Raw genomic sequence first — 124,705 nt, forward strand, 5'->3', positions numbered from 1 at the left:
TAAGATATCCAAGAAGACTATGAAGTCAAGTTAGTACTGGAATCAGCCATACTGACAACAAGTGCAAAGGCAAAATGGAGTGAATGACTGTCAGGAATTGTGCTAGTGTAGCAGATCTGAAGTAGTGTCACCCTTAGCCAACCAAGACCATGGTTTTGGCAAGGTATTTGCCAGCACTCTAGCTTCGGGAGAACAAAGTGTTGTTGCCGAGGGTTTGCGTACCAGTTTGACAAGTACAGGACTGGAACTCAAACATTACAGTTGGATCAACTCACAAGTGTAGGACACCATGTGTTCCAGAGATCCTGGTATGGATCTAAATCAGACAGAGGGGAAACAATAGAACAATGAGGAAGTAACAGAAGGTCTGGGGTCCGAGTTTAATTAGCAAGCTCTTAGACCCTGGACTGATTACCTCCTGTATCCCTCCACGCCTCTTCCTCCTCAGGCAGACAACAACACCATAGAAATATAAGGACTATCCACACTAGCATACCACAGAATAAAGAAATGTTTGCACATTGGAAGGTAGCCTTTTTTTAAAGTAAATGTTCTGTGATGTGTGGGCCGGTTTTCATATTGAGTGTACATATGCCAGGGGTAAAAAGCGGGACATCCTAGTAATGTTCCCCCATTCTAGTCATTGCATTTATATGGACAATAATATGGACCATCCAGATCAAGAAGCCCATTCACCTGGATAAATGAAGGAGGTTAATCAGTTCACAGCACTCTGTCACACCTGATACATAATTTGATTACTGCATGGATCTGGGCATTCTATGGATGAGAGAGGTTACCTCAGTCCAAGGATTCCAATGGATCCAATGGATCATCCACCAAAACCAATTGCAGCCTCTTAAATGGCAACCTAGGCCCTGTATAGAACATTCTGAGCAGGGTCCATGGGGTACTTTTGAGCAGGGTCCATGGGGTACTTTTTGATCAGGGTCTATGGGGTACTTCTGATCAGTGTCTATGGGGTACTTTTGATCTGGGTCTATGGGATACTTTTGACCAGGGTCTATGGGGTACTTTTGACCAGGGTCTATGGGGTACTTTTAACCAGGGCCTATGGGGTACTTTTGACCAGGGCCAATACAGTACAGGAGTTGGATCCCCTGTCACCATTCCAAGATTATTCACAAATGTTTTCAGTTCAAAATATCAAAAAGTGGGAAACGTAGACCTCTCTACCACTCTGACTTGGTTACAAAAAAATATGAGATGGAACACACTTCATTAAAAAAAATGTGGTAAGCCATTTAGAGACATACTGTATAAAGACATTATTAACCGATTCCATGACACATGGTTAATGAACTGATAAATAAAACAACGCAGGAGCTAACTCTACAGATAGCACTGCTGGTTGATTTGAAAAGTCTTATTCAATCGGTCAATAATATAATAATACTCTTAGCAAAAATGTTTATCTGAAATGTACAATCTATAGAAACTGTGATAATTGAAAGGTTCAGAACTTTTGTGAAACATCACAGCACAGTTGAAACACAAATGTCAAATACAAATCAAAACTGGATGGTGTTCAGCAGTAGATGGGAGGGGTTGAGTGGAGCTGAAGGGTGAGACTGAAAACAAACAAAAGATAACTATTGTAAAATAATATGTGTCTGTAAAATGTATATAGTATGTATAAGCTAGAAGTAGAAGCATAAGTGTTGTTGTCCATTAGTTTACTCCAATTAGAGGAGGGTTAGGGGAAAATAATAAAGGAAAATATATATACATTTTACATAATTACACAAAAAATATATATATGGGGATTGGAAATGATGCAGACCATTACATGATGCAAGCCACAATCTATCTGCAATATTATAGCTGATCTACCCCCTAAAAAAATACACTATTAATCTACTAAATCTACTACTAAACTGACTGCAGTATCCAACTTGAGACAGACAGACTGACTGGCTGGCTGGCTGGCTGGCTGACTGACTGACTGGCTGACTGGCTTTTTTCTCTGTGCGGATGTGAGAGGTTATGTGGTTTGGGTGCTTTGTGGTTTTATAGCCTGCTGCTCTCTCCCTGGTCCCTCCTCTGGCCTGATCCTCCCTCTCTCTCTCTGCTGCTGTATCCTCCCACTTGTTTATGTCTCAGACCTGGGTTCAACTACTATTTTAAATAATTGTAAATACTTTAGCTCGGCTTGATTGAGCTTGCCTGGCGCAACGGAACCAATAGAAACATTTCAAATGTACAAATCTCACTAATCTGACACTAAAATTATGCAGTCATTGCAGTGTAAATATTATTACACATTTATGTGTGAATTTTAACTCTGAAAATGTGACACTACCTGTAGAGTAACTTTAACACTATGTAGACTGGGACCAAATGTTATCTGAAACAGTGTTGAATTCAACTCTATAGGAGTTAAATTAACACTTTTATTTTTACTATGTAGTTACAGTCTTGTCCCATCGCTGCAACTCCCGTACGGACTCCGAAGAGGCGAAGGTCGAGAGCCATGCGTGCTCCGAAACCCGACCACGCCAAGCAGAACTGCCCGCTTAAACTGGAAGCCAGCTGCACCAACATGTAGGAGGAAACACCGTACAGCTGGCGACCGAAGTCAGCATGCATGCGCCCGGCCACCACAAGGAGTTGTTAGAGTATGAAAGGACAAGGACAACCCAGCAGGCCACACCTTCCCCTAACTTGGACAAAGCTGGGCCAATTGTGCGCCGCCTCATGGGTCTCCTGGTCGCGGCTGGCTGCGACACAGCCCAGGATTGAACTCGGATCTGTAGTGACGCTTCTAGCACTGTGATGCAGTGCCTTACACCGCTGCGCCACTCGGGACGCCCCCCTCCATCTCTCTGTTGAAGTTACTGAAAGTTATCGAAAGGAGTGGTATAGGAAGTTCATTCATTTCAGGCACATTAACGTTCAACCCATACAGAACTGTAGATGCTGTTCAAGGACATGAATCTTTGATGCTCTAAGTCACTGATGCATAACACAGCAGATAATGATAGAGAGAGAGCAGACTACTCTATTCCCTAGTGCTTGGCTTAGGTCCTACACAGCAAGGAGAGAGCTGCATGCTTAGAGAAGGTACTAACCGGGGTAGCTGTACAGTAGGCTTTTTATAAGTGATTTAGTGAGTGAGTAAATGGTAGCACTTTACATAACAGCATGGAATAAAGTAGTATATACAGTAAGCAATTCAAAACATATACGCCACTGAGAGCAGCAAGATTGATGGACAAATGCTAAGCAGGGTCAATGTCATTTGCTACTCTTTGAGTGATGGTTTCATATTTTACTGCAGTGGGCTAAATCAGGGTCACACAGGGTGATTCTTGGTAGTCTTAAACAAATCTACTTTGAAACAAACGTATACACCTGTCACGATCGTGTGGAGGAGAGACGGACCAAGGCGCAGCGCGTGAAAAGAACATCTTCTTTTATTAGAAGAGGAAAAACACGAAAACGAACACTACACAAAACAAAACAACAAACGACCGTGAAGCTATAAACGTTAGTGCACACAAAAAGCAACAAACGTTCAACATAGACAATTACCCACAAACACCTAAAGCCTATGGCTACCTTAAATATGGCTCCCAATCAGAGACAACAATAACCAGCTGTCTCTGATTGAGAACCAAATCAGGCAACCATAGACTTTCCTAAACACCTACACTCAACCATAGACATACCTAGACACATACACTCAACACAAACCCATACACTACAACCAACACCCCCTATACCATATAATCACCCAAAACACACACATACCCCATGTCACCCCCTGACCTAACTAAAATAATAAAGAAAACAAATAATACTAAGGCCAGGGCGTGACAGTACCCCCCCAAAAGGTGCGGACTCCGGCCGCAAAACCTGACATATAAAGGGAGGGTCCGGGGTGGGCCCTAATATGGCGGCGGCTCGGGTGCGGGACGTGGCCCCCACTCCAGCATTGTCAATATCCGCTTTGGTGTCTCTGGTAGATCCTGGCTGACTGGCGGATTCAGCCGATCCCGGCTGACTGGCGACTCTGGCCGCCCATGGCTGGCGGGCGACTCTGGACGCCCATGGCTGGCGGGCGACTCTGGACGCCCATGGCTGGCGGGCGACTCTGGACGCCCATGGCTGGCGGGCGACTCTGGACGCCCATGGCTGGCGGGCGACTCTGGACGCCCATGGCTGGCGGGCGACTCTGGACGCCCATGGCTGGCGGGCGACTCTGGACGCCCATGGCTGGCGGGCGACTCTGGACGCTCATGGCAGGCTGACGGCTCTGGACGCTCATGGCAGGCTGACGGCTCTGGACGCTCATGGCAGGCTGACGGCTCTGGACGCTCATGGCTGGCTGGCGGCTCTGGACGCTCATGGCTGGCTGGCGGCTCTGGACGCTCATGGCTGGCTGGCGGTTCTGGCAGATCCTGTCTGGTTGGCGGTTCTGGCAGATCCTGTCTGGTTGGCGGCTCTGGCAGATCCTGTCTGGTTGGCGGCTCTGGCAGATCCTGTCTGGTTGGCGGCTCTGGCAGATCCTGTCTGGTTGGCGGCTCTGGCAGATCCTGTCTGGTTGGCGGCTCTGGCAGATCCTGTCTGGTTGGCGGCTCTGGCAGATCCTGTCTGGTTGGCGGCTCTGGCAGATCCTGTCTGGTTGGCGGCTCTGGCAGATCCTGTCTGACGAATGGCTCTAGCAGCTCCTGACTGACGAACGGCTCTGACGGCTCGGGACAGACGGGCGACTCTAATGGCTCGGGACAGACGGATGGCTCAGACGGCACTGGGCAGACGGATGGCTCAGACGGCACTGGGCAGACGGATGGCTCAGATGGCGCTGGGGAGACGGATGGCTCAGATGGCGCTGGGGAGACGGATGGCTCAGATGGCGCTGGGGAGACGGATGGCTCAGATGGCGCTGGGGAGACGGATGGCTCAGATGGCACTGGGCAGACGGATGGCTCAGATGGCGCTGGGGAGACGGATGGCTCTGGCCGGATGAGGCGCACTGTAGGCCTGGTGCGTGGTGCCGGAACTGGTGGTACCGGGCTGGAGACACGCATCTCAAGGCTAGTGCGGGGAGAAGGAACAGGGCATACTGGACCCTGGATACGCACATTAGGCCTAGTGCGTGGTGCCGGCACTGGTGGTACCGGGCTGGGGACACGCACTTCAAGGCTAGTGCGGGGAGCAGCAACAGGATGCACAGGACTCTGGAGATGCACAGGAGACTTGGTGCGTGGCGTAGGCACCGGTGGTAATGGGCGGGAGACACGCACCATTGGACGAGTGCGTGGAGGAGGATCAGGGCTCTGGAGACACACTGGAAGCCTGGTGCGTGGTGTAGGCACTGGTGGAACTGGACTGGGGCGGGGAGGTGGCGCCGGAAATACCGGACCGTGCAGGCGTACTGACTCCCTTGAGCACCGAGCCTGCCCAACCTTACCTGGTTGAATGGTCCCCGTCGCCCGCCCAGTGCGGGAGGTGGAATAACCCGCACCGGGCTATGTAGGCGAACCGGGGACACCATGCGTAAGGCTGGTGCCATGTAAGCCGGCCCGAGGAGACGCACTGGAGACCAGACGCGTTGAGCCGGCTTCATGGCACCTGGCTCAATGCCCAATCTAGCCCTACCAGTGCGGGGAAGTGGAATAACCCGCACCGGGCTATGAACACGTACAGGAGACACCGTGCGCTCTACTGCGTAACACGGTGTCCGCCCGTACTCCCACTCTCCACGGTTAGCCTGGGAAGTGGGCGCAGGTCTCCTACCTGCCCTCGGCCCACTACCTCTAAGCCCCCCCCAAGAAATTTTTGGGTTGTACTTGCGGGCTTCCAGCCTTGCCTCCGTGCTGCCTCCTCATATCGCCTCCTCTCGGCTTTCGCTGCCTCCAGCTCTTCACGAGGGAGGCGATATTCTCCCGGTTGTGCCCAAGGTCCCTTTCCATCCAAAATCTCCTCCCATGTCCATGAATCCTTTGTTCCTTGCTCCTGTTGCCACTGATCACGCTGCTTGATCCTTGTTTGGTGGGTAATTCTGTCACGATCGTGTGGAGGAGAGACGGACCAAGGCGCAGCGCGTGAAAAGAACATCTTCTTTTATTAGAAGAGGAAAAACACGAAAACGAACACTACACAAAACAAAACAACAAACGACCGTGAAGCTATAAACGTTAGTGCACACAAAAAGCAACAAACGTTCAACATAGACAATTACCCACAAACACCTAAAGCCTATGGCTACCTTAAATATGGCTCCCAATCAGAGACAACAATAACCAGCTGTCTCTGATTGAGAACCAAATCAGGCAACCATAGACTTTCCTAAACACCTACACTCAACCATAGACATACCTAGACACATACACTCAACACAAACCCATACACTACAACCAACACCCCCTATACCATATAATCACCCAAAACACACACATACCCCATGTCACACCCTGACCTAACTAAAATAATAAAGAAAACAAATAATACTAAGGCCAGGGCGTGACAACACCTCATACACATGGTTATGGGCTTTAAAAAAAGAGGACATCTGTATCATATCAGATATAGAGTCGAAATGTATTCAATTTTGAGTTTGCATTCCAATACTACATCACAGAAAACTGAAATATAACTAAACTGTTTGACATAGAAACACCGGATTTTGTCAGTTTTAAAAAAAAGACTCTTTATTAATGATTAAATTATGAAAAATACCCTGATCAAATGCACTTAAATATTTTGGCTTCCATTCACCCTCTGAATGGCACACATACACAATCCCTGTGTCAATTGTCTCAAGGCTTAAAAATCCTTCCTTAACCTGTTTCCTCCCCTTCATCTACACTGATTGAAGTAAATTTAACAAGTGACATCAATAAGGGATCATAGCTTTCACCTGGATTCACCTGGTCACTCTATTTCATGGAAAGAGCAGGTGTTGTACAATCAGTGTACATTTTACACTAGAGTCCAAAACATCCTCAGACCATTACGGCAGTTACAACGGCACCAAAAACGACCAACAACCAGACATCCCAGCGACATATTAACACAGATGATATCATTAATGGAAGGGCACCTGTTTTAGCTCATTGCCTGGTGTCTGAACTACTGTCTGCCTGCCAGACAGTACTGGGTCACAGATACTTGACCAGAATTGATTGGTATCGAAGGATGCACTACAGCACACCATGGTAAGGTTGGGACACATCGGACAGCAAAGAAAGACAGCCACTACCTAGCACTAAACCAGATAGATTACTGCAGATACCACTTTTATTACAGCCTAAGCCTACTCATGTGATTGGTTGATAATATAACTTTATTCATAGCTTAAGCCTACACTTGTGGAAATAAAGTAGATATAATTTTGTCATAGCCTAAACCCATTCTTGTGTTATGTTTGAAATACACCCCTACTCTGAATAGTTAGGGGGTGTTTAGTGCTGTTGTAACACATTATATGAAGCCAAAAAGGGAAAATGGATGTAACTTGTTTATGTTGGTACAGTCAGTGTCGACCTGTCATTCAGGGCAGGTAGGGAAGAGTATTTTTTGCCAAATAAATTATATACATGGGGGGGAGGGGTTGCCTGTATTGCATGTTATTTTGTCATTAATACATGTCACATATCAGTTAGCAAACAAAGTAAAACATTTAATAAAATCTTTGAGTTAATAAAGCCTCCATACGTTTTTGCTTTCTTGAATAAGGCAGCTACAAAATGCAGGTGTTTCAGCCTAGCTCAGTGCTTTCTGTGGTGGTGGCGCAGCCAGCGGAAAACATGGAGCATAGGGGTTGGTAATGTTCTCTAGTTGCACCGTGATTCGCTCAGTGTTCTGTCACTCATGGGGACACTACGTCACTGCCAAACATGCAAGCCCCTTGGGTGCTGCCGTAGAGTTACATTAGAAGTGCCCATCCAAGAAGGCTCAAGGTCATTGGCCACAGATAAAATTACGTCAAATCACATTATATCTACAGTAGCTTTGATTGGACTGATGTTAACCTCATACTTTCAAAATCTTAGCTAGCAGTCATCCTCATGAATCAAGTCAATAATCTACTGGCAAATCCTTTTTAATCCTTGTCATTTTAATAGAAATAATGAAGAGAAATTAAAGGTAAATGTATTGGTGCTCATCGGCCATAAACATTTAAACAACAAATTGGAAATTGCAAATTCAACAATGAGTGGATTGGAAGGAATCAGTGCCTATCTGTAAACATTGCAAAGAAATCACTAGCCTGCTATTCAGTGGAGTGGGTGTGTGGTACCAATTCTAGGTTTAAGGGTCTCTTTTCCAAGCTTAAAATGATAAACATTCAACATTGGCCATGCTATAAATCCAGCATGATTTCTCAAAACAACTGTTAACTCGGAACTGGGAAATCTGACTTCAGTGAGTTCAAGACAACTGGGAACTCAGGAAAAAATGAGCTCCGAATGGGAAAATATGTTTTGAATGGTCAGCCAACTCGGAGTTGAAAATCGGGAACTCGGGCCTCTTTATAGAGCTACGACCTGAAGATCACTGATGTCATCATGATTTGGCCTTGTTTTTTTACGAGTTCCCAGTTGTCTTGAAAGCACCATACATCCTGAGAATGCCAAGACTTTGATGACAAAGTCTGATGACAAAATTTGCCCACGAAAGACTGCCGCACCACATTCCTGTTCAAGTGAGTAAAGCACAACAAGGTGAGTCCAAAAATGTATTGTATGCTGCTGCAGAAATTATGAAATATGCCAGGGAGATACGTGTACTGTAGCTAAGAAAGTAATACTAAGTATGTTGTTTAGTAAGCTGTTAGTAGCCCATGTGCCTCACCCTAATAATTTGGTCTATTTTCACCTCTTAATTTTGCCTACTGTTCTGACTTGGTGATGCACATGTAGCCTATAACCTGTTTTAGAGAAATGTAATCATTGAATATTGTTAGAGCTTTCATTGTCTGCTTATATGCTCCTTTTATTTATCCTACGGTTCAGACCTGGTGTACAGGGAGAGCACTGTAAGAACAGCCCATGTTCTAAATTCTGTCACTGTACATTTCAAAAGTGCTGAACAAATAGTTAAATTGACTATGTCCTTCCTAGCTCGCTCATTAATGTCTTAATTGAAATTACGGATTGCCTCTTATCTGCTTGTCATCCACTTTTGCCATAGTTTGTACATCTCAATTATCAGTAGAAACCGCATTTGTTTCAGCAAGTCAGCCATATCAGCTGTTTTTATAAAAGGCAGTAAATAAGGCTGAATGAACTGTTTCACTGTCAGACAAGGCTCCGCTGATAGCCAGGTGTAGCAGTGGTAAGATGTTGGGACAGCTTTATGTAGGCCCTAAAAGTTTGTTGGCACCGTTTGTCACTGTTATAGTGCAATTAATGTATTGTTTAGTGTTGTTTTGTGCTGTGTAGTGGCTTTGCTGGCATGCATCCCCCCCAAAAAATGGTTTGCCCCACCAAGGTTGACATGCTAAAATTGCCACTGGGTATAGTAGTCATGATTTTCTGCAATTTCTGCGTCACATCACCAGGGGCCCATCCCAAATGGCATCCTATTCTCTATGTAGTGCACTACTTTTGACCAGGGTTATGGTCATTAGTAGTGCACTATATATTGAATAGGGTGCCACTTGGGACATTGGTCATGATATATTTAAGCAATAAGGCCAGAGGAGGTGTGGTATATGGCCAATATACCACTGCTAAGGGCTGTTCTTTGGCATGACGCAACGTGGTATATTGGCAATATATCACAAACCCCGAGGAGCCGTACTGCTATTATTAACTGGTTACCAATGTAATTAGAGCAGTAAAACTAAATGTTTTGTCACACCCGTGGAACACGGTGTGATTTCACATGGCCTTCAGCCAATCAGAATTCAGGGCTCAAACCACCCAGTTTATAATCTGCCTTGAATTCCCCTCACAGTTGGGAGGCATACTAAATGTAAAGGTTCACTGATTCTTCCAACCAGGTCAAGGTCCAACCAGGTCAAGGTCCAAGAGAGAGAGAGAGAGAAATGTGGTCAATGTCATTACAAGTAAACCTACTACTGTATATTCAGTGTTCTAGCCATGTTGGTGCAGTTTGATGAACATATTGATGCTATACACAAAAACAAATACACAGTCAGACACAGACAGAGACAGACACACACACAATATTATTTTGGGAGTAAGTGGATTCAATATCGTTAAAGTTATAACTGTATGAATATGCATGTTTTCAACTTAGGTTACACTACATCTGTCAGAAGACACATGTAAACTAGGGGTGATGCCAGTGGAGGCTCCTCAGAGGACGAAGGGGAGGACCATCCTCAGCAAATTTTCATAAAAATACAAATAGTGAAACATTTAAAAAGTGATCCTTTTTTTTGATAAAACTATACTAAATATATTAATGTGACGAAACAATTGATTAAAACACAGTTTTGCAATAAATGTTTACAGTAGCCTCAACAGCACTCTGTAGGGTAGCACGATGGTGTAGCCGGAAGGACAGCTAGTTTCCGTCCTCCTCTGGATACATTGACTTCAATACAAAACCTAGGAGGCTCATGGTTCTCACCCCCTTCCATACACTTACACAGGAATTATGACAAATTCCTGAGGACGTCTTCCAACCTATCAGAACTCTTGCAGCATGAACTGACATGTTGTCCACCCAAAAAAAGGATCAGAGTATGAATCTAGTACTGAAAGCATAAGCTACAGCTAGCTAGCACTGCAGCGCATCAAATGTGGTGAGAGAGAAAGACAATAGTTGAACAGCTTTGAACAAATACATTTCTTCAAAAGTGAAGGAGAAGCAAGAGAGAGAGAGACACCCAGCTCAAACAGAGGGATGCTATGTTAGCTAGCTGGCTATGACTATACAACACAACACTGGATCTCTGGTCACATACAGCTGATGTGTTGTGCATTGAAGTCCACAAGCAAAGGGAAAAATCCCCTTTAGTATAGTGCGTAGACGTGAGAAGGAACACAATGTGGCTACTATGAAAATGAACTGTGTTTTCAGGGGTGTATTCATTCCACCGATTATGTAGAAAAACGTTTCTTAAACGGAAGAAAAACGGAACAAAACAGGGATAAACATACAATAATTTGTCCAACTGAAACTCTCATTTGCAACTGCTGGACTAATGATTACACCCTAGATCAGCTAGAAGCATGCAAGGCGGTATTGAATGTGTCACTGTGTCAATTTTTTCTTTCGACCTGTGTGCACCTACGTTGTAAACTTTCATTCATAGGCTAGGTTGTAGCAACCTCATGAAAGGTATAGGGCAAATTTGAGTATCAAGTAGTAGTTTGAATCTATCGATGTTGGCCTCCAGAGTTGCGCAGTGATCTAAGGCACTGCATCGCAGTTGCTAGCTGTGTCCCTAGAGATCCTGGTTAGAGTCCAGGCTCTGTCGAGAGCCGGCTGCGACCGGGAGATCCATGGGCGGCGCACAATTGGCCAAGCGTCGTCCAGGTTAGGTGAGGGTTTGGCTGGCAGGGATGTCCTTGCCCCATTACGCTCTAGCGACTCCTGTGGCGGGCCGGGCACATGTACGCTGATACGGTCGCCAGGTGTACGGTGTTTCCTCCGACACATTGGTGTGGCTGGCTTCCAAGTTAAGCGGGAATTGTGTCAAGAAGCAGTGTGGCTTGGTTGGGTCGTTTTTTCGGGGGATGCATGGCTCTCGACCTTCTCCTCTCCCGAGTCCGTACGGGAGTTGCAGCGATGAGACAAGACTAACTGCCAATTGGATACCATGAAATTGGGGAGAATTAAAAATAAATAAATATATCTAATAATAATCTATCAATGTTACATTGAGCTGGGTGATTGGAATATGAATGACAGTCACCCACTATGCTGTAATAGAAATAAGGCCATGCTCATGAAAAAATAATCATCCTCCCTCATTTTAAATGGCACCAACCGCCACTGGGTGATGCTTGGTTTGTTTCCTGGCTGACAGGGATTCAAACAACAGCTCTCTGATTCCCCATAGCGATCAATCCGAGCGCTGCGGTTGTCAGTAGGCTACACTTCGTTTTCCTGGGTCCATGTTGAAGTTGGTCAGCCCAGACTTTCTAGCATACTCAGCTTCGTCGGGTCATTCCAGGGCACGCGTTGCATCTGTTCCATCCCGCTCGCAGGTACAACAAACACCGACTACATCCGCACAAACTCAGTAAGAGAGGAATGCACCGGCGGAGTGTCAGAAAATAGCATTTCTGTGTGCCGACCTGCGTATGTGGTATGTTGCCCCATTTTTGTGTTATTCTTTGCTGCGTATGTAGTATGTTGTCCAATTATTGTGTTCTTCTTTGAAACATCAATATTCCGGGGCAGGGAAAAGATGCTGTTGAAAAAATTACGTCCGTTTGTAGACGTTCCAGAAGTCGCTAGACTGTTCATTCGTTTGTCGGAAAGAAACACTCCCTTTGCCTGACTATTGTCTACTTTTGTCGAATTGTTTTTTTATACGATCTCTTGAGTTGGTGTTTGTTGTTCAGGCTAATGGCGGTCTGAAATCAAGGTTTTATAATGTGGGCGTATGTGAAATAATTTAGGGGTAGAATCGGCAGATTAATCTAGGTGTGCATTTCGAATATTGTTTGTGTAGGCTACAGTTTGCATCAGAATTACAACTGCGGCGTGCCATTGGCCAGTCAACAAGTATTTGTAACGTTATATGGATTATAATTTGTTGCCGGTCTGTCTTTAGACACACACAGACTGGGGCGCTTTATAATTCAAATGCGCTGTTCAGAACATCTGGATAGCCTGTCCCAAATATTAACAAAACTTTGTCATGCAGGCTATTGTCTAAGTAGGCTAAATAAAATATCCTATGCTCGCCTAACAACTTGATAGATGCAGAATGAATAATTAATAATGGCTTAAGAATGGCTTTGTGTACGTTAATAGGCCTTATTATTGGGCTATTAAAACTGTCTTGTAAGAGAAAATATTACGCGTTTCAAGTTAATGGACAAGGGAAATGCCTTTCTGCAAGCTCTAACCCAACAACGCAGTAATCAATATCAATGTAGTACTAAAAATAATATAAGGTATAACAAAAACACTAGAAATAAGAAATATGTTGCCAATCACAATCAATGCTGAATTTCAAATGTTCTAAATAATATCCAATATGTATGAGTCATTCGTTCTTGAATCATATAAATAAGTTATGCATCAAGTAGCCTAACAGTAAGCTATTTGTCATTGGAGACACTGACCTATATAAGGCACAGACCTTTTATATGGAAAATAAATACGTCATTTAGGCCTAGGCCTATGGCACAACACGGGAAGTCTAGGGATGTTAAAAGGGTGAGGAAATGTTATGCAAGGTAAGGAGGAAATAGATGGTTGCTCTCATCGTTGAGATAACGTAGCTTCATGGCTGATAAGTGGGGTTTTGATTGGGCACTGTGCAGGTCGTCTAATAGCTCATTGAAGGCATATCAGTCATGTTTGGAAGTAGCCAATATATTGCCCCTGTAACTTAATAATTATTTTAGGCTATAACGTTGCACCATCACTCATTCTTAGCCTAAATAGACTACAAAGTGCTGTAAACGATTTTTTTTCCTTTGTGGAAAGTGAATTATGATTTCAACCTCTATTACCACTGTGGGTAGTTACAATGTAACAATATTTTGTTGGAATGGTTACAATATTACTTCACGTGGATCTGATAAACATGTTCTGCAACTTCGTATCAACGTGCCTCAGAATGAAATTGTCCTTCCAGGGTTGCCGTAGATAGAGTTTCGGGACATGTATCAGAATTCTCCGCTCTCATGGATTCTGCCGTTCTGGCTGGGGGTATTTCAGGTCAAATGACAGCCTGCACAGCGACGCCGTGTGAAAATTGAAGTCAATTTGCGAACTGGTGAAGAAATCAAAAGCTGACCTAACGGTACGAGTAGACTTACAACACCTACATCGATTAAATATACATTAGGATAATTTGTGACACGAGTTAGCCCTAGTGTAAATTAACCGGGCTATATCCTAATGTAGCCCTATTGAAAGCACCAAAGCACGCCTGCAGTGGATGTCTGATAGCCACTGGATTACGTAAATGTCCAATCCTTTCTGATCTGCCAGGGTTCTGTATTCAGGCTATTGAAACTTCGAGGTTGTTAGTTTGACACGGCATGAAAGCAGACTTTTGAATGTCCTCGGTTGGCCTGTACTATCAGTGGACTTGCAGGATAACTTCTGATAAGGGAGTGGTCGAAATGTACACAATTGTTACCCGGAGGAAAATGGGGGAGGGTCATGCTTTTTCAATTTCAGTCATGGGGGGAGGGGTTAGTATTTTTTATTTAGTCAAGGGGGAGTCATGTCATTTGTAATCGATTAACAAACCTAACACAATCGTAAATCTAAGCACTGGTGGTAGCACTATAGGTATGGGGGTGTGTCCAAAATATTTGTGCTATTTTCACCACCAAAAATTATCAGCACTGTGCTGGCAGTGGCGTGAAAGGGCTGGGTTTTGATTAATAAACCAGTTGTGGGTTTGGCCCCTCACTGGCCAATCAGAACGTGCTCGATGGCTAAATATGTGGTTGCTTCAAGTGGTGTATTTATGGTATTTTATATTTTGCCTTGGAATCAACTCCAATGTTAGGCCATTATAGTTTGTTAAACAGCTTACAGAAATGAAATAACAAAATGTCGACCCATCCCATCTTTGCTAAATATGTTAACTTGAACCAGTTTGCAGTCCACATTGTTCTAAGTAATTGCATGGCTTCAATAGCATTCACATTGATGTAGGGGTTAGGCCAACTGTAAATTGCATTTTTGCTGAGCATGGACATGCCAAATGTTGTCAATAAGCAAGATCAAATTAATTATTGATAAGGCCTAAAAACCGTGTGAATAATTCAAATCAAATTCTAAACAAAACAAAACAACGACTTGTTTTAAAATAGGCTATGTCTAAATACACTTACAGGCACCATAATTGCACGTTGTGGGCATGTAATATTAAAACAATGGAGGATTTTGCGCACATTCTAACTTTTCACAGTAGCTGGAAAAAGATCCAATATGAAGGAGAATGTGCACTCACCGTTATACTGCTCCCAAATATAATGTTTTATATAAATATTGGGGCCATCTTCGCATTCACACGTCTCCAGAAGTTGCATTGCACGGACATTCTCACCATAAAACCTGGACAGTGTGTATCATTCAAGTTTTTCATAGAATTTTATTAAAACCAATTAGTTCGTTTTTTTCAACAACAACAATAAATCCATGTTCAATTTAATGATATCCTTAAATTGAGGTTAGTTGAAGGCTGGGACTAAAAACGAACAAAAGATAACTCATGTAAAATATACTGTCCGTCAAATGTATGTATAAGCTGAAAGTAGAAGACTAAGTATTGTTGTCCATTAGTTTACTCCAATTAGGGGAGGTGTGGTAGGTTTAGGTCGAAAATAATAAAGGAAAATATATTAAAACATATATATTTTTACAAAATAATATACAGTACCAGTCAAAAGTTTGGACACACCTACTCATTCCAGGGTTTTTCTTTATTTTCTACATTGTAGAATAATAGTGCTGATGTCAAAACTATGAAATAACACACATGGAATCATGTAGTAAACAAAAAAGAGTTCAACAAATCAAAATATATTTGAGATTCTTCAATGTAGCCACCGTTTTCCTTGATGACTCCTTTGCACACTCTCAACCAGCTTCATGAGGTAGTCACCTGGAATGCATTTCAATTAACAGGTGTGCCTTGTTAATTTGTGGAATTTCTTTCCTTAATGCGTTTGAGCCAATCAGTTGTGTTGTGACAAGGTAGTGGTGGTATACAAAAGATAGCCCTATTTGGTAAAAGACCAAGTCCATATTATGGCAAGAACAGCTCAAATAAGCAAAGAGAAACGACAGTCCATCATTACTTCATTCCACAAAGGTGGAGTTACCCGTCCTCCGAAAGATGACCCGCCAAACCGCGCTTCTTAACACTCGCCCGCTTAACCCAGATGCCAGCTGCACCAATCAATGTGTTGGAGGAAACACTGTTCAACTGACGAACGAGGTCAGCCTGCATTATTGGGTATTGTGTGTAGATTGCTTCTGAGTTTTTATTTATTTAAGGGTGTAACGTAACAAAATGTGGGAAAAGTCAAGGGGTCTGAATACTTTCCAAGGGCACTGTACAGTTCTTGACCAAAGCTTGAAACTGAATGTGATTAGAAACACAGTTTGTGGATTTTGGAGTACTCTTCATTTCAAAATACTTTTCATATCTACAGTGAGTAGAAGTTAGCCTATATGCATATTCTCTAATGAGAATACCTAAGGTATTTTGGTATTTCTGTACTAGCTGTCCACTGTCAATGCTCTGTTCAAAAGTACTATGTAGGGATAGATAGTGTGGAAGCCATAGAAAGTAGGAAGGGATCTACTATCAGGTAATGTCACTACTAAGCGTTTCAATGTTCCTCTGCTTCTACGGATAACCTAAGGACAGAACATTGACCCATGGGGCTCTGGTCAAAAGTAGTTAACAATATAGGGAATAGGGCTCCATTTGGGATGCAAACTTCATTCTTTGACTTAAATGTGATAACTAACTTTGTCAATGTTATTGGATTTGTACGTAGACTTGCATGGTGTGCTACCAAGAGGTGTCTTTTAAAATGTCTGCCCTTTCAAACCCTGCATGTCTTGTGTCAGGAGCAATTTGAGTGTAGCACACCGTTTAGCCTTATCCTTTTTTATTGAGGGGAAAACCGAGATGGAGCAAATTGGGTGCTACATGGTTGGTTGTTATTCCAGCTTTGACTGCAAAATTCTGGTAACTTTCCCCAAATTCTCTGGTTTTCTTAATCTTCGTTGGAGGATTCAGGATTTCCTGCTTTTACCCTCATGAGTCTGGGAATTTCTTACTGTTCAATACAAGAGCTTAAAAGAACAATATTAATATTGAATCATGGTTGTGATTATTTATTGCTTGGATTTAAATGCATCAGTGTTGTGGAAGTTGTTTGATTGAGCATGTGTAGTGGTGATTGTTTGATTTGAAGGGTTGAGTAGACACTGTCAGCTTGTAGATACAGTGCTGGGTATAGGAGAGTTGTCAGTGTTGATCCTATTCCCTATATAGAGCACTACTTCTGACCAGTCCTATGGGACACTGTGGTACCTTAAGTAACACACGTGGTACTCCAAAAGGGAGAAGGTTTATCAAACAACATGCCAGTTTTCTTATCTTCCAGAGGCCATGAGCTTCTTCCGAACAAAGCCCATGGCGTAGTGGTGTACTTTTGTTTCTTTGTTGATTTTTTTTCTTCTTCTTCCATGAATTGCATGTGTTTTATTGCCATGAAGGGGCAGACTGCCTGGCTACCTTTTTAAAGCAAAAAATATTAGACTTAAGGGAAGAAAAAAAGTATTGTGTGGTTTTAAAATGTTTAAATTGTTTTGAGAGTCTCAAAGTAAAGGAATAGTTTTACTAGATAAGCCTAGGCTATATTGTAAGTGAGGCTTGCCAGTTAGACCCAGGGTTGTTTTCAGTGGTTGCCGTCTTTCGTTTTCCTCCAGTGAACAAAGTAACCCTAAGCCATTTGGAAAGAAGCTTTGATTAAAAAGAAACTTGCTCAAACCTTGCATTATGACAAAAAAGACTTGCTGTGTGTTGGTCAAACCTTAGGGAATAGCCCAAATGTCTAAAGGCTGGATAGGGCATGAGATTTGCAGCACGTCTTTTTAAAAGCTATGATTCATTTTAACGGCACAGCCAAGTTCAAACATATAACTCCTGCACTGTTGAATAATTCAACTATTACCACTAGAGGTCGACCAATTATGATTTTTCAACACCGATACCGATTATTGGAGGACCAAAAAAAGCCGATAGCGATTAATCGGCCGATTAAAAAAAAAAAAAAAAAAAAAAAAAAAAAATATATATATATATATATATATATATATATATATATATATACAGTGGGGAGAACAAGTATTTGATACACTGACAATTTTGCAGGTTTTCCTACTTACAAAGCATGTAGAGGTCTGTAATTTTTTATCATAGGTACACTTCAACTGTGAGAGAAGGAATCTAAAACAAAAATCCAGAAAATCACATTGTATGATTTTTAATTAATTAATTTGCATTTTATTGCATGACATAAGTATTTGATACATCAGAAAAGCAGAACTGAATATTTGGTACAGAAACCTTAGTTTGCAATTACAGAGATCATACGTTTCCTGTAGTTCTTGACCAGGTTTGCACACACTGCAGCAGGGATTTTGGCCCACTCCTCCATACAGACCTTCTCCAGATCCTTCAGGTTTCGGGGCTGTCGCTGGGCAATACGGACTTTCGGCTCCCTCCAAAGATTTTCTATTGGGTTCAGGTCTGGAGACTGGCTAGGCCACTCCAGGACCTTGAGATGCTTCTTACGGAGCCACTCCTTAGTTGCCCTGGCTGTGTGTTTCGGGTCGTTGTCATGCTGGAAGACCCAGCCACGACCCATCTTCAATGCTCTTACTGAGGGAAGGAGGTTGTTGGTCAAGATCTCGCGATACATGGCCCCATCCATCCTCCCTTCAATACGGTGCAGTCGTCCTGTCCCCTTTGCAGAAAAGCATCCCCAAAGAATGATGTTTCCACCTCCATGCTTCACGGTTGGGATGGTGTTCTTGGGGTTGTACTCATCCTTCTATTCCTCCAAACACGGCGAGTGGAGTTTAGAGCAAAAAGCTCTATTTTTGTCTCATCAGACCACATGACCTTCTCCCATTCCTCCTCTGGATCATCCAGATGGTCATTGGCAAACTTCAGACGGGCCTGGACATGCGCTGGCTTGAGCAGGGGGACCTTGCGTGCGCTGCAGGATTTTAATCCATGACGGCGTAGTGTGTTACTAATGGTTTTCTTTGAGACTGTGGTCCCAGCTCTCTTCAGGTCATTGACCAGGTCCTGCCGTGTAGTTCTGGGCTGATCCCTCACATTCCTCATGATCATTGATGCCCCACGAGGTGACATCTTGCATGGAGCCCCAGACCGAGGGTGATTGACCGTCATCTTGAACTTCTTCCATTTTCTAATAATTGTGCCAACAGTTGTTGCCTTCTCACCAAGCTGCTTGGCTATTGTCCTGTAGCCCATCCCAGCCTTGTACAGGTCTACAATTTATCCCTGATGTCCTTACACAGCTCTCTGGTCTTGGCCATTGTGGAGAGGTTGGAGTCTGTTTGATTGAGTGTGTGGACAGGTGTCTTTTATACAGGTAACGAGTTCAAACAGGTGCAGTTAATACAGGTAATGAGTGGAGAACAGGAGGGCTTCTTAAAGAAAAACTAACAGGTCTGTGAGAGCCGGAATTCTTACTGGTTGGTAGGTGATCAAATACTTATGTCATGCAATAAAATGCAAATTAATTACTTTAAAATCATACAATGTGATTTTCTGGATTTTTGTTTTAGATTCCGTCTCTCACAGTTGAAGTGTACCTATGATAAAAATGACAGACCTCTACATGCTTTGTAAGTAGGAAACACTGCCGATTTTGCAGGTTATCAAATACTTGTTCTCCCCACTGTATATTACAAAAAAAAAAAAAATATTAATAATAATAATATAAAAAAAATATATAATAATCATATTTCAAATAAATATATATATATATTGGTATTTGTAATAATGACAATTACAACAATACTGAATGAACACTTATTTTAACTTAATATAATACATCAATAAAATCAATTTAGCCTCAAATAAATAATGAAACATGTTCAATTTCGTTTAAATAATGCAAAAACAAAGTGTTGGAGAAGAAAGTAAAAGTGCAATATGTGCCATGTAAGAAAGCTAACGTTTAAGTTCCTTGCTCAGAACATGAGAACATATGAAAGCTGGTGGTTCCTTTTAACATGAGTCTTCGATATTCCCAGGTAAGAAGTTTTAGGTTGTAGTTATTATAGGAATTATAGGACTATTTCTCTCTATACCATTTGTATTTCATATACCTTTGACTATTGGATAGGCACTTTAGTATTGCCAGTGTAACAGTATAGCTTCCGTCCCTCTCCTCGCCGCTACCTGGGCTCGAACCAGGAACGCATCGACAACAGCCACCCTCGAAGCAGCGTTACCCATGCAGAGCAAGGGGAACAACTACTCCTAGTCTCAGAGCGAGTGACGTTTGAAACACTATTAGCGCGCACCCCGCTAACTAGCTAGCCATTTCACATCGGTTACACCAGCCTAATCTCGGGAGTTGATAGGCTTGAATTCATAAACAGCAGAGCTGCTGGCAAAACGCAGGAAAGTGCTGTTTGAATGAATGCTTACGAGCCTACTGGTGCCCACCATCGCTCAGTCAGACTGCTCTATCTAATTATAACATAACAACACACAGAAATACGAGCCTTAGGTCATTAATATGGTAGAATCCGGAAACTATCATCTCGAAAACAAAACATTTATTCTTTCAGTGAAATACGGAACCGTTACGTATTTTATCTAACGGGTGGCATCCATCAGTCTAAGTATTCCTGTTACATTGCACAACCTTTAATGTTATGTCATATTATTTGGCAAATTAGTTCGCAATGAGCCAGGCGGCCCAAACTGTTGCATATACCCTGACTCTGCGTGCAATGAACGCAAGAGAAGTGACACAATTTCACCTGGTTAATATTGGATATGCACCTGGATTTCTTTTAGCTAAATATGCAGGTTTAAAAATATATACTTCTGTGTATTGATTTTAAGAAAGGCATTGATGTTTATGGTTAGGTACACTATCTATCTGTCTATTTTCGCGAATGCGCACTGCATCGATTATATGCAACGTAGGACACGCTAGATAAACTAGTAATATCATCAACCATGTGTAGTTATAACTAGTGATTATGATTGATTGTTTTTTATAAGATACGTTTAATGCTAGCTAGCAACTTACCTTGGCTTCTTACTGCATTCACATAACAGGAGGGCTCCTCGTGAGGCAGGTGGTTAGAGCGTTGGACTAGTTAACCGTAAGGTTGCAAGATTGAATCCCTGAGCTGACAAGGTAAAAATCTGTCGTTCTGCCCCTGAACAAGGCAGTTAACCCACCGTTCCTAGGCCGTCATTGAAAATAAGAATGTGTTCTTAACTGACTTGCCTAGTTAAATAAAGGTGTGTAAAAAAAAAAAGAAAAAAAAAAGGCTAAATCGCCATCCAAATTTACCGATTTCCAATTGTTATGAAAACTTGAAATCGGCCCCAATTAATCGGCCATTCCGATTAATCGGTCGACCTCTAATTACCACCCTCAAATTCCCATCCCATTAAAGCCTACAGTGTTTGTGTCCCAAAGGGCCCACAGGACTCTATCAAATGTAGTGCACAATATAGTTTCTCCATACATTATCTCCTCAACCAACAGTAAATGATTGTTGTATGTCTGTTCGTCCATGCTTTCTCCATCCTGCTCTACGCCATGTTAGGCCAGTCACTCTTCATGAAAGTCATAGTTTAATTCTCTGACTTGCAGTCTCTCACCCTACATACACAAACATTTCATGAGCTATTACGGGTCAGACCAGACTCATATGTTCTGCGGCCCGAGTTTTGGGTTCTCCATGTCAATAATCAGTTGATGGATACCACTACACCCTGCTCCATGCCACCTCGGAGTTGTTGTAAGGGCTCAAGGTCTTCCTTCTAGGTCTGCTCAGACCTGGGTTCAAATACTATTTGTTTCCTTCAAATACTTAATGATCTTGCCTGGCAATATGGAACCTATGGAATAGTCCGAAAAGTACAAACCCACCCACTTATGGGCCTTGGTCAAAATTAGTGCACTTTAAAGGGAATATGGTGTCATTTGGGACAGAACCGTTATCTCACATCTTTGAGCGAGCTAAAATGCTCTCTCTCTCTCTCTCTTTTATTTCATCACTGACCAGCTGGCTGGCTGCAAGCTGTGCTGTGTTCTAACTGTTTTGACTATATTCAGGCTGCTAATGCCCACTAATCACACGGCTAATGCCCACTAATCACACGGATAATGCCCACTAATCACACTGCTAATGCCCACTAATCACACTGCTAATGCCCACTAATCACACTGCTAATGCCCACTAATCACACTGCTAATGCCCACTAATCACACTGCTAATGCCCACTAATCACACGGCTAATGCCCACTAATCACACTGCTAATGCCCACATGATTTTGTATTAATTTTTTTCACCTTTATTTAACCAGGTAGGCAAGTTGAGAACAAGTTATCAAATGATATTGCACTTTAGCGGAATTTAACATAGAGGCTGCGATTCAAACAAATTGACTTTAGAAGGGGATTTCGGCTCCAGCTGACATTGGCATTGTTTTCAGCCAACAGCTTTTAATGCAGCCGTCTAAATTAGGGTCACGGAGAGTGTTTATTGGTAGTCTTAAACAAATCTACTTTGAAACAAAAGGATACGCCTCACACACGTGGTTATGGGCTTAAAAAATAGAAGACACCGTGTCAGATATAGAGTACCGTGTCAGATATAGAGTTGAAATGTATTACATTTTGAGTTTGCGTACCAATATTACACTTTATACATCACAAAAGCCTGAAATATAACAAGACTGTTTGACATAGACACACCTGATTTTTATTTTTTTGTAAAAAAAACAGTTTATTCCTTTTGCAATGATGAAAAATATTGATAATATTCCACCCATGAGCACACTAGAGGGTGTTTAGTCATTTGACTGCAGGAAAGGGCTACAAGTCTAATGCTGTGTGCAGGTCGTTAAATCAGTGTTGGTTTGAATCTAGGGCTAAACCTTAACCTACCGTATGATGATCCTGCTTAGGAAAGCAGAGATACTTGTTAGGTTATAAGCCCCGGTCAAAAGTAGTGCACTATATAGGGAATAGGGTGCCATTTGGGACGTAGACACTGAATGCAAACCACTCATGGCTGCAAATCCTTTGTATGTGTTCCTGTGAGGTAAAGGAAGATAATTGATCCAAGTTCTGATTGAGATAGTACAGTGTTTTGGAATGGTGTGATCATTAATCACATGAATCTCTTGAAGCGGTAAGCGATCCGATTTATATAATAGGTCAGGTAGATACACATTGTTTACTCCTGCAGGAGAGTAAGTATTATCCACCTGATTCAGCACTTCTCCACAAAGGTTCCTTTGTTTAGCTCAGTGGGGTTGTTTTTTCCTTAATGTGCCTATAGGGGAGTTTATGAATGTTGCAGAAAATAGACATTGGCCAGATGGCAAACAGACAGGCAGGCTGCTACAGGTAGCATTGGGTTGGTATGTTAGGATGGATGAGCCCACAGAATGCCCCAGAAGGAGTTGTACCTGGTCCGTCTCCTCTCTAGGAGATGTCTCCTGATGTGCCACAGACCTGTGTTCAAATACTATTTAAAATATTTTATACTTTTTAACATTTTCTCTAGTCTGCCTGAATTGGCAAATAGGTGGGGTTTAAACTTTTCTTGACTATTCTATTTGTTCCATTGCTCCAGGCGAGCTCATTCAAGTCCAGATAAACTATTTCAAATGATTTCGAAGGATATTTGAATCCAGGTCTGATGTGCATACAGGCCCCTGTGAGGGTTTGGATGGCGTACAGCAGGGGAGTTGAGCCACGGTTTGGAAGAGACAAGATGTTTTAAAGAATTTTATATTTTCTTGTGTTAAATGAACGGCGTAGTTTAATGGTCGTCGGTTTCTGCACGGTGTCAGATGACGCAACAAACAACAAACAACAATGTCTGGTGCTGTAAAGAACAGAACACACAACACATGCCTAGAACAGAACACAGCTGTATGAGGAAAGGACAGCATGAGAAAGACGACTTGACAGCTGAGTAATGAAATTGTCTTGTGTTCCTGTGGTGTTTGTGTGTGTCAATCCTGGACAAAATGCGCAGCTTGGCAGCGAAGTGGCAGCTTGGCCTCTTGACTACCGACAGCAGCACCAAGGCTACGTCCCAAATGGCAGCCTATTCCCAAATGGGCCCATAGTACACTACTTTTGACATAGCCCTATGTAGAGAGTAGGGTGCTATTTGGGACACAACACAAGCATCTGCAATGGTTTAGCACAACCTCAGATAGTCAACCCAGCATGTTCTCAGGAGCATCTTAATGATTCTTACATTTTATCAAGATCACAGAAAAATGCGAAAGAGAGAGCTTTGCCCAAACACAAACACGTCTTCTTCTTTCTGCAAGCCTGGTACATGTTTGAACATAATAATTACTGCATTTCTGGTTTGTTTTCTTTACAACGTACTGTACCAACCGATGTGATGTGGTCTGGGATGTGTACAGATGTAGGATTCTTAATTTAATCACCCTGTTGCAGGAGAACTTTCCTGCAATGCATCTGGATTTCAACTTTCAGACTTGATTTTCCCTTATGAAAATGTAAATTAATTATAATCCACATAATAATTCACATTTCCTGTTGTAGCAAACTGGCTCAAATGAAGATCCTACATCTGTATAGTGGTGAGGCCTTGTTGATTGAACTGGTAAGACCTGATTCACCCTTCTCATTTCTGTTCCTGAAGTTGTCTGTAGTGACATACATTACCATGGTACTTGTACAGTACCAGTCAAAAGTTTGGATCCACCTACTCATTCCAGGATTTCTCTTTATTTTTACTATTTTCTGCATTGTAGAATAATAGTGAAGACATCACATCTATGAAATAACACGTATGGAATCATGTAGTAACCAAAAAGATTATTCAAAGTAGCCACCCTTTGCTTTGATGACAGCTTTGCACACTCTTGGCATTGTCTCAACCAGCTTCGTGAGGTAGTATCCTGAAATGCATTTAAATTAACAGGTGTGCCTTGTTAAGTTAATTTGTGGAATTTCTTTCCTTAATGCGTTTGAGCCAATCAGTTGTGTTGTGACACGGTAGGGGTGGTATACAGAAGATAGCCCTATTTGGTAAAAGTCCAAGTCCATATTATGGCAACAGCACCTCAAATAAGCAAAGAGAAATGACAGTCCATCATTACTTTAAGACATGAAGGTCAGTCAATGTGGAAAATTTCAAGAACTTTGAAAGTTTCTTTAAGAGCAGTCGCAAAAACCATCAAGCGCTATGATGAAACTGGCTCTCATGAGGACCACCACAGGAAAAGAAGACCCAGAGTTACCTCTACCTCTTACCTCTGGATAAGTTCATTGGAGTTGACTGCACCTCAGGTTTCAGCCCAAATTAATGCTTCACAGAGTTCAAATAACAGACACATCTCAACATCAACTGTTCAGAGGAGACTACGTGAATCAGGCCTTCATGGCCGAATTACTGCAAAGAAACCACTACTAAAGGACACCAATAAGAAGAGACTTTCTTGGGCCAAGAAACACGAGCAATGGACATTAGACTGGTGGAAATCTGTCCTTTTGATCTGATTTGAGTCCAAATTTGAGATTTTTGGTTCTAACCGCCGTGTCTTTGTGAGACAGAGCAGTTGAACAGATGATCTCCGCATGTGTGGCACCCACTGTGGAGGTGTGATGGTGTGGGGGTGCTTTGCTGGTGACACTGTCTGTGATTTATTTAGAATTCAAGGAACACTTAACCAGCATGGCTACCACAGCATTCTGCAGCGATATGCCATCCCATCTGATTTGCAGTTAGTGGGACTATAATTTATTTTTCAACAGGACAATGACTCAAAACACACCTCCAGGCTGTGTAAGGGCTATTTGACCTAGAAGGAAAGTGATGGAGTGCTGCATCAGATGACCTGGCCTCCACAATCACCCGACCTCAACCCAATTGAGATGGGATGAGTTGGACCGCAGAGTGAAGGAAAAGCAGTCAAGTGCTCAACATATGTTGGAACTCCTTCAAGACTGTTGGAAAAGCATTGCTTATGAAGCTGGTTGAGAGAATGCCAAGAGTGTGCAAAGATGTCATCAAGGCAAAGGGTGGCTACTTTGAAGAATATTAAATATATGTGAATAAACACTTTTTTTGGTTTCTACGTGATTCCATATGTGTTATTTCATAGTTGTGATGTCTTCACTATTATTCTACAATGTAGAAAATAGTCAAATTTAAAGAAAAACCCTTGAATGAGTAGGTGTGTCCACACTTTTGACTGGTACTGTACATTGCCACCCTTTGGCCTTTACAGAAATACATTGGCCTGGTGTTCAGCATTGTGTATGTAGGTAAAATAAGTAAGCATTGCCCGAGCCAGAATGGCCCACAGGACAGGAGCCTCCCACTGTGCACAGACATCAATTCAACGTCTATTCCATGTTGATTCAATGTAATTTTAACTAGTGTGTGCTCCTGTTTCTGTAACGTGAGGCAGCTTGTACACGTTTCATCAGGCCAGAAAATCTTGTTTCTCATGGTGTGAGTCTTTTAGGTGCCTTTTGGCAAACTCCAAGTGGGCTGTCATGTGCCTTTTTAGTGAGGAGTGGCTTCCGTCTGGCCACTCTACCATAAAGGACTGATTGGTGGAGCGCTGCAGAGATGTTTGTCCTTCTGGAAGGTTCTTCCATCTCCACAGAGGAACTCTGGAGCTAAGCGTCACGTCTGGAGAAAAACATGGCACCATCCCTACGGTGAAGCATGGTGGTGGCAGCATCATGCTGTGGGGATGTTTTTCAGCGGCAGGGACTGGGAGACTAGTCAGGATCGAGGGAAAGATGAACGGAGTGAAGTATAGAGAGATCCTTGATGAACCTGCTTCAGAGCACTCAGGACCTCAGACTGGGGTGACGGTTTCATTTTCCAACAGAACAACGACCCTAAGCAGACAGCCAAGACAATGCAGGAGTGGCTTCGGGACAAGTCTCTGAATGTTCTTGAGTCACCCAGCCAGAGCCCGGACTTGAACCCGATCAAGCATCTCTGGAGAGACCTGAAAATAGCTGTGCAGCGACGCTCCCCATCCAACCTGACAGAGCTTGAGAGGATCTTCCGAGAAGAATGGGAGAAACTCCCCAAATGCAGGTGTGCCAAGCTTGTAGCGTCATACCCAAGAAGACTCAAGGCTGTAATCTTTGCCAAACATGCTTTAACAAAGTACTGAGTAAAGGGTCTGAATCCTTACGTAAATGTGATATTTCAGTTTTTTTATTTTAAATTTGCAAAAATTTCTAAAAACCGGTTTTTGCTTTGTCAATGTGGGGTATTGTGTGTAGATTGATGAGGGAAAAAACTATTTCATGAATTTTAGAATGTTACGTTAAGCCTCAATGTGGAAAACGGCAAGTCGGAATACTTTCCCAATGCACTGTATACGGATGCTTTATAAAGCCAGACACATTTGTGGACCCAATTAAGTTGGTTTCCTTTCTCCTCACTTTTCTTAGACAATTAAGGCAAGGGCTGTTTTCTCATCTCTTAACTCTGATTTTGCCTCCGCCGCATTGTTCTGAACACCAATATTATGGGTAACTTTGCTATTATGCACATAGCAACATGGTCTAGAAAAATGCACCAATTCAACAGCACAGTGATGTGTTTCAGAACCGCGGACAGCGACCATTATCCAACGTGGGAGAAAGCGCAATTATTATTATTTTTTGTGTGTTGCACCATTGTTCTTACATAATATAACCATAAACAATTTCAGTAGCACATACCTTAGACTGCAGGACTGTGCCATCCCCACTGCCTCCACAATAGATCAGTCCACTCCGACAGCCTCGAATCAGATAGGTGTCTTGTACATCAAGGTTATTTATTTATTTGTTTTTTGCTACTGCTTGACTAAAGAAATCTGTCGACCAACAGCCTATCGACCAAACAATTGAATAGTCGACTAAATGGGGTCAGCCCTAGTCCATAAAATGTATGTAGCTTTAAGTAGAAGCCTAAGTGTTGTTGTCCATTAGTTTACTCCAATTAGTGAGGTGTGGTGGGGTAAAATAAAAAAAGGCAGGGATTGATAGATGGGTAACAATAACTAAGCAGACATTGAATATCTCTTAAGCATAGTCAAGTTAATAATTATGCTGCAGATTATATTTAAACCACCCAGACACAAGATACAGTCACCCTTCTGAAATGAGCTCCAAGACAGGAACGAAACTGCTCAGGGATGTTACCATGAGGCCATTATTTTTTTTTAAACGGCTACAGAGTTCAATGTCTGTGATGGTAGAAAACTGAGGATGGATCAACAACATTATAGTGACTCCACAATAATGACCTAAATGACAGAGTGAAAAGAAGATACAAATATACAGAATAAAAATATTCCAAACATCTTGTGTGCAACAAGGCAGTAAAGTAATACTACAAAAAAAATCACAGCAAAGGAAATCACTTTTTGGCCATAAATGCAAAGTCTTATGTTTGGTTCAAATCCAACAAATCACGGAGTAACTGCCTCCTTATTTTCAAGCATGGTGGCTGCGTCATGGTCGGGGTATGCTTAACATCTGCGAAAACTGGGGAGTTTTTCAGGATAAAAAGAAACGGCATGGAGCTAAGAACAGGCAAAAGCTTTACTCCAGAGACTGGGAGAGGAATTCACCTTTCAGCAGGGAAATAACCTACAACACAAGGCCAAATCTATGATGGAGTTGCTTACCAGGAAGACGGTGAATGTTCCTGAGTGGCCAAGTTACCGTTTTCACTTAAATCTGCTTGAAAATCTATGACGAAGTATCTTGACAGAGCTTGAAGAATTATTTAAAACAATAAAGGCTCAAATATTACACAATCCAGGTGTGCAAAGCTCTTATAGACTTACCCAAGAAGACTCATAGGTGTAATCGATGCCGAAGGGGTTTCTAACATGTATTGATTTAGGGAGCTAAATACTTATGCAACGACTATATTTTAGTTTTTAGTTGTTTACTTTGACATTACAGTATTTTGTGTAGATTGTTGACAAAAAAATAAATGAAATATATATTTTAATCCCACTTTGTAACACAATAAAATGGTAAGAAATCCCAAGGGTCTGAATACTTTTGCAAGGCAGTGTACATTACCATCCCTATGTAATCGGAGATTAAATTGCTACATGCGCATTCGTGCTGATTTGCCATCTTAGAGGAACGGAAACTAGGAAAGAGTCGGTGGTTGTAATTGATTAACGTTTGATTAAAAAGTATGGATTTCAGAGACAGGCATGCAACAGAAGAGGACAAACATAGGTAGGGGTGCACGGTAAAGTTTTTTAAATTTTAATTAAGATTTTTTAAAGAATCGACTACATAGCTAGTCGAAGGTTCATTTAAAAAAACTCTAGTCTGCGTTTAACTTCATGGAGGAGTTGAGGCTCTTGGCTAAGGGAATAGGGTGCCATTTGAGAAGCAGCCATGACCTCCATAATACAGTACAACATGCAACTCTGAGCCAAATTCCATCTGCTCATTTGCTGGATGAACTGTGGTGTGCTGTAAGCTGATTGGCTGGCCGGGGTTCTACTCGCAGCTGTCAGAAGCAACTGTTTAGCAACCACACAGTATAGAGACAGTAAAGCTCCTTGCAACGACAGTGGTCAATGCTGGCTGGAAGAGCTCTCTTTCTGCAATGCTTGGCTGCCAATCCTGCACATTGCAGACCTGGGTTCGAATAATATTTGAACTAATTTCAAATGCTTAACACTCGGAGCTCCAGAATTCCATAACTGCTAGAATGGCCATGACGGTCATTCTGACCATTTTAATATTTCAATTGTGTAAATTTCAATGGTCTATTCCAATTGCTAAATTAATGCATTTATTATGTTAAAAATAAATCATAAGAAACCTCACGACACCAAAAGATGTTGAAACTAATTTCACACATATAATAATAGATGTGGCCATAAGATACAATTGATAATATTGTCAATTTAAAAATTGAGAATGAAAAGAATGATGGCCAGTGCAGCATCCATTGACAAGAAGGGAACGGAGCTTAGCACACAGTCCATGTAGGCCAGATGTTTTGAATGAGGAGATTCTACAGTTTCTAATTAACCTAATTTTGCCAAACAACTGTCAAAATTGCACGGATGGGCTCTGTTTCAAAATATAACTAGAATAACCACGTCTCACGCGTTCCTCATATGAGTACTGGCGACAATCAGCAATAGTCATTTGGGGAAAATACAACACCTTTCTATTTTATTCTGTTATGTTCCATAATATCCTTACTGTAAAATACACACTGAGTGTACAAAACATTAAGAACACCTGCTCTTTCCATATCTGAATCCAGGTGTGATCCCTTATTGATGTCACTTGTTAAATCTACTTCAATCAGCGTAGATGAAGGGGAGGAGACAGATTAAAGAAGGATTTTTAAGACTTGAGACAATTGAGATGTGGATGTTGTATTTGTGCCATACAGAGGGTGAATGGGCAAGACAAAATATGTAAGTGCTTTTAAACGGGGTATGGTAGTAGGTGCCAGGCGCACCGTTTTGTGTCATGACCTGCAACGTTGCCGAGTTTCGTGCTCAACAGTTTCCTGTGTGTTTTAAGAAGGGTCCACCATCCAAAGGACATCCAGCCAACTTGACACAACTGTGGGACAGATTGGGCCAGCATCCCTGTGGAATGCTTCCGACACCTTGTAGACTCTATGCCCTGACAAATTGAGGCTGTTCTTAGGGGGGATGGTGCTAAACATAGCATCTCCAGGACTCCATGAATACAAACCACTGATGAGCATCTTTGGAACATCTACCTTTTTAAAAAAGTCTAATAAATCAATTGAATATACACCATCACAATAAATCCATGATTTATTTTATTCAGGTCTAAAGAAACATGATATGAAGAAAATGTATTTCAGAAGAAGAGAATATGAGTTGGTTTACTGTATGTTATCTGGCTATGTGCCATAGACTAGGCTTGTTCAGTTAGCAGACAAGATATGTTTATAAGTCCCGTGGCATTATTTTATATTATATGATTTTATAGTAAGAAGAATATAATTGAACTTAGCTGAATGAAATAGAAAGGACATTTATCCCATTACGGAGCGAGTATGCATATGAAGTGGCTATGTTGAGTGTAAACGTGATCATTTGAAACAGGTCCTATAAGATTTAGAGTTATTTGGCAACTTTAGTTGTGAATGATACAAACCTTAGAATGCCTTAGAAATCAAAAGATATATGGGCTGCATGATGCGACTAGAGACTATTGATGACTTGAGAAAGTCGCTAAAAAACCTTGCGCTTTGTTCCTCAGGCTGCACACGCTGTTCTCTCTTCAAGTGATCATATTTTCACCCATCAGACTATTCTCAATTTAATCTAGTCTAATATGTAAAAATTGATTTGATTTAGAATGGTCTATTATTACATGTGGAGGAACAGGAGCAGAGGAAAAAAGACATGTCATCCTTATGCACTGGAATAGCGAATGGAGGCCGCTTTCCCTCCTTTGTTTTTCACTCATGCTGGGTAGGCTTCTCCGGTTAGTTCCCTCCACCTCTGTTTGAGGAGTTTGCAGCCTCTTGCTGTGCGACAGATGTTATTCCACCCAAACTCTGTATGCTATGGACTCTCTAACCCTGTTCCTGAAGCTACCCAGTGCTTCATTTGGGAAGTGAAATCTGTTCGGGAACATCGATAGTAACATATTTTCACAACAAAACATCGGGAATTTTTTATATGTATATAATTACTATTACTAGGCTATTCATAATCAAATAAAAATTCACTGTAATTGTAGGCTAACTCTGTATGCCGCCCTGTACAATCATTCACTGAACCAACATCAATGCCTAGGGCTTTATGTTCTCTCCAAGACTCATGAATAGAAAGTTTGGAGGCCGCTTTCCCGCCTGTTTGTTTCTCAATCATGCTGGGTAGGCTACTCCAGTTAGTTCACTCCACCCATCAACCACTGTTTGAGGTGTGGTTCAGGTAACCAGTCTATTCAGTATGCATAATACAGTCCACACTCAAAGGCCATTACTAGAATTTCTTAAATTTTTGAGTGTAGTTTAGACCAATCATGACTTCCCAAATGAAGCACTGGGTAGCTGCAGGAAAAGGGTTAGAGAGTCCATGGCATACAGAGTTTGGGCGAAATAAAATCTGTCGCACAGCAAGAGGCTGTCGCACAGCAAGAGATGAGTTTTAAAAGCATGATACTGTTTTGTGCTTTTTGATTGCATTTGCATTGACATCAGAGTGGTTAGAGGAACAATAGAGCCCTGAGTACCAGGCCATTAGGACCTGATGGAGGGACAATAGAGCCCTGAGTACCAGGCCATTAGGACCTGATGGAGGGACAATAGAGCCCTGAGTACCAGGCCATTAGGACCTGGTGGAGGGACAATAGAGCCCTGAGTACCAGGCCATTAGGACCTGGTGGAGGGACAATAGAGCCCTGAGTACCAGGCCATTAGGACCTGATGGAGGGACAATAGAGCCCTGAGTACCAGGCCATTAGGACCTGATGGAGGGACAATAGAGCCCTGAGTACCAGGCCATTAGGACCTGGTGGAGGGACAATAGAGCCCTGAGTACCAGGCCATTAGGACCTGATGATTGTTAGTGAGTTGGGTACTACCAATGCATGTCCTGAGTGTATAAGAGGAGATTACTGTGACTCAACGGTTACGTGGAATTTGACTGCGGTCATGACTCGTGACTGCCGGTGTGGCGATAATATGGTCACCGCAACAGCCCTAGGTTTTCCTTATGTTTGGTAGAGCAGGGGAATATACGCGTGAGATGTCAGTCATATAGCCTCGTCTACTAAGCACTAATACATTTAACTCAAAACATGCTATTCTGTTCTTTTGAAATACATTGTCTTAATATCATGTTTTTTTATGAACATCCAAAATTAAATATTAATGGTTTCTTTGTGATTTTGTATATTAAAGGGATTTATTAGACTGGCAGCTATTGGTAATTGTTGAGGCCCGGGGATTCTACTGTTGAATATGCATACGGTCATTTTGACTGTCATGGCGCTTTGAGGTAGAAATGCTCAGAAAGTTTTTGTCTTTTATGATATTTACACTACATGACCAAAAGTATGTGGACACCTGCATCTCATTCCAAAATCATGTTCATTAATATTGAGTTTGTCCCCCCTTTGCTGCTATAACAGCCCCCACTCTTCTGGGAACGCTTTCCACTAGATGTTGGAGCATTGCTGTGGTGACTTGCTTCTATTCAGCCAGAAGAGCAATAGTGAGGTCGGGGATTGATGTTGAGCGATTAGGCCTGGCTCGCAGTCAGTGTTCCAATTCATCCCAAAGGTGTTAGATGAAGTTGAGGTCAGGGCGCTGTGCATGCCAGTCAAGTACTTCCACACCGATCTCGACAAAAGTGTTGCCACAAAGTTGGAAGCACAGATTCGTCTAGAATGTCATTGTACGCTGTAGCATTAAGATTTTCTTCACTGGAGCTAAGGGGCCTAGCCCGAACCATGAAAAACGGCCCCAGACCATTATTCCTCCTCCATCAAACTTTACAGTTGGCTCTATGCATTTGGGCAGGTAGCGTTCTCCTGGCAATCACCAAACCCAGATTTGTCCGTCGGACTGCCAGATGGTGAAGCGTGATTCATCACTCCATCGAACGTTCAGAATCCAATGGCAGAGAGCCTGTCAGCAACGGGTGTGGCTGAAATATCCGAATCCACTAATTTGAAGTGGTGTCCACATACTTTTGTATATATAGTGTATTTCAAAGTACTGCTAGAGTACAAAATACACATATTTAGGAAAAGTCAGGGACAGGAGGGTTAAAGGTTTTTATTAAATTTATTAAATTATTGAAATGACAAAAATGTAAAACTGTCCGCAATCACTCAAAGCAAACGCTCAAAGTATTTCAAATATCTCAAATAGGAATTGAACCCAGGTCTGCATGTTGCACATACTGTACTCTGAGATGAACACATTAGAATGTCCTGTGGGAGATATATTTCAAGAGGAGTTTTGGAGTGAGAACTAAATGTCAACCCCTCCCGCTGTCCGAATCCTCCCACTCACGACCCATGGCAGCCGCAGAGTTGGCTTCCTTTTCCCCATTATAGGAAGTGAGAAGTTTATGGCCAAAATCTCAACCACAGCTTGTTGTAACACTGAGAGTGTGTGATATGTTTTGGCGGCAGGTAGCCCAGTGGTTAAGAACGTTGTGCCAGTAACTGAAAGGTCTCTGGTTCAAATCCCCAAGCTGACTAGGTGAAAAATCTATCGATGTGCCCTTGAACAAGGCACTTAAGCTGCAATCCCGTTAACAGGATGATATGACAACAGCCAGTGAAAGTGCAGGACGCCAAATTCAAACAACAGAAATATCATAATTAAAATTCCTCAAACATACATGTATTTTATACCATTTTAAAGGTAATCTTGTTGTTAATCCCACCAAAGTGTCCGATTTCAAATAGGCTTTACAGCGAAAGCACCACAAACGATTGTTAGGTCACTGCAAAATCACAGAAAAACACAGCCATTTTCCCAGCCAAAGACAGGAGTCACAAAAAGCAGAAATAGAGATAAAATGAATCACTAACCTTTGATGATCTTCATCAGATGACACTCATATGACTTCATGTTACACAATACATATATGTTTTGTTCAATAAAGTTCATATTTATATCCAAAAACCTCAGTTTACATTGGCGCCATGTTCAGAAATGCCTCCAAAATATCCGGAGAAATTGCAGAGAGCCACGTCAAATAACATAAATACTCATCATAAACTTTGATGAAAGATACATGTTTTACATAGAATTAAAGATACACTTGTTTTTAATGCAACCGCTGTGTCAGATTTCAAAAAGCTTTACGGCAAAAGCACAATATTCAATAATCTGAGAACAGCGTTCAGCCACAAAAGGAAGCCATACAGTTACCCGCTAAATTGTGCAGTCAACAAAACTCATAAATAGTATTATAAGTCTTCACTTACCTTTGCTGTTCTTCGTCGGAATGCACTCCCAGGACTCCCACTTCCACAAGAAATGTTCGTTTTGTTCGGTAATGTCCATCATTTATGTCCAAATAGCTATTTTTGTTAGCGTGTTTGTTAAACAAATCCAAAGTCAGGAAGCGCGTTCACTAAAAGCAGACGAAATGTCAAAAAGTTCCGTAACAGTCAGTAGAAACATGTCAAACGATGTATTGAATCAATCTTTAGAATGTTTTTAACATAAATCTTGTTCCAACCAGAGAATACCATTGACTTCAGATGTGCGATGGTACAGAGCTCCCTCTCATGTGAATTCGCATGGTCAGAGCATGGTCAGGTCATGGTAGACCTGACTAATTCCTGTCTCCTTCAGCCCCACTTCACAGTAGAGGCATCAGACAAGGTTCTACAGACTGTTGGCATCTAGTGGAAGCCGTAGGAAGTGCAAACAGATCCATATCCCACTGTGTATTCAATAGGGGCTGGGTTGAAAATTGACCAAGGTTCTTCTCAGGTTTTTGCCTGCCATATGAGTTCTGTTATACTCACAGACATCATTCAAACAGTTTTAGAAACTTCAGAGTGTTTTCTATCCAATACTAATAATATTATGCATATATTAGCAACTGGGACTGAGGAGCAGGCAGTTTACTATGGGCACCTCTGGGCACCTTTCATCCAAGCTACTCAATACTGCCCCTGCAGCTATAAGAAGTTAACCCTATTTGCTCTTGTAAGTCTCTGGATAAGAGGGTCTGCTAAATGACTAACATGTATGTACTGCATGGGCGGTCTCAGACATACAGCATGTCCATGGAGATGTTTTGAGTCCGAGTAAGTGATTGTGTGTGTGTTCAGCTCTAGCTGGTTGTTTGACATTCACTGATTGCTTTCATGATAATCAACAGTGATACTACTTCCACCCCCACACACTCCTGTCCTGTACACTGGGCCAACTTCCTGGTGAAGAGAGAGATGGTGCCGTTCTGTTGTCTCTATATCTCTCCCTCTCTGGCTCACCCTCCCTCCTTTATAAATGCTCAGTGCTGTTTCCATAAACACTGCATCGTAGTGGCAGCAAACAACACATTGTGGATACTGATAGTGTGAGTGGCGGTGAGAGTGGAAAAAGAGAGGAAGAGAACGTGATAGAGGGTGATATATGGATAAAGAGTAGCAAAAGAAAGTACTTCATCGTGAGAGAGCTACTTGTAATTGGCCCCTGCTCAACCCCCCCCACAGCCAGAAGCCCTTATCCCAAAGTACCTAGCCACTCCTTCACCACAATGACTTCAGAGGACGTCACAGCCAGGCCAATACTACCGATACAGACACTTATGATACTTCATATGAATGGGCCGCTAGTCTAGTACTGATTAACTTGGTTTGCATCCCAAATGGTAGCCTATTCCTGAGTAGGGAATAGGGTGCCATTTGGTACTCAAGATTTATAAGATTTATACACTGGAAATATAAGCTTCTAGAAGATATTGTTTCCTTTATGGATAATTCCCTCAAAGATAGGGAGTTTGGCCATCAGTGTGCCCTAAAAAATACCTAAGGGTACATGAAGGTATAAGGATATCATAATCTAGGCTAAATCATTTGGGATTGATAGTCCTTATTTACATATTTCACATTTCATATTTCTCAGCAGATAACAAATGAAAGAAAACAGTCAAGCGGAGATAGTTTGGAACAGATTCATTTGTTTTGGAACAAACTAATTGACCTCAGTTGGGCCTTTCGGAGCAGTTGGCAAAGTGTTAGCATGCAGCGTTCTATGAAAGACTACGAGGCCTGTACCCTGGCAGAAAGATTCAGGCCTGTTACGCCATTGTGTCTTGGTGTCAGTTTTCCCATCTACTAATACACAAATTCCTTCACTATTGATGGTTATTGAGCATATATAGTGCACTACCTTTGACCAGAGCCCCATGCCCTATAGAGTATGGCTATACAGTACAAATAGATTAGCATAATATCGTTCGAACTGCAGCAGCCCCCCCAAAACGTTTTATTCTTGAGTTGGAGCTTGTTGAGCAGAGGCTGGCTGTAGGCTATACACTGAGAATACAAAACATAAAGAACACATGCTCTTGCCATGACATCGACTGATCAGGTGAATCCAGGTAAAAGCTTATTATTGATGTCACTTGTTAAATCCCATTCAATCAGTGTAGATGAAGGGGAGGAGACAGGTTAAAGAAGGATTGTCAAAGTGCCTTTGAACGGGGTATGGTAGTAGGTGCCAGGTGCATGGGTTTGTGTCAAGAACTGCAGCGCTGCCGGGTTTTTCATTCAACAGTTTCCCGTGTATATCAAGTATGGTCCCCCACCCAAACGACATCCAGCCAACTTTGTGGGAAGCATTGGAGTCAACATGGGCCAGCATCCCTGTGGAATGCTTTCGACACCTTGGAGAGACCATGCCCTGACGAGTTGAGGCTGTTCTGAGGGGAAAAGGGGATGCAACTCAATATTATGACGGTGTTCCTAATGTTTGGTATACTCAGTGTATGTTTTGGTTCTACAAAGCTGTGTCCATCGATAACATTCAATGATCAGTGAATTGCTTTCATTCTTGCACCATGCGATCAATGATCAGTTATAAACATGTATTTTACTTCTCTATGCTGCCTGCGGCATGATCTATTTTCCTGCGCACACATTTTTTAAAAATTGTGGTCAGAGCACATCTGCACAACACTATTTGGCAAGACAGTACAAAGAGATCTAGATCCAGGCTAAGCAAACCGCTGTATACCTAACTGATTGCTGGAGTCTCTGTTTGTGTATGTGTCCTCAGAGAGAGGTTGTTAGACAGGCAGAAAGAAAGACAGAAAGATTAGGCCACATCAAGGTAATTTGATTTGAAGGACCACTCAAATGATGTGCCCTGAACTAACGGAAGAGACAGAGGAGAAGAAAACAACATGTTTTTGTTGAGGCTGAGGGCCTGAATTACTGGAGGGTAACTTTTGACGTCCTCCTGTCTGTTATCTATTATCCTAATGTGAACTGTCTGGATTCCATCAGCATTCCAAGTTGCACCCTATTCCATATATAGTGCACTACTTTTGACCAGGGCCCTAAGTGCACTTTGTAGGGAATAGGGTGCCATTTGGGATGCTTACCCCTTTTCTCAAATCTGGAACTCCCCTTCAAGCAGAGGATTGAGAAAAATATATTGGCCTGCAATATACAGTACCAGTCAAAAGTTTGGACACACCTACTCATTCAAGGGTTTTTCTTTATTTTGACTATTTTCTACATTGTAGAATAATTGTGAAGACATCACAACTATGAAATAACACATATGGAATCATGTAGTAACCAAAAAAGTGTTAAACAAATCAAAATATATTTTATATTTGAGATTCTTCAAAGTAGCCACCCGTTGCCTTGATGACAGCTTTGCACACTCTTGGCATTCTTTCAACCAGCTTCATGAGGTAGTCACTTGTGCCTTGGAAAGAAACTCCAGAAATTAACTTTTAACTTCTTAATGCGTTTGAGCCAATCAGTTGTGTTGTGACAATGTAGGGGTGGTATACAGAAGATAGGAGTCTCATGGCTTGTGGGTAGAAGCTGTTTAGAAGCCTCTTGGACCTAGACTTGGAGCACCGGTACCGCTTGCCGTGCGGTAGCAGAGAGAACAGTCTATGACTAGGGTGGCTGGAGTCTTTGACAATGTTTAGGGCCTTCCTCTGACACCGCCTGGTATAGAGGTCCTGGATGGCAGGAAGCTTGGCCCCAGTGACGTACTTGGCGGTACGCACTACCCTCTATAGTGTCTTGCGGTCAGAGGCCGAGCTGTTGCCATACCAGGCAGTGATGCAACCCGTTAGGATACTCTCGATGGTGCAGTTGTAGAACCTTTTGAGGATCTGAGGACCCATGACAAATCTTTTCAGTCTCCTGAGGGGAAATAGGTTTTGTCGTGCCCTCTTCACGACTGTCTAGGTGTGTTTTTGTCCATGTTAGTTTGTTGGTGATGTGGACGCCAAGGAACTTGAAGCTCTCAACCTGCTCCACTACAGGTCTGTTGATGAGAATGGGGGCGTGCTCGGTCCTTTTTCTGTAGTCCACAATCATCTCCTTTGTCTTGATCACGCTGAGGGAGATGTTGTTGTCCTTGCACCACACGGTCAGGTCTCTGACCTCTTCCCTATAGGCACTTGTCGTTGTCGGTGATCAGGCCTATCACTGTTGTGTCATCGTCAAACTTACTTAATGATGGTGTTGGAGTCGTACCTGGCCGTGCAGTCATGAGTGAACAGGGAGTACAGGACTGAACTGAGCATGCACCGCTGAGGGGCCCCCGTGTTGAGGATTAGTGTGGCGGATGTGTTGTTACCTACCCTTACCACCTGGGAGCAGCCCGTCAGGAAGTCCAGGATCCAGTTGCAGAGGCAGGTGTTTAGTCCCAGGGTCCTTAGCTTAGTGATGAGCTTTGAGGGCACTATGGTGTTGAACGCTGATCTGTAGTCAATGAATAGCATTCTCACATAGGTGTTCCTTTGGTCCAGGTGGGAAAGGGCAGTGTGGAGTGCAATAGAGATTGCATCATCTGTGGATCTGTTTGGGCGGTATGCAAATTTGAGTGGGTCTAGGGTTTCTGGGATAACTGTGTTGATGTGAGCCATGACCAGCCTTTTAAAGCATTTCATGGTTATGCTATGGGTCGGTAGTCATTTAGGCAGGTTACCTTAGTGTTCTTGGGCACAGGGACTATGGTGGTCTGCTTGAAAAATGTTGGTATTACAGACTCCGACAGGGAGAGGTTGAAAATGTCAGTGAAGACACTTGCCAGTTGGTCAGCGCATGCCCAGATTACACGCCCTGGTAATTCGTCTGGCCCTGCGGCCTTGTGAATGTTGACCTGTTTAAAGGTCTTACTCACATCGGCGGTGGAGAGTGTGATAACACAGTCGTCTGGAACAGCTAATGCTCTCATGCATGTTTCAGTGTTACTTGCCTCGAAGCGAGCATAGAAGTTATTTAGCTCGTCTGGTAGGCTCGTGTCACTGGGCAGCTCTCGGCTGTGCTTCCCTTTTTTAGTTTGTAATAGTTTGCAAGCCCTGCCACATCTGACGAGCGTCGGAGCCGTTGTAGTACGCTTCGATCTTTGTCCTGTATCGATGCTTTGCCTGTTTGATGGTTCGTCGGCGGGCATAGCAGGATTTCTTATAAGCTTCCGGGTTAGGGTCTCGCTCCTTCAAAGCGGCAGCTCTAGCCTTTAGCTCAGTGCGGATGTTGCCTGTAATCCATGGCTTCTGGTTGGTGTGTGTATGTATGTATAGTCACTGTGAGGATGACGTCATCGATGCACTTATTGATGAAGCCAGTGACATATGTGGTGTACTCCTCAATGCCATCTTAAGAATCCAGGAACATATTCCAGTCTGTGCTAGCAAAACAGTCCTGTAGTTTATCTGACCACCTTTTTTTTTTTATTGACCCGAGTCACTGGTGCTTCCTGCTTTAATTTTTGCTTGTCAGGAGGATAGAATTATGGTCAGATTTGCCAAATGGAGAGTGAGGGAGAGCTTTGTATGTGTCTCTGTTTGTGGAGTACATGTGGTCTAGAGTTTTTTTTCCCCTGTCTGGTTGCATATTTAACATGCTGATTTCAAATTATGTAAAACTGATTTAAGTTTCCCTGCATTAAGGTCCCTGGCCATTAGGAGCGCCACCTTTGGATGAGCGTTTTCCTGTTTGCTTATGGCTGTATACAGCTCATTGAGTGTGGTCTTAGTGCCAGCATCGGTCTGTGGTGGCATGTAGACAGCTACGAAAAATACAGATGAAAACTCTCTAGGTAGATAGTGTGGTCTACAGCTTATCATGAGATACTCTACCCCTGGCGGGCAAAACCTTGAGACTTTCTTAGATATCGGGCACCAGCTGTTGTTTACAAATATATATAGACCGCTAACCCTTGTCTTACCAGAGGCTGCTGTTCTATCCTGCCGATAGAGTGTATAACCCACCAGCTGTATGTTATTCATGTCGTTGTTCAGCCACGACTCAGTGAAACATAAGATATTACAGTTTTTAATGTCCCGTTGGTAGGATATACGTGCTTGTAGTTCGTCCACTTTATTATCCAGCGATTGTACATTGGTCAATAGTACCGATGGCAAAGGCAGATTAGCCATTCGTCACTGGATCCTCACAAGGCACCCCGATCTCCTTCCGCGATACCTCAGTCTCTTTCTCCTGCGAATGATGGGGATGAGGGCCTGTTTGGAGTAAATCCCTCTCGTCCGACTCATTAAAGAAAAATTATTTGTCCAGTTCAAGGTGAGTAATCGCTGTTCTGATGTCCAGAAGCTCTTTCGGTCATAAGAAACGGTAGCAGCAACATTATGTACAAAATAAGTTACAAACAATGCGAAAAAACAAACAAAATAGCACAGTTGGTTAATAAATTGGCAGCCATCCTCTCTGGTGCAATTCTATAGAATGTATAAATTCCATATGTGTTATTTCATAGTTTTGATGTCTTCACAATTATTGTACAATGTATAAAATTAAGATAAACCCTTCAATGAGTAGGTGTGTCAAAACATTTGACTGGTACTGTATGCATGTGATAGTCTGCAATGTCCTCCAGTGTCCTGTCAAAATTCTGTAGTGGCTGACTGGTTTGGCATCCATGCACAGTGATTCCAGAGGAACAAAGCTGGAGCTGAGGCAGTCTGCTTGGCTGAACTGAGGTTTTTTCTAAAGGGAACCCTTGTGAACATTTAAAGAGGTCTGCGGTTTTCACAAAAATGGTTTGTCATATTTTGATTGCTGCTCTTGTCATGCCGTTTCGGTTTACTGTTGTTCTCCCTGCACAGTTTTCCCTCAGAATGGGAGTTCCCATTCTGTTGTAGTCTGTTCTGTTTTTTTCAGTTTCTAGTTAGGGTCAGTTCTGTGTCCTCTGGCTCTGGCCTCCTCTGTTGACTGTCTCATGGGTGTTTTATGATTTAAGGGCGGTAAAAAATGGAGAGATTAAAAGTTATTTAGTTTCAGGCAGAGACTTGAAAATGAGCGAGAAAGAATGAGGGACTTAAAACAAGAGAGGGAGGAGAAGGGAAGAGAGCTGGGTTGTAGCCATGTTGAAAGAAAAGTCAATGCAGGCCCATTCTTATGCCTCTCCTAGCAAAGACGTCCATATTTCAACTGACACGTATTCCATCCAACCTCACAGAGCTTTGTTCCCCTGCCTCACTCTCTCTCTCTCGCTCTCTGTCTCTCATCTCTCTTTCTCCCCCTGTCCTTCTCTCTCTCTCTTTCTCCCCCCCCTCCTTCTCTCTTTCCCTCCATTTCTCTTTCTCCCTCTCTAGGTGTCTGTTTTTGATGATCAGAAGGGGACCTCTCTCTTTTCACAGAATGAGTGTCTGGCCATGACACTCTCCCTTTTAGTCTGGTACTCTGTCTCATTGTGCTGAGTAGCTGTCTGTCTGTGTCTGTTTGTCTGACTGTGCCACAGCTTGAAACACACCTTCCTCTACTGGGCTGTCCCCGACTAAAAACAAATCTTGGTTGACCAAGAGTCATTTGTTCTTAGACCAATCGATTGGTTGAATTTTTAAACATGTATTTTTCCATATATAGACACATCCTATGTGTTTTATTCAAATCAAATAAGCACACTGTTTGATTAAATAATTAAGACGCACAGCGGGAGTACGACCGCAATTGATTTGTTTGTGCAGGGGTCAGACTTGCTGCGCTTTGTTAAAAACAAATGACAACTAGAGTCTGTGTGACTAGCACCCATTGTCTCTCTCACCTCCCTGCTGCAGCGACCGCCACAGAACATCAACAGTGTTTATCACGATGTTCGCGTTGCTGAAGCAATAACATAATTACAGCCATTTCTGACTGAAAAGCTCTGTTACCGAAATTCCTAATTTGTTTAGGAAAAACATTCCCTATTCCCTCAACACTTCCTCTCTTTACGGGACACATGCATGCATCACATCCACGTGATCAATAGGGTCTGACCTATAGTATAGCATAATCACATCAATAAATTGGTTATAACAAACTCTGAACACCGTAACACGTGACAGCAAAATGGGTACAGAGGATGTGACAAAGTTTGAAACGGGAGAATGTTTACTGGTTGCTCAGGAGGTAAAGGGGAAGTCAGATGTGTGGAATACATTTGACTAGTTGTGTAAAATACTGGAGATAAATAATGTATGGAGTAAGCTCTGCGTGCATATTATGTGTGCCAAACAGCTGCGGTTAGATTACAAAATACATTTTCTGACCGTTTGGAACAATGTAAACAACACAAAATAAATTATAAGTTTACCAGAGAGTCAGCAAAGACTAAAAACAGTCGCATTTGTGAATGCAATTTCCGAAATGGAATGGATTTTGTATGGTTTACGCTAATTATTCAAGGGTCGCTTTGTTATTTTATAAAAATGATTGATTGCATTTCAAATCATGAATGACTAGCATGACCAAATGAATGATTGATTGATACAGTAGCCTATATAAGTATTGAAATACAGGCCTCAGTAAGTTATGGTATTAAGACTAAACAGGATGCGCTCTTAGGCCTACAGCTCAATGGTGGTTATACAAAGTCTACTAATGATAATGGCATTACTTATTACTTAATGATATTCATCATAATTATGCTAATAATAACAACAAGGAGATCAAGAAAAAGGAGGGTTATTATTATTGTTATAGATATTATTTTTCTGACAATTTGGAAGTGTAAACAACACTAAATAAATGATAAATAATACCAGAGAGACTGTTCTAATGAAAAAGTGTGAAGCCTTTTTACAGCATAGCAAAGATTTAAAAACAGCTGAATTTGTGAAATTGTTTTCCGGCATGTTGTGGTTGCTTGAGGCTAGGTGCGGAATCAGTAGGCTATTAAACAAACACTCAAACAGGCAACAGAAGCAGGATCTTATTTCTCTACCAGTCAAAAGTTTGTACACACCTACTCATTCCAGGGTTTTTCTTTATTTTGATGACCTGGCCTCCACAACCCCTGACCCCAACCCAATTTGAGATGGTTTGGGGATGAGCTGGACTGCAGAGTGAAGGAAAAGCAGTCAACAAGTGCTCAGCATATGTGGGAACTCCTTCAAGACTGTCGGAAAATCATTCCTCATGAAGCTGGTTGAGAGAATGTTAAGAGTGTGTAAAGCTGTCATCAAGGCAAAGTGTGGCTACTTTGAAGAATATTAAATCTATTTTGATATGTTTAACACTTTTGGTGATTCCAAATGTGTTATTTCATAATTTTGATGTCTTCACTATTATTCTACAATGTAGAAAATAGTAAAAATAAAGAAAAACCCTTGAATTAGTATAGTAGGTGTGTCCAAACTTCTGACTGGTACTGTATGTGGATGATTTATAAAGCCGGACACGTTTAACAGTTAAGCTATTGATTATAGACCTAATTCAGTTGAGGTTTACTCTCTCCTCACTTTTCTTTCTTAAGGCAAGGGCCGTTTTCTCATCTTATAATTCCACTGCTGCCTCCGCCGCATTGTTCTCAACACCCATATGCTGGTTAACTTTCCTATTATACATATGTCTAGGAAAAGGGGCCAATTTAACAGCGCACTGATGTGTTTCAGAACTGCGGACAGCGACCACGAAAAAGCGCATTTGTTATAATATAATTTGTATTAGTGTTGCACCATTGTTCTTATGTAATATAACCATATACAATTTCAGTGTCTTAGAGTGATGGATGTTGCAATCCCAACGGCCTCAACAATGAATTAGTCCACACAGACAGGTGCGAATCAGACTGGTGTATAGGCTACACACCATGAAAAAACCCATTTTACTTTGATATTGCTCGACTAAAGAAATCTCGGTCGACCAACAGTCTATCGACCAGTTGACTAAATGGGGTCAGCCCTACTACAGTCTAACCCCTCTTATTCAACTGACAAAGGTCAAGCAGAAAGTTAAAACACCACTATAGTACATTAATAGCTGACTGGTGTGGCTCGCTGGCTCTTTACAAAAAGGTGTTTTAAAGTACATAAAGTTAGAGCCTGTGTAGGCTAAGTGGTGAACATACAGGTTTGAACATACTGAACTGGAATTTATATGGAAATTAAGGGTGTTTCTCTCAAATCCATACCACTTAAACTGGAACGGTTACTTTGTTTGCGTCCAAAATGGCACCCTATTCCTTACATAGTGCACTACTTTTGATCAGAGTCCTATGGTCCCTGTTCAAAAGTAGTGCACTATGTAGGCAATAGGTTGCCATGTTTTTCAACATCCTTAGAAATAAATCATTGAGTTTGGAGTATTTGACTATAATCCAAGTTGTGCAAGTTTTAAAAGAACTCTGTTCCCCTGGCTTTGCGCCATCAACCCTGGCTTAGCGCCATCCCGCTGGCTTAGCGCCATACTGTTATCTACTTAATAAGAGAGAGAGAGACAGAGGCCTCCCGGGTGGCGCAGTGGTCTAGAGCACTGCATCGCAGTGCTATGCTGCGCCACCAGAGTCTGGGTTCGCGCCCAGGCTCTGTCGCAGCCGGCCGCGACCGGGAGGTCCGTGGGGCGACGCACAATTGGCTTAGCGTCGTCCGGGCTAGGGAGGGTTTGGCCGGTAGGGATATCCTTGTCTCATCGCGCTCCAGCGACTCCTGTGGCGGGCCGGGCGCAGTGCGCGCTAACCGAGGGGGCGGGTGCACGGTGTTTCCTCCGACACATTGGTGCGGCTGGCTTCCGGGTTGGAGGCGCGCTGTGTTAAGAAGCAGTGCGGCTTGGTTGGGTTGTGCTTCGGAGGACGCATGACTTTCGACCTTCGTCTCTCCCGAGCCCGTACGGGAGTTGTAGCGATGAGACAAGATAGTAATTACTAGCGATTGGATACCACGAAAATTGGGGAGAAAAGGGGATAAAATTTAAAAAAAAAAAAAAAAAAAGAGAGAGAGAGACTACATGTACAGTATTAGATAAGTCTTGTAGTTGCATTGTAACTAATATTATTTTTCTCTATCTTTTCATGTGAATGGACCCCTCCTTTCCTCTACTCTCCCTCTACTAACAGGTAAGTCCTTTCCCATAGAGTGAGCCATCTGAGTGTGTGGTTTTGACTGGGTTTAGTCTCTTAGCTGAAGTGTGTGTTTACATGCGTGTGTACGTGCATACATTTATGCGCTGTGTGTGTGTCCAGGCCTTACATGTATTGATGTGAATACAGGGCTCATCTGTGAAAGAGACCTCCCACTGGTCACACTGGTTGAATCAACGTTGTTACTGCATCATTTCAATGAAATGACATTGAACCAACGTGGAATAGATTCTGAATTGACATCTGTGCCCAGTGGGCGTGGTCTCAGCATGACTTCCTGTGGAAGTAAAGGTTCCAAAAAAAGAAGCATGCTCCTTGTACAATGCAGCGTGGACTGATGCTACCTCTGCAGTGAGGACTCAGTCAACTGAACAGCCGGGGAGGCTGTGGGCTGCTCTTCTGCACACCTGGGTTCAAATACTACTTGTTTTCTTTAATATTTAGAGCGTTACATTGAGCTTGCCTGGAGTACCAGATAGGCGGGGACCTGGGTGTGCACTTTTGGGATCTATTCTGTTGGTTCTGTTGCGCCAGGCAAGCTCAATCAAGCATGATTAAGTATCTGAAAGAAAACAAATCCTTGTTCAACCCAGGTCTGACCTGCTAAACTGTGTTTATGCGCTTTATGGAGCATGGTCCGGCGAGGGACACACACACACACACACACACACACACACACACACACACACACACACACACACAGGGCTGGACAAACGGACTTCATTTTTACTTTTCAGACCTCAACATCTTTTAGGTGTACTCACTCATATACACACTACACAAATCACCCCCTTACTCAGCCAGGTCAAGCAGGGTGAGGAGGGTTAGGGAGGGTTGTACCAAAACAACCTATCATAGCTAGTCTTGGCTGAAGGGTGTGTGTGTGTGTGTGTGTGTGTGGTACCCATCAAAAAGCTGGTCTCTGGTTTTATTTTGCATCATTTTTCACCTAGGAGGAATAAGGTATTTTTTACCTTACTTGGATTTTAATGATGAGGGAGCACTGCGCCTTTTCCATGATGATCACATTGTTGGGTTGCACCTCGACTCACGCTGGTTGAGCGCTCTTCTTACCATTTCTATTATTCTCATAATATGCGGATGAGCTTAAAGGTAGTGGGCGACTACATATTGAGCACATGGGATTATGCATTTGCTCCAGAATGTCCTGCTTTCTTACAATTATTCCAGTTGACTGGGGGAAACTTCGGGAGTGATTTGAGAAACAGAAGTGTGATTCCTGTGAATCAGTGACAGGATAGCACATAGCTTTAGGTGGCAGACACTCAAACTTTAGGGACTGGGGGACAGGTACACACACACACTGTGCCGTGGAGGCTACAGAGCTCTTACATAAGAAGTCTGGGACTGTTGTATCCCATCTTCATATTCCCCAGTTATTTTGTTCTCTTTCCTCTCTTCTTCTGTCTTCTCCTTCCCCCTCCTCCTCTCCCTTCTGCTCTTCCCCTCTCCTCTTATTCTCTCCTTCCTCTACTGTCTTCTCCTCTGCCAGGGACCAGCTAGCTCCTTTCACAGTTTATTCAACCGAGGGGTTTAGGTTTTATCTCCCATCACACATCACACATCTTAGTCCCCCCGCTACAACCCCGCTCCAACCTCACACCAGTAATATTGTAATCACATACCACTTTGCACTTGTTGACTGTGTTTGTTGGGGAGAGGATTAGTTCTCAGCTAAACTCTTTAGGAAAATAAATACGTATCAATAAATACGTCTCTCTAAATACTGTTCATGCCTCATGGCCCCCGGCAGTCCCTGGAAGTGTTTGCCTTGCTTTGCCTTGCCGAACCAGTTTTGGCGTTTCTTTACAGACTCTCTGAGGGCTGTTGATACAGGGTTTAGATGGATTTCCTCAGGTTTTCTTTGGGCCATGGTGTTCTGTACTGTCGTCCTGCCAAATGAATGGGAGATTACATTGTCAGATCTATGATTACTTTTCCCCAATGTGGAACGCAGGGTGACCTTGCTTACACAATCAGTTGTGAGATGGATGCACTGTCTGCTATCTTCCTACGAAGGAACTCTTAGAAAGGTGCATAAACAATAGCTAGCCTACATCCCGGATCACTGAAACGTATGCATGTCTAACGGGTTACTCTAGATAGGAACAAAAAGGGCTTTCGTTTTAGTGACTGCATCCATCCAATTAGGTTCATTTAGGCCACAGCAGAGACAGATGTAAAGTGCACCCATCAGTCCTTAACAGACAGACAGACAAGGGTTCTGTTTTAATCTGGCCCTGTTGAGTTCCCAGACAGACAGACAGACAGACGGACGGACGGACGGACAGACAGGGGTTCTGTTTTAATCTAGCCCAGTTGAGTTCCCAGTCACACAGACAGTCAGTCCAGGACACAGTACTGTTATGCCCACGGAGGTCCTGTCAAACAAACCCACTCTTTCTGCTAGGCTCCCCGCGGTGTGTGTGTGTACTGTGGCCATATTCAGAGGTATTCATTTGTCTGTGTGTGTCGAGGGAGCTGTTAGTTTCTCCATCATTGACAACAGGAAACCAAATAAACAGCAGGACTAGTAGTATATCTTGTCAAGGAAAACCACTGGTACTTCTAGTCTAGAGGCAGAGTTAGCATGGCTACTGCTACTTATGCTACACCAGTAGTAGTGATTTAAAATGATGATTTTTTAAAATTAGAATTTTATTTTACCTTTATTTAACTAGGCAAGTCAGTGAAGAACAAATTCTTATTTTCAATGACGGCCTAGGAACAGTGGGTTAACGGCCTTGTTCAGGGGCAGAACGACAGATTTTTTTTCTGACGCAGGAGAAGTGACACAATTTCCCTAGTTTAGTATTGCCTGCTAACCTGGATTTATTTTAACTAAATATGCAGGTTTAAAAATATATACTTCTGTGTATTGATTTTAAGAAAGGCATTGATGTTTATGGTTAGGTACATTCGTGCAACGATTGTGTTTTTTTTTGCAAATGCGCTTTTGTTAAATCATCCCCCGTTTGGCGAAGTTGACTGTCTTTGTTAGGAACAAATAGTCTTCACACAGTTCGTAACGAGCCAGGCGGCCCAAACTGCTGCATTTACACTGACTCTGTTGCAGAGAACGCAAGAGAAGTGACACAATTTACATAGTTAAAATAAATTCATGTTAGCAGGCAATATTAACAAAATATGCAGGTTTAAAAATATATACTTGTGTATTGATTTTAAGAAAGGCGTTGATGTTTATGGTTAGGTACACATTGGTGCAACGACTGTGCTTTTTTCGCGAATGCGCTTGTTAAATCACCCGTTTGGCGAAGTAGGCTGTGATTCAATGATAAATTAACAGGCACCGCATCGATTTATATGTAACGCAGGACAAGCTAAATAAACTAGTAATATCATCAACCATGTGTAGTTAACTAGTGATTATGCTAAGATTGATTGTTTTTAATAGATACGTTTAATGCTAGCTAGCACCTTACCTTGGCTTCTTGCTGCACTCGCATAACAGGTAGTCAGCCTGCCACGCAGTCTCCTCGTGGAGTGTAATGTAATTGGCCATAATCGGTGTCCAAAAATGCAGATTACCGATTGTTATGAAAACTTGAAATCGGCCGAAATTAATCGGCCATTCCGATTTAATCGGTCGACCTCTATTCCCTATGTAGTGAAATACTTTTGACCAGGACCCATAGGGCTCTGTTTAAAAGTAGTGTACCATTTGGGACGCAGCCACAGCCTCCACGGCCCTTGCTAACAGGCTAACAGCCTGGGATCAGGAGATATACACACAGCCATTGTGAAATGTCTATGGCAAATTTCCTCGCTACGGTCTGAGCTGTGAACTGGTGATCTCAAGGAGTGAACTAGCAGTGTGAGCCCAGGAGAAAATCATCCAGTGCCCTGACCAGTCCAACTGAATGGCCTGTGGGCCAATCAACAGCTTAAGAAACTACCGGGTCGAGCCAGTCAAGAGCCTGAAAAACCCTATGTGAAAACATGAGCCTGAACAGCTTTTTGTTATTTTTTCTGATGGGCCTTGAAAGAGCTGATGCTTTGAAACATTATCACAGATGTTGTGGTTACTTAATAGAAAAACAAGCTTAGAGAACACACATTTCCAACGTTCAACCCGGGAGGGTCAAAACCCAGTCCATTTCTTACCCACACAGAAACAAAACAGGTTATCCAAAAATGTTATTTCCAAAGAAAGTCTGTAGGCCTTAATGTTATTCTCTCCTGTTACGTCCCCACGCCACACATCTTTCTGCTTCAACTCATCTGACTTACTACTCAGGAAAGCATGCCAGCGTTTGATTTAGAGTTGGAAAGAAGTCATACAACCAAGAAATTCTCCCACATAGATTGAAATACAGATCTGGATAGAGACATTACCCACTAGGCACAGACACCAATTCAACGTCTATTCCACATTTGTTCAACGTAATTTCATTGAAATGAACTGCGCTGTTGGTTAAGGGCTTGTAAGTAAGCATTTGATGGTGGTCTACACTTGTTGTATTCGCCGCATTTGACAAAGTTTGATTTGATTCAACCAGTGTGTGCCCAGTGGGTATCAACTGCTTTAAAGGAGAGGTCACTAAGAGGTTACCCTCTAAAGAATATCTCACGCAGAAATGAATACAAATAGCAATGCATTCTCCGTTCCCCATTAGGTTTAACAGAGTGACAGGATGTTATGCGGATTGGTTAGAGATTTTTTTACTATTTGACTAATCAAACTATCCAAACAATATTCAGTAAAAACAATGATAACATCAAAATTATGCAACAATTTCAAAGATTTTACTGAGTTACGGTTAAGGAAGTCAGTCAGTTGAAATGCATTCATTAGGCCCTAATCTATGGATTTCACATGACTGGGAATACGGATATGCATCTGTTGGTCACAGATACCGTAAAGAAAAAAATCAGTCAGTATCTGGTGTGACCACCATTTGCCTCATGCAGCGTGACACATCTCCTTCACAGAGTTGATCAGGCTGTTGATTGTGAACTGTGGAATGTTGCCCAACTCCTCTTCAATGGCTGTGCGAAGTTTCCGGATTTTGGTGGGACCTGGAACGTGCTGTCGTCCATGTCGATCCAGATCATCCCAAAATGCTCAATGGGTGACATGGCTTCCAGGAATTGTGTACAGATTCTTGTGACATGGGGCCGTGCATTATCATGCTGAAACATGAGGGGATGGCGGTGGATGAATGGCAAGACAATAGGCCTCAGGATCTCGTCACGGTATCTCTGTGCATTGAGAGAGAGAGAGAGAGACGCACGCACGCATTGGCACACAGTCATGTCCGAAGGGCCCTATTTAAATAGGGGTGATGAAATCTCCTGTACGTGTTGGCAGGAGGACACGCACAGGGGCAGGACAGAGGCCATGTGGCTGGCTGGAAGAAACGGGCACAGCCAGCGGTTATATAACAGAGCCGACAGGTCAAACCACCTTAGCGCTCGTCATCACAACAGGGCTGCTGCCACCACATTTGTTAAAGGTGAAGGCACAGGACCTGGCAGAGAGAGAGAAGACACACCATGGGAGCTAGGAAAACCATCCAGCCAGGATTAGAAACCCTTCCCCTACCAACCCTCCGGCACACATCAACTTGATAGATGGCTAATAACTAGTAATGACAAAGTTTTGCACAGTAATAAATGAATGATTTGAAAAGGATCTCTTGTAGTGATGTCTATTTCAATCTGTCCTCTGTAAAGGTCTTCTTTACTGTCTGTATAATAATGTCTGACTAACCGGCTGGGGTCTTGATTTACTGTCTACCCCGCCCTGCCATGAGATGCAGTGCATGTCAGTACACAGTCTGACATTATAATTATGATGTCCTTCCCTGTTATTATCACCCGAACACTATTTACAAAGCAGCGGAGGCGGATCTCTACAAGGTAAAATATAATCTGAAGAGGAGGAGGAGGGAATGCAACAGGCCTGCAATGACTACACTCTCTTCCCTGGCAGAGAGGACACGTCCGAGCTGATGTAGGTTGTAGGCCTACCCCAAACGTTGGATTGACTTTTCAGGTGTTTTAATACCCTATGGGCCAGAAGTTTTTCTGACCACATGACTTAACCAGGATAAACTCTAGGGTCTAGACCCTGGTTATAGCCTACAACTAGGCCTTACTTCTAATCAAGCTGGGAGCCTGAGTAACCTGGGCCCGTAACCTGGGCCCAGAGTAACAGGCTCAGTTCACATGGTCAGGAATAACTCCTCCTAGTGCTAGGCATTCTGTGAGAGATGATGTTGCTGTGGATAGTGGATGTCACAAGTGATTTCCAAACAACTGCAGGGTATCAGCGATTAGAAGCATTGTTTGTCGTTTGCAGATAAGATTGAGGGATACAAATAATGTCAACATCTCTCCTAATTGCAGCCCATGCTGATGGGAGATTCTCCTTAAAATTTCAGCTGAATATGCTTTGAAGCGTTTGATTGAACCTGTTTAGAGTGCATGCCACATGGACGGGGTGTGCACTTTTGGGACTATCCCATTGGTTCCATTGGCGCCAGGCAAGCTCAATCAAGTGCTAGTTAAAATATTTTTAAATTATCAATTCTATTTGAACCCCAGGTCTGCCACACCACAGAGTAGTGATAACTTCACGGCCTGTTTCCCTTTCAGAGTTATTATTGAGTTTAGTTTGTCAGAGGTCCACACTCCGGGCTAGGTTGGGTAAAGGGCAAGCTTCACACTGTTAGTATTTGGTTGGGTTTGGTGTTGGTTAACAAAGTTGTCACAAACACATGCCGATTTAGACTTGTTTAGCTCACAAAGTATTTTTTCTTCTCTGTTGTCTGCCGATGCCAAGGGTTGTGTCAAAAACAAAAGCAGTGGGGGGGAAAAAGGAATAAAATGTGGATACAGTACATGGAAAAAAAACATATTGGCGTTGGTCAAAAAATGTGTGCTGTGCTGCTTGGAAGTTGTGCTGCCTTCAAGCACAGAATGAGAGAAAGGAGGAGAAGAGGGAGCGGCGCGGCAGCGATAGAGAAAGAGGAGGAGAAGAGGGAGAGGCAGCAATAGAGAAAGAGGGTGGGAGGAAAAGAGGGAGAGGCAGCGATAGAGAAAGAGGAGGAGAAGAGGGAGAGGCAGCAATAGAGAAAGAGGGTGGGAGGAAAAGAGGGAGAGGCAGCGATAGAGAAAGAGGGTGGGAGGGAATGAAGTAAGTAGTGAGCAAATGAAAGAGGGAGATAGACAGGTATCTCGTTAGTGTTTTCCTGAGTGCTTCGACCCCAGAGGCGACAGCGGCATGGTCAAACCGTGTGTGCGTGTGCGTGCACTATGCTCATCATGTCATGTAGCTAGCTAGGCAGGCGACAAACTTGTCAAAGTGGCCTGGGCTGTCTTTCCCTAAGTTAAGTAATGGTGAGAGACTGGGAGAGAGGGAGATTGATAGAGAGTGAAATAGAGACCAAGAGAGAGGAAGCTTTCCAAAAACAAGTTAGAGCTCACCCCAGCGCAATGCTGCTTTTATCATTAATGTTTTCTATTTTGGTTTTCATGCGTTGTGTCCCAAATTCCCTATTTCCTATGGGCCCTGGTCAAAAGTTATGCACTATAAAGGAAATAGGATGCCATAGAGCTCTGGTCAAAAGTAATACACTATAAAAAGGAAATGGGATGCCATAGAGCTCTGGTCAAAAGTAATACACTATAAAAAGGAAATAGGATGCCATAGAGCTCTGGTCAAAAGTAATACACTATAAAAAGGAAATAGGATGCCATAGAGCTCTGGTCAAAAGTAATACACTATAAAAAGGAAATAGGATGCCATAGAGCTCTGGTCAAAAGTAATACACTATAAAAAGGAAATAGGATGCCATAGAGCTCTGGTCAAAAGTAATACACTATAAAAAGGAAATAGGATGCCATAGAGCTCTGGTCAAAAGTAATGCACTATAAAAAAGGAAATAGGATGCCATAGAGCTCTGGTCAAAAGTAATGCACTATAAAAAGGAAATAGGATGCCATAGAGCTCTGGTCAAAAGTAATGCACTATAAAAAGGAAATAGGATGCCATAGAGCTCTGGTCAAAAGTAATACACTATAAAAAGGAAATAGGATGCCATAGAGCTCTGGTCAAAAGTAATACACTATACAAAGGAAATAGGATGCCATAGAGCTCTGGTCAAAAGTAATACACTATAAAAAGGAAATAGTTTGTGGCTCATAGTATTTTCCTCATTTTCTCCCTCTTATTTTCCCCTTTTTAATTTCAGTCTGTTTGTCCAAATAATGTCTCTTAAGAATTGTCCTGGATGCTGCTTTTCATTTGAACCCGACAACATCTCAAGCTGAAAGAGAGAGAGCTGTTGTGTTGTTTCAGACTTCAAGGTGTGTGTGTGTGTGTGTGTGTGTGTGTGTGTGTGTGTGTGTGTTTTTTCAAATAACTTAACTCAAAGTACTCAGCCCAACAAACAAACACGTTTGACACAACCAAACTCCAGTTGTCATAATATAGATAAGGCATGAGGTTTTGTGGGAGAAAAATAACCATGACACGATGGGTGTAGTGTTGTTGGATTGACTTGTCAAACCTTCACCTTTGGTCTATGTGAGTTGGCTGGGAGCCTTGTTCCTCTTGTTTACAAGCTGTTAGTTGGATAGCTACTCTCTAGCTTGTCTCCCGGTCACCTGTATTTATTAAAACGTCTTTTTGGGATGTACAGTGGGGTCCATAATTATTGGCCCCCTTTATAAAGATGTGATAAAAATACTAAAATAAATAATACAAATACTGAGCTATATTGTTTGCTCCAAACATTTGGGAAAGAATATTATATTATCTGGAACTGAAGAGGGCAGTCCTTAAGCGCAGACGAAGGATATCAAGGATCTGGAAAGATTGTGTATGGAGGAATGGTCTGAGATCCCTCCCAATGTGTTCTCCAACTCATAAAACATTTTAGAAAAAGCTTCAGTGCCGTTATCCTCACAAGGGGAGGGTGCACAAAGTATTGCCTATAGGGCTATACAGTAGGTGTTGTGGTTTTGGTTGTAAATCAGTTAAGCCTGTAGTTAGTATACATTGAGCTGGGCCATAAAGATTGTATACTGTTACAGTGCCTTCAGAAAGTATTCATACCCCTTGACTTATTCCACATTTTGTTGTGTTACAGCCTGAATTCAAAATGGATTAAATATACGCACTCTACACACAATACCCCATAATGACAAAGTTAAACATGTTTTTAGAAATGTTAGCAAATGTATTGAATTAGAAAATACAGAAATATCTAATTTAGTATTCACACCTCTGAGTCAACGCTTTGTAGAAGCACCTTTGGCAACAGTTATAGAGTCTCTAAGAGTTTTGCACACCTGGATTGTACAATATTATTTTTTAAATTATTAAAGCCCTGTCAAGTTGATTTGTTGATCGTTGCTAGACAGACATTTTCAAGTCTTGCCATAGATTTTCAAGCTGATTTTAAGTCAAGTGTAACTGGTAGGGTTGTGACAATTTGACAATTTTGCTTAAAGGAGTAGTTCACTATTTTACAACTTGATGTTCGATGGTTCCTCACTCTGAAAGTAGTCTATGGGCTAAGATAAACTGTAATCCATGGTTAATTTTTATTTAAACAGCCACCACAAACTTCAGCTAACTTTAGCCACCACAAGGTAATGGAAGTGATGGGTGTATGTGAGCAAAAACAAATAAAGGCTAAATCACCAGAATGATGTTACTTAAAGGTGGTTTTGCCATACAAAAAGGACATGTTCATATGCCTCTATCACTTCCAATGATTGTTATCTTGCGGTGGCTAAAGTCAGCAGAAGTTTTGTAGAGGCTGCTTAACGAAGAGTGAACCATAGACTACAGTTTCTCCTGGCCCATAGACTACTTTCAGGGTGAGGAACCATTTTTACATCTTTACTTACAACTTATTATGTGATTTGTTAAGCACGTTTTTTACTCGAACTTATTTAGGCTTGCAATACCAAAGGGATTGAATACGTATCGACTCAAGAGATTTCAGATTTTCATTTTTATTAATTTGGGGTATTGTGTGTAGATCAGTGACACACAATCTCAATATATTTTGAATTCAAGCTGTAACACAATAAAAGAAGAATAACTTTAAAGGAAGATAAGCATGGTTCCTATTCCCAGTGCATATTTTGTATGTTGCCTGAGGTCAGGGTCTAATGCTTTTTGACATACAGTACTAGTCAATTCAAGGGTTTTTCTTTATTTTTTCTATTTTCTACATTGTAGAATAATAGTGAAGACATCAAAACTATGAAATACCACATATGGAATCATGTAGTAACCCAAAAATTGCCTTTGCCTTGATGACAGCGCTTGAAGAAACTTTCAGAGATCTTGAAATGTTCCGTATTGACTGACCTTCATGTCTTAAAGTAATGATGGACTGTTGTTTGTCTTTGGTTATTTGAGCTGTTCTTGCCATAATATGGACTTGATATTTTACCAAATAGTGCCATCTTCTGTATACCACCCCTTCCTTGCCACAACACAACTGATTGTCTCAAACGCATAAAGAAGGAAAGAAATTCCACAAATTAACTTTTCACAAGGCACACCTGTTAATTGAAATGCATTCCAGGTGACTACTTCATGAATCAGGTTGAGAGAATGCCAAGAGTGCAGAAAAACCCTTGAATGAGTAGGTGTGTCCAAACTTTTGACCGGTACTGTATATTATTTATATAGAACAAAATAGGCCTGTGTGACGAGGATTTAGGATTTTATTTTTATTTTACCTTTATTTAACTAGGCAAGTCAGTTAAGAACAAATTCTTATTTTCAGTGACGGCCTAGGAACACTGGGTTAACTGCCTTGTTCAGGGGAAGAACGACAGATTTTTACCTTGTCAGCTCGGGGATTCGATCTTGCAAACATTTCGGTTACTAGTCCAATGCTCTAACCACTAGGCTCTAACCACTAGGCTCTAACCACTAGGCTACCTGCTGCCCCAATAGGGATAAGCCCTAATAGTTTTTTTGTAAAGGCTATAGGTTCATATAGGGTCAGACCCATTGTTAAACATGCTTCCCATGTACAGGTCTTATGTCCTTTTTTTCTATATTGCCTCACAGGGCCATGTGCTCGCTCATTCAGCATGCTGTTGTTGGCAGATGTGGTCCAATTCCTGACCTTTTAAATAGATGTAAATATTTTAGGTGACACATGATATAGTGCGAGCGTTTGTCGTCTAACACTGGAGTGTGCTGCACAATACAGAAAACCTGGGTTCAAATAGTGTTTGTTTTCTTTCAAATACTTAATCTGCTCTTGATTGAGCTTGCCTACACATATGGACACTCTTTCGTTAGTGACAGAGTACATCTCGATCTCTTGTAATTTTGTTGAGTGCGGCAGGTCCTGGTCCAAAGTAGTACACTATGTGTGTCTCAAATGGCACCCTATTCCCATAGTCTGCCTTAGAACAAGGTCAAGTTCTACAGCCCTTCACTTTGTTCCTCTCTATTTGTTTGTTTTGTTGTTCGCCGCTGGGTCTTCTGACTCCACCGTCTCTCTGGCTCTGGTTATCCTGTGGCCTCTAGATTCCTAGGTTGTTCCATCCTTCCCCCATCTGTTTGTCCACACTAAGACAGTGATCCAGCAGTCATTTTCCCAAAGCAATTTAGTCCCTCGATTTGTTATGTTATGGTACCCCCAGGAATGTACTTTAGATTGGAGTGTGATAGAGATGGACATACAAGCCTTAATCAGAAGCCTTTATGACTATTAGAACCACGCTAAATGTATTTGCATGTTGAAGTTTAATATAAAGCCATTAACAAAGGCACCAAGCTGGTTGGGAACCTGTTTAGCTCAGTGAAAATAATCCAATGATCTCTTTTATAATGCATTCATCTCTCTGACTGCGCCCCAAATGGCAAACAGTATTCCCTATGTAGAGCAGCAGTATTGTCAAGCGGCGGGGATGTCACACAAACGAAGACTGTCGCCGAAACAAAGTTGTTCGGTGGAATTGTTCTGCGTAGTTTTTGGAGGAAGGAAAGAAAGGAAGACTCCACACCACTCTCTCACTTGAGTATCTTAGCTAGTTATTTTCTGATGATCTCATTTTGTAGCTTTGGCAAGTATGTGTGTGTTTCCCATCCCAGTTTGCTCATCTCCCTGTAGGTTTTACAGACGCTCTCCACCCCATGACTGCAACCTTTTCTAATTTATTGTACTCTGCGTGCACAACCAAAGTGGAATTCCTAGTTTCCCTGCACAGTTTGGAACTGCCGATCTGTGGTCAATAAGGCTGAGTTCATCCCGGCCTATGTTGCCCTTCAGTCCCTACACTTTTTGGCTCTGACAGAGACATTGATTTCCCCAGAGAACACTGCTACTCAAGCTGCTCTTTCGTTATCTGACTGTGTTCTCTCATAGTCCGAGAGCATCTGGTTGTCGCGGTGGTGGCGTAGTGCTACTCTCTTCTCCTAAGTGGAGATTTTCTCTTTTCCCCTCTCTCATCTGTCTACCTCATTTGAATTCCATGCTGTCACTTGTCCACTCTAGCTTAACATTGTTGTCATCTATCGCCCACCAGGGCCCCTTGGAAAGTCTATGAGCTTGACATCTTGATAACCTAATTTCCAGACGATGGCTCACCACTCATTGTACTTGGCGACTTTAACCTCCCGACGCCTGACTTCAATAAAAAATGTTCCACCTCTTTCTTTACATTTCTTTACACCCTTTCCAATCCACGTCCACTCACAAGGCATGCAATACGCTTGACCTCATCTCCACTAGAGGCTGTTCACCTACCAATCTCACTGCAACTTCCCTCCAGGTCTCTCACTACATTGTTTCCTTTTTTGTCTCTTTCTCCAGATGAAATCCTGCATCTAGTGGTGTCTGGCCGCCCGACAACCTGCCCATTCAATCCTATCCCCTCCTCCCTTCTCCAGACCATCTCTGGAGACCTTCTCCCATTCCTCACTTCCCTCATCAACTCATCACTGACCACTTGCTGCATCCCCTCTGACTTCAAGATGCCCAGAGTCGCTCCCCTCCTCAAGAAACCAACACTGTACCCCTCTGACGTCAAAACTACAGACCCGTATCCCTTTTCTTTCCAAAACACTTGAGTGTGCTGTCTCTGACCAGCTCTCTCGTTGTCTCTCTCAGAACAATGTTCTTGACTCTAATCAGTCAGGCTTCAAAGCAGCTCACTCAAATGAGACCGCACTCCTCTCTCACAGAGGCTCTCTGCTCTTCCAAAGCTTACTCTCTCTCTTTGTTCTCATCCTCCTAGATCTGTCTGCTGCATTCGACACAGTGAACCATCAGATCCTCCTCTCCACTGTCTCAGGGTTGTTTGTCTCAAGCTCGGCATATTCCTGGATTGCATCCTACCTGGCAGGTCGCTTCTACCAGGTAGCGTGGAGAGGATCTGTGTCTGCACCATGTGCTCTCACTACTGGTGTCCCGCAGGGCTCATTTCTAGGCCCTCTCCTTTTTTCTCTACAGCAACTGACAAAACAGAGCTGCTCCTTCTCCCGGGAAAGGCCTGCCCGCTCCAAGACCTCCATCACGGTTGTCAACTCCACGGTGTCCCCCTCCCAGAGTGCAAAGAACTTTGGTGTGACCCTGGACAACACCCTGTTGTTCTCTGCAAACATCAAAGCAGTGACTCGCTCCTGCAGGTTGATGCTCTACAACATCCGTAGAGTACGACCTTTCCTCACACAGGGAGCAGCGCAGGTCCTAATCCAGGCACTTGTCATCTCCTGTCTGGACTACTGCAACTCTCTGTTCGCTGGGCTCCCTCCTTGTGCCATCAAACCCCTGCAACTTATCCAGAATCCCACAGCCCGCCTAGTGTTCAACCTTCCTAAGTTCTCGCATGTCACCCCGCTCCTCCGCACACTCCATTGACTTCCAGTCGAAGGTTGCGTCATCTTCAAACCCTGGTGCTTACCTACGGAGCAGCAAGGGAACTGCACTTCCTTACGTTCAGGCAATGCTCAAACCCTACATCCCAACCCGAGCACTCCGCTCCGCTCTCTTGGCCCTCTCAAAAGCTCTTCTCTGTCCTGGTACCCCAATGGTGGAACAAGCTTCCCCCTGAAGTCAGGACAGCAGAGTCACTGCCCATCTTTCGAAAACGACTTAAACCCTACCTCTTTGAAGAGTATCTTAAATAACTCTCACGACGCCTGCGAGCCACTTCTCTGTTCCACTAGCACTGACTTTTCTTATAAATATTTTGTTGAGGGAAAATGTACTTGATACGATTGTGATGTGTCTCACATAGCTATGTTAAGATTAATGCATTAATTGTAAGTCCCTCTGGATAAGAGCGTCTCCTAAATGACAAAAGTTTTAAAATGTCTTGTTTGGAATCGGGACATCATATTTACATTGAAACCATGTAGGCCAATGAGTCCCAAATGGCACCCTATTCCCTATATGTAATGTAATGCACAAAATAAGAGAATGGGTGCCATTTGGGATGCAGACCATATGTTTTCTTCTGTAGTTGTTATTTTGTTTTTGCTGAAGTATTACACACATGTTGATTGGCTATTCTAATTATATTTGAATAATAATAATTTATAACATAGCACTTTTCATAAGTCTCAAAGCGCTTCAAAAGCATAAAACAAACAAGAAATACATCATCCAAAGATGGAGAGGGACCGTTCATGGCTTGATCAGAGGAAGGTGATCAGGGAGATGGTTGATGAAGAGTCTGGTGATGTAGAGGGCTACTCTGGGAACCAGCCTGAGTCATGTTGCTACTGGACTTCTCCTCCTTCACAATGTTTATGACACCCACTTGGGTGATGCCTCAGCAGCTCTGGGCACCAGAAAGTTCAGCACACACAGTTCAGAATAGTAGTCAGTCGTCCTCACTACGTGCCCTCTGCCTCAGCTTCCTCAAGCTTCAGGTGACTCTTCAATAGATGTTTTCAAAAGATCAACAGCCAGGTGAAACAAAAAAGATGGTACAGTGTCCAGATGCATCATTCAAACAAAAATAATTAGATTTGACCTGCCAGTCCATCTGCAAATCTGTGGGTCAAAACCACTAGAAATATGCAATAAATATGCAACAAAACTATTTATCAAAAACAAAACAGCTGATTTAAAAAATCTCTATTTAAAACACATGATTAAATTCTGTACATATTTACAGGAGCTCTTTGCTTAGGCTGCTACTAGGGCACCATAACAACTACCATGACAACAACCCATATACAGGTTGAAAATTGCAACGCAGTGGCTGTACAGTAACATTCTACCATGGTTATGCATATGCTTCTCATATTTCGTCTGTTAGAAACATTTACATTTGGTCCTATCCAAATTTAAGGAAGTAAGAGCTTCACTGTTAGTCTACATCTGTTGTTTACGAAGCATGAATGTGTAAAATGTGTTTTATCCATATAGGCCAAAGGGTTAACAATGCACTTGCTAACACTTTAAAGTTTGCATGTGCGAAAGAAAGGTGTAGGAGTAGTAGTCTTTAATAGAGAGAGACGGAGACAAAGAAGTAGTGAAACATTTTTCCTAGAGATTTCCAAAAGGCTGTTGTCGCCAACTGTGGAGCAATGTGAGCTCAGGTCTAAGACAGAGACTGGTCCAGTCCACTCTTCTGAGAGAAGAGGACAAAGAGAAAAGAGAGAGAAAGAAAAATCTGTCCTGTCCCCTGACAAATCTTTATGGTTCTAGAATCCATGGAATTCCACCTGTAGTTTGGTTACCAATGTGACATCACATTGTTTATGAGTTTTAGTTTTCTATCTTCCTGGTCGACATCTGGCAGAGTTTGATATCTTCTTTGTCCAACTTTCCTCACGTAGGTAGTGAAATTTAATTCTGTGTAGCTGTCAAAAGGAGTGTGCTTGGTACTTACTGTAGAGCTAGGCTAGCTGTGACTGTGACAAGGTTTGGCAGGTTTCCTAGCTAGCTAGGGCTCGGCCAATGTGGTATCCAGGTTTTGGCACCGGCGCTGCTGGAACGGACCATTTGGAGGAGGAGTTTGGAGAAAATCTTTGGGCCCCTATTGCTGACCTATTTGCAGTTTGGCAACCTATCACATTCTCCTGGAGACCTCTGGGACAACGGAGGAGACCATTCGGAGGAGGATGTAGGGGGTGGGAGGAGAATAACACAGAACACAGAACTTAAAGCATGGAGCCAGAGTAGTGTAGAAACTTTCTCTCTCTCTCGCTCTCTCTCTTTAGTCTCTGCTGGACTGTAAATACTGAGTACAGTATGTGTTAAAGTGTCATGGGTCTGACTTCAGCAAGTTAATTGTACAAAAGTTTATTTATTCATTTTCACAATGATTGTTTTCTGTCTCTACTTTGTTGTGGTGTTTGGTGAATGGCATGGCCTGGCCTGGCTGGAATGCCACAGTGTGTGGACTCAGGATTCAGACTACTTCCTGTGGCTCTGCCAAGAAACAAACACTAGCCACGGTCTTTCTCTTGCACTCTCTCCATCTCTCTCTCGCTTCCCTTTCTCTCAATCCTCTCTCTCTCTCGCTCTCTTCAAAGTAGCCAGCCTTTGCCTTGATGACAGCCTTGCACGCTCTTGGCATTCTCTCAACCAGCTTCATGAGGAATGCTTTTCCAACAATCTTGAAGGAGTTCCCACATATGCTGAGCACTTGTTGGCTGCTTTTCCTTCACTCTGTGGTCCAACTCATCCCAAACCATCTCATTTGGGTTGAGGTTGGGTGATTGTGGAGGCCAGGTCATCTAATGCAGCACTCCATCACTCTCCTTCTTGGTCAAATTGCCCTTACACAGCCTGGAGGTGTGTTTTGGGTCATTGTCCTGTTGAAAAACAAATGATAGTCCCACTTAGGGCTGTGGCGGTCACAAAATTATGTCAGCCGGTGATTGTCAAGCAAATAACTGTCGGCCTGGTAATTGACAGTTAATTAACATGAATACATTTAGCGTCTCCTGGCTTCCACACATCTTTAAAAAGTCTAATAAATACATGTAATATAGCCTACACCTTCACAATAAATCCATTATATATTTTAGACAGGTCTGAAGAAACATGATATGAAGAAAATGTAGTCTATTTCATAAGAACAGAATAGCATACTCTGAGTTGTCCTTATGTTAGGTCCTGATGTGGCAATGCCAAATGGCTGTGGGCTACACTAGTTAATTTAGCAGACAAGATTTGCTTATAATTCCGTGGCATTATTTTATAGTATGAAGAATACAATTGAACAAATATTTTCTCAAAATTATTTGAGGGAGTGCGCACATGCGGCTATTCTGTGTTGAGGAGTTAACAAAAATAGGTACTCCTATATGCTCAATTTAAAGTTAATAATGTAACTTGTTCTACAAACATTGGGCTATATGTTTTGATTTTTAATACATTGTAAGGCTACATGATACGACTAATGATGATTTGAAAAAAGTTGCTTGAAAGGCATGAGGTCTGCTTTGTTTTTTGCGTAGTACCCGCAAAACACCAGTCTCAACGTCAACAGTGAAGCGGCCACTCCGGGATGTTTGCCTTCTAGGCAGAGTTCCACTGTCCAGAATCTGTGTTCTTTTGCCCATCTTAATCTTTTATTTTTATTGGCAAGTCTGAGATATGACTTTTTCTTTGCAACTCTGCCTAGAAGGCCAGTATCTCGGAGTCTCCTCTTCACTGTTGACGTTGAGACTGGTGTTTTGCGGGTATTATTTAATGAAGCTGCCAGTTAAGGACTTGTGAGGTGTCTGTTTCTCAAACTAGACACACTAATGTACTTGTCCTCTTGCTCAGTTGTGCACCGGGGCCTCCCACTATTCTTTCTATTCTGTTTAGAGCCAGTTTGCGCTGTTCTGTGAAGGGAGTAGTACACAGCATTGTATGGGATCTTCAGTTTCTGGCAATTTCTCGCATGGAAGAGCCTTCACTTCTCAGAACAAGAATAGACTGACGAGTTTCAGAAGAAAGTTCTTTGTTTCTGGCCATTTTGAACCTGTAATCGAACCCACAAATGCTGATGCTCCAGATACTCAACTAGTCTTAAGAAGGCCAGTTTTATTAAATAAATACAAATCTGCATCAATCTACACACAATACCCTATAATGACAACAGGGTTTTAGACATTTTGGCAAATTAATTACAAATAAAAAACTGAAATACCTTATTCACATAAGTATCCAGACCCTTTGCTACGAGACTCGAAATTGAGCTCAGGTACATCCTGTTTCCATTGATCATCCTTGAGATGTTTCTACAACTTGATTGGAATCCACCTGTGGTAAATTCAATTGATTGGACCTGATTTGGAAATGCACACACCTGTTTATATAAGCAATCGGGGGAGAAGGGCCTTGGTCAGGGAGGTGACCAAGAACCCAATGGTGACTCTGACAGACCTCCAGAGTTTCTCTGGAGATGGGAGAACCTTTGAGAAGGACAACCATCTCTGTAGCATTCCACCAATCAGGGCTTTATGGTAGAGTGGCCAGACAGAAGCCACTCCTCAGTAAAAGGCACATGACAGCCCACTTGGATTTTGCCAAAAGGCACCTAAAGGACTCTCAGACCATGAGAAACAAAATGTTCTGGTCTGATGAAACCAAGATTGAACTCTTTGGCCTGAATGCCAAGCGTCACGTCTGGAGGAAACCTGGCACCATCCTTATGGTGAAGCATGGTGGTGGCAGCATCATGCTGTGGGGATGTTTTTCAGTGGCAGGGACTGGGAGACTAGTTAGGATGGAGGGAAAGATGAATGGAGCAAAGTACAGAGATCCCTGTTGAAATCCTGCTCCTGAATTCTCAGGACTGAGGCGAAGTTTCATCTTCTAACAGGACAATGACCCTAAGCACACAGCCAAGACAACGCAGGAGTGGCTTCGAGACAAGTCTCTGAATGTCCTTGAGTGGCCCAGCCAGAGCCTATACTTGAACCTGATCAAACATCTCTGGAGAGACCTAAAAATAGCTGTACAGCGACGCTCCCCATCCAACCTGACAGAGCTTGAGAGGATCTGCAGAGAAGAATGGGAGAAATTCCCCAAATACAGATGTGCCAAGCTTGTAGTGTCATACCCAAGAAGACTCAAGGCTGTATTCGCTGCCAAAGGTGCTTCAACAAAGTACTGAGTAAAGGGTCTGAATACTTATGTAAATGTGATGTATATATTTCTTCTTCTAAAAACCTGTTTTTGTGTTATTATTGTGTGTAGATTTAATGAGGATATAAAAAAAAATACATTTGAATAAGACTAACATTACACAATGTGGAATAAGTCAAGGGATCTGAATACATTCCAAATGCACTGTATATTATATTTTATTCTTTGTTTAACCAAGATGATGCTGATTGGTCTCTCATGATGTGACAAGCCCCTTACAGTGCAATCGGAACCATGTGATTCGTTACAATCAACATTCCCTTGCTGCCTCCAGCTGAAACACACATGCTTAAAAAAGCCCTTGTAGTGTGGAAGTGGTTACCAGTTTAGTTGGTACGTCTTCACGGAAATACATGTTTATTTTCATTTGCTCAACCCTGAAACAATGACTCGATGCGATGGCAATAAATGTAACAATACGCGTTTTCACAAACTTGCATCAGACACAGGAACAGGATGCCATGTAAGATACCTGAACTCGCTGAAACTAGCAGATTTCGTTTCACAATCCCCTCTTCTCTCCTCCTCCCCTCCCTTCATTCTCCATCTTTATCTATCTTCTTTTTTTTACCACAGTATCCTTAGTCCCTGCGTTTGTCCTGATTTACCCTCGCCTTTACCCAGCATGCACTGTGGTGATTTTGGTGCTCTGTCAGAGCGAGGCGGGTGCACACTTTTGATGAGAGGATGGAGGGAGGGAGGGAGGGAGGCAGGAGGGAGGGAGGGAGGACAGTGGCAGGCGGACGTTATACTCTCTGATGCTGTTTATATCTGTGCTGCTCTCACACCAAACTACCCCACTCACACCGCCCTCACCTCTCCTTCCCCCTTCTCTCCTCCTCCCACCTCCACCCCTCCTTCCCCCTTCTCTCCTCCTCCCACCTCCACCCCTCCTTCCCCTTCCTCTCCTCCCTCGTTCTCTTCTCCCCCACCCCCTTCCCTCTCTTCTCCTTGTTCTCTACTGCAGTGGGTTTGCAAAATATTTTCTTCCTCTGTCACTCTGTCTCTGGAATTGTGTGCATGTGGATGAAAACTAGAAAAAAAAGTGTGTTACAAAGCAGAGCTGAGAGCTGTTTCTGTGAGCGCGCTGATAACAGTCCTCATCTGACCTGCACTCAGACTGGCACAGTGGAGGGATGGAGGGAGTGAGGAAAGAAGAGAGAGAGACCGAGGGGGCGGGGCCCGGGGAGCCAAATGGATTCATGCATTTTAGACGATTCTGCGCTGTTCATTTGATCTAGTGTTCCAATGCTGTGTGTTCTCCACACATGACTGGTTCTCCCTCTCCCTCTGTACTCTATCTCTCTCTCTCTGGGGGTCAGTTCAGGAGCTTAGTGCTACACACATATACACACACATCCACACACACAAGCTTACAGATCAAGTGGTTCTGTCTGGCTTGCTGCAGCTATACTTCTGCAGTTATTCATTCCTCCATCCCTCTTTTCTTTCTTCAATAAGATCTGCTTCCCCCTTCTATCTGCGCTCTATCCTTAGGGGAAGCTTTTTTCCTCTGCTCTTCGTCCTTTGGTGCACCTCAGTAAATATAATTACAGTAGATGACTGTCATGCCACAAGTAGATGAATACACTACCCTGTTCTGTTTATCACCCTCTGCTGAGGCTAGTTATAAGTACTGTATTAGCTACACGGTTCATTCAGGATTACAGTTGTATTATAGTGTAATGTATTTCTCCTCAACTCATTGTTGCCCCTTCATTCTGTGAAGGGTTTGTATTGACCCTCTCTAGCACTGACTACATATTAAGAATAATATACATGTACTGGCATTCATCTGGTTCCCAGAAACACATTCTGTCCTAGGAAACCTGTCTGTCTGCCCGCTGTAGCAGCCTCCACATGACCTGTCTGTCTGCCCGCTGTAGCAGCCTCCACATGACCTGTCTGTCTGCCCGCTGTAGCAGCCTCCACATGACCTGTCTGTCTGCCCGCTGTAGCAGCCTCCACATGACCTGTCTGTCTGCCCGCTGTAGCAGCCTCCACATGACCTGTCGGTCTGCCCGCTGTAGCAGCCTCCACATGACCTGTCGGTCTGCCCGCTGTAGCAGCCTCCACATGACCTGTCGGTCTGCCCGCTGTAGCAGCCTCCACATGACCTGTCTGTCTGCCCGCTGTAGCAGCCTCCACATGACCTGTCGGTCTGCCCGCTGTAGCAGCCTCCACATGACCTGTCGGTCTGCCCGCTGTAGCAGCCTCCACATGACCTGTCGGTCTGCCCGCTGTAGCAGCCTCCACATGACCTGTCTGTCTGCCCGCTGTAGCAGCCTCCACATGACCTGTCGGTCTGCCCGCTGTAGCAGCCTCCACATGACCTGTCGGTCTGCCCGCTGTAGCAGCCTCCACATGACCTGTCGGTCTGCCCGCTGTAGCAGCCTCCACATGACCTGTCGGTCTGCCCGCTGTAGCAGCCTCCACATGACCTGTCGGTCTGCCCGCTGTAGCAGCCTCCACATGACCTGTCTGTCTGCCCGCTGTAGAAGCTGTCATCAAGGCAAAGGGTGGCTACTTTGAAGAATCTCAAATATAAAATGTATTTTGATTTGCCCAACACTTTTTTGGTTACTACATGATTCCATATGTGTTATTTCATAGTTGTGATGTCTTCACTATTATTCCACAATGTAGAAAACAGTAAAATAAAGGAAAACCCTTTATTTTGAGTAGGTGTGTCCAAACTTTTGACTGGTATTATATATAATTTATCATTCCAAAAATGAATGTAGCAACTACAGAATGCCCCGTTAAGTCTATCCAAAGTGTGCAAGTTTGAACATGTGTCCATTAGGCCTATGGAGTTTTTCCCAGCATGTATTAGATTGAGCAATAAAAGCTTCACTTTCATTCCATAGGCTGGGATCTGCATTATGCAGATGTTGCAGGAGCGCATTTTTCACTGGCTGTCCAAAACAATTATTGATAGGCAGCTTAAACTTCTTGAATTCAACCATTATTGGGTTTAAATACACATTTAGTTTTGTGAACAGCCATCCACAACGGCTACAATCCGTAAGGCGTAAATAGCTAAATGAGAGCCCAGCAGTGTGATTCACATCAATGCGCCATGTAGATATCAATAAGTGATATCTGTATCGCCGTAGACTACCCCACTGCTGTCGTCCTTACCTCCAAGTGCTTATTGAAGTTGGATAATCTTTGGATGCCGACAGCAGTCGCACCATTGGAAGACATAGCTTGGACTGTAGCCTACTAAAGCCTATTCCTGCTCTTTTCCTGCGATCCATCAAACACATTTGGTGTGTCATCATGGTGGTCTCTGACTTGTGGTCAGACTTTATTATTATTATTTTATTTAACCAGGTAGTAGCCAGTTGAGAACAAGTTCTCATTTACAACTGCGACCTGGCCAAGATAAAGCAAAGCATTGCGACAAAAAAACAATACAGAGTTACACACGGGATAAAGAAACGTCTTTGAGAAAACAGAAGTGTCCGATTTTTTTCCCGCAAACATCCTTTCTGAATTTAAAAGTAATCTGATTACAATATTTTTGCTGGTAACGTAACGGATTACAGTTACCGTTTTTATAATCCCTTACATGTAATGGATTACATATCCGTTACTCCCCAACCCTGCTCATATACTGTACCATGTCTTGAAATATGAGTTCTGCTTTTAATCACATGTATTTGTTGTATAGTATGCTATATGACAAGCTGGGTGTCAATCGTGCGTGCAAGCTTGTGTGGGCTACATGACAATCTGGTCGTCAATCTCAAGAGGAAATAACAGCTTTAGTACATGGTCTTCTAGCCAGAGATTATATACAGAGAGAAGCCACAGAAGGTACGGTAGAGAACTCTTTTAGATTCTGAGTAATATGGGGTTGAATCCTAACTGTAGATACATGAGGGTCTTTGAAGAAAACATTCTATATTTGTTGTGCAGATAAGTGTGCATATTTATAGTCTTTATCTACAGTAGTATATTCAGTTCTTATGGAAGAATTTGGATGTGACATTTGATAGCTAAAATTACTAATTTCAATCTCTTTACAGAATCATTGTGTTCTGGCAAATGGACTTTCAAAGAACGCAAATGGATATAGTATATTCCTATTATATTTTATTCAATTTTTTGCTTGATGAAGAACTTTGAAGCCTGGTGTGTTTTTAAGTGCTGTGCATCAGATGTAGGAGAATGAGAGATGAATGCCAAGCTCTCCTCTGAATCATTGAGTCAACCTCAAATATAACTCAATCACCATGGAAACACAGGGAAATGATAGTTTATCAGAATGCATTGGGCAGATCTCTCTCACACTCTCTCTCTTTCTTTTTCTCCCTGTCACTCACTCACACACACACAGTACCAAGGATGAAATGTGAGCTGTTTCAGACTAAAAGTATAATACTATGTAAACGATACTTCATGAAATATTTACATTAGCTAATTTACTGCCCCTTGTGCCCCATACTGCTGGTCAGGTGTATATATTTGAATGATGGGTATGATGTGCAATGAATAGATTTATTTAATGTGAAATGAATATGGAAAAGTGCAGTGAATAGTGACACTTTTTAGGATGTCAATATAAATTAATGTATTTATGGTTGTTTGTAATTTTGTCTTCCCTTTTAATCATTATATGTGTTATTGTTTTTGCCAACAAGGACCACTTTGGAAACAAGCGTTTTAATTAATACTTATAAGTGATATCCTCTGGGTCCACATTGCACGTTTGTTGTATATGTCTGTTACCCAAAATAAATTCAGTTCAATTATGAGCTTCCCGAAAAGGGTTTGGCAGTTCAATTAACTTGTGCGACAGACAGAGAGATGTGATTACTGCCACTAGAAGAGGAACGGCTAACCCAGTCCACGTGGCACTGAACTAATGGGGTCAACAAAACAAATAAACAAGTTGTTTCCTTTAGTTTGCTTTCTCCGTGTTCCTTCCTGCGTTGTGCAGTACTCTACAGCAGGGGTTCCAAAACGTTTTCACTCGCACTGTTCATGACCTTAACTGTTCACACCGCTCTTGTTACTTGCAATTCTATCATTTTGTCATGGGGTGTATTCTGTTATTTTTCTGTTTTTAAATAACTAATTGACCGACGTCGGTTAAATTATTTGAATTCCATTTTGTTCATTGTTTTTCTTCCTGGCAGCTCAATGCGCACATTGCGCAGTTTCTCTAGAGATAAATCAGATCAAGCCCGAAAAAAACGCCACCCGCTGGAGAAGACAGATTTTGGGCCTAGATATCCCTCTCGCTTTGCCTCTTCCTCTCTGGTTTAGCGCAGAAAACGTGGTAATTAACTACAATGACCATAATCCATTGCGTGTTACTTGTCTGGTCTGGGTGTTTCTTTTACGCCTGCTATGTTATGCTCGTCTGGGGCAGACAGGGAAAGGGAGAGAATGCACGATCGAGAGGGTAGTTGCTTTGCGAGGTATCTCTACTTGAAAATTATGATCTAAGTGATTGATAGTTGGTATTCAGCATTCATGAAAGTATGCCTTATTTACTTTGAAGAACTACTAAAATAGGGATTTTGAGAACCCAATGGTCATTCTGACAGTCCTCCAGACAGTGGATGTCAGAGCAAAAACCAAGCAATGAGGTAGAAGGAATTGTCCGTAAACTTCAGACAGGATTGTGTCAAGGCACAGATCTGGGGAAGGGTACCAACACATTTTGGTAGCATTGAAGGTCCCCAATAACACAGTGGCCTCCATCATTCTTAAATGGGGTAGAAGGGCCTTGGTCAGAGAGATGCACAAGAACCCGATGGTCACTGACAGCTACAGAGTTCCTCTTTGGAGATGGGAGAACCTTCCAGAAGGACAACCATCTCTGCAGCACTCCACCAATCAGGCCTTTATGGTAGAGTGGCCAGACGGAAGCCACTCCTCAGTGAAAGGCACATGTCAGCCCGCTTGGAGTTTTCCAAAAGGCACCTAATGACTCTCAGACCATGAGAAACAAGATTCTCTGGTCCGATAAAACCAAGATTGAACTCTTTGGCCTGAATTCCAACCATCATGTCTGGAGGAAACCTGGCACCATCCCTACTGTGAAGCATGGTGGTGGCAGCATCATGCTGTAGGGATGTTTTTCAGTGGCAGGCACTGGGAGACTAGTCAGGATGGAGGGAAGAATGAACGGAGCAAGTACAGAGATCCTTGATGAAAACCTGCTCCAGAGTGCTCAGGACCTCAGACTGAGACAAAGGTTCACCTTCCAATAGGACAACGACCCTAAGCACACAGCCAAGACAACGCAGGAGTGGCTTCGGGACAAGTCTCTGAATGTCCTTGATTGGCCCAGCTAGAGCCCGGACTTGAACCTGATCGAACATCTCTGAAGAGACCTAAAAATAGCTGTGCAGCTACGCTCCCCTTTCAACCTGACAGAGCTTGAGAGGATCTGCAGAGAAGATTGGGAGAAACTCCCCAAATTCAGGTGTGCCAAGCTTATTTTCTTTTCTTTTATTTCACCTTTATTTAGCCAGGTAGGCTAGTTGAGAACAAGTTCTAATTTGCAACTGCGACCTGGCCAAGAGTTACACATGGAATAAACAAAACATACAGTCAATAATACAGTAGAAAAAAAGAAAACAAAAGTCTATATACAGTGAGTGCAAATGAGGTAAGATAAGGGAGTTAAGGCAATAAATAGGCCATGGTGGCGAAGTAATTACAATATAGCAATTAAACACGGTAATGGTAGATGTGCAGAAGATGAATGTGCAAGTAGAGATACTGGGGTGCAAAGGAGCAAGATAAATAAATAAATACAGTATGGGGATGAGGTAGATAGATGGGCTGTTTACAGATGGGCTATGTACAGGTGCAGTGATCTGTAAGCTGCTCTGACAGCTGGTGAGGGAGATGTGAGTCTCCAGCTTCAGTGATTTTTGCAGTTCGTTCCAGTCATTAGCAGCAGAGAACTGGAAGGAAAGGCGACCAAAGGAGGAATTGGATTTGGGGGTGACCAGTGAGATATACCTGCTTGTAGCGTCATACCCAAGAAGACTCAAGGCTGTAATCACTGCCAAAGGTGCTTCAACAAATTACTGAGTAAAGGGTCTGAATACTTACGTAAATATGTGATATTTTCAGTTTTTTATTTTGTAAAGATTCTAAAAACTTGTTTTTGCTTTGCTATTATGGGGTATTGTGTCTAGATTGATGAATAAACAACAACAATTTAATCAATTTTAGATTAAGGCTATAAAGTCACCAAATGTGGAAGAAGTCAAGTGGTCTGAATACTTCCTGAATGCACTGTATTTTATTAAAGCAAAGTAATGTGAATAAATGATGGTTAATAAGTGATAAGCAGTAATGGGCAGTCACTAGCATCATGGGACTTTTTTATTTATTTTACATCTGTTGTTACAGCATTCAACCTACACATTGCATTGTGCATTTAATGTTTAAAACAATAATCAAAACCATGGTTACTTTTTAATAATCTAACCGAAACTGAACAGACCAGAAAGCCCTAATCGCTCAGAACTACAGCAACGGCAAAAAGACCTCGCCCTCTTTAAAAGCTAGATTTGATCAGACATTACACACAGAGAAATGAGTCATCAGAGAGTGAGGGAGAAATGGAGAGAGAGAGAGAGAGGCCCTAGTGAAAAAGAAGGGGGTAAGAAGTGGAAAAGTTATTGTGGGAGGTTAAGGGAGTCATAAAGCATCTCTGGGATCTTCAACCCTCTGCTTCTGCATATGTGTGTACGTCATGTGTGCCACTGCGTATGTGTACATCCAGCGTGTCACGGTTTGTTTCTTCATATAGGCTAGTGTTTTTATTGCCTTGTAAGGCTAGATGCAATGTCTTAATACAAGTTACTTTTAGTACCAGTACTCACAGTAGAAAGTGCGAGGTGCCAGTACTTGCAGGCTTGCAGCGGCCCAATTCATTAGGATGTGGTATTTGTGTGTGTGATAGTGTAGAGTTCAATGAAAACGGCCAACGCTTTCCTCCCTTAAATGGAGATCTTTCCAAAACCTTTCCATCCTCGCTGTCCCTAATGCATTGTTTTTGAAAAATGTTCTAAAACTATTTGTTTGGTAGTACATTTATTTGTTCATGTATGTGCTTCAGTGAAAGCTGCTAAGGGGAGGACGGCTCATAATAATGGCTGGAATGGAGTCAATGGCATGGTATCAACCACATAGAAACCACGTGTTTGATACCATTCCATTGACTCCATTCCAGCCATTATTATGAGCCGTCCTCCCTTCAGCAGCCTCCACTGATGTGCTTTAACTCGTTGTCGAGCATCAGGCCTACACATGGACATTATTTTTGATTATAGCACCGCAAACCTCTTTGGATGTATTTGAACATAAAACATTTTACCATCGATTTAAGACACTGATAGTGTTGATAGCTCAGACACCAGAATCTGATCTTTGGTTCTCGTTCTTCCAGGATTCTGTCTGGGTGCACTCGGCAGACTCCTCGGATCCCTCCCTCTCTCCCTCCCTCTGGTAAGAATGGCCTTTTGTCAGACAGCTAGCCAGCGTCCAACACTTCACACACACAGCGTCTCATAGCATGCCAGGGTCTGCTCTGCCAATACAGAGAGCCGTCAGCTACACTTCAGCCCTTCTCCCAGGCCTCAGCTAAACAGCACACACACAGACACTCAAAAACAGACACAGGCACATGCAGGGATGCATATGTGTATGTATATGTGTGTCAGAGGAGGCTGGTGGGGGGAGCTGTAGGAGGACAGGCTCATTGTAATGGCTGGAATGGAATCATGTTTGTATTATTAACCTTTGTTTAACCAGGGGAACTCATTGAGACCAGGGTCTCATTTCCAATGGTTCCCTGAGAACAACAGTTCAAGCAATGTGAACAACAATTCAAGCATGATAACTACAAAATTGCAGTTACAACATTTAAAATAAATTACGTTACATTCAAAATGCCAGTAGAAAAAATATATACAATCAATCAAAACAAGTGCATTAACCTTTTGGGACCAAATAAGTTTTAGTGACCTATATGTCATTCCGGCAGGTAGCCTAGTGGTTAGAGTGTTGGACTAGTAACCGAAAGGTTGCTGGATCGAATCCCTGAGCTGACAAGGTAAAAATCTGTTGTTCTGCCAATGAACAAGGCAGTTAACCCACTGTTCCCCTGTCATTTGTAAGTAAGAATTTGTTCTTAACTGACTTGCCTAGTTAAATAAATAAATAACAATTCCAGGACTGAGGTGCATAGTAACTGAAACCAGTCTCCCCTAACTCAGAGGAGACCTCTAGAACCAACCACTCTTGAGAGTGAATCTTATAGATACTAGATTTCCAATTTAGAAGTGAGGTAGTATCAGAGTTTCTGGAGAAGGGCTATTATTTGTATATAAAGCACATGTTGGGCCCTTCTGGTAGTCAAAGATTCCCAGCCAACAGAACTATATAAGAGACAATGATGTGCATGGAAATTATCACCAGTGAAAAAACGCAAGGTTGAGTGGTAGACTGAATCTAGAGGTTTTAACACAGAGGTTGCTGTGTGCATGTATACTGAACAAAAATATAAACAACATGTTTCATGAACTAAAAAAATCGCTGACATTTTCCATACGCACAAAAAGCTTATTTCTCTCAAATTTTGTATACAAATTTGTTTACATCCCTGTTAGTGAGCATTTATCCTTTGCCAAGATAATTCATCCACCTGACAGTGACACACCCTGATCTGTTTCACCTGTCTTTGTGATTGTCTCCACCCCCCTCCCAGGTGTCACCCATCTTCCTCATTGTCCCCTGTGTATTTATACTTGTTTTCTCTGTTTGTCTGTTGCCAGTTCATCTTGTTTGTTCAAGTCAACCAGCGGTTTGTGTCTCAGCTCCTGCTTTTTCCAGTCTCTCTTTTCTCGTCCTCCTGGTTTTGACCCTTGCCTGTCCTGACTCCGAGCCTGCCTGCCTGACTACTCTGCCTGTCCCTGAGTCTGCCTGCCGACCTGTAACTTTGTCCCCCTCTGGATGATCTAAAAGCGACAACAGAATTTACCAAGAGTTCTAATATTTTAGCTAGGTATTAAAGTTTTGATATTGGGCCATTTAATTATTAAGATCGCAGGGATCACCACCTTTGTGGAGTGGGAGAACAAGGGACGACTTCCACACCTTAGTACTAATACTCAAGAGAATGGATTGATTAAATATGTGCCAAGGGCTCCACAATCAGAGGTGCAGCAAGCCGTAGAAGACACGGGTCAAGCATGTCTGCCCCAGTGGACTATTTAACATCAACATCTAAGAGAGCGTCCAGAACTTCCTTAGTAGTGACTTGCCGAAGAGAGACCAGTGGGTCTCCATTTACAGTAGCAGGCGAGTCTGTGATTAACATTTGAATTAAGTTTAAGACAGTGTATGGCATATTTTGACTAGCATTGCAAAGAATTATCTTGTAGAGAATGAGGGATAACCAGATGAGCCTGTGTCATGAACAGTCCTTTCATTGTCCCCTTTCAAATAAATGGTCTGCTGCAATAAAATATTGTTTAAAGGTGTCAGTTATTTCGCTTTTGTCTGTGTTAAATTGTCTTTGTCAATTTTAATATCCTTCCAAAGCATAGCTGGATCGCCACGAGGGTCAGAAAGGGAATTAATGAAATAGATTGACTTAGCCCTTTTTATAGAAGCAGTACATTTGTTTCTAAGTTGTCTGAAGGTCAGCCAGTCAGCAGGGCTACCAATGTGTCTGTCTTGCTTCAGACCAAGCTTTGTTCCTTAGCTGATTTAACTCAGCAAGATCTGGCATGAACCATGGATTGACTCTATCTTTAATTCTTAATCTCTTCATTGGAGCATGTTTATCAGATGCATAGATAAACATACTAGCGAATGGTTCAAGGGCAAGTTGGAATGGCAAAGGTCATTAAGGATTGTTGCTCATGGAAGGTTTTAAAGTTTCTCTAAGTGATAAGGCATGGTTTCGTTTTAGGCAACTTTGTGTTTCTTGCAGACTATGGGACAGTGATCACTGAGGTCCATATCAAAGACACCACTAGTTTTGTATTTATGAGGGTTATTTTTAAGTATGAGATCGGAGTTGATTTAGCAGGATTCTTTATATTCAAACGAGTGGGGTCAGCAATCAGTTGAACTAAGTTCAGATCAATAAATGCTGATTTAAGACCATAAGACGAGAGAGTAATAAGCCAATCGAGGTTCTGATCTCCCTGATATCACTATATCAGAATCAATGGAACCGAGTCAAACGTGGGTTCCATATGTTTGATGTGTTTGATACCGTTCCATTAATTCCATTCCAGCCATTACAATGAGCCCGTCCTCTTATAGCTCCTCCCACCAGCCTCTCTGTGTGTGTGTCTATGTGTGCATGTGTTTAAATCGGTATTTGGTTTATGCTTTCTAGGAAGGAGGAACCATACGGGGACTCTTCAGGAGGGAGGAAAACATTACAGAACGCTTAGATAAAAATGTCTTCAACAGACATGATAATCTATCATGTAGAATAGGGATTCGGTACTATGCCAGCTCTAGTCATTACATTTCTACGTACATTTCTATCTGCAACGTATGTTCTAAAGTTTGAACGATTCATCTCACTGAGTAGAGTTCACCCCCTGGTGTGTTGGGTTAACACACACACACATAGACAGTGTGTTTTTCCCCTAGTGGTTCAGCTCCATATCTTAATGTAATGTAAAGTGCAGTCCAGACTACCAAACCAAGTGGCTCAGTGGATTATTTTATCAGCCAAATAGTTTTTAATGAAAACACCATCTGGTGGCCTTTATTGTGTGTGTGTGTGTGCCTTTATTATGGTTCCTCCGCATTGCGATAATGATGATGATCAGGGCCATATTCTTCTCCTTGTGTAATGTTTTGTGTGATAAAGCTTGAAGTATGTTATCAAAGGGCCATGTTAGATAAGGGGCACAAGAGACGGTTATGAAGGCTCTGAGAATACAGCCATGTATTTCATTAATTTCATGATGCATGATGATATTTTGCACTAATAATTACAACTGGAGGCTTAGCTACGTGCGTGTTATGTTTTTTCTCTGGTGCTTAGAACTCAAATAAGTCTTGACTCACTACGTATGTGTATTTACTGCAGCTAACATCCACCTAGTGCACCATTTCATCTGATTCAGCTTGTTTCCACCTCAGTCCCAAACCCATTTCATATTGGCTAAAGCTTTTACTGCATCATGGGTAACAGGGATGGGGAGGAGTCTTTGGTAGTACATCAAAATGTACAAAGTATTCAGTTATACAGATTTTTTGGTTTTCCCAAGATTACCATTTGTGGGCAGTTATTCAGCACTTATTTCATATTGTTCTGGCTAATAGTATCCGGCGAAATGACTAAAATGTACTGCATTGTAAATGGACATGTCTGTTGGCTGAGCTTCTCTTTCTCTCTTGCTACTGTGCTTTGGTTGCTGAGATACGGGCAATGTTTATTTTTAGATGGATATATTAGTAACCTACTCAGAACATTTCAAAACCTTCAGTCAATCTCGAAGGTATTTTATCCTTCTGCACACATTTCTAAATTTAATAAATAAATACAATAAATGTAATATTATGACTTTTTGATCAGCACTGTTTAACATTTCAGTTAGACCATAACACTTTTAAGCCTGAAACTCACTTGCTTGTGATTTTTGACACCTAGCTCTCTATCTCAACACCCATCCTTTACACCTAGCTCTCTCTCTCAACACCCATCCTTTACACCTAGCTCTCTCTCTCAACATCCATCCTTTACACCTAGCTCTCTATCTCAACATCCATCCTTTACACCTAGCTCTCTATCTCAACATCCATCCTTAACACCTAGCTCTCTCTCTCAACATCCATCCTTTACACCTAGCTCTCTCTCTCAACACCCATCCTTTACACCTAGCTCTCTCTCTCAACATCCATCCTTTACACCTATCTCTCTCTCTCAACATCCATCCTTTACACCTAGCTCTCTCTCTCAACATCCATCCTTTACACCTAGCTCTCTATCTCAACACCCATCCTTTACACCTAGCTCTCTATCTCAACATCCATCCTTTACACCTAGCTCTCTCTCTCAACACCCATCCTTTACACCTAGCTCTCTCTCTCAACACCCATCCTTTACACCTAGCTCTCTCTCTCAACACCCATCCTTTACACCTAGCTCTCTATCTCAACATCCATCCTTTACACCTAGCTCTCTCTCTCAACATCCATCCTTTACACCTAGCTCTCTATCTCAACACCCATCCTTTACACCTAGCTCTCTATCTCAACATCCATCCTTTACACCTAGCTCTCTATCTCAACATCCATCCTTTACACCTAGCTCTCTATCTCAACACCCATCCTTTACACCTAGCTCTCTATCTCAACACCCATCCTTTACACCTAGCTCTCTCTCTCTCAACACCCATCCTTTACACCTAGCTCTCTCTCTCTCAACATCCATCCTTTACACCTAGCTCTCTATCTCAACACCCATCCTTTACACCTAGCTCTCTATCTCAACACCCATCCTTTACACCTAGCTCTCTATCTCAACATCCATCCTTTACACCTAGCTCTCTATCTCAACATCCATCCTTTACACCTAGCTCTCTATCTCAACATCCATCCTTAACACCTAGCTCTCTCTCTCAACATCCATCCTTTACACCTAGCTCTCTCTCTCAACACCCATCCTTTACACCTAGATCTCTCTCTCAACATCCATCCTTTACACCTAGCTCTCTCTCTCAACATCCATCCTTTACACCTAGCTCTCTCTCTCAACATCCATCCTTTACACCTAGCTCTCTCTCTCAACATCCATCCTTTACACCTAGCTCTCTCTCTCAACACCCATCCTTTACACCTAGCTCTCTCTCTCAACACCCATCCTTTACACCTAGCTCTCTATCTCAACATCCATCCTTTACACCTAGCTCTCTCTCTCAACACCCATCCTTTACACCTAGCTCTCTCTCTCAACACCCATCCTTTACACCTAGCTCTCTATCTCAACACCCATCCTTTACACCTAGCTCTCTCTCTCAACATCCATCCTTTACACCTAGCTCTCTCTCTCAACACCCATCCTTTACACCTAGCTCTCTCTCTCAACACCCATCCTTTACACCTAGCTCTCTATCTCAACATCCATCCTTTACACCTAGCTCTCTCTCTCAACATCCATCCTTTACACCTAGCTCTCTATCTCAACACCCATCCTTTACACCTAGCTCTCTCTCTCAACACCCATCCTTTACACCTAGCTCTCTATCTCAACATCCATCCTTTACACCTAGCTCTCTCTCTCAACATCCATCCTTAACACCTAGCTCTCTCTCTCAACATCCATCCTTTACACCTAGCTCTCTCTCTCAACACCCATCCTTTACACCTAGCTCTCTCTCAACACCCATCCTTTACACCTAGATCTCTCTCTCAACATCCATCCTTTACACCTAGATCTCTCTCTCAACATCCATCCTTTACACCTAGCTCTCTCTCTCAACATCCATCCTTTACACCTAGCTCTCTCTCTCAACATCCATCCTTTACACCTATCTCTCTCTCTCAACATCCATCCTTTACACCTAGCTCTCTCTCTCAACACCCATCCTTTACACCTAGATCTCTCTCTCAACATCCATCCTTTACACCTAGCTCTCTATCTCAACATCCATCCTTTACACCTAGCTCTCTCTCTCAACATCCATCCTTTACACCTAGCTCTCTATCTCAACATCTATTCTAGTGCTGCTGTAGTGCTGTATTTCTGTATTGAGCAAGAGTTCACCCGAGAGAGAAGTAGCTAGGTTCACTTCCTATAAATGCATGGGTCAACTACAGTGTTGTGTGCATACATGTGTGTGTGTAATGTGTGCGTTCATGCATGCAATGGTACTTCTCTCATGTTGCCCATATAGGTGTTTGAAGGGTATCTAAAGATGTGCTGTTTCGATGATGTAAGTGATGGCATGTGATCCAGCCAGCCGAGCAGGAAATTGGCCCTGGAGGAAAATAACTGTGGTTGTGTCTTAATAGACTAATGTAACATCCTCTCCTAGTCACCTCATCTCCTTTCCTTCAGCTGCACTGATGTTAAAGAGCTGGAATAATGTCAGCAAATACTGGTAGACAAGACCATAGTGATTTCACCTGTCCTATGTTTTCAGACCAGTGTTGATGAAGGAAGGAGATGAATCCACAGTAGACTAATGAGACACTTTAACTCTACCTACATGTATATATTACCTCAATTACCTATACTAACCGGTGCCCCCGCACATTGACTCTGTACCAGTACCCCCTGTATATAGCTATTGTTATTTTACTGCTGCTCTTTAATTATTTGTTACTTTTTCCCCCTATTTTTTCCTTATCTATTTTCTACTTAACACTTATTTTTCTTAAACCTTCTTAAAGCATTGTTGGTTAAGGACTTGTAAGTAAGCATTTCACTGTAAGGTCTACACCTGTGGTATTCGGTGCATGTGACAAATACGATTTGATTTGTATTCTTAAGCTGCAGACTCCTTCCCTGTCAGTGGCTGGCAGGATCGTGTTCTTTTGCATAAGGCAGGCATTCAAGGTGTTCGGGCATGTGAACACTGACTAAACTGCTTGGCGTAACCCTGGATTGTAAACTGTCATGGTCAAAACATATTGATACAACAGTAGCTAAGATGGGGAGAAGTCTGTCCATAATAAAGCGCTGCCCTGCCTTTTTAACAACACTATCAACAAGGCAGGACCTACAGGCCCTAGTTTTATCGCACCTGGACTACTGTTCAGTCGTGTGGTCAGGTGCCACAAAGAGGGACCTCCTGAAAATTACCTTAAATGTACACTGAGCTAACATTAATGATATGCATGTTAATCTCTCATGGCTCAAAGTGGAGGAGAGATTGACTTCATCACTACTTGTTTTTGTAAGAAGTGTTGACCAGCTGAATACACCGAGCTGTCTGTTTAAACTACTAGCACACAGCTCAGTCACCCATGCATACCACACAAAACATGCCACCAAATGTCTCTTCAAAGTCCAAAACAGACTATGGGAGTACAGTACTACATAGAGCCATGACTACATCAAACTCTATTCCACTTCAGGTAACTGATGCAAGCAGTAGAATAAGACTTAAAAAAAAACACATAACAATACACATTACTTAAATGTTAAATGTAATACACCTTATGAACTTCTTCAGGCTAGGGTCTATTTTTCTCAATTTCCACCTGACTGACATGCCCAAAGTAAACTGCCTGTTGCTCAGGCCCTGATGCCAGGATATGCATATAATTGGTACCATTGGAAAGAAAACACTCTGAAGTTTTTATAAATGTTAGAATAATATAGGAGACTATAACACAATAGATATGGTAGGAGAAAATCCAAAGAAAAACCAACCAGACATATTTTTTTTTTTGACAGACCATGCTCTTCCAATGGAACATACAGGGAAATAATTAAGTCTAGCTCCCATTATGCAATTCCTATGGCTTCCACTGGGTATCAGTAGTCTTTGTTCAAGGTTTCAGGCTTGTTTCTTCCAAAATGAGTAAGAAATATCAGTTTTACTACAGGGACACAGACTTGGAAATTTGTGTATGCGCGCAAGATGAAGAGGACGCGCACCTGCTCATATCGCTTTCCTATTGAACATACTTCTTTCTGTATGAAAATTATAGTTTAATTACATTTTATGGTATCTGACGATTAAATTGAAACGTATTTTGACTTGTTGAAACAAAGTTTAGGGGTACATTTTCGGATTCCTATCTTGGCATGTTGAACAAGTGGATTACTCAAAACGATGGTGCCAACTGAAGACTTTTTGGGATATAAAGGATTTTATCTAACAAAACGACACTACATGTTATAGCTGGGACCCTTTGGATGACAAATCAGAGGAAGATTTTCAAAAAGTAAGTGAATATTTCATCGCTATTTGTGAATTTATGAAATCTGTGCCGGTGGAAAAATATTTTCATGTGGGGCGCCGTCCTCAAAGAATCGCATGGCATGCTTTCGCTGTAAAGCTTACTGTAAATCGGACAGTGCAGTTAGATTAACAAGAATTTAAGCTTTTAACCGATATAAGACACTTGTATGTACCTAAATGTTTAATATCCATAATGTTTATGATTATTTATTTGAATTGCGCGCCCTCCAGTTTCATCGGAAGTTGTCCCGCAAGCGGGACGCCTAGACTTAATTGGAACAGCGGGGACTGTGAAGAGACACACACATAATAAGACACACATTCTACACACACGTACACATGGATTTTATATTGGAGATATGTGGTAATAGAGTAGTGGCCTGAGGGCACACACTTTATGTTATTGTGAAAAGTGTTTTGAAATGTAATTTCATGTAATATTTTTAATTGTATTTAACTGCCTTAAACCTGTTACGGCTAGACGTTCCGCTAGTGGAACCCCTCGACAACATCCGGTGGAATGGCAGAGCGCCAAATTCAAATTAAATTACTATAAATATTAAACTTTCATGAAATCACACATGCAATACAACAAATTAAAGCTACACTTGTTGCTAATCGAGCCAACGTGTCAGATTTCAAAAAGGCTTTACGGAGAAAGCAAACCATGCGATTATCTGAGGACAGCACCCCATCAAACAAACACAGACAATCATATTTCATCCCGCCAGGCGCGACACAAAACTCAGAAATAACGATATAATTCATGCCATACCTTTGAAGAAGTTATTTTGTTGGCACTCCAAAATGTCCCATAAACATCACAAACGGTCCTTTTGTTCGATAAATTCCGTCGTTATATCTCCAAAATGTCATTTTTTTTGGCGCGTTTGATTCAGAAAAACACCGGTTCCAACTCGCGCAACATGACTACAAAATATCTAATAAGTTACCTGTAAACTTGTTCCAAACATTTCAAACAACTTTCCTAATACAACTTTTTTTACGTAAATAATCGATCAAATTTAAGACGGAATAAACTGTGTTCAATACTGGACGAAAACAAAGTGGAGCGAGCTTTCAGGTCGTGCGCCCCAACCACAACAGTACACTAGACTCGACCCTCGTTCTGAACAGCCTACTTCTTCATTTCTCAAAGGAAAAACATCAACCAATTTCTAAAGACTGTTGACATCTAGTGTAAGCGATAGGAACTGCAAGCAAGTGCCACAGAAATCTAGATCCACATAGAAACCCATTGAAAAGAGAGTGACCTCAACGAATTCTTTCCTGGATGTATTTTTCTCAGGTTTTGGCCTGCCATATCAGTTCTGTTATACTCACAGACATTATGTTAACAGTTTTAGAAACTTTAGAAAATACTCTATCTGAATCTACCAATTATATGCATATTCTAGCTTCTGGGCCTGAGTAGCAGGCACTTTGGGCACACTTTTCATCCGGACGTGAAAATACTGCCCCCTAGCCCGAAGAGTTTTAATGTTGCTGGACCCCAGGAAGAGTCGCTGCTGCCTTGGCAAGAGCTAATAGGGATCTGTAAATACAAACACACTCTCACACACAAACACATGGCTTGCCCCATCATCAAGGCTCACTCCAGATTCTTTGTTTTCTTTCTCTTTTTATAATCAAATAAAGATTAGACTATTTGTCCCTCTGGCTGTTCCAAGAAACTCTGGCATGAAAATGGTTCTGTCTGTAAAATAAAGACGTGATAACAAGTGGTATGAGCTGCACCACACACCTCTCTCCCTCTCTCCCTCTCGCTCTCTCTCTTTCCCTCTCACTCTCTTTCTCTCTCTCTCGCTCTCTCTCGCTCTCTCAATTCAATTCAATTCAAGGGGCTTTATTGGCATGGGAAACATATGTTAACATTGCCAAAGGAAGTGAAGTAGATAATATACAAAAGTGAAATAAACAATCAAAATTAACAGTAAACATTACAGAAGTTCCAAAAGAATAAAGACATTACAAATGTCAAATTATGTATATATACAGTGATGTAACGATGTACAAATGGTTAAAGTGCAAAAGGGAAAATAAATATGAGTTGTATTTACAGTGGTGTTTGTTCTTCACTGGTTGACCTTTTCTTGTGGCAACAGGTCACAAATCTTGCTGCTGTGATGGCACACTGTGGTATTTCACCCAGTATATATGGGAGTTTATCAAAATCGGGTTTGTTTTCGAATTCTTTGTGCAGCTGTGTAGGGAAATATGTATCTCTAATATGGTCATACATTTGGCAGGAGGTTAGAAAGTGCAGCTCAGTTTCCACCTAATTTTGTGGGCAGTGTGCACATAGCCTGTCTTCTCTTGAAAGCCAGGTCTGCCTACGGCAGCCTTTCTCAATAGCAAGGCTATGGTCACTGAGTCTGTACATAGTCAAAGCTTTCCTTAAGTTTGGGTCAGTCACAGTGGTCAGGTATTCTGCCACGGTGTACTTTCTGTTTAGGGCCAAATAGCATTCTAGTTTACTCAGTTTTTATTTTTAATACTTTCCAATGTGTCAAGTAATTATCTTTTTGTTTTCTCATGATTTGGTTAGGTCTAATTGTGTTGCTGTCCTGGGGCTCTGGGGGTGTGTTTGTGTTTGTGAAAAGAGCCCCAGGACCAGCTTGCTTAGGGGACTCTTGTCCAGGTTCATCTCTCTGTACGTGATGGCTTTGTTATAAAAGGTTTGGGAATGGCCTAATTCTGCTTTGCATGCATTATTTGTTGTTCTACGTTGTACACTGAGGATATTTTTGCAGAATTCTGCATGCAGTCTCTCAATTTGGTGATTGTCACATTTTGTGAATTCTTGGTTGGTGAGCGGACCCCAGACCTCACAACCATAAAGGGCGATGGGTTCTATAACTGATTCAAGTATTTTTAGCCAGATCCTAATTGGTATGTCAAATTTTATGTTCCTTTTGATGGCATAGAATGCCCTTCTTGCCTTGTCTCTCAGATCGTTCACAGCTTTGTGGAAGTTACCTGTGGCGCTGATGTTTAGGCCAAGGTATGTATAGTTTTTTATTGTGCTCTAGGGCAACGGTGTCTAGATGGAATTTGTATTTGTGGTCCTGGCGACTGGACCTTTTTTTGGAACACGATTATTTTGTTCTTACTGAGATTTACTGTCAGGGCCCAGGTCTGGCAGAATCTGTGCAGAAGATCTAGGTGCTGCTGTAGGCCCTCCTTGGTTGGTGACAGAAGAACCAGATCATCAGTAGACATTTGACTTTAGGGTGAGGCCGTGTGCTGCAGACTTTTCTAGTGCTATCGCCATTTCGTTGATATATATGTTGAAGAGGGTGGGGCTTAAGCTGCATCCCTGTCTCACCCCACGGCCCGGTGGGAAGAAATGTGTGTTTTTTGCCTATTTTAACCGCACACTTGTTGTTTGTGTACATGGATTTTCTGATGTTGTATGTTTTTCCCTCAACACCACTTTCCATCAATTTGTATAGCAGACCCTCATGGCAAATTGAGTCGAAGGCTTTTTTTCCCTCTCGCTCTCAAACTCTCTCTTTCTCTCTCTCTCTGTATAAGGTTTATGTAAGATTTGTAATCTCTGTGTCTGTTCTCTGGTCCTCTCTGTGGGGGTTCAGTGTTTTCGATGGTGAGCTGGACAACATCACAGTGTGTAGAACCCCTCTGTCACATGCAATCTTATTCATTAGAATCTAAAAGGCAGAACTGATTCTAGGTCAGCCTTCCTACTCAGAGCACAAGACCAGATGAGCACAAGACCAGATCTTAGGGTTAACTCTTCTTGACATTATAATGGTGTCATTCTTGCTCATGGAAAACCTTGTAGCTGGTTAGATGGTACTGTACTTTTCATTGATACTTCTACTTTGCTTATATCCTTCCCAGACTAATGTGATGAGAATATGTTAGTTTTGATAACTGCACGTTAGGTGGCCCACTCATCCCAGCCACCGGGTGTGTCACAAATGGCACCATATACCCAATATAAACTCAGCAAAAAAAGAAACGTCCATTTTTCAGGACCATGTCTTTCAAAGATAATTCGTAACTTCACAGATCTTCATTGTAAAGGGTTTAAAAACTGTTTCCCATGCTTGTTCAATGAACCATAAACAATTAATGAACATGCACCTGTGGAACATTAAGACACTAACAGCTTACAGACAGTAGGCAATTAAGGTCACAGTTATGAAAACTTAGGACACAAAAGAGGCCTTTCTACTGGCTCTGAAAAACACAAAAAGAAAGATGCCCAGGGTCCCTGCTCATCTGCGTGAATGTGTCTTAGGCATGTTGCACGGAGGCATGAAGACTGCAGATGTGGCCAGGGCAATAAATTGCAATGTCCGTACTGTGAGACGCCTATGACAGTGCTACAGGGAGACAGGACGAACAGCTGATCACCCTGGCAGTGGCAGACCACGTGTAACAACACCTGCACTGGTTCGGTACATCCGAACATCACACCTGTGGGACAGGTACAGGATGGCAACAACAACAGCACCGAGTTACACCAGGAATGCACAATCCCTCCATCAGTGCTCAGACTGTCCGCAATAGGCTGAGAGAGGCTGGACTCAGGCTTGTAGGCCTGTTGTAAGGCAGGTCCTCACCAGACATCACCGGCAACAGCGTCACCTATGGGCACAAACCCACCGTCGCTGGACCAGACAGGACTGGCAAAAAGTGCTCTTCACTGACGAGTCACGGTTTTGTCTCACAAGGGGTGATGGTCTGATTTGCGTTTATCGTCGAAAGAATGAGCGTTACACCGAGGCCTGTACTCTGGAGTGGGATTAATTTGGAGGTGGAGGGTCCGTCATGGTCTGGGGCAGTGTGTCACAGCATCATCAGACTGAGCTTGTTGTCATTGCAGGCAATCTCAACGCTGTGTTACAAGTAAGACATCCTCCTCCCTCATGTTGTACCCTTCCTGCAGGCTCATCCTGACATGATCCTCCAGCATGACAATGCCACCACGCACAGAACGAGCAGTATGGCTGATGTCAGTGTTCTGCCATGGCCAGCGAAGAGCCCGGATCTCAATCCCATTGAGCACGTCTGGGACCTGTTGAATCGGAGGGTGAGAGCTAGGGCCATTCCCCCCGAAATGTCCGGGAACTTGCAGGTGCCTTGGTGGAAGAGTGGGTTAACATCTCACAGCAAGAACTGGCAAATCTGGTGCAGTCCATGAGGAGGAGATGCACTGCAGTACTTAATGCAGCTGGTGGCCACACCAGATACTGAGTGTTACTTTTGATTTTGACCCCCCCATTGTTCAGGGACACATTATTCCATTTCTGTTAGTCACATGTCTGTGGAACTTGTTCAGTTTATGTCTCAGTTGTTGAATCTTGTTATGTTCATACAAATATTTACACATGTTAAGTTTGCTGAAAATAAACGCAGTTGACAGTGAGAGGACTTTTTGTTGTTGCTGAGTTTACTATAGCATATATACAGCTAGTGCGCCCAAAATAAAATACATTGTGTGTTGTTTGGGACACAGAAAGTGAAAATGAAATATTGCTGGTTTATCTTGAATACTTATTTTCCACCATAATTTGCAAATAAATTCATTAGAAATCCTACAATGTGATTTTCTGGATTTTGTTTTCTCATTTTGTCTGTCATAGTTGAAGTGTACCTATGATGAAAATTACAGGCCTCTCTCATCTTTTTAATTGGGAGAACTTGCACAATTGGTGGCTGACTAAATACTATTTTGCCCCACAGTACATGAAAGGCACTTCTTTTAACCATCACATCACAGGTGATTAAAGTACTTGACTCTGCCATTGATTTAACGATCAGCTTCTTTCAAACCTAACAAATAGGCAGCTCATTTGAGAGACATTGAAATAGAGTGAGCAAGAGAAGTACAAAACCACATGGCTTTGACATATAGGTGAAAGGGGAGGAGGACATTGGGGGAATGAGGGGAGAGACCATGCTCTCTTTCTCTCTCTCTCTCGCTCTATCGCTCTCTCTCCAGCTGACTCAGGCGTGTGTGTGTGTGTGTGTGTGTGTGTGTGTGTGTGTGTGTGTGTGTGTGTGTGTGTGTGTGTTCAGAGCCATTAGTATCACTGTGGTAATTCGGGACTCTATGTGCCCAAATTATAATTAGACATTCACCAAAGTGCTCAACCAAGTGATTTCCTTAAAAAAAAGGCCATCTGTGGACCAAGTGGGTGTATTCAGACAACACTCTGTCTCTCTCACACACACACACACTTTGAGCTTCATCACACAAAACATTACACAAGGATAGGAAGTCTTGTTGTTCTGATAGTTCATTTACCAAGCTTGAATCGAGGAGTGTAATTGAAAATGGCCCCCATCATCATCATGGCGGAACTATAATAAAGGCACACACACGTACACATGTTGTCCACCCACTGCTCCCTATATCTATCTAACCCAGACTGATCTTTCATTTATCACTGCTGTGTCAGCCACACACACACACACACACACACACACACACACACACACACACACACACACCACAACAAACAACTTTCCATGAACCCCACTACAGCCAACAGGCACTCCCCAGCTACCTTTTGATAAGGCTACAATTATTGTCCTGATGCCAAGTTGCATGTAGATAGATTTGCATTTTATCCTTAAAATGATGTAAATAACTAAGTATTAGTGGATGTTTGCACACCCCATGCCCTGTACCCATTATGCACTTCACCTCCAGCCAGCTGTTCATCAAAGGAGGGGGCTATGGGAGGAGGGTTTGAGTTGTGTATAGCAAACGTGCACACTAAGATGGCACCTCTACAATTTTCTCTTCACACTCTTCAATTACCACATTTTCCCCCAACGTAGCACTAATGCAATTCCACAAAATACACAACATCTGTAGCAGCAGATTGGCAAAAAATCTAATAGCACAGTATCCAAATAGGTTGTCTCATGGAAGCCTTTAGCCTAGCTGATTTACTGATTCACACAAAGTCTGCATAAATTCAAAGCATACACATACTGTAATTGACACTGCCGGACTCCACACGAGACCCGAATGCAGTTTAGAGTTGTCATCAGAACTGAAAATTAGATCCCTGTCCGACGCAAGCCTGGTGAGCTGAAGCCCGAGCCCAGGCCTGGCCCGACATCACAGAAATGAAATGAGGCCGAACCTGAAAAAAAACTGATTTCTAGAAAACAGCAGGCTATATTGATTTAAACTGGTGTTGAGAACAGAGCGGCGGAGTTGGGTAGCAGCGGACTGAGGAGACGAGGAAACGACTATTGGGCTTAGAAGCGCAGAGAAAGGAAAATTCACCTTAGTTATGATCAACTGAATGATGAAAATATTGGAATATTGTAATTGAAGGCATGTTTCAAATTCTTGCTTATACTAAAACTCCCAAAGTCATATACAACCTTTTTAAAGCAATAGCTGTGTGTGGTCACCTAGATGATCATTTCAGCACCGTTTTGATTGGGACAGAGCCATGGCGCTGCTTTAAGACAACTTGGGGGACTCATATAGATAAATCAATCAATGTCAGATCTTTGTTTTCACTGAATCTCCGTTTAGATATTTGGTAACAATTAGGCTGGGGAAATGTTAGCTTAATTGAGGTGAGTGCTAATGATGAGTCCCGTGTGGCTCAGTTGGTAGAGCATGGTGCTTGCAATGCCAGGGTTGTGGGTTTGATTCCCACAGGGGACCTGATAATCAATCAAAGTGATTTTGTTTCACTGAATCTCTGTCTGTATATTTGGTTAATGGATCTCTGGTTGGACAGGTGGAATTGGTAGCTCCTTTATTTGTTTGCTCATCTATCACTAATCAGAAACATTTAGCATGCAATAATGTAGCCTAAATCAAGTGTATTATCTATCTATTGACTCAAGTAGTAGTAGCCTGATATAGAGCCTGAACTATTTTCCTATCATCCCAATCCCACTGAAACCCCAAATCCTGACTCCTGTCTCGCATGAAAATGTATAACTTTATTCTGTAATCCATAGGTTGCATTATCAAAGCACGTTTCGCTTATTCATGTCAAAATACCAGGGGCACAACTTTCACTGGGGATGGGGGGACATCCTGAAATTGCATTTTTGTCCTCCCCAGTTTTATGATACAAAACGAGGCAACGGTGTGCTTTAGGACCATTCGGATGCCTCCGAGTGGTCGGGTAGGTTGTTTTTCCGACCGGATAAAAATGAATAATAATAATTATGTCCCCCACTTCTAAAACCAAAGTTGTGCCCCTGTAAAATACCCTTATAACATTTCCCCTGCTTCTCTGCGCTGTCTTGTATTACTGCCCACATGTGAACTTTGGTTGAGAATGTGTGATCAACAAAAGGTATGAGAGTAGATTTTTTTGGGACAGAGTTGGTCCCCGTTAAGATACCTTGATATCTCCCGAGTGGCGCAGCGGTCTAAGGTACTGCATCAGAGTGCTAGAGGCGTCACTACAGACCTGGGTTCGATTCCGGGCTGTGTCGCAGCCGGCCGTGACCGGAACACCCATGGGGTGGCGCACAATTGGCCCAGCGTCGTTAAGGGAGGGTTTGGCCGGCTGGGATGTCCTTGTCCCATAGCGACTCCTTGTGGCCAGGCACATGCACGCTGACTTCGGGCGCCAGTTATACAGTGTTTCCTCTGACACAATGGTGCAGCTGGCTTCCGGTTTAAGCGAGCAGTGTGTCAAGAAAAACCTCCCTCTGCAACTGGATCCTGGACTTCCTGACGGGCCGCCCCCAGGTGGTAAGGGTAGGCAACAACACATCTGCCACGCTGATCCTCAACACTGGGGCCCCTCAGGGGTGTGTACTTAGTCCCCTCCTGTACTCCCTATTCACCCATGACTGCATGACCTTCCCCCTCAGGAGACTGAAAAGATTTCTCATGGGTCCCCAGATCCTCAAAAAGTTCTACAGCTGCACCATCAAGAGCATCTTGACCGGTTGCATCACCGCCTGGTATGGAAACTGCTCGGCATCTGACCGTCAGGCGCTACAGAGGGTAGTGCGTATGGCCCAGTACATCACCGGGGCCAAGCCTCCTGCCATCCGGGACCAATATAATAGGCGGTCAGCCCATAAAATTGTCAGAGACTCCAGTCACCCGAGTCATAGCGGTACCGGAGCAAAAGGCTCCTTAACAGCATCTACCCCCAAGTCATAAGACTGCTGAACAATTAATCAAATGGCCACCGTACTATTTACATTGATAACCACCCCCTCCATTTGTTTTGTACACTGCTGCTACTTGTTGTTTATTATATATGCATAGTCACTTCACCCCGACCTACATGTACAAATGACCTCAACTAACCTGTACTCCCGCACACTGACTTGGTACCCTCTGTATATAGCCTCGTTATGTTATTGTGTTACTTTTTATTATTTTTTACTGTATGGGCGCTTCCGATTTTAGTAGTATTTCCCGGGACTCTCGGCATAAATATAAATTATTCTCGGTATTGAAACTTTGTAGATTTTCTGGAAAATATGAATCCCGGCTGCGACGGCTGCGGTCACGGCCGGCTGCGACACAGCCCGGAATCGAACCCAGGTCTGTAGTGACGCCTCTAGCACTCTGATGCAGTACCACACACACATTGACATGGACACACCAGCCAGATCGCTCAAGATCCACTGCGAAATTTGACGTCCATCCAGGTAAGCAGGACATCGGTAGATTACTTCAAAACGGGCCACTAGGGGCAATGGTGACCGCTATTACCGTCAAGTAGGCTTGGGGTTTGCTAGGGCGTTGTGGACGGAGCTGTCGGAAGCCGTAAACTGCGAGCTCCGGCTCCGAGGGTCACTGGTTCAATCACAGTGCTAAGCCCTCGTTTTTTATTTTGGATAGGTTTCAACCTATCCAAACATGAACCTTTAACTTAACCATTCGGAAGAAATGCTTAAACTTAACCATGGAGTTGTTTTAGTTGACCTGAACCACTTTCTGTGGTACGCAAGGATGTGCGTGTATCTGTGTGCGTGTGTTAATGTGTTGTCATTGCTGCTCTCTGATTCCACTTACTGACTCTATGCTGCTCTAACACTCCCAACACACACACACACACACACACACACACACACACACACACACACACACACACACACACACACACACACACACACACACACAGCACATTTACATCTAGCCTAATTCCATACTATACTATACAACAGCCATGATCGTTATGTGCTGTAGCCAAGTCTTCTATCATGCATCGTTATGTACACAGTATGGGACCATAGGCTGCATCTTCATGTATGTCACAGTCTCTTTTTCTCTGTTGTGTGTTGTTCTCCCTGTTAAGGCTTTAAAGCTGTGTTTGTGCTTGTGTGTGTGTGTATATGAGTGTGTGTGTGGTTGAAGTTCCATCTATGTCCACTAGGTGTCGCTGTGGGAAGCATGTCTAGGGCACACTTGGCATAGGAGACCTGTTCCTCGGGGGGCCAAGACTGTGACCTATAACAACAACCGAGCTGAATCTGACCTGAAAGGCATTCTACTAACAAACTACTGCAAAGTTCTGTCTGTTTGAAAGAGCAACTGAGCAAACAGACTTTCCCTCCGCAATTGTTTTTGTCAGCAGACAGTTTGCTTTGCATCACTTCAGTATTAGTTGAGATGTTGGGATCATCATTCATAGCCTATATACACACAAATTAAGCCTTCTTAAGCAAATCGAACAAAATCCTTCATATGTCTTTCAGGCTCCAATGGTGTAAGCCGACGCATCACTGTGGGGGATTCTGACACTCCGCACACAGGTGAGAATAAGTGCCATCAGAGACACTCCTCTATACACGGCTCTGGGTACCTTCTGTATAGTTAACAATGTCATACTGATCTCATAGAAACTGACTGGGAATACAGAGAGCTAGAGAGTTACGTTTAAGTGCTATGTTTTCAGTGAGTTGTCCATGTAATCTCCAGCTCTATCTCCCTCCAGCCCAGGCCAGTATCAGAAGGCAGGGGAGGGTATGAGAATGGTGTCTAGGCCCTGAAGCCCAGCAGCATGTCAGGTAACACTTTTAAAATACATTGAAGTATTCATATACTCTGTAGGAACAGTCTTTTTTGGGGGGGGGCGCATGTCACAGCACAGAATGCCTCACTGGACTGGGTCAATATCTGTGGGGGGGGTTTTGTTTACTGCATTAAATTGAAATGAATGTCATCATCAGGGCTTTTGACCCAGGCGAGTGTGGCATGCTGCGCTGTCTTGTGCTGTGCTGTGCTGCGCTGTCTTGTGCTGTGCTGCGCTGTCTTGTGCTGTGCTGTGCTGTGCTGTGCTGTGCTGTGCTGTGCTGCGCTGCGCTGTCTTGTGCTGTGACGCTCACAAAAAGAGACTGTTTCTGTTTCTAAATGCTTTCTGCTTCTCGTTTCTAGAGCAAGGAGACAAATGCACCACCCCCCGCTGGAAACATGAGGCCTTGCAAAATGGTACAGTTCTATACCTCCCTCTCAACTATTCTAGCTGTCTATGTATCTACATCAGTGTTGGCTGCTGAGGGGAGGACAGGCTTGTGGTAATAGCTGGAACGGATCAATGGAATGGCATCAAACACATGGTGTTTGATACCATTCCACTCCTTCTGCTCCAGCCATTACCACAAGCCTGTCCTCCCCAATTAAGGTGCCACCAACCTCCTGTGATCTACATAGTACAGTTACATTCCTCCCTGTCATTCTATCTATCTACATAGTCCTGTTCCTCATCCTCATACTTCTCTATTCTATACTGTCTGTCTGGGTTGTGGGGTTATAGTAAAGTAGTGTTTTTTCATGATGGGGTTCAGGGGGAAAGTCTTACATTGGGGGTAGTTGAACAACAGTGAAGAAACACTGCACGAAAGTGTGCTCTCAGAATATATTTTGTCATTGGGAGAATGACATGTACTATTGAAAGGTATCTGACCCTATTGAACTCGATTTGATCTAATATATGTGTATGTCATACGGTTGAGGTATTCTGAACAGTCAGAACAGTCAGTGACATTCTAAACCACTGTATAGCAGCTCACATATGAATTAGAGATCCAATCATTAAATCATTTCCCCATTTCAGATGCACCTTGATCTTCCCTTTCATTCTCGGAAAGCTGTGTGTATGTGTGTGTGTCCGCTGGCCTTACTGACAGAGATCTGAACTAAATAGTCATGTCTGCGTGGGAGAGAGATAGCGTCATGCCAGCTGGGTACTCTCTGTGTCTGTGTTTTATTCATGTGGAAACGTCCAGGCTGAATATGGAAACATACAGGGTTTGGTTGGGTCCTCTCTGTCACTGTTTAAAGAGGAGAAGCTCTTCTGCACACTGCGCTTGCAAAGTGTCAAATATATATTTTTTATGCCAACGTTTCAGCCTCACAGCCTTAGGCAGAGCCATGAATGTTAGCTGTTTGTTACTGTTACCTGGCAGAGGATCAGTGTGCAGTGATGAGGTCAAAGGCATTCACGTGTCACTCCTTTTGCCATGGGTAACATAGAGGGCTGCTTCTGTATTGTTTCCGGGTAAAGTAGTATAATTGTGTGGTTTTCTCTTCTACAAAAATAATTTGACCCTAAGGCTGATAGTGTGCTATTTAATGAACCCATTCATTCTATTTCATGAACCCATTCAACCCACCCCCACCCCCCTCCACACACTCCCCCTATTTAGTGCTCCATTTTTAGGTTCCGTTTTGAATAATTCAGTTCTCTGTCTCTCATCCAGATGGATGCGGGACACAACATGCCAACTGTGGTTCTGTCTGTCTGTCTGTTCTGTAGCTCTAACTGAAACCTTTTGAATGTCTGTCCATCTCTCTTTCTCTCCCCCTCTGTCTCGCTCCTCTCCCTCTTTCGTTTTCTCACTCAGAGAGAGAGAGAGAGAGAGAGAGAATTGAATAAGTAGGTGTTCTAAAACTTTTGACCGGTTGTATAGTTATATTATATTGCAGTATCAACCCTTCAAGGTTGTTCAAGGGCTTGTCATTTGGACTTTTTTCCTAATAGCTTTGTCTTACATGCTAGATAATTCTGTCAAGGCGTCAGTTAGTTACTGTATCTCAAATGGCAGTGAAGGACCAGAGCCCAAAGAAGATCTGGTCAAAACTAGTGCATTGGGTGTCATTAGGGGCACGTCACTGCATCATTGAGTCATTGCGTCATACAGTACGTCTTGATAGGTAAGAACAGGAGAAGTGGAATGGAGGGTGATGATGAGACTGGATTCACATTTATTTATCCCCAAAATGAAAGTGTTTCTGGTCGTCATTCTGCTGTTGTTTTGTTGTCCATTTGGTGTACAGATGTCAGATTAGCATTAGCACATACTAACACAAATTAACAGACAGTCTAAGGGACAGTTCACCCAAATTAGAAAATAACATATTTGTTTCCTTACCCCTTATCTATGGATGAGAAAAGACATCATTCCATGGTTTGGTTTTGGTTACCTGGCCACTGTCATCAACCGCTAACCTTAACGCCTTTGTCCAAATATCTGTTCAAGACAATGTACCAGATAATAGCATATTTTAAATTTCTTAGTGACATTATTGAGCTACACAATCAGTTTCCGACATGTTAGGTGATTTGGGCCTGAATAGCAGTATTGACTACTAGCATCTGCTTGTCATTAACTATGACACCATTGCCTGAGATTCACCAAACACCATAATTCCATTTCTGAGTAGGCTTCCCCTGTGAGCAGGTCGATAATGTGCAGACATTTCCCACTGAAAAGGTATCTAGTAGTAGTAGATCTAGTAGTAGGTATAACTCTGAACATAATCCGGCAGCACTGTGCACTGTTGTGGCACAAATTACTTTATGGATAACCAACTATGGAACTTCAAATTATCACACTAGCTACCAATATTAACGGAAGTGTAAAGAATATATGTTTAATTTAGTACCAGTAAATATAAGTGTCATTAGCAGAAAGCCCCAGGAAAAGACCATCATGTTGTTGTTGTTGTTAACACACTTGACACCTTGTGAGCTAATATAGTGATAAACCTAATAGACTTTAGTCACACTCACTTTGGGGTGAACATTGGAGTGTTCATTGAGAATCATTGAGGCTCTCCCAACGGTTTGCCTCGGCTCACCCAGGCCTTGTGAGGGGAAGGTTGCCCGGGGCCTGGTATTAGCCTAGTGTCCTCCTCAGGTAACACGGTGTTGGATGGGGACATCTGGCTCAGGATAACACGTCACACCAGGCCCTATCCTTGCAAGACTGAAGCCTGCCATCTGAAAATTGTTGTTGACCAGCTTTGAACCGTCTGAGACCTCAAGTGATCGATCAGGGAGGGAATATATTAGCGAAAAGCCTGCTTCGGCTTCCAGTATCGACAGGTGCTGAGGAACGAGGTTGAAGGCTCTCCCTGGAGTGTTGCTGTTGACAACCTGGACGGACTTGACTGGACTGGACAACCAAGGTTGGGCCTTGGGGCATTACCACCAAGAGGATATACTGTATATACCCATATCCATAGATCCGCGGATCTTTCTGTGAGACCTCAGAAATACAACAGAAATAGCATAATTAATGTTTATCCTTGAATGTATTAACGCATGGGAACAACAGTCACCTCACCTCTGTGGATCAGTTAACGATTCAACCCTAGCATTATCACTGGCAGTGCCTGGGTCTGGAGGAACAATCATACTTGCTCCAAAAAAGATCCCAATCTTTGGGTGAGTTTTGAGTAGATATTAGTGTTTATGTTTAGAGGGAGATATAATTTTTTCTTCATTTTTTTTTTTTACAAATGTATTTTTTATTCAGGAGAGATTTTAATTGAGTGAAAGAGTGATTTTATGCTGTTTATGAACAAATAGAATATCTACGGTGGGTGCATGGCATCTAAGATTGAAATGATGCCTTTGCAATACCATATTTGATTGTTGAATGACTGTTGCTGTCTTGGTGTTTGGGGTTTTAGTGGTAAGCAGCTCGAGCTCTTTGAAGGGTCTGTAGAGTAGATGGAGTCGTCAGAAGAGTGGATGCAAAAAACTCTGCTCTCTGAAACGTTTACTACTCAGTAACAGTTACTTAGTACCATTGAGATGTTCATTTCATGGTGGTGCAACCCAGTAGACCAAATGAACGACTTAATTAACCTATTATTTGATCAGTCAATTAAGTAATTGAATCTTGAAGGATCTGTTTGAATTCATTACTATTGAAACATTGTGTTGAACAAATTCATTGAGTCAACATAGCTGAGCAATTTTTTTTATGCGTTCTTTATCAACGTAGTAACGTTGCATTAACGTTGTTAGTTGGTTGAATTTGTAAAAGCAATTCATGTACACAGCTTTGGTCTAATTTCAACCCAGATTTCAACCACAAATCAATAATAGGGTTTCAAGGTTTTGATTGAATTCATGTCTGATGGCAACTCAGGCAACAAAAAAAATGAGTATAGATCAGACATCTTTTGTGTTTCTGTAAGAGTTATATAATTAATGATTATGTTATATACTTGGCAATATTGGTCCAGAAAGTATGCAATCCCAAAGGAAAGTTGATCAATGTGAAGTGTGTTTATGGTCTGTTTCAATTCAGTGTAAAACTCAAATTCACTGTATGTTCTATGGTCACTTATCTTTTTTGTGTATAATGTATTTAAACTGTGTCTAAATTCCTCTTTCTGTTTCTGTCTCTATATGTTGTCTACTGCTAGCAGCACCATATTACCAAGTAAAATAAATGATGGTTATGTGTAAATGTACTTAGCGAATAAAGGTGATTCTGATAGTAGTAGTGTTGTGTAACGCCCTCAAACGTCAGGTTAAAAACAAGTTCTAGCTCTAAAGCGATCGATTCCTCAGATGAAGAAATAGTTACACTAGATACAAATAACATGAACAAAAAAGACAGATGGGCAACAACACCCCAAACTGAGAATAATACCCTTATCTAGAACAGATTGCAGAGTATTGACTGGAGTTATATTGTCTGATAGAGGACTCGAGACAGAAACTGTCAAGCGTCTAAGAAACACGAATGAGATTAAGGGCCACGGAGGACTTCACCTCATCAAAAAGTTAAACTGGTATCAAGGGCCACTTTAGGAGCAGATTTGCCTCAAAGGGCCTTACTTTTAGCAGCTGTTATGTGTTGATCGTGTTGCAGTCTTAGCCACAGTCGTCTGAGCCCACTCCGGTGTTGTGTCACTGGTTACGATAGGATGGCTGGTCACGTGGATACATATTTTTAGAAGGGTATTTTTATGGATCCATTGGTTGCATCGGAAATGGCACCCTATTCCCCTAATGTCTCTGGTCAAATGTAGTGCACTACAAAGGGAATAGGGTGCCATTTGGGACACCTCCACTGTGGTTAAGTGACTATAGTGCGCCTCTTGTCTTTGTCTCGCAAACACACGTCTGTTCAGCATCTTCTTTGATTAATTCATTGATTGTTCAGAATCGCCTTATATGCGCTTTTATCTTTTGATTCATTAGTCTAGTAATGAAAATAAAGAAATTGTTATTCTGTCTGTAAATATGTGTGCATTTATGTAATAATTAATCTAAACGTATTTAAGGTTCAACACAAGGGATAATCAACCAGGGGCTATGCGTTCTCTGGAAAATTGTGAACAACGTGGAAGATGTGTTCCATGACCCGCTAGCAGAGTGGAACTTACCCTCCATAGAGTTGCATTATTTCCCAAAGAATGCATAGAGCCCTGAGTTGATTATCCCTTTTATACAATGTCTATAATTTAACACATTTACCGGTAGAAATGTGTTCAACATCCACTGAAGTAGCTAGCAAGGTTACTAGATAGGTACAGTAGTTGCCTGGCTAACCAAACCATCTGTCCTAGCTTGCTATTATGAAAATCAAATTCAACAATGCCAATAATATTTTCAATTCGACTTCTGCTTTCAAAAGCAGCTCAAACAGAACATGTAAGAATGAACTATAGCCATTGAATTCTACCGTGCAAATATACTGTGTGTTATAGGGAATTTTGGATCTAATCTTGGATGCTGATTGGTTAAAACCGCATACCAGCCTGTGTCTACTCCATAAATTACCACCGGCTAAATCTATGACGTTGAAATGCCTATTTACTCTGTTCCATCTCACTGCGCAATCCACTGTCTCATCAGCCCAGCCAAGCAATTTCTTTTAGACTAGCATTTGGTTTTCAACAGTGAAGATTTGTATATAACTTGCTGTCTGTCTTTCAATATTTCAATATTGAAATTCGATCTCCAGCTGTCCCATAGTAATGAACATGTTGGGACGAGACAGACAGGCAGACAGCTTTTCTCAGCCAGTCGAACTCATGAATCAGCTGGCATCATTTTTATGGATATATACAAAGAAATGTCAATAGAAAACAGGTAAAACTAAACGAAATGCTGCTAGTTTGCAGTCTTGCAGCTTCAGTTTGAAGTGATTGTGTTAGCTGTGTTGTTGGCTAGCTACTCTGAACAACAGTGACCTGATAAGAGAGCACATTTTCTATGCCAGGTGAAATCGCGCCTCATTAGCTCATTGTTATGGATGTATCCAAATAAATGTCACTAGAAAACAGCTTATGCAAATGCATCTACTTTGCTGTTATTCTGGCTGCACTGTTTGACGTGACTGTAAGTTAACCGTAGTTGGCTATCAAGCAAGGGATAAGAACATTGCCAGCCAGTATGGCAATGGAACATTTAGAACGAACCACTGGGTCGCGTCCATAGATACAGAAAAAAAAGACTTAACGACTGAGTTAAGTCTCTGGCAACCGAACTGATAGAACGAACAACTAGCCGACTTAGGTAGCAACCTTAGATTTGTGTTGGAGCTATATCTCGTGGAAGGATGAAATAGTATGAATAAATTAATCAAAATAAAGTTTTTATGAAAATATGTCAATAATCATTTATTGAATCTTATTAATAAGTACACTGAACAAAAATATAAATGCAACGTGCAACAATTTCACAGATTTTACTGTTACAGTTCATTTAAAGGAAATCAGTCAATTGACATAAACTCATTAGTCCCTATTCTATGGAATTTACATGACTGAGAATACAGATATGCATCTGTTGGTCACAGATACCTTAAAAAAAAGGTAGGGGCGTGGATCAGAAAACCAGTCAGTATCTGGTGTGACCACCATTTGCTTCATGCAGCGCGACACATCTCCTTCGCATAGAGTTGATCAGGGTCTTGATTGTGGCCTGTGGAATGTTGTCCCACTCCTCTTCAATGGCTGTGCGAAATTGCTGGATATTGGTGGGAACTGGAACATGCTGTCATACACGTCGGTCCAGAGCATGCCGAACATGATCAATGGGTGACATGTCTGGTGAGTATGCATTCTATGGAAGAACTGGGACATTTTCAGCTTCCAGGAATTGTGTACAGATCCTTGCGTCATGGGACCATGGTAACATGAGGTGATGGCGGTGGATGAATGGCACGACAATGGGCCTCAGGATCTCGTCACAGTATCTCTGTGCATTCAAATTGTCATCGATAAAATGCAATTGTGTTCGTTGTCCGTAGCTTATGCCTGCCAATACCATAACCCTACCGCCACCATGGGGCACTCTGTTCACAACGTTGACATCAGCAAACCGCTAGCCCACACAACGTCATCCGTGAAGAGCACACTCTTCCAGCTTGCCAGTGGCCATCAAAGGAAAATCCTGGCATAAATTAACCCTTTTGAATGAACTATTCTATTCTAGTCTGAAGTGAAGTCTAAATTTGACTTTACTACCAGTGAAAAGTTTGTTGAAGTGGGATTAATGTTGATTGATGTTAATTGATGTTTGTTCAACAAAGACAGGTTTTCTGAGTTTATGCGTGGCATAAATCACTTAAATAGGCCTAAGAAGGCTAAACCCGATTATTCCAAGATTTGAACTGTAATGTGAATGATATTGTTGATCATCCGGATCTAATTGTCAAATTGAATTGACTCATCAGGTGTTGACGAACAAACCAAACTTCTACCGAGACTGTCAGCTACTACTTATTCATACAGAAAAGTATTTCAGATTACTTTTTTTTTGTTATTTTGTTCTGTCTTTGTTCGTTGTTAACTTCCGCCGGCGGCACAGCACCACCATATGTGTATGACTAGGTGGTGGTGGTTGGTGAGACACATCACAGCACCACCATATGTGTATGACTAGGTGGTGGTGGTTGGTGAGACACATCACAGCACCACCATATGTGTATGACTAGGTGGTGGTGGTTGGTGAGACACATCACAGCACCACCATATGTGTATGACTAGGTGGTGGTGGTTGGTGAGACACATCACAGCACCACCATATGTGTATGACTAGGTGGTGGTGGTTGGTGAGACACATCACAGCACCACCATATGTGTATGACTAGGTGGTGGTGGTTGGTGAGACACATCACAGCACCACCATATGTGTATGACTAGGTGGTGGTGGTTGTTGAGACACATCACAGCACCACCATATGTGTATGACTAGGTGGTGGTGGTTGGTGAGACACATCACAGCACCACCATATGTGTATGACTAGGTGGTGGTGGTTGGTGAGACACATCACAGCACCACCATATGTGTATGACTAGGTGGTGGTGGTTGGTGAGACACATCACAGCCTTGAGTGCAAGGCTTTAATCTGCGAGAACATCACCATCTTGTTGCTGTCTGTCTGTTCCACTTCTAGGATTGACAGAGTCAGATTAGAAACCCCATGTCGTCATAAAGCTCCTGCCCCATTCGGCTGAGAGGGCACTGTGTTTTGGGGTGGGGCCGGTCGAGGACGGGCGGGGCAGGTGCTAGATGTTGTACTGTAGGGGTGGGCCAAGGACTCAGTATATAAGACACATTCTACCAACATAGCCCCTACCTGCTCCGTACACATCTTTCTTATCATATCCATATCAATCGTTTAATTATTAATTTACCCTACTTGAACTTAACGCTGAATTAATCACGCTTAGCGCTGAATTGATACGTAACATTGTCTCCAGTCTGCTTTTTTTCTTCTTTTTTTGTTGCCTTCGTCAGCCTTTTGTATGTGCCTACCTGCCTTCGGTGCAGTCGCTGGCCATCATGAACTACTGTATGCCTGACATGTATGAGATGCCTCATGTCGTGGGCGGTGGCTACCCGATGCTGGGTGGTGGGGAGTACTGCATGTATGGAGGTGATGGTCCCGGGGGGTACGGGCACTGTGAGCCCCAGCCCATGCACCAGATCCACCCTCCCTGCATGGAGCAGGCTTGGCCCCCTAGCCAGCCCTACGCCTGCTCCTACCCAGGACCCAACCCTGTGTTCAAAAGTGAAAACTGCAACATGGAAGTGCCTCTCAGCCACTACCACCACCAGCCCGACTACTATTCTGAGGGGAAGCCTGACTTCTCCCACATGCAGTGGATGCAAGAGGTTAACAAGAAAGGTAGGGAATTGGGACTAGCGCTTATGGTAATACAAGCTGGAAGGAACTAGGGATAGTGTGATGGCATGACAAGCTGAAAGGTAGGGACTAACCCGGTGGTGTGATGGGGTGACGGCCTGACAGCCTGTGTTGGAGTGCAGTTGTAGAGACGTGTGACAGGTGCACAAATATCTCCTTTTGATTGACTACATCTGACCTGATATTGCTGTATTGTATGTAGTGTGTAACAGTATTTGATGTATACTAGTCTAGTTTGGCTTGAACAGTGCTTTATCTCATTGCAAACCGTTGCGGTGTTGAACCTTGCTCGTATGTGTATATATAATATCGTAATGACTCTTGATACACTATAATCGTAGTGATTCTGATACTATATGGTTATTACCACCGAAACACTGAGGTCTGTGAGTTTATCAGTTGGTGAGTCAAACCATTAGCACAGTTTGTAGTTATGTACGTTGAACTATATATTCACTTTCAAATTCTTGAAGTTTAAAGGCAAATTCAGGCCACCAGCATATTACGAGTCCATGGACATTGAAAACTTGTTGACAAACGTATGAATTGACTGTCAGCATGTCTCTGCGTTTGATTGTCCTGAACAGTGTTCTTAGCGTCTGTCATAATGGTTTGCTACGGGTGGATATTAATTGTCTTGACGACCTGAGCTCCTTCGATCAGGCTTTAGTTTGGACTAATTGCAGTAAATCCAAGTCGACCTAAGGTGTCATACCGTGCCAGAACTGACCAGGAGCCGGAGGACCTGTTGCGTTTTGTGCTTTTTGCTTTGCTGTGTGTGTGTGTGTGTGTGTGTGTGTGTGTGTGTGTGTGTGTGTGTGTGTGTGTGTGTGTGTGTGTGTGTGTTGATTGCTGGTGCAGGGAGAAGGCATACAGAAAGGGTAACAGAAGGCTGGAGCGTGCCGGTTGATCATTTATTGACCTCTGCCCCCACCCCCTCCTACCCCCCACCTGCATTCACCCTGCTCGTGTGTCCGGGCTGGATCACCTCCCTCACTGATCCTACCTTGTTAACTCTGCTTCTTAACTTGTTAATGCTACACGCTTTAGGCCTTTTTGGAGAACTTTGTGTTGAAATGAATGATGTCAATCTTAAATACATCTGTTGGAATTCACCTCTTTGTTTCTTAGTTGCTTTGTCTAAAAATATCATGTTCAGTGGTCTGCTTGTGGTCAGACAGTAGTAAATTAATACTTTATTATCTCATAGGGACATTTTTCTGCCAACAATACAGGCATTCCTGGCATACATAATTGGTTGTTTCTTAATGCTGTTTGTATCCAGGAAATGGTGTCCCTGTTAACGGATCATCACTGGCCTATATGGTGTGTTTACATTTGATATCTTTCTCTTCTGTTAGGGTACATCCCTAGTTACCTGGACAAGGACGAGTTATGTGTGGTATGTGGGGACAAAGCTACAGGATATCACTATCGCTGTATCACCTGTGAAGGATGCAAGGTAATACCAACAGTGGACTTATGTAATAATAACATATCTAATAATACCAACACTTAACTCGCTGACATAGTATCAATTAAAAAGGAAAAATTCAGTTGATGGACAGAGATGATAATTGAATTCAAATAAATATTCCATTACCACTGCCACCAACCTGAACTTAGACTGATAGAATGTTGCAGATCATTGTGTTTCAAACATTCCTTTTATCTTTTTTTCCAAAGGGTTTCTTCCGGCGGACGATCCAGAAGAACCTGAACCCAACGTACGCATGTAAGTACGAGGCGAAGTGCATCATCGATAAGGTGACCAGGAACCAGTGCCAGGAATGTCGCTTCAAGAAGTGCATCGCTGTCGGCATGGCAACAGACTGTAAGTAGTATTCTGCTTAGTTGAGATCCCCAGAATACCTTTTATAGAGGATCTTCCCTCTTCTAGAGTGAGAGAGAAGTATATTAATGTAGCCTGATATTAAAGTTCTCCTATTTAATTGAGAGGACATTCACTACCACTCCAATAACAAAAAAACAAAAAAATGAACTAACTAGCGCTACTTCTGATTGCTAAAAAATGTGTCTATATATACGCTCCAATCTACCTGAGAGATCTGCTTACTGAACTTGATGACCGTGCCTGGCCTGCCAGGTGGCTCATCACAGAGAGCTGCTTAACCTGTCTATTTCAGAGTACAGAGATAGGGATAACTAATGTCATGACTCATCGTAACAGATATAGACTGCCAACCAACCTCGTTGTTAAATGTTACTCTTTACAAATACTCTAAAAAGCGAATACATTCTTAGATCCAAAAAAGTCCTATTTTATTGTGTAATGTCTATCATTTCTATCATGTTTTCTGTTTTTACTTGAATTTGTATTATTATTTATTTATTTATTTATTGACAATCTTTTTTTCATGATGGATATGATGAGAATATCAGTGTAAATATCAGAGGCAGAGTGCATATGTTTTAAATTGTATCTTGTATGTATTGTAAATTGTATGGGGCCATACTTGCTTACTTACATTAGAAAATTTCTTAAAATAGGTCAAGTCGGCCACCAGAGGGATGTAAATCTCCAAATTCAAGGTTTACATGTATCCCTCTGGTGGCTGAGTTGACCTAACTTCCAGTGGAGAAAGAGTTTAATCTGATGAAGAATTTGTGATAGGAAATAATCACAGCCACCTGGTGAGGTTAGCATAGGGCTAACGTGTGCCAGATTATCTGATGAGACCAGCTACAACACTATGTCAATGATTTTAAACTCAACCCTCTATGGCATGGTGTTGCCCTCAGGCAACAAACTACATTTTTGGACCTCACACTGCCCATTGAATAAAAAAAAAAAATATATATATATATATATATATCACCTGACTGTATGTGTCCAATGAAATGAGGGGCTGAAATGGGTGTGGCCTTTTGTCTGGGGGTGGAGCAGTCCTTTCAGGAAGCAACGCTGCATGTGACACAGTGCCACCAATTGGTAAGGTAAAATCACTTTTTAACATGTTTAAATTGAAATAACTTTATATAAAAAAATATGTGCATGAGTATGTAAAGGAGTATGTTTGATTGTTTAAAGACTTATTTTATTTTTATTTATATACTAAAACTGTGTTTTTTGGTTCGTTGCCTCAGGGCAACATTGTGCAGTTAGACCACTTTTGTGTGTGGAGATGTGCTCGGATGCATAATTATGACCATAGTCAATGTTTTAACTTTACTATCTACTGATACTTACAGGAAATGGACACAAGAACATTGTATGGGCGGAAGGAACATGACCGAGCAGTTAGGGTCATTCCCTGTGACAATGAGGCCAGTGAGCTTGAGGAGTGACAGTGAGGACAGTGAGCTTGAAGAGAGTCAGGAGAGTGGATCCCTGAATCAAGTTTGAGAGACAGTTAGGAGGTCAGGGGTCAGTTAGGGGTCAGTCAGAAAAGTAATGTGTGTCAGTGAATGAAGAAGGGTATATGACACATTCAAATTTGTGCTTCCTGCTTTCTTTTTTAAAGGAGAATGCCTGTCTGTTGACAATGAGACTCGGTCTGAGGATGAAGATGTAGAAACTGGTTTACGAGTGTCCCTCTTGTGCTCACACTGGCTCAGCAGGGAATTCACTGCACTGGTACTGTCGTGGCAGCAGAATACCAGGCGTCAACTTGATGTGCGATGCTGAGCTGAAGAGAGCAGGACGTGGATCTTTTGAACAGAAGATGGCCGTGGTTGGAGAAACCACCTTGCACATCGTGAAGTGGTACGATAACCGCTCAGTGTCCCTTCTGAGTGATTACACTGGAACCCACCCAGTCACCAAGGTTGACATGTGGGATCGCAAGCGAAAGATGATCACCAAAGTCCCCTGCCCTGGTGAAAGAATACAACAAGAATATGGGTGGCGTGGATCTGCTTGACACACTGATTGCACTGTACCGGAACAAAATCAGACCAAAGAAGTGGTTCCACTGGCTGGTGTTCCACTTCCTGGATATGATCATCATGACCCCCTGGCTGCTCTACAGAAGAGATTGTGAAGGTCTATACCTTCAAGTCATACATCGCTGAAGGCCTATGCAAAGCATTTCGCTACACTCGCATTAACATCTGCTAACCACGTGTATGTGGTGGTGAAGATGGTGGTGGTGAAGATGATGATGGTGGTGAAGATGATGGTAGTGAGGATGATGGTGAAGATGATCCTGTAGTCCCGTGTGGCTCAGTTGGTAGAGCATGGCGCGTGCAACGCCAGGGTTGTGGGTTCATTCCCCACGGGGGGACCAGGATGAATATGTATGAACTTTCCAATTTGTAAGTCGCTCTGGATAAGAGCGTCTGCTAAATGACTTAAATGTAAATGTAAATGTATGTGACCAATACAATTTGATTTTAAAAGTGGAAAGAGTCTGGAGCGCAGGAAAGGTTGTCCAAGTTCCACAATTGCTGGTGAGTATGAGGAGAAGAGGAGAAAAGGACCCGCTGCTCCAATTCCAGTCTCTAATGTGCTACTGGATGCTACAGCCCACTGGAGGATTATGGCTGAAAAGAAGGGGAGATGCAAGGTACCAGGGTGCACATGTACACCAAAAGCCAAATGCCGGAAATGTGATGTCCACCTCTGTTTCGCATCCACCAGCAACTGCTTCCTGAGGTTCTACACAGAATAGAAAATCAGAGTGTGCTTTGTCAAAAAGAGAAATACTGATTTAAATAATAACCCACACAAACACTAATGCATATATTGCTTGTTTTCCTTATTCCACTTATCATATGTACTATAGAAAACCTTGGTGTTTCAGTACCCTCGTAGCACATTGTTGCCCTGAGGAAACACCAATATGTGGTTGGGGGGACGACACTTTATGATGGATATATTATCAGGAACCCCCAAGCTCCCCAAAAATGGGGTGAAATACCCCCCCCCCCCCCCAAAAAAAAATCATGCCATAGAGGGTTAAACTGTTTTAATGTTCGCAGGTATGGCCCCAATGTGTTTACAATTGTGGACTTACTCTCTCGCTTCTTTTTCGCTTGATACTTGACAAAACCCCACCCTTCCTCCCTCTTAATCCCCTCCTCATTCGTGACTCCTCTTTGACCCTCCCTTGCCCTACCACTTCACCCTTCCTCCTGATCCCTAACCCCTCCTCCTCCCCTCCTCTACCCCCCTCCCCTCCTAGTGGTGCTGGATGACAGCAAGCGGCTCGCCAAGCGGAAGTTGATCGAGGAGAACCGTGAGCGGCGGCGGAAGGAGGAGCTCCAGAAGACGGTGTGGGACCGGCCTGAGCCGTCCCAGGAGGAGTGGGACCTGATCCGCATGGTCACCGAGGCCCACATGTCAACTAACGCCCAGGGAAACCACTGGAAACAGAAACGCAAGTTCTTGGTGAGACGTCTCCTCCGTGGCTGACAGCGTCTAACCAACCATGTCTGTTCTGTGAAACATTCCCAGTTCCCACAATCCCTCTCTTGTCCCCTTCCCTACCTCCCATCCCATCCCCAACCCACCACTGTTCCCAACGTTAATATGTCCATGTTTTTTGTATCTCCTTGTAGAATGGGGAGAATTAGCTGGACGCTGGAGAAAGTGTGTTCCTCAACGCAGCAGACACTAACTTAAAACGGAACAATCCATTCCTCTTGTTTTCTTCTTTCTCTCCCCTTTAAAGCAGTGTTCTTTAATAATCTAAACAAATACTAAAAACAAATAACTGTTATCTCTCGCGCTTTCTTTCTCTTTCACTCTCTCTCTGTGTGTAGTGTAGTAACTACCTTATAATTTCACTCCTCACATTTTAACAAAAAAAATTGTTTCTTCATAAAGTCTAATCGTCCTCTGCAGTTTGAAGTCTGTCTCACTTTCTTTGACTCTATCCTGGAGTTTCCATGTAGAGATTACACAAGGCCTAGGCTGTAGACTGTTGAGAGGCTACATACATAGAAAGACGTCATTGTCATTTATTTAATTGAATTGTCATTTATTTGATGTTTTTAACTAGTAATTAGTTCCAGATTTAGCTAAACGGCTCATTTTCATCCGTAGTCCCTGTGCAGGGTATATTGTTTTATAGTATTATATTAGTATTGTAGTATTAAATGATGCTATATTATCATAATGTTGATCAGCTTTGATAAACTCATTTGTGAACATTGACATACAACAGTATGATTTTGATCTGAAAAATAAATAAATAAAAAAGTTTGATAGAAATTGGAACCTGAATACCTATAATTAAATATCAGTTCATAAGTATAAAACAAATGCTTCAGCCTGAGCATAAATCTTGTCATGGAAACTCCACTTTGCATTTTGTGTACTACTCACCTGTTTTCTCTCTCCGCACTTACTTGTCTGTCATCTACCTTTCCTCAGTTTAATTAAACTTGTTTTTTTTTTAGTTGGCTTGACACGGGTTCCTCATTGAAACGTTCTTCACAATCTCTGTTGATTGTCCAACAGGTCGAGGAAGCAATGCTACTTAATGAAATAACATGTAATTTATTCTATACTTCTGACCAGAGTGCAGTGGGGGTGAAGGAAACCAAGGTAAGAACTAATAGACAAAATATAATACTTAAATACTATAAAAACGCTTTTCAAATCGCACCTGCTATAGCTAGCTATTATATTATGGGCTAGTGTTAAAATACAGTGCTGTATATGAGTCATTCAAATTTGGGTTTGAAAAAAAAATCTAATTTGGATACTATTTTTAGACATATCTACTACTCGCACACTTTTTGTATTGCATATTTTAATTGTTTGCTGAAATCCTTACCAGGCATTAAATTATTCACTACCGAAACAGTGACAAAGTTTCTGTTAAGGGAGTACAGTATTGATCATTTTGATTAACCTTCTATTACAGATTAATTTGAGAAATGTTATACAAAATGTGGAATATAGTAAAAAGAGGATTTTTAACTTGACTTTCAAAACCTTTACATTTAATTTAGAGAAACATTTCACCATCAATGTCAGGCTCTGACCAATGGACAATTTTCCCTGTATTCACAGACCAAGTTTTACTCACACTTTACGCACATTTACACAGGCAGCTCAATTCTGATATTTTTTTTACTAATTGTTTTTTTGACCAATCAGATCACCTCTGATCTGATGTGATTGGTCAAAAGACCAATTAGTGTAAAATATATCAGAATTGGGAAGCCTGTGTAAATGCAGCCTATGTCGTACACACTTTGGCTGATTTGGACATATCGCTGTGTAACTTTTTTGGGGGAGGGATTAGGCTGAGGAACTTGTCCACTGTATAGCATATTGTAGCAACCTTAACCCAACATTTACACCTCTTGGCATAACATTTAAGATATTGGCTTGACAGTCACTGGACCTGGGTTCGCGTCCCGGTCTGGGCTACCCCGAACGGTTGCTAGATTGAATCCCTGAGCTGACAAGGTAAAAATCTGCCGTTCTGCCTATGAACAAGGCAGTTAACCCAGTGTTCCTAGGCCGTCATTGTAAATAAGAATTTGTTCTTAACTCACTTGCCTAGTTAAATAAAGGTTCATTTAAATTAAATACCCCCCGAATTCACTACAATATCATGTCCTTCATTTAAAGACAAAAGAAGCGGTTTCGTCCAATGCAGTGCATTACTTTGACTTCCAGGGAGAAGTAATTATCTATGTGTTTAATGTAGATTATCAAACCAATGTTTTTTTAAGAGATGTGAAGGAATACAATGGATTAACAATCAAGTGTCAATTACCAAAACATTCATGTCAATACCAAAACGAAGTAAATTGTTTTGGTTGTGGCAGTTTCAGTTTTGACCATTTAAATGTATTTTGGACTTTAATTCATCCCCATAGCTACCATATGGCTAGTTGGCTATCTTTTAGACATCCAAAAAACATATATATATTATTGACACATCATGGGGCCATGATGGAGAGGGATGCAATCCCATTTCATGGTTATAATTGTAGGGATGTGGCTTAAGGCCAATTCATTCTACAGCCTGTGTTTCAGTAGTGATATACAGTACAAAGTGGGGAAATCATTTTTCAGAGAAAGATTTTTTTTTAATAGACTAATTAGAGCAGTATCTTTCAATTTAATAATACAACAACTCAATATGTTCTAGTGAAATAATAGTGTTAAAAAGATTACAAAAATCATGGATGACTTTATTTTCAAACATGAATTTTAGGAGTCAGGGTGGGGTACAGCCACCTCAATAGAAATGGGTATATAAACCATGATTTTGTACTATATTAATTGAACAATATGTGTGTTATTGCCTTGGCATGAATTAAAATAGATAATTATGTTAATAAATGTCCTAAGTTTGAAGATTTTCTGGTAAAAAAATTAAATCTGTTTTTTTGACTGAGGACAGGAATTTGAGCCACTTCTCTAGAATGCCCCATATAGCTGGAAGTGCTGTGTATACAGTATGTAGCTAGTTCTCCACAAGCTGTGACAGTTTAAAGGCATACAGGGGAGAAGGACTCTTAAAGGGATCATGTTATTATTAATTAGTGTTTTATTATTTCATCAATATGCCTATTGATTTAAAGCCAAAGCAACAGAATCTGGGGGGTGCTGTACACAGTGCTTTGTCCTCTCAATCTCAACTCAATCTGGGCTCTTTGTTTATTTACTTGCTCTACTCTCTATCGCTCTTATGTCACTTCTGGTCAGAAGGCAAGTAGTTGAAGATGTTATAATAATAATACCGTATCAGTGGATAACCCTCGTCAAAGACTCTGCCAACTGAGTACGAGAAAATGAATGGCTTGCACTTTGCACTTTCCCTCCTTTTTCAGTTTCCCTCCGCCTTTCCTCCTTGTCCCTCCTGAACAATTGTCACAGTGGAAACGCCATCCACTTTGTTTTTGTGTTATGCTGTTATACACGTTGACCTGTCTCACGCTTATTGGAGAAAGAGGAGAACGTGTTGTGTGTGGTCTGTCTGCCTATCTTTCTAGCTGCGTCTGAGTTATCACCCTCCTCCCTAGATAGGGCACTGGTCAAAAGTAGTATACTATGTTAAAGAAGTACTGCACTATATAGGGTGCACTCTGTCTTGTGGTCTTTTAGCAGTCTGTCCCTGTGTAGCCCTGTTGAACGTACCTACATCCTCCCTCTTCTGTCTGTCGTTTCAGCCCGAGGACATTGGTCAAGCGCCGGTCATAAATGCACCTGAAGGGAGCAAAGTGGACATAGAAGCCTTCAGTCAGTTTACAAAAATTATCACCCCCGCCATTACCCGAGTGGTGGACTTTGCCAAAAAGCTGCCTATGTTCTGTGAGGTATGTAAGCAAGGTGTTTTACTTTGTTGAAACTAAAATAAAAATGTCATTCTTATCAAGCTAAATTTATTTTGGGGGGGCGTGTGTTTCATATTTTTGTTCTCTTCATATGATTGAATACCTCATTATTTATTATAGAGGATGGTAATAAAGACATTGGTTATAAAACACTATAACTTAAACAGAAACATCAACAGCATAAACAATTTCACTAAAATAAAAATAAAATGAGAGAAAATGTTCAAACTAAAAATGTAAAATTAATTAAATATTTAGTTTATAGTTAAATATACATTTTGTGAATTATGTTCTTGTTTAGAGCTACATTTCTACTTGTCTTTCATAAAAAATATATATAAAATACTCAACATGTAAAGCTTTAAAGAATCTACATAATTAATAATATATTAAACTAAACTGAAATTATCCATGTTGTTCAAAAAATAGCTAATAAATAAAAAATACCATGGAATGTACAGAGTTCAGTTTGTAATAAATGCTAAGACTACTAATATATGTGAACATAAACGTTCTAACAATTTCTGGAGTTTTACCTCCTGCACATTCTCCTATTTTCCATTTTAATTCTTAAAATCATATCAGTCGTTCATCTTTATGTGCAAAAAATCAATAACAAAATATATAACATTTGCTCTCTGTGTTTGTCTCTCTCCTCCCAGCTGCCTTGTGAAGACCAGATTATCCTATTGAAAGGCTGCTGCATGGAGATCATGTCTTTACGGGCGGCCGTTCGCTACGACCCCGAGAGTGAGACGCTGACGCTTAACGGAGAGATGGCCGTGACCCGCGGCCAGCTGAAGAACGGAGGCCTGGGTGTGGTGTCGGACGCTATCTTTGATTTGGGCTTATCGCTGTCTTCGTTCCACCTGGACGACTCTGAGGTCGCTCTGCTACAGGCCGTCATCCTCCTGTCCTCCGGTGAGAGGGAGGGAGACAATCTTGCCGGCACACATACACGTTACTTCACCATACTACCAAACATCTGGCCCTTTGTTTTCTCTACACGCAGGTTTATGGGTTATAGCACCACTGTGACAAATACACCTTCTAAAAGCGTTTTAATTGGGTCATGGCCATTGAAACTGAGGGGCCATAGTCTTGCAACAGTTCTATCCACTTGTAAGCAACAATATAGAAGATATAGCTTTTTTACCGATAGTTAATTCAAAGATATCCTTCAAAAGGTGCCACTTTAAAACATTTGGTGAATTCAAAAATTTCTAAAAGAGTGTTCTTTATTAATATTCTACTTTGTGTTGTTATTCATTTTTATTTGGTCACGACCTGACATTTTAATCTTGAACTAGTTGGCAAGATGACAAGTAGGTCACATTACAAGTAGATTAGGTAGGAAATAGGAATACATTGTGGGTGAGACAGTAAGAGAGCGGGTGGCCCCTGAGTTCAAACAGATAGAGAATTGGTCTAACAGCACGCCATATTAACCCCTGTCTTGTGTGTAGAAAGAGGATTTACATTAACGATATATCATGAAACGTACGTTACACATCTATAAACACACATGGAGATTTAGCGATAATATGTGCTTATAGATGTGTATACCATGGCATTGTTGAATACTTGTTTCTTATTGGCTTGAAGGGCATTCTAGAGCGTGCATTATTTCCCAATAACGCACAATATTTGCACTGTAGAATTCAATGGCACATTCTTACATGTTTGAGATGCTTTGGAAAGAAAAAGTCGAATTGAAAACATTATTCATTACAAAACCCACTGATATTGCCAACTACTTTAACGATTGTTTCATTGGCAAGATAAGCAAACTTAGGCATGACATGCCAGCAACAAACGCTGACACTACACATCCAAGTATATATGACCAAATTATGAAAGAAAAGCATTATAATTTTGAATTCCGTAAAGTGAGTGTGGAAGAGGTGAAACAATTATTGTTGTCTATCAACAATGACAAGGCACTGGGGTCTGACAACAAGGCAGGACCCACAGGCCATAGTTTTGTCGCACCTGGACTATTGTTCAGTCGTGTGTTCAGGTGCCACAAAGAGGGACTTAGGAAAATTACAATTGGCTCAGAACAGGGCAGCACGGCTGGCCCTTAAAAGTACACAGGAAGCTAACATGAATGATATGCATGTCAATCTCTCATGGCTCAAAGTGGAGGAGAGATTGACTTCATCACTACTTGTTTTAGTAAGAAGTGTTGACCAGCTGAATGCACCGAGCTGTCTGTTTAAACTACTAGCACACTCGGACACCCATGCCTACAAGACATGCCACCAGAGGTCTCTTCACAATCCCCAAGTCCAGAACAGACTATGGGAACCGCACATTACTACATAGAGCCATGACTACATGGAACTCTATTCCACATCAGGTAACTGATGCAAGCACTAGCATCAGATTTAAAAAACAGATAAAAATATACCTTACTTAACAACGGGGACTGTGAAGAGACACACACAAAGTTACAAGTAATATTGTTGTATGGTGGTATTATACATTTGTATTGTAGATATGTAGTGGTGTAATAATGTATATGATGTACTGTTTTATATTTGGTTTTATATGTAATGTAAGTGCCTTAATGTGTTTCGACCCCAGGAAGAGTAGCTGCTGCCTTTGTAACAGCTTAAGAGTTACAAATACAAATTGGCATTGTTGAATTCGATTCTCATAATGGCAAGCTAGGAGTGAAGGTTTGGTTAGCTAAACTAGCAAGTCTGTTTGTTTGGTGACCATAATAACTACTGTAGCTATCTAGTAAACTTGCTGGCTACTTCAGTGAATGTTGAACATATTTTGAACATATTTCTACCGGTAAATGTGTTAAATTATAGCCATGGTATAAAATGGATAATCAACTCGGGGCTCTATGCGTTCTCTTGAAAATAATGCAACTCCATGTCATTCATTATTTTCCATAGAACGCATAGCCCCTCATTGATTATCCCTTACTTATTACTTCTGATGTACACTTAACTTGTACACAATAAATATTTATATATTATATATATTTATTCATATACAATAAATTATTAGCAAAGAGCCTGTAGTTCCTGTGGCTTACCACATAAAACCAAGAGCCAACCTCCCGTGAGACCTGTAACAAAACAGTCGGTAAGCAATGAAACAGTCGGGTAAAGCCAGTAAGTCAGTGTCTGCCATCCATGTTTGATTAACCCCAGTCAGTCACACGTCATTACTGCAATTAAACAGTCAGTAAAACCTTGGTAAGTGTATAAAACAGTCAGTAAAGCCCAAAGCCAGTAAGTCAGTGTGTGCCGGCCTGTTTTCATGTGTGATTAACCACAGTCAGTCACACGTCAATACACTGCTGTTAACTTCCACCGTCTTTTTAAACCCATTAAGCCAATCTTTTACATAGCGATCGTCAGGGATTACAGAGCCCACCCTAGGAAAGGAAACCATCTAATGATGAGACTACAATAGCCGTCCGGGGGATTGACGTTCAAAATCAATAGCTTTGTGCTGGGGCCACACATCTCCCTCCGTCTCTAAGACAATACCTTCTCTGTTTTGGAAGCCATCGATCTATCATATCCCCATGCACAGATTGTCTGCATTGACTTTTATTGTTGTGAAATCAATGGCAAATGCGAGCCAATCTGCTATTTGTTCTAATAATTCTGTAGCATACTCAAAACTCAATACTTTTATAAATCGAATGTTCTGTAAATCTATCGCACATGCAACCCCTGGAGTGATTAAAACAAGCTAGCAACAGATTACAGGACATCCGATTAATAAAAGTATTGAGTTTTAAAGGTATAGACTCTATCTCCAATGAGATTGTGTTTGTACATTAGGGTTGGATTAGTATAGTATTTTTCCATCTACCATACAGTAGATGGAAAAACATACAGTACAGTATGAAAACTCTCTCTCCCTCCCTCCCCAGACCGTCCGGGGCTGACCAGCGTGGAGCGTATTGAGCGCTGTCAGGAGGAGTTCCTTCTGGCCTTTGAACATTACATCAACTACCGCAAACACAAGGTGGCGCAATTCTGGCCCAAGCTGCTGATGAAGGTGACGGACCTGCGGATGATCGGGGCGTGCCACGCCTCCCGCTTCCTGCATATGAAGGTGGAGTGCCCCAACGAACTTTTCCCCCCACTCTTCCTAGAGGTCTTTGAGGACTGACGGAGGGACAGACGCGCACGCACACACCCTGCCATGGTGTGTGTGTGTGTGTGTGTTTGTGTGTGGCCGGGGTGTGTGTGGGCGCCTGTCGGGGGCTACGACAGTGGGCCTCAGAGTGGCTCTAGGCGTCTTGGGACACGTTGGAACTCATTAGCACTACTGAGTCATTTCATTCCATAGCCTAGCTTCTCGGCCTAGTTTTTATGGATGGAACCATCCCTTACGATGCGGGTACATGTGAATAGCATTTTCTTTTGGTTTTTATTTTGTAAATGTTTCACCTCTCCTCAGTTACTTCTCTATAGGTTGTTTGTGTTAATTGTACAGTCAGTCAGTCGGCTTATTGGTGATTATGTCTAGTTGTTGTCGTTGACAGCGCTCGTTCAGTCAGTCATATGAATCATGCAACTTCTAGTGTTTCATTTTACTCCAGTTTATTATTGAGTACTGACTCCACCAACCCTGAGAAGGTCAGTACTGTACAAGACAGTGACAGACAGCAGAAGCCAGTTAACCTGCATTATTCCCTTCCTTTTCGTATTCTCTTCCTACGAGACTTCCCCAGTCAGGGGGTGTGTAGTAGCTTTCATATAGGTATCCCTCTGGTGCTGGTGTTCTGTGAGAGCTATATCTATACCTGCTCAATGCTGCCATTCTAATGCACTCTTACTGTACTCACATCATTCACACCATAGAAATAGTAGAGCAGACATTCTCATTCAAGTCAATGTTCTGTAATGGGATGCTATTCTTATTCTAATTATATTTCTATGATTCACACCACAAGCTCCCACCTTGAGTAAACCTAGGCACATTTCTAAACAATGGCAAGGCACAACACTAAACAACTCATCCATGTAGAAAGAGCTAGCTAAAAGACGGCTTGTTTCTCCTCTTCTGTGTTAAACCTAAACGATCAGGACAGATATAAAAGCACACTTTGACACGAAGTCAGGAAAAAGATGAAAGCCATTCAATAGCTATCTCTTTTTTTTTCATGATGCCACTCATGCAGTGCCAAAAGAATTTGGGAATTCATCCAATCATTTTGGATTGTTTCCCGGAACCAGGATGCATGATCTAACCTGATCTGATTGGCTATCAGTGACTTCTTCTAGAACCTAGAACATGCTTCCGGCTCTCATTCACGTTCTAGAGTGTAGACTCGCATCATGAAACAGAACGTTATTGAAACAGAGAGAATGTTCTTGTTGTTGTCACCATGGCGTGTAGTTCCTGAGCTGCAGATGGACAAATCAGACAGACACTGTGAGCTGTGATGCTGGCAGAAATACCTCCTGCTGTCTCACAAGATTCAATGGGAACTATTTAACTATGTTCAAGCGTCATATTATATTCTCAACATGCGAGTTACTGAAAGTGATCATGATCCTCTTATAAGGACTGGTTGTTGCTATGATACTTGCTAATTGGCTGATTCATGCCTGTATGAATGACATGTTGGTAGAGTCAGGGGGTCAAACCCTTTCTATGTTGACCACAGTCAGTGGAATTCAGAGTCAGAGGAGAGAATCGCTGCCACTAGGGGTGTATTGGTACACTATCTATACCGAACCGTTTGGTACAGGGACCTCGGTTCGGTCCACACTGTGAACCCGAATGAATAGATACAAAATATCTTAAAACAATAAACTACTAGGCCTATAGGTTATGCCTACGCTGCGTTGTATGCCTCTTGAGTAAATCTGAGCTGAAAGAAACATTTCATGCTATTCCGTTAAAACAACTAGAGCCTATGCACACGTTGTAGGCCAATTAAAATTAGAATGTTAATTGCCGCATTTCAAACTGTCCTTTTGTGAGGCGCAGCCGGGAGCTAGTTCTGTACGATGGCGAGTGGTGGGGTCGATAAACCAGGAGGATTCTCCATCATCTCCAGTTTGGGAACATTTTGGCTTCCCAGTAGATTACAATGGCGGTGGACAGAGAGAGTATATCGCCACTGCTCAACCAGAATAGCCTATGCAGCTGCCAACACCTTAAACATGTTGACACATTTACGCCAACATCATCCCAGTTTTTTATTTATTTTTATTTTACCGTTATTTTACCAGGTAAGTTGACTGAGAACACGTTCTCATTTGCAGCAACGACCTGGGGAATAGTTACAGGGGAGAGGAGGGGGATGAATGAGCCAATTGTAAACTGGGGATTATTAGGTGACCGTGATGGTTGAGGGCCAGATTGGGAATTTAGCCAGGACACCGGGGTTAACAACCCTACTCTTACGATAAGTGCCATGGGATCTTTAATGACCTCAGAGAGTCAGGACACCCGTTTAACGTCCCATCCGAAAGACGGCACCCTACACAGAGCAGTGTCCCCAATCACTGCCCTGGGGCATTGGGATCTTTGTTTAGACCAGAGGAAAGAGTGCCTCCTACTGGCCCTCCAACACCACTTCCAGCAGCACCTGGTCTCCCATCCAGGGACTGACCAGGACCAACCCTGCCCAGTACTCTTACCATAGGAGCAAAACGGAAACACAAAAAAATATTAAAACAATTTTGTCTCCCCTCTGCATTCAAGCAGCCCCCGCGACTGATTCTGACCGGGCCAAAGAAATTCTAAGAGCGATAGGTATGTTTATAGCCACGGATATGCGCCCATTCTTGGTGGTTGAGAACAGGGGGTTTCAGCACCTCATGAAAGTGCTTGAGACACTACGAAATTCGCAGTCTTGCACCCATTTCAGCAAACAGGTAGTACCCACTCTATACAAGCAAGCTAAAGACAAAGTTGTCAATGAATTGGCCAATATACCCTGTGTTGTGCTTACTACAGATGGATGAACCTCCAGGGCAACAGATAGCTACTTAACAGTGACACCCCATCACATTACCCGGAGTGGGAAATGAGAAGTATCGTGTGCCCAATTTGAGAGGCACACAAGTGCGTGCCTTTGTAAGAAAACCTTATAGCATAGGTCTCTCTATATACAATGTCTGAGCCATATTTACATATTGATTTCACACATTAATTGCACTTTTTAGTGTTGTTGAGTAATCGTGTGTTTTAATTTTTTTAAATACTGTGTTGGTATTCCTGATGGTGCTCTCATCAGGCATTATATGACTCATGATCATGTATGGAATCAGGAATACCAACACTTTGTATTTTATTAAATAAACAAAAAATTAACTACAGTAAATGTTAGCCTGTCATTTTCCCCACTGTACCGAAACCCAATGAAATCGTGACCCCAAAACCCCAATACATACAGAAACGTGGGTTTGGTGAACCATTACACCCCTAGCTGCCACATTCATTAAAAAATATATATGATGCAACATCAGCAGGGTACAGAGAAAAACTTGATGATAAAAAAAAAAGCTCTTTATTTTGGTTGTATATTTCTTTAAAAAAAAGTTGTATGATATTGTGGTTTGTTTGCAACAGTTAAAAAAATGTATAAACTTTGCGTAAAAATCCAACTATTATAAGCTTCACACTACTCCTCAAAGCAGCTTGTGTTTTCTCTGTAAAAGTGATGCCTTTCATAAAGCAATAGACTTCGCAGTGTTTAAATGACTAGGACCTCACAATTCACACAAACTGCACAGTTAACAATGCACAGACAATCAGAGAGAGACAGACAGGTAATCGGAAACAGGAAGTGGCGCAGGGTCCAATTACTTCCTGGTTCACAAGTTGAATGGGGACATGGGCTAAGTCAATGGCCCTAGAATGAGTTGTGACAATCAGCATATTTGAGGGAATTCGTTTGAGACGCAACGGCTGCGCAGAATGGCTAGTCTTGATCACATAATGAGTAGTTATTTGGAATGCAAGGTGATTTGTAGTCGTCTGTAGTTGATCGCAAACATGCACACTGCCGAATGTCACCTTATTCCACAAGATACTTCTTAAAGCGCCAGTGTGGTATTATCTCTCGTAAGAGTGGTCACTCTTAATAACTCAGTTACAAACCAATAACAAATGTTGCACCAATAGAAAAGAAGCTATTTTACAGTACTACAGAGGATAAAAGGATGTATATTTTCAGACTGCAGAATTTTTTTACAGATATTGTATGCATTATGAACATTATGAACATTTTACTGTTTTACGTAAATAACGGGAAAAAACTATCTTTCTCTCAATTTCATTGCAAAACCACAATGACATACTGTTCTAGATTTGCTTTAGATATAACTATGTGAATATCATGAACTAGTAAGATTCATAGACGGATTGAAGTGTTAGTTTCACCTTGACAAAATATCTGTTGGTTACTGTATGGAACTATATCAGTGGTGGCTGGTGGCACTTTAAATAGGGAGGACAGGCTCATAGTAATGGCTGTAATGAAATGAATAGTTGTCTCAAACACGTCAAACATCTGGTTTCCATGTGTTTGATACCATTCCATTCATGCCATTCATTATTATGAGCCGTCCTCTCGTCACCAGCCTCCTCTGAACTCAACATATACTATACTGCAAAGTTGGGCTGGACAATTTGAATAAAGACCAGCTCCATTTCTGAAAGCATCACCAACATCAGCCAAGCAAATCCACTCACTGTTAATAGAATAACAAATGATTTACTTGTGTTTTCTTGACTTATTGTTTTAGCAGACAAATACAAAACAATTTGTTGTTCATGATGTAGTAAACGTTTATCAATGATATCCGGAATATTGGATGACAAGTCTTTGGAGAGAAAGAGTGAGAGAATGAACTTGTAGTGTGTGGTGTTAGTGTAATTGATTGAGAATGAGTCTGTGGGTGTAGTGTTTTTGTACCAAATTGAAACGTGTTGCACACAGCGTTGCCTATGGAGTTGCATCTGACCTGTTTTGGAAAGACAGTGCTTTGACTTGGGTACCCTGGAAGAAAAGACAAGTTGCACAAAAAATATAATAATTATGAATTTGGATCCTCATGATTATGATGCCATTTGCACGTAATGTGAATTGGATCTTGAGAATAAAGATGGTTTTAAGAAAATGTCCTCTGAACAGTTTTTTGTTTGTAAAATGTGTCTCACACACACACCACGGCGGCAGGTAGCCTAGCGGTTGATAGCGCTGGGCCAGTAACCGAAAGGTCACTGGTTCAAATCCCCAAGTCAGCAAGGTGGAAAAATCTGCCGTTCTTCCCTTGAGCAAGACAGTTAACCCCCAACAACAAATGCTCCCCAGGAGCCGATGACATTGATTAAAGACACATTTCGGTTGAATGTATTCAGTTGTGCAACTGACTAGGTATCCCCCTTCCCAAAGGACAAATTCTAAATGTCGCTCACTGAAAGTTGGCACACAACTAATAAGGGCTTTCTAAAAGACACACACCGTTGAGTGCCCATTAAATTTACCCCAGAGAAAACAAACTAAAGGAGCAATATGGAGCAAGGGAAAACAAAACTCTGGCTTCTTCCTGGCTAACTAATGTGCGGTGTAGCTCTCCCAACATCTCCTCTCCAACTGATGCACTGAGCCAGCACAGGTGAAACACATACTGACCAATGAGGTGACTCCAATCAGTGCACGCCTCAGCTAACATGCTAACCAACTTCGAAATAGAGAAACCGAAACACGTAACACAAACAATCTTTGGATTACATTTTCGACAGTCAGATCTACTATATACTGATCATGATATTGCAGTGAAGATGGAGTTTAGTGACAATTCCGTTCATGAGTAAATGTGATAATTGTGCAAACCCCCTGCCATCCATGAAAGGCTCAGAGCCCTAAAAGCCGCTCTTTTTGTATGTTTTATTTTGTAATTTTACTCCCTTCTCCCCAATTTAGTGATATCCAATTGGTAGTTAAGATCTTGTCTCATCACTGCAACTCCCCAACGGGCTCGGCAGTGGCGAAGGTCGAGTCATGCGTCCTCCGAAACATTTGATCCCTTTCTCACAGCAGAAGAATAATCCTACAGCAACAGGAAATGTGAATTATTGTGTGGATTATAATTAATGGGCATTTTTGTAGGGGTTGATACATTTTTGGTTGGCGCAAATCAAGTCTGGCATTTTAAAGTGGAAATTACAAACTTTAAAAGCCTTTTTAAACCTTATACACTACAAATGTGCATTTCCTGCACAACAGGGTGATCAAATTAAGATCCTACACCTGTACACATTGCCAAGGCCACAGGATATTTGTTTTTCAGACCTTTTGCCCTTTTCAAACCAATCATTAATTCAGTGCTTTGCCTCGGTCAGAATGAAACCTAAGGTAGATTCAGAGCAAGCTGACATGAGCTAGAGCACAGATTTGTTAGGGGTCATCGCTTTATTCATCTCACCCATTTCACCCAGGACATAACAGGCATAGACAGGGTTAGTTGAAAGCAGATACTTAGAATGCAGTTTGTACAGTGGGGCAAAAAAGTATTTAGTCAGCCACCAATTGTGCAAGTTCTCCCACTGAAAAAAATTAGAGAGGCCTGTAATTTTCATCAGAGGTACACTTCAACTATGACAGACAAAATGAGAAAAAAAATCCAGAAAATCACATTGTAGGATTTTTTATGAATTTATTTGCAAATTATGGTGGAAAATAAGTATTTGGTCAATAACAAAAGTTTATCTCAATACTTTGTTATATACCCTTTGTTGGCAAAGACAGAGGTCAAACGTTTTCTGTAAGTCTTCACAAGGTTTTCACACACTGTTGCTGGTATTTTGGCCCATTCCTCCATGCAGATTTCCTCTAGAGCAGTGATGTTTTGGGGCTGTTGCTGGGCAACAATGACTTTCAACTCCCTCCAAAGATTTTCTATGGGGTTGAGATCTGGAGACTGGCTAGGCCACTCCAGGACCTTGAAATGCTTCTTACGAAGCCACTCCTTCGTTGCCCGGGCGGTGTGTTTGGAATCATTGTCATGCTGAAAGACCCAGCCATGTTTCATCTTCAATGCCCTTGCTGGGAGGTTTTCACTCAAAATCTCACGATACATGGCCCCATTCATTCTTTCCTTTACACGGATCAGTCGTCCTGGTCCCTTTGCAGAAAAACAGCCCCAAAGCATGATGTTTCCACCCCCATGCTTCACAGTAGGTATGGTGTTCTTTGGATGCAACTCAGCATTCTTTGTCCTCCAAACACAACGAGTTGAGTTTTTACCAAAAAGTTTTATTTTGGTTTCATCTGACCATATGACATTCTCCCAATCTTCTTCTGGATCATCCAAATGCTCTCTAGCAAACTTCAGACGGGCCTGGACATGTACTGGCTTAAGCAGGGGGACACGTCTGGCACTGCAGGATTTGAGTCCCTGGCGGCGTAGTGTGTTACTGATGGTAGGCTTTGTTACTTTGGTCCCAACTCTCTGCAGGTCATTCACTAGGTCCCCCCGTGTGGTTCTGGGATTTTTGCTCACCGTTCTTGTGATCATTTTGACCCCACGGGGTGAGATCTTGCGTGGAGCCCCAGATCGAGGGAGATTATCAGTGGTCTTGTATGTCTTCCATTTCCTAATAATTGGGTCCTTAGCACTTCCGGGTTGGAGCGAGCGGTCGCATTCGCACTTCGCTCCGCAGGTAGTATAACTTTTCATTACATTTCATTACATTTCATTATAGTACAACGGTTTGATTTGTCTAATCTTAGCAATTTCTTCTTAGCTAGCTACATAGCCGTCTTTGTATCAAAGATAATTGCGTAATTATCGTATTTCGTCGTCCTAACGTAGTCTACACTGCTATCTGCCCAGCAGCTAGCCAGCTAGCCAGCTAGCAAACGTCCACCGTCTACCGAATAGCAGCACTGTAGAAACTATTACACTCAACGGAACGACTTGATTAGTGTAGTGTTAGCTAGCTACATAGTTGTCTTTGCTGTCTTCGTATCCAAGATAATTGGGTAGTTTAGAGTGTGTAGTTTTAGAGTGATTATCTTAATTTACCGAGGTTAGCTAGCCAGCTATTTGTCGTCCTTAACGTAGGAAACACTGCTAGCTAGCCAACAGCTAGCCAACGTCTACCGAATAGAACTTCCGCACTCAACAACCCGTTCGCATTCCGCTTCGCTCCACAGGTAGTATCACATTTTCATTTCATTTCATTACAGTACAACGGTTTGATTTGTTTGATCGTAGCTAGCTACATAGCTAGCTACATAGCCGTCTTTGTATCAAAGATAATTGTGTAGTCTAGAGCGATTTTCTAGGTTAGCTAGCCAGCTATTGTCGTTCTTTTAACGCAACGTAACGTAATCAACACTGCTAGCTAGCCAGCTAGCCACCGAATAGCAGCACTGTAGCAGCACTGTAGAAACTATTACACTCAACGGAACGACTTGATTAGTGTAGTGTCAACAACGCAGCCACTGCCAGCTAGCCTACAAAGTCAACAACGCAGCCACTGCCAGCTAGCCTACTTCAGCAGTACTGTATCATTTTAATCATTTTAGTCAATAAGATTCTTGCTACGTAAGCTTAACTTTCTGAACATTCGAGACGTGTAGTCCACTTGTCATTCCAATCTCCTTTGCATTAGCGTAGCCTCTTCTGTAGCCTGTCAACTATGTGTCTGTCTATCCCTGTTCTCTCCTCTCTGCACAGACCATACAAACGCTTCACACCGCGTGGCCGCGGCCACCCTAATCTGGTGGTCCCAGCGCGCACGACCCATGTGGAGTTCCAGGTCTCCGGTAGCCTCTGGAACTGCCGATCTGCGGCCAACAAGGCAGAGTTCATCTCAGCCTATGCCTCCCTCCAGTCCCTCGACTTCTTGGCACTGACGGAAACATGGATCACCACAGATAACACTGCTACTCCTACTGCTCTCTCTTCGTCCGCCCACGTGTTCTCGCACACCCCGAGAGCAGCTGGTCAGCGGGGTGG

General features: G+C 42.3%; 1 protein-coding gene across 17 annotated transcripts; it reads left to right on the top strand.

The window, feature by feature from the left end:
* The first annotated feature begins 11,984 nt into the window (after positions 1–11,984).
* Positions 11,985–120,856, top strand: LOC139558459 (thyroid hormone receptor beta). Of its 17 annotated transcripts, XM_071373598.1 has the most exons (13): positions 11,985–12,259; positions 24,499–24,559; positions 73,553–73,611; positions 92,760–92,816; positions 92,999–93,071; positions 93,439–93,492; positions 103,829–103,929; positions 104,154–104,301; positions 107,615–107,820; positions 108,895–108,981; positions 111,570–111,716; positions 112,397–112,655; positions 115,642–120,856. In XM_071373598.1, exons 5-13 carry the CDS (start codon positions 93,065–93,067, stop codon positions 115,881–115,883), a joined length of 1,251 nt encoding a protein of 416 aa, XP_071229699.1. In that variant the 5' UTR covers positions 11,985–12,259; positions 24,499–24,559; positions 73,553–73,611; positions 92,760–92,816; positions 92,999–93,064; the 3' UTR covers positions 115,884–120,856. The 17 variants fall into 17 exon arrangements, with proteins under 17 accessions (XP_071229699.1, XP_071229703.1, XP_071229697.1 ...); XM_071373602.1 differs by lacking the exon at positions 24,499–24,559 and having other exon boundaries at positions 92,983–93,071; XM_071373596.1 differs by lacking the exon at positions 24,499–24,559.
* The last annotated feature ends 3,849 nt before the right edge of the window (positions 120,857–124,705 follow it).

The sequence above is a fragment of the Salvelinus alpinus genome, chromosome 29, assembly GCF_045679555.1.
Source record: "Salvelinus alpinus chromosome 29, SLU_Salpinus.1, whole genome shotgun sequence".
NCBI lineage: Eukaryota > Metazoa > Chordata > Actinopteri > Salmoniformes > Salmonidae > Salvelinus > Salvelinus alpinus.

What these genes read in the sequence shown, in the direction of transcription:
- LOC139558459 (XM_071373598.1), top strand. An exon ending in TCACCTGTGAAGGATGCAAG is followed by an intron (nt 103,930 to 104,153) that starts GTAATACCAACA and finishes TTTTTTCCAAAG; the next exon opens with GGTTTCTTCCGGCGGACGAT. An exon ending in AACAGAAACGCAAGTTCTTG is followed by an intron (nt 107,821 to 108,894) that starts GTGAGACGTCTC and finishes ATTGTCCAACAG; the next exon opens with GTCGAGGAAGCAATGCTACT.